The following is a 133,898-nucleotide window of genomic DNA, read 5'->3' on the forward strand; positions in this document are numbered from 1 at the left end:
ATATGTATTAAATATTTTTTTTTACGGGTATCCGCGAGTTTTAAAATACCCGCGGATATTTTTTAAACGAGTACCCAACAGGTAACAGGTACAATTTTATTCGACGGGTCGAGTTGCGAGTAGGCACTACCCGTACCCGACCCGTTGTGATCCTAAACGCGCACATATATTTCAACTTATAAAAAAATTGCTGAATTGAGTGAGAACTTCACCATTTTTTTACAATTTGAAATTTTTTACTTTAATTCTTTCATTTTATTATGATTAGTCTTAAACTTATTGCTTTAATATATAGCCCACCCTTTCAAAAACATATTTATATTTTTCATTTTAAAATTTGTTTTTTGTAAGATATAGTTACGTGACCCCGAGCAATTTTCAGTATTCTTTCTTTAATTATTAATGGATTAAATATTAATAATGAAATAATTAAAGCTAATTAGTTTTATCTTTAAACTATTTTACTAAACATTAAACAAGCAAGATTAAAACTAAAAATATTTAAATAAATATATTTTACTTTTTGATATTTTGAGGCATTACTTATAAGAAAACTTAATGAAGCCTATCTATAAAGTAAATGTCTGCTGAAATGAGTATATGAAAACATTAACAATGATATATTTTAGATGTGTAGCATGATGATGTCATTAATCCGCTTGAAATGAAGAAAGTAAAAACAAATAACGTTTAAAAGAGTTAGGAAGATAAAAAAATATAGGATAGAAGTATTATTTCATTCTTATTTTATTTCGAACAATATGTTAAATACTGTGAAATCACGAAATTGCATTTTTATATTCTTTTTAACATTTATGAAAATATACTGTACAAGGAAAACAATATATTTATTTTTTAAACCATTAAAAGGGTTAGGAAAATATAGGAATTATTTCCATAATATATTTTAAAAATAATTGTGTAATTTTATAACAAAAATATTTTGTAAATGCAATATTATTAAAATGGTTAAATAAATTTTACATTGGATTTATTTTTGCAATGCGGGCCATTTTAAGCAACCACCACCTCCTGTGCCACCTCGAGGAAGCAAGTCACGCCATCACCTCCGGGACCACCATCTCCGAGACCACCACCAACTCTCAACAATCTTTGCAGCGATAAGGAATCTTATGTTTCGAATTTTATTATCCTCAGCGGCGAACACACCCACGGCGGCGTACGCGACACAGGTTCGTCTTTTCTTTGACTTCTTTTCTAAGCTTCTTCTTCCTGTAACCCTACTTACACTGCCTCCTAATCTACCGCTCTCTGTCTCTCACGCACCAGACATCAGTTAGCACCAAAAATCACCAACCGAACACAGAAAGCAAAATCGACGAACAGGATCGGCGATCTAGAGCGACGAGGTCTTTGAGGCGGGCTATTGGCCATTGATTTAGAGGAGAAGGCGCGAACAGGAGGACGAGAATCCGGCGCGTGAGCTACACCTATGACGGTTTCGGCAACAGGGGCTAGCCGTTTTTGACACCCGTTATATTGGGTTTGGTACAACAGAAGTTATTTTTTTAATCAAAGTGCCAGCCAATTTCTTCTATATCATCTTACGAGTTACATGATTTGGAATTAACTTTCTTATTTTAAAATTTTGAATTTTACAATTTAAAGAATATAAAATTAATTTTTTAAAATTAATTAATCCAGAATTAATTTTTATCACTTGTTGAATGTGAAAGTTTATTTTCTTTGGTTAATCAGAAAGGTGAATGCGTCCTATAATTTCTTATGGCAAGAAGTTTAACAGCACAAGTGCGTCTACCACTTCATAATAAACCAAACGGGTATTTTTAAAAAATGGGGGTGTAAAAAGGAAAAAGGGAGGTCCAGGTTGCAACAGTTAGTTTGGTATTTTACTCCCAGTGAGGATGGCGGGTTTCCTCGTTTAGAAGGCGGATCATACGGGCCTATCAGTCCGCTGTGACAGATTTTTCTGAAAAATCCATTTCTCAGAAAGCGGTTTCTGTCATCTAATTCGCTTTTGCTGCTGCTTGTTGCTTCCATTGCTCACCTTTTTTCTTCTTCTTTCAAATCTTCATTTTATTATCTTATGTCCTTATTATTCTTTCTGTTCGGATTTATTTTGTTCTTGACTTCAAAAGGTTCGTGGACTTTTGCACCAACTTTTACTTATTAGGTCATTATTCTTCCAAAATTTCGCGCTTCGCGTTCACATCGGTCAGTTCCTTCTTCACATTCTACGTTTTCTGATGTTTTTTTTTTTGTGTGTGTGAATATTATGTTGCATGTGTTGTCTGTTTAGTTCATATGTGTTGGATGGTTATTTTTTTTTTGTTTCGTAAGTTCACCACTTTTCTTAGTGGATTTCGTAGAAGATGGTTGAACGTTTTATGTGCCTCTTGCGCTGTTATATTCTTTCAGTGCGGGTTTGATTTGGTTGTAGGGGACATGTTTTGGGTAATTACTTATTAATGGTTGGGTGGTTCCAAATTTTATTGCCGAGTCTTGGAGAGTATTCTTATTTTGCTGTGAAGGCTAAACATAAAGTCTTAGACTTCTTCACGCATTAGCTGCAGCAGTTGTTGCCGAAATATGGGGTTATGCTCCCTCTCCTCTCTCCAGTAATTAGTTCTTCTGAGGCAACCTAGGTCTTAGTTGCATAACTTCCTGCTCATTTTTTTTTTCTTTAACGGTATGCTATGTCCCCTTCATCTTAATCTGTTACTTTGCGCGTGGCTGGTTTCATTTATAGTTACCTTCTTTAATTATGGTCTACTACCTCTTTTGGTTTCAGATTTCGCTGCACTTCCAAAAGAGTTGGTTGTGCAGTTCTTGTTTTCAGAAACCATCTTTAAGGTTCTGTCGGCGTTTGAGTTCTGTAATGGCCAGTGATTTTTCTGTCATTTCCAATGGAGACAGCAATGGCAATGTCAATCCACAACCTAATCAAAGGACTTACCAAGTGGTAGTGGCTGCCACCCAAGATTGGGGCATTGGCAAGGATGGGAAGTTACCCTGGAGGTTGCCTACTGATCTCAAATTTTTTAAGGAGATCACTGAGAAAACATCTGATCCTGGAAAGAAGAATGCCATTGTAATGGGAAGGAAAACATGGGAGAGTATCCCTCTTCAGTACAGGCCTCTTTCTGGTCGCCTTAACGTTGTTCTTACTCGCTCAGGCAGCTTTGATATTGCAACGGCAGAGAATGTTGTTATATGTGGAAGTATTAATTCTGCACTGGAACTGTTAGCTTCTTCTCCTTACTCTCTGTCAATTGAGAAAGTATTTGTTATTGGAGGTGGTCAAATATTTAGGTACTTCTTTGTTTTAAAATGTACTTTTCTTCATATGCTCTGCTCTTTCCTTTTCATGTGAAGCTCTGTTATAGCTGATAATTACCATGTACAGAGAGGCTCTCAATGCACCTGGATGTGAAGCTATCCACTTAACAGAAATTCAGTCAAACATTGAGTGCGACACTTTTATGCCTTCAGTTGACTTCACTATATTTCGGCCATGGTACTCATCCTTTCCTAAGATGGAAAATAACATACGCCATTCTTTCATCAGTTACGTGCGTGTAAGGAGTTCTCCTGTTGTGTCCCTGAATCAGGATATTGATCCATTTATTGATAATAATTCTGATTCCATAAAATTTGAGGTCAAGGATTTTTCTTTTCTTCCTAAAATGATTTTTGAGAGACATGAGGAGAATATGTATCTTAAGCTGGTTCAAGACATAATTTCTGAAGGTACAATAAAGGGTGATAGGACAGGGACTGGTACCTTGTCAAAATTTGGTAGCCAGGTAACGTTTTTATTGGTATATTGAGGGTTGTTGTAGTTTATATGCTGACTTTGTCTTTTTCTACAGATGAGATTCAATTTGCGCAGAAGCTTTCCTCTTCTAACAACTAAGGCATGTGGTAGAGATTATGGTTTAAGGCACATTTGATTTACTGTGTAAAAGAATATGTTTTTCGTGTGAACTGTTTTCTTTTTCACTTTGGTTTGATTATTATATTGTGTATACTAATTTGGATGTTTTCTTTGGAAGGAGAATATCTAGTTATAAACTTTGATAGAAAATTTGACATGATTTCTTCAATTGATTGTAGAAAGTATTTTGGCGAGGGGTTGTTGAAGAGCTTCTTTGGTTTATCAGTGGCTCAACAAATGCCAAGGTAAGAATATCTTCTGCCACTATTGTCCATACGCACATGAATCCTCACCTATCCTTAGTTGGTCACAAATTAACTGATATTAGCCAACTATTGGGGAACATGAAGTTGGTGTATCTTATAACATTTGAGCTTGGATTTGAATAATAGATGTAATCATGTGGAAAGCTCAGGTGCTTCTTAGCTAACTCATTCCTTGTATTATTTATTTCTATAATATATTGAACTTATAAATATGATTGCATTCTTTTTTTAGTGTTGAAATTTTGAAAACAATATTCATAGATACAGAGTACATGTGAAAACATTGCAATTATAGAATAATTAGTTATGTCTACTTACCTGAATTGACATTCATCTCTATGAGCACTACCAAACCTTATTTTTCTTGAGAGTTTTCTACCCACCTTGTAGAGAATTATTTAGAGATTATGTGTGCTAATTTATTTTAATGAAATCACAAATTTATTATCCCTCAGGGTAGGTAGGGTTTGATAATAACACAATTTGCGCTTGCTAAGCATTTGCTGATTCTTTAATAGAGTCATAGGGATAAAGGGTTACGGACTAAACTTTCATTCACAGTATTTCACATGCATCAGGCGCTTTATATTTTAGTTAACTGGAAATCTTTTACTGGTATGGTAGATTTTATTATATGATCTTCGGTCTGAAAAGAAGGTATATTTGGCAGGTGCTACAGGAAAAAAACATTCATATATGGGATGGCAATGCATCCAGAGAATACCTTGATGGGCAAGCATGATTATATGTTTTACCTTTGAAGTACAAATTGTGCTTTTTTCCTTTATATTGCAGTTAGTAATTGGCTGTACATGTTTTATTATAGTGTTGGTTTGACAGAGAGGGAGGAGGGTGACTTGGGACCTGTTTATGGGTTTCAATGGAGGCACTTTGGTGCCAGGTAGGGGAATTATATATTATTTTTTCTGTAGGTATTACAATAGATTGTTTTATTTGAAATTTGCTCAAACATTTAGTTGCTGTCTGACCTTTTATAGATACACTGATATGCTGACCACTCCAGCCAAGGGTTTGATCAGATTTTACAATAGATTGTTTTATTTGTAATTTGCTGAAACATTTAGTCCCTGTCTTACCTTTTATAGATACACTGACATGCATGCTGACTACTCCGGCCAAGGGTTTGATCAGCTTTTGGATGTTATTAACAAGATAAAACATAATCCTGATGATCGGCGAATCATTCTCTCTGCATGGAATCCAGCTGATCTTAAATTAATGGCACTTCCACCTTGCCACATGTTTGCACAGGTGTGCACCTTAATTCATTAGGTTTTTCTTTGAAAACTGTCCCCTCACATATATTGATATTTGTAATTTTAACTTCTGCAGTTTTATGTAGCACATGGGGAGTTATCATGTCAAATGTATCAGCGATCTGCTGACATGGGCCTGGGCGTTCCATTTAATATTGCATCTTATGCCCTACTGACATGCATGATTGCTCATGTTTGTGGTATGTAAATTGTCAAAGCATTCGTTGTAGACCTAAATATGTAGTCAATTGATAAAATGTTTTCAGGTTTTGTGGGTGTAATTAGTGATGATGTATACCATTTTATTTGGTTGTTTGACTTTAAGCTAGGTAATAGGTTGTGTGGTTCTCAAAGATTGGATGTTATGCACTGGCTGGGAAAGCCTGTATTTTTTTTCCTGTTTGCTAGAATCGGCACTAGAAGTTTAGCAAGTTTAGCTCAGGTGGTTTGTTTAGACTTGACAAGTCTTTTATATATCAATTTTGTTGGACTTTAGTTGTGTGTGGACATTTCCATTATAGTAACTGAGAAAATTTTGCATAATAGAGGCCAAAGTTTTTGTTTTTCTTGTTGGTATTCTATCTGTATTCTAATTTTTCGGGTGTACGTAGGTTTAGGGTTTACAAGCTTATTGGTTTTGATAATATCACTAGAGAAAAAGTGCAGCTTAAAAGGTGATTATGTAAGATTACTAACCCTTTTACTGTGACTTGGTTTTTTCTCAGATCTAATTCCAGGTGAGTTTATCCATGTTATTGGGGATACACATGTTTACCGCAATCATGTGAGGCCTTTGCAGGAGCAGCTCCATAACCTTCCAAAACCCTTTCCAGTATGTCTATTGTTTAACACTTCTTTTAGTTTGTCTTTTGACTCTTTTTCCTTGTTGACTCCCTTAATGTACTTCGAAGCAGACTTTGAAGATAAATCCAAAGAAGAAAGATATAGATTCTTTTGTGGCTGCTGATTTCAAGCTCATAGGCTATGATCCTCACCAGAAGATTGATATGAAGCTGGCTGTCTAAAAGTGTGGGGTTTCTCACTTTCAGGCTGTTTCTGCTTTTTTAATTGAGGCAAGTACTTGCTTTTGGTTTAGTTTTTACACAGAACTCTACTGGTTTCTGTTACCATTATTATGTATATAAAAGGGCTTCAATAGAATGTTATTTGGTGCTTTCTTTGGCCTATGATCAGTAGTAGAACCATGGTAGCATGATGCTGAGGTGGTCTGCAAGATAGCTCTTAATTTATTGTCAACACCTTGTTGGCAAGCTAAATGACAGGTTCAGTACCGTTTAGGTTTTATAGCTAGTTTTGTAAATCTACATGATTTTGAATTTATTTAAAATCTTAATGCTATTTTGCATTACCCTTGTATAACGGAACTAAATTTCTAATAGTCGCGTGAAAAAGGATGGTTCAACTAACATGTAAGGATAGTGCAATAGTAATTCCCTTCCATGACCTGTATCAGAGTCCAGTTTCAATAATCCAGCACTGCAGAGTCTTTGAATTAAAAGGAAGTAGGAAAATAAAATAGAATTTTGGTTTAAATTATTACGCAGTAGTTTCAAAATTTTGATTTGGATTCTTTTGAACAAGTTTTAACTTAATGATATTGTTAGAGTTGGCTTTACATAACTTGAATAGTTACGAAACATAGTAATTTGACACCAATTTCAATGCACATATCTTGCTCTGTAATGTAGCTGCTTTTCAGAGAATTTTATTAACCTTTGGATGTATATATATGTACTTCATTCTTTTAATGGACATTAGTCACACTGTTTTGGCATTTTCTTATCTGGCCTTTTATTTGCTTTTCTTGGATGTGATTCCTTGTGTTCTTCTCCTGTGTTTCAGGCATAACGATAGGAAGATTATGTTAAAAATTGTGTACTACTAAAGATGATCTCGTAGACACGTACTTAGCTCATATATTTGTGGGAATCCGTTGGGTCCATGTGTTACGACTGTAAGGTGATTTAGATTAATTTCAATTTCCATCCTTTCCAATGTACACGCTCCATTATAATTTTGAGGGATCGATTACTCGATGTTTTAGATAAACATTTTTCTATGTTTTATTATTCGAACTTTTGGACAAGCAGCTTCAGTGCTATTCAACAAGTTTTTTTTTTTCGTAATAGCTTTGTCATAAATTTAACTATATACATTATGAAAATATTTTGACGACTTATTTTGAACAGGTATAGTAAAATTTATTGATATATTAAAAATGATTTATTAGAGTTATAAATTAGATTAAGATCAAACGAGCCTAGTATGAGTTTATTTTTTTCTTCAAACGTCTCGGTTATATTTTGTGGTCCTGTATGTACTTGTGACGTGACATCCTTTGATGTGCTTGTCAATTAATTGAGTGGAAGGTCCCTGAAGACAATTTATGCTGTGATGATATCTAATGTCACTTTTTATTTAAAATAGTAGTCTGGATCTTGGTCGCACATGGGTTTTGAAAAATTAATTAGTAATACACATATAATAATCAAATACCTAGTCATAATTATAATTTTTTGTGTAATTTTATAAATATTATGAACCATAACATACGAGTATTTGTAATCTATCAAAGTCACCATTGGAATATGAGGCATTCGTTTTCTTTTTGAATTGTCATTTATCTTAACATCTTTTTGAATATAAGCTTACCAAATATTCTTATTTTCCTTGCCATCTCATCTATTAAATGGATGTCATCATAAACAAACGATCAATTCGAACTGCTTTCGTTGTAAGTGAGCATACCATCAATTATCTTGGAATAAATTACGAATGTTAAAATTGAAAATAAGTAGGAACTTAGGTAGCACAACATTAACTCGAATTTAGAAATAAAAATAAATCTTTATAAATATTCTATCACTAAAAATTATATTACAATGCATATTTCACTGTTTGAGAAGGTCAATTTGTGATTCAAAGACATGTTTATGAAATTGAGAGAAATAAGCTATGGTATGCGAATGTGGATATTTTTTCTTACGTATGTGCTGACGTAAGAACTTTTGGACTGTAATGTTGCACTTAAAAGCCTCCGGTTGTTTAAAAGGCGATCCAGGAACCAAGTTCATCACTGTCGCACGAAATCATTACTCACCCACGCTTTCATCTTCTCCCTGCCACCCTGCGTAGCAATGGAAACAGTTCAGTTTATTTTCGCTAATGGTGGAGCTGGAGAAGCAAGCTATGCAAACAATTCCTCCTTTCAAGTACCCATACTATCTAACTATATATTTTGCCACACATTACTATCATCGTCGTTCCTTAAGAATTACGTTTTTTTTTTTTTTTTAATTTCATTAGTTTCGTGCAGAGTAAGATTATATCAAAAGTGAAACCCATCCTAGAAGAAAGTATGAAGTCCCTGTACTGCAACTCTGTCCCGAGCTGTTTCAGAGTGGCTGATCTGGGTTGTTCTTCGGGACCAAATGCACTTCAGGCGGCGTATGATGTTATCGATGTTGTTCATAACATAAGTCGCAGCTATAACCGTGAGCCACCCATCACATTCCAAATTTACCTGAACGATCAATTTCAAAACGATTTCAACAACATCTTTGAGGCCCTACCTTGCTTCTACGAGAGGCTACGAGAAGAAAAGGGAGAGGGATTTGGTGCATGTTTCGTCAATGCAACGCCCGGAAGCTTTTATGGGAGACTCTTCCCGACCAACTCCATGCACTTTTTTCACTCTTCCACCAGTCTCCATTGGCTCTCTCAGGTTATTTATCATCTTCAATTATTTATACGAACAAATAATTCATTCACATACACAGACTTTTAGTATTTGTTTTACAATGTTTCATTTGGCAACAGGCTCCGAAAGGATTGATTAACAAGGAAAACATTTACTTCACCAACACGAGCCCATGCACAGTGTACCAAGCTTACCTTGATCAGTTCAGTGAAGATTTCAATCTGTTTCTAAAATCACGAGCGGAGGAACTAGTGCATGGTGGTGGTATGGTTCTAACATTTGTTGGCAGAGATGAAACTTCCGACATAATCACTCCTTGGGGGTTGATTGGTTTGGTTCTCAATGACATGGTTTTGGAGGTACAACCTACAACCTGTGGTTTGATTTTTTTTTCTTATAAAATCATAAGTTTATGGACTGTTCATACTATGCAATGCAGAGTTTGATTGAAGAGGCAAAGTTGGAGTCCGTTCATATGCCAAGATATGGTCCTACTGCTGATGAAGTTAAGCAATTGATTGATGCAGAAGGGCGTTTTATTCTTGAAAAGTTGGAGACATTCAAGTCGGGATGGGATGAGGGCTTGAAAGAAAATGGTAACAGTGATATGGCTTTGGATGTAAATGTCAGAGCCAATTTCATAGCCAAATACGTGAGAGCTACTACCGAACCTTTTCTGACTTCACGGTTTGGAGAAGGTATAATCGATGAATTATTCCTTAGATTCGGAAAGAAGGTTGCCAAACTGTTGGAGGAACAAAAATTAGAGTATACTTATCTGGTCATGTTCATGACAAAAAAGTGAATGAGCAACGTAATTTAAGCTTAGAATCCAAAATTCACCTGACATGTTTACGTTCACCTTCTATCTCGTTTATCAAGTTTGTATTTAGTTTACGTTGCAGGGAGTCCACGTATAATATAATATACGGTTGACACCCCTAATCTTTACCATATTTTTACTTCGTTACGCAGATATAATAAAATGTAGTCAGTATTTCAGTGTCAACCAATCATTTTCTTGTAATATAACATACAATCTTTTGTGTTATTATTTTTGCTACAATCACGTCGTGTATTCAGTTCTTTCTATGTATATAGGCAAATCCACCATACATATATTACTAGAACGAACAGATTTTTAAAAAATTGTGAAAATCTCGTGTAGTTTTTAGATTTCATATAAAGAAGTCATGCACTTTCCAAATGACTTTTCCTCTGTCATATCTGAAAGTTGAAGTTATCATGCCCCCCACAACTTCATCGCAATGTAATTGATTACGTTATACTGAAATCATTAGGATGTACGATGACTATCAATTTGCAATGACATTAATGATCATAGTGTTTGTAATAGATTACTAAGTAGATTTTTTCGTGTTACCTATTCTATGCAATGACGATTATCGGTTTATGTATATTAGTCTAAAACATATAACATATAACCATCTCAAAATATCAATATATTATAATATTATCATAAATAAAAAGCATAATAATATATTAAAAAAGTATTAAAATATAAAATTTAATTAAAAATTTACAAAACAATTATAATATAACTATCTCTTCAGATACTTTAAAAATAGTATTCAAAATTTAAAATATTTTTTTTTAATACAATACAAAAAAGTAAATATTAATTTTTAATTTTTACCACAATTATTTAATATTATATATCATTAATTGAAATATATTATTTATAAAGTTAAAATAATGATGATACATAAAATATAAAGTATTAAATATTTTATAAATATGATAATAAAATAACTAAACTATTTTTTAAAATTTAATAGACTAATATAGAAAAACAACCGATCCTAGTTTATAGTTAAGCAGAGACATAAAGGAGGAATTAAAAGTGGGATTTTAACACGAAAAATAAAGCATAAATCAAGTGGCTCCTACTTGCTACATTTGTCATTGAATAATTAAAAGCAAAAGCAAAAGAGAAGAGAAATGAAAAATAAATCTATAGCCAGTGGCAGACAATACATGGTGGCACCTTCAGTTTCTATCATGGATTTACTTTTTCAGTTTTCTAAATTTCATATTAATGCCACCACGCTTTCACCTCCGATAATCTGTATTTCTAATTTTTTTAAATAGTTTTAATTTTTTTTTATCAGATTTCGAAATTTTTTAAAAGATTTTTCAAAAATTTATCAGATTTAAAATTTTAAGCGATTGAAGGTGCAGGATAAAAGAGTCTGACTTATAAAACCAAAGCTTTCAAATAAATAAATGAAAACATAATTGAATAAACGGTTGTAATTTATGTATCCATTTTATAAAATAATTATATCTAATATTGCTTAACTTATATAAATAATTCATCCTAAAATTTATAAATATAAATACAAAGAAGATTAATAGATAATGATATTTAATAAATATTAATTATTAGAAATGTTAAACCTTTATTAATTTTGATATGAAAATGTCTTCTATAAATAACTTTTAAAGTTTGATCGAACATACAACTAAAACAAATGGTAAGATGAAAACAAACTTTTAGACTTTCAAAATTACGGCAATCCACTAACACGGTGACCTCTATTATATGACTGAAACAAAATTGAATTAGAAATCGGAAAATTTGAAAGAAAAAGTTAAATAAATGGATTTATGGTTATCAATTTCTCGAATTAACGTATAAAATCCTGAGTTTAAAATAATTCTGCCCACTTAAAAATTATATATTTAGTGAAATGTATTAAAATTATATATTTAATGAAACGTATCAAAATTAATCACAATAATTTAAGTATTTATATTACAATATTTATTTTAATTATAAATTTTATTTATTTAAAATTATATAATTTTATAAATTACCAATTTACGAGAGTTTATTCCCTTTTGACTCATGAGGTAAATTGTCGAACTTGATTACTTGGATGAAATATATTTTAAGATGAAAACAGTAATTTACTCAGTTTCCTTTAAGGTCTACTTACATGTTACCTATACATCACATATTTAGTTTGTTTATTAATGTATAGTTTTCACTTTTCACCCAATAGTAGAACCAATATACAAACTTTTTTCTTAACCAAATTAACACTTTTATTCTTGCTTTCGTAGCCTCTGTTGCCGAGCAATGAAAGCCTCGATCTTCCGACGAAAGTCGTCGTTGCTCATCCCATCTTCTGGGTACGAATCAACGTTGCGAATCACTTTCTCAGTCTCACACCTCTGCAACACGCGCGGGGGTTTCTCATTCTCCACCACGCGCTCCACGATGTCCGATTGACATCTTCTGTAATCCTTACTCACCGTCTCCAAACTTGTCTCTGTTTTGGTGGGATCAATTTGTCGACCCTTTGTACCATCTTCCACTCTGACGCTAACCTTTGTTTTACGAGTGTTGCTGTGAACGATCAGTTTCGGTTTGACGGTGCTGTTTTGGAGAAACTCGAGATACAGATCGGGTTCTGGGGATGGTTTATCCGAAGCCTGATTTGAAAAGTGACCCGATTGGGCGAACAACGTTATGATTATGACGTTTCCGAGGAAAAACACAAAACGAGGACTACCCATGAAGTTGCGGAAATACTCGGTCGAGTTTCTGAGAGTGGATGGTAGGTTGATGGAGAGCCTCGAAACCAAGACCAGAACAACGCACATCTCGGCGTAACGCAACACGTTCCCGATCTTTCGGAGGTAACGATTATGTTTCCGAGGTTTTGCGGTTTTGTTTGTTTGGAGCTTCTGGAAATGCTTGGTGGAGGACTCCATTTGGTTGATCAAACGATTGATTCGGTCAATCAAAAGGGACCGATAATTTGTCAGGAGAATGCATCTGACGCTGGATATTGATGGATACACCAACGGTTTCTAGAATTGGATGCATGGAAACAGATTGAAAGAACTCAATTTTTTACTGAATTTGGTGTATTGCATCTGCTTGGGACTTGTGTGATAACTCAAAACTGGTTTGGCTTTTCTTTGTTTATTTTTTTAAAATGGGTGCACTCAGTCTGATTTATAGAATCCAATCTAAGTGGGTGGAAAAATAAAAGTTTTAAAAAGAAAACAAAAAAGTTGTTCAATAAAATAAAAGAAAATAGACCGAATATGTTGTTATTGCTTTCACCTTTATCTGTCATTCCATTTTCTCTTCTTCTTTTTTCTACTTTTTCTCTGTGCATTAAGCTAGATTAGTGGCATATATACTAACCACTAACCATTGATTAGTTGATGATTAGTTGAGAAAATATGAGTTGCAGTTTAGTCCTGAAAGATAATTGAAATGTATATCGAATTTGTTAATTTAGAACTGGAAAGGGATAAGATAGAATATTATTGGAAAAACATAAACGAAACATGTTGGAAGTCTCGTTAAGGCTTACGATATATGTGAATGTTTTATTGAACTATGAGAATAAATCTCACGTATAAAACCAGTCGATATAAAAACAAATATCTGACTCATCTTCAAACTCTGGTGTAAGAAATCATAAAATTATATTTTATTTAAAAAAAAATTTATACAAATTTGTGTTAGATGAAGAACACAAAATTTAATATTGTCTGATATTAAATCATAAGATTTATATTAAATGATTTTGTTAAAAGAAAACTTTGGTTAATATACTTTAAAAAAACGTTAAAAAAAAGTGATAGTAAGGTAGCAGTACCTAATAGAAGACTATGACAGTTGGACTTAACAAAGAAAACAAAAACACTAATTAAAAGTGAGGGGTTAGTGACCCATTTCTTAGTCGTTAAGAAAAAGGCCTTCACTTGCACTTTTGCTTTGCTTTGTTTCTTATTTCTCTGAAATGAAAAGGCCTTCACTTGGAGTGCCTTGGTCCCCATTAAGGGTCCCCTCAATAATGAAGGACCAAGATCAGCCTTTCGGCTTCCAATGGAACATCACTTAAATATTTTCATTTCAACTTTACTCTCATTTTAGCTTCCCCAATTTAAACGTGCTTTGTTAGGCACTAAGCACTAATAAACCATTCTTTTATTGATGTACCAAACAAGTAGGTTGAGAAAAATTGGGTTAAGATTTTACTTTATTAGTGTAAAGTCACGATCAACAACTCTTTCGATTTTATATAAAACGATGGATGAACCGATCCGTTGAACTATAAACAAAATTAACACTAAAAATAATTACATTAATCTTAAGTTGGATTTTATATCATAATTAAACTAGCATTAATCAGAAGTTGATTCCAAAATCTATAAATACATGTTTCATATTTAGGTAATTGGTTACTTTACTGCGTATTTTTACTAAAATATTCGAATAAACACTGACTTTAGCATTGAAGTACTTTATGCAGATAACATTCAACTCGATTCAACGATAAAGAAAATAGTAAAGACAAAAACTTAACCTTGAGAAACTTAGACATTATTTATAAAAGAAGACTTAACCTCCACCTTATAAACGGAAACAATTTCAATATTTTTATTAATTAATAAATATATTTTATAATTGTACTAGTTTTTAAAATATTTTAAATCATAAAATAATCCAATATTTTACATTAATTATAATTTAGTTTTTAATTTTTACTAATGGCAGAAAAAAAGATAGAGTTTGATATAACTCAACTTTAGTCTTTAATTTAGTATGACTCAGCTTCATTGCTGGCCTATGTCCACTCGGCTGGTGATTCGGTCTAGATCAAATAATGTAAATTTTCGAAAGCTGCTTGTTCAGGAACATATAATCTGAAAGTCACTGAAGATAAATGAGTTATTTTTAAATTTTGAAAAGTATGCAACACAATTATGGGGTGCAGAAAGTAAAATCATAGTAAATATTAACATATTAGGCCCATTAGTCCCATAGAAATGATAAAAATAACCTGAACACAGGCCCATTTGCAATATGTCCTGTTTTCTATGGATATAATATTGTGCATTATTTCTTTTAATGTGAAGAAAAACTTTTGTGGAAAATATCTTGAATTTAGTTGTGTCATTATATATTTTTTCTTTTTCACAAGTGTTAATGTCTGATCTAACATGCCTACATTACTTTTCTTCTTTTTTTAAAAAAATAAAAATAAAAATAACAGAATATATTTTTTAACATGGACCATTTATACTTTTTGGTTATGGTTAAATAAAGAAAAAACACATTCAAACTTAAATTTAACGAACAAAATTGTATAACTTTCTTAAGAAGTGTGAATAATAGTCAATGGCCTATATTCAAGAATGAAAGGAGTGAACTACGTATTTAGAGTAACAAAAATGTGCAATATAAATAGAACCCGAATTGAAAGAATTAATAACATTTCCAAAATAATAAAAAGATGACGAAGAAATAAATTTAAAAAAAAAAAGATGTTTATGGAAGAGGATATACAGCGTGCCATTGGGAGAGAAACGTTTGTTTACTTATTAAAAAAAAATTATTCAAAAATATATAAGAAAATAGAGGGTACTTATTAAATTGAGGAGTGTAAACAATGAATTGTTATAATACAAAACTTAGTGGGTAAGAGAGCCCATTACCAAAGTGGCCCAAGTCAAGTAAAACGACGTAGTATTCAATATTTTGCTCCTTTTATTCCTCACACCACAAATAAAAAACCCTAGTTAGGTTTGTGATTAAGATTGCCTCACTTCGCTGCCGTCTCCAATCTCAGAGCTCCTGTCGTCAGTGATCGGAATCCATGGCAAGTTTCTCTGCTAATTTCATCATTATGTTTTTATTGGTACAATCTAATGTTCGTATTTCTGATTTGATGGTACTTGCAGGCTCCAAAGAAGGACAAGGCTCCCCCACCTTCATCAAAGCCCGCCAAGTCTGGCGGTGGCAAGCAGAAGAAGAAGGTTCTTGTTTCTTGTTCAAGTTCTAATTTTGTTCCAATTCTTTTGGTTTGCCCATTGGGTAATTCTAGATTAGTGTGATGGATGGGTGCGTGATATTAATGTTAGATTTTTGTTGCAACAGAAGTGGAGCAAGGGAAAGCAAAAGGAAAAGGTGAATAACATGGTGCTGTTTGATCAGGGTACCTATGACAAGCTTCTCTCCGAGGCACCAAAATATAAGCTTATTACTCCAGCCATTCTCTCTGATCGTCTTAGGGTAATTGTTTAATTTCTATTTTATATATTTATGTTAAAGGATTACTGGTTTTGGTATTAGCATTATATTCGTAGCATTTTCACTATTTTGATGCATGTTATGTATTTGTAGTCGTTTTATTGGGAAATACTGGAGCTATTTTAATGTGAGAGTTAGATTAAGTTGCAACTGTTCCTTTTTTGGTAATCTTCTACGAGATCTGCATCCCTAGACTGATGGGCATCGTCTACAATACATGTCTAGTATTACTGTGTTTTTAATTGGGTTTTCCCACTGATTGGTGGAGATACAACTTCAATTTTTGCAAGTTTGATTCTTTGTATATTTCGTTTCAATTGAATAGAGTTTCAAGCTTTAAACCTAGAATTTGTTGTTAGTTATTTCGTGTTTATGTGTTTCTTGAGGAATAATTCTGGATAATTGTTTTATGTTAACTGTTTGACAGTCTTCCTGCAACATGGGTATGCCTACGTTTTCTTGCAGTGGTATTTTTAATATTTTTCTAGATTTGTTAACTACCATTTTGCTCTGCTATTGTTAATTTCAAACAGTAAGTTGTCTAATGTTATGTTTGAATTCAATAATCATTTAAAAACCTATGAATTGGTAAATTTTAGGTACTCGTCATTTAGTTAGGAGGTATATCTATTACAAAGATGTCTGAGGCTTTGTCTAGTAGCTGAAACTCAACTTCTCTTTTATAGTGCATCTTCACGAACATAATTGTGTAATTGGTCATACAGCTTCAAATATAGCATTTTTCGTTCTCTATGGTCTAGGATCTTTAGTTTTTCATAACAGTTGCAGTCGCAATTTCTCATTTTTATTGAAATGTGGTGCATTCTCACCGGAAGAAGTGCCCTAAGACTCAAGATATTAACCAATGACTTGTAATTATATATATATATATATATATATATATATATATATCTGTGTGTCATCAATGTATGCATGTATGTATTTCTTGGTTTTTATCGATGTATGTCATCAATTTATAGGTATTATGCGAAGAAAAGGTTCTCATAATTTTGTATGCACCTTGCAGATTAATGGATCACTTGCAAGGAAGGCTATACGGGAATTGATGGCTAGAGGTTCAATCAGGATGGTGTCTGCCCATGCAAGTCAGCAGATTTACACTAGAGCTACAAACACCTAGATGTAGTATTGATGCACCGCTTAATTGATTTTGTTTTCCAGTTTGAGACATACCCTATGCTAGATTGAATCATTTCAGACAGTTTCTTTATTCATCGTTTATTTCCTTTTACATCCTTGATAGTTATATATTTCACAACGCTTTCATGTTTTATCGTTGGGCATTGCTAGCATGTTATTCTGTGTCGTATTTTTTAGTTGATTCCTAATATTTCTACTTAAAAGGGGCCGGTTTATATTTTCAAAATCTCAAAAGAGAGTCAGAGTATAGAAATCACTTCGGATAATATCGTCATAAATTAACTTGTTTAGTAATATTGTTTTTGTATTTGCTATTGATAAAAAAGGTTGGTAATATAATAGGTGATCTTGTGGGTCTTCACGTGTCGATAAATTTGATTTTGTAAACTATATTTATTTTTCTGTATGTATGATATTAACATAGTGGGATGGTGATTTACTATAATGGATTGGAGTCACCCGGGATTATCTGTAGTGGTAAACATTCATCTCCATATCCTGCTACATGAAATATCAATCGAAATTGAGGGCAGTAACTGTGTCATCGAAGAAGAATGTGAAGAAGCTCCTTACAGAGATTTCTAACTTAAAAAAAGCTGTAAGTTGTTTCTCGGATTCAACAAGGAACAAGTTATCTCAATCAAACATTAACGCATTGGAGGCAGACAGAGTTTTTCTCTCTCCTTTGTCACAAGCCTTATGCTTTTATATCTGTTAAGAGTTTCCACGATCATATGGAAAATTTGGAGTTATGTATTGGCTAACATCATAGGCAAATTATCAGAAATATGGTTTTCCTTTGACCATCAAATTCATTTAACCCCACCTGACGATAATGCAGACACGGGTGTCGATTACTTGTGATGAATGAAACTAATAAAACCTTTTGGCACCAATACTAGTTATGTGGGAGGATGTATTGGATTTTAAAAAACTACATAAAAGTTACAACTTACGATATTTTTGGTTAAGTTTTTGTAATTTATATTTAAATAAATTTATACCTAAAAAAGTTAAAAGAATTGAAAAAACTTAACAAATTTGTAAGATTTGAAAGACCCCTAGGAAATATTCAAAATTGACGAAGTTGATAATAAATAACAATAAAACAATGATAAGGTTTAGTAAAAGAAAATTAAAATCAATGCATTGTTATTATTTTTTCTGTGCTCCTGAGTTCACATAATACGTTTGAGAAAATTGTAAACAAAGATTAGAGTATTGGTGAGGAAGGTTATTTTTTTTCTTTCCAAAGGAAAATTCATGACGAAGAGATTAAGTAAATGTAACTCGGCCTAATCCATAACCCATAAAAGACCTTCTACATTAGTACATCTTCTTTCGTAACATTTATTTATACGGTTGTTGTTGATGATATTTTTATTATAATGGTATAAGCTAGTACTTAAGATGAACCAGTCCATGATACCACCGAAGTGTTTCTATTTTTTTAGAAGAAGATTTCATTACGGAGAAATTACATAAATATGACTTAAGTTCAATTCACACAAGAAATTCACATTATTTTTAATTTAAAATTTTAAAAAGACAACGAGTTTATATACGATGTTCAATTTTATCATTTTTAACGAATTTAAAATTTAAACTCACTTGGATTACCAACATAAAAAAACAAAGTTATTTTCTGCAGAGAAGAAATTGTGTATGATGAGAGAAAACACAAAAAAGTTTTGGAAAGACCATTCGGTTTTTGGGTAAGATTATCAGGTTGGGTGTAATATTTATACCTTACACTAAAAGTCATATAAAATCCATACTCTTTAAGTTTTATCTTTTTAATAAACCAACAAGCTTTTCTTTATCACAATACTTTTCTGTAATCTTGATTGTCTTAATTAAGTATCACAAAATTTACTGATATAATTTAACAGTATCAATTGAACATAACAAGACTTTTATGTAAATCAATTCTTTGAAATACTAATTTGGCATACTCCCTTAAGTTCCTATAAATATTTCTGGGAACGAGGACTAAATGACGTGTTTGGGCCACTCGCTCGCTTCTAAACTTTTATTGTAGATCGATTGGTGTTGACACAAACCGATTGATCTCCTTCTTGACGAGGGAGGATATACCTGCAAAAGGCACTCCAACGTTCAAGTTAGGCGTGTGGTTGAAGAGTGTTTACTCTTAATGAGATAATCAGTGCCTGATTGACACCGTTTGTATATTTGGAGAGTAAAGGGGGAGTGTATCATGCTTAAGTGAAAAACGTAGGGTAAATAATGCGTCAGTGGAACCTACCTGGCTTTCGGTCCTGGCTTTGTATTTATAATTTACCTCATGGATCCTGAGCTGATATAAGCTCAATAAAATATAAACAGAATAAGATATAAACAGATTACCTGAAAATCCGGTTGGTTGTTTATAACCTGCTTTATCAATATCTTTAATTAGATATTCTTTGATTATTTTATCATCTGCTGGACTGTTGACCCAACAATAGCTTAAGCGCTGACCCAATTGTGGCCCAATCTTTGACCTGAGTGGATGGACCGATCGGTCTTAGTCACCAACCGCTCGGTTAATATTTTATACGACACAATATGCTCCCCAAGTCCGAGTTAAGTGTTCGACTTTAGCCGTGGTTAACTATAGGACTTATGAGTTTGAGGGAGGTTGTGTTTGCTGTATTGGAAAGCCTCTGCCGCTCTTATCGATGGTTGAGGAGAGCTCTTTTTAAAACTTTTTCCACGTAAACACGAACCGAGGGCGTTTTACCGTTCGGCCTTCAACATGAACCGAGAGCGTTTTATCGCTCGACCTTCGACATTAACCGAGAGGGATTTACCGCTCGTCCTTCCACATGAACCGAGAGGGTTTTACCTCTCGGCCTTTAACATGAACCGAGAGAGATTTACCGCTCGGCCTTCAACATGAACCGATAGGGACTTACTGCTCGACCTTCAACATGAACCGAGAGGGTTTTACCTCTCGGCCTTCAACATGAACTGAGAGGGATTTACCGCTCGTCCTTCAACATGAACCGAGAGGGTTTTACCTCTCGGCCTTCAACATGAACTGAGAGCGTTTTAACGCTCGACCTTCGACATTAACCGAGAGGGATTTACCGCTCGTCCTTCCACATGAACCGAGAGGGTTTTACCTCTTGGCCTTCAACATGAACCGAGAGGGATTTACTGCTCGACCTTCAACATTAACCGAGAGGGATTTACCGCTCGTCCTTCAACATGAACCGAGAAGGATTTACCTCTCGTCCTTCAACATTAACCGAGAGGAATTTACCGCTCGTCCTTTGATTTTGACCTAGAAGTTCTTCTTAGGGAACGGGCTTTACCGTTCAGCTTTGAGAGGACTTTACCTCTCTGCTTTGAGCTAGGAGTGCTTCCTAGTGAACGGGCTTTACCGTTCGGCTTTGAGAGGGCTTTACCTCTCTCCTGAGAGGGATTTACCGCTCAGTCTTGGACTTGATCGTTAACTATGAACTTTGCCGACGAAATTGGCAATCAATGTTTGCAATAGGAGACTTCCCCTTCGTTAATTGAATTCCATGATACTTTAAGCATGAAGTCCGTTTATGACAAGATCTTAGTCTGCACTTGCATAGTTGATGGTGTGGATTTTGATATATATTTCTTCAAGATGTTGTCTTGCTGAAATTCTCATGATGATGATATATATTATGGTATATAACCGTATAATAAATGATTCGATTACCATATATTATGAATTGCACCGAATAAATAACATATATAATAAAAAAGTATCAAAACCGTCTTGAGATTTTATAATATTGTTGTTGATAGTTATCTCTAACACAACAATTTCTTTGACTATTTTAATCAGTTATAATAATTAGATAACTATATTTATAGTTATATCCTATATATCATATATCATATAATATATTATGGATTATACTATATATATTTAAAATATCTATATCAAAAATAGTTGTTATAATATTCATTATCAATTAGATATTTTATGAAATATTCATATTTCAAAAAATACTTATCTTGTTGATGACGTCTTACGTAGAGATGATGATTCATGTATTGTAGTTTTCACTTTGTCAAAAGTTTCTGGTGTTGATCTAAAATAGTGATGTCGAGACCAGACGCTCCTCTTGGTTACTTGTGGTTTCTAATCATCTTTCTGGTGCTTTGTTGTTCCTCCATGCTCCTCGTGGTCACCATTTGGATTTGCCGCTCAGCCCCACGGTGGGCGTCAAATGTTTCTGTAAATATTTCTGGGACCGAGAGACTAACTGCTGACGTGTCTGGGCCGCTCACTCGCTTCCAAACTCCTGCTGTAGGTCGATCGGTGTTGGCACAAACCGATCGGTCTCCTTCTTGACGAGGGAGGATGTACCTGCAAAAGGCACTCTGACGCTCAAGTTAGGCGTGTGGTTGAAGAGTGTTTACTCTTAATGAGATAATCAGTGCCTGATTGACACCGTTTGTATATTTGGAGAGTAAAGGGGGAGTGTATCATGCTTAAGTGAAAAACGTAGGGTAAATAATGCGTCAGTGGAACCTACCTGGCTTTCGGTCCTGGTTTTGTATTTATAATTTACCTCATGGATCCTGAGTTGATATAAGCCCAATAAAATATAAACAGAATAAGATATAAACAGATTACCCGAATATCCAGTTGGTTGTTTATAACCTGCTTTATCAATATCTTTAATTAGATATTCTTTGATTATTTTATGACCCAACAATAGCTTAAGCGCTGACCCAATTGTGACCCAATCTTTGATCTGAGTGGATGGACCGATCGGTCTTAGTCACCAACCGCTCGGTTAATATTTTATACGACACAAGTTCAAATTCCAGTTATTATCCTTATTTTTCTCTTCTTTCCCTCACAAGTATTTGCAATGTATGCCAGCCTTATCTCACTTCTATCTTTGGTGTTATTTCCATGTTCAGATTCAAAATAAATTACAGAATAACAGAAGAATTTGAAGAGAAGAAGTATGAATAAATTTGACTCGTTAATGTCTTACTCTAAAAATATTCTGATACATTTTGAAAATAGGCAAAGTTAAATGTTCTTATCTGAATTTAAGAGTCATGATCTAATTCAAATCTTGGTGTTTCTAGGCTTCATGTTTTATGGACAATCATTGGAACAACATCTCGTGGCTGATATCACAATTGCCTCTGCCCTTCGGTTGGTGGCTTTGTGATTGATCAACTGCTCTCCATTATCATTCGTGGGCTCAAATATCACAACTTCAATTCAATGAACGATGTGAAGGTTTCTTCCTATTATTATGAGACAAATCAAATCAACATCCACATCCTTATCATATCTGTCTATTTTATGCTGACAGCAAAGCAAGGTCTATAATACACTAACACCGTCACAACTATCAGTTTATACTAAGATTATATTTCAGCAATAACACTATCTATATCAGGATATGGAATGGAGCCTATCTTGTTCATAAAATCCATCACTTTCATTTTCACAACCCATAATTTATGCAGATAAATTAAAAAAAAAATTGTTATTTCAGTTAAACTGACAATGCAGCTTCAATGGTCATACTCATCTCAGTAAACAGAAGACAAGGAACTTCATTTCTGTCATGTCATATCTGCTGTTATAGAGACTTCCTTTTAAATGAATGAAGCCAAAAAGCAATGAAACTTTCAAGTCAACCACCGTCACACCAGAGTACAAAGTGACAAAATTGAAGTGATGGAATGACAAATGATTGTATATTTATTAGTACTAATTCAAGCTGATTACCAAGAGGTATGGAGCTTTCCTTTTACCAGTTCAAATAGTCTACACGTGCATACCTCAACATGGATAAAATAATTCTTCACAGAAGACAAAAGTTTAATTGTATTTCCATGATAATGTCAATGTCCTCGTGCAACTTCTGATAAAGAAACAATGTACCAAAAGAAACCATGGACAAAAATCCAAGTGGGATTATAGAACTTTGAGGAAAAACTAATAAAACAAAGGGTATGAGTTGTAAAGATTAGGAAGGGGGGACATCAAATTAACATATCTCTGATAATATTTATATCAATGTAGATCTGTTAGTAATTATTTGTTTTACTTTCAGATGAGAATCCTAGTGTCTCCACAGCCATATATATTGATCAACAGGCAAGGAAAGATAGCAAGTTGGCCATTGAATTGCACATATTCAATACCGGCTCCCTCCTCTTGTCTAGTTGAAGAAAAATGGCAGCATCTTCATTGATCCACAAATTCCATAACCATGCTCGTTCTAATAGTTTACCCTCTAAACCACACCCTCTCATCCTTCAGTGCAATGAACACTTAGCAAGGTTAGGTGCCTATGAAACCATCTCTTCTTCATTGCTGGGGCAAAATCTAACTAGCCTTCTAGATTTGCATGAGTGCATTGAAAAGTTAGTTCAGTTGCCCCTAACTCAAGAAGCACTTGTCCAGGAACGGCAAGAGAAATGGGTGGATGATCTCTTGGATGGATCTCTAAGGCTCCTTGATGCATGTACAGAAACCAAAGATGCCCTTCTGCACACCAAGGAGTGCACCCGTGAGCTGCAGTCAACTATAAGAAGAAGAAGAGGAGGTGAAGTTGAACTCACAGTGGAGGTTAAGAAATTCTTGACCTCAAGGAAGGTGGTGCGAAAGGCCATATTCAAAGCCTTGGAGAATTTGAAGGGTAATGCAAATAAAAGCAACCTTACCCTCACTAACAAAGATTACCAAACCATGGCGTTGGTAACTCTGTTAAAGGACGCTGAAGTGATCACTTTTTCCATATTTGAGTCATTGCTGAATTTCTTTTCTGGATCAGCACAAGCAAAACGAAGCAGCTGGGCTTTAGTTTCAAAGCTAATGCAAAGCAAAAGGGTAGGATATGCACAAGTAGCAGATGATAATGAGTTTGCAAAAGTGGATGCTGCATTGCAGTTATTTGCATTGCACATGTCAACCAAGTCCAACGATATAATTGATCTGCAGAAGAAGCTTGAGACCTTGGGAACCTGTATACAGGATCTTGAAGAAGGACTTGAATCTCTGTTTAGGCGTTTGATTAAAATCAGAGTTGCCCTTCTCAACATTCTTAATCACTAGTTTAGGTATCTGAAGGCATCAAATTTTTGTAATGGTGTTCTGGGGACAATTGTAGATATTGCTATGTTGATGGTATGCTAAATATATCACTGAATATATTGTTTATATATCACACATATGCTTTCTTTTAGCATTCGTGACATATTTCCATGGAATAAATTTTCAGAAGATCCAATCACATTCAGTTTTTTGCTCCCATTTCCAGAACTGAATTCAACCAAATCGAATCACAAGCATATTAAGTTTATATTACTTTTCCTATTTTGCCCTAAAATACACCTTAATTTTATAGTGAATATGTAATAGTATTTTTTAAAAATCTTAAGTTTATTTTGATATGACCTGGGACTACTGCATACTCATCGCCATCCAGAGATGAACATCTTTGATGTCTGTTTAGTTCTCTCAAAATGCTAATAATGGAGGTGATCAAATCAAAGTAAATGAAAATAAATTTTACAAGTGTTTTTCTTTACTCAATAGGTAACATATGATGGTAACAGACAAGGCAAAAGACAAAGAGCTTGGACAGCAGAATATTCTCAAATTCTAACACTCCTCTTTAAGATGTTTCTTTAATATTCCAAGTCTTTATCAATGTAATTTGAACTTGCCTTTTCAGTTGCCTTCGTCACTATATCTATTAATTGATCTTCAGAACTGCAGTGCTCTAATCTGATCTTTCTGCTTCCCTGATTGCATGATAGTTAACCTTGATATGCTTTGTTCTTCCATGTTGAACAAGGTTCTTTGCAATTGCAACAACAGGACTTATCATCAACTCCTAAAATAGTTGCTTCCATTTTTGTAATACTGTTAAAGATTGTTTGCTGCAATCAAAGGATAACATGCACATTCCTGTTCCAGTTAATCACAGGAGGAGTGATGCTGAAACTAGATTCACAACTGAGGTTCAAAAAGACATGGCATGCAGGAAGAACACGAAAAAGGAAATTGGAAAGGCCTTAAAAACTTGAAGGCAATACAAAATAAGCTCAGTTTCTTCTTCAATCAAGGACAAGAAGATTTCTTCCATCTTTAGCTTCTTAGAAGAGGCAGAAGTGGTCACTGTGAACTCGTTAGAATCTGTTATGTTTCATTACTGGCCCCAAAAGTCAGCTAAAGAAGGACATCTGATTCTGAAGTGTCTGATACTAATGAATTTGCAATGTTTAATTCAGTGTTGAAGCTTCACATTTGTTCAAAGCCAAGCCTTCAGTAACTGACAATTTTCACAGACATGCGAAAAATCTAGAGTTGTGCATCGAAGATATTATAGTTGGAATTGAACGCCTCTCAGACAACTAATTATAAAGAGAGTTACATTACTCAACATTTTAAGCCACTACTCAACAAAATGTGTTTATAACCATTCTCACACTTGTACATAAAAGTGATCAAAGAAAAGTGTATATTTCTTTTCAATCATTTGTATGCTCTTCAAATTCTCGAATATCTATCTTTTTTCCCTCTATTCTGAATCTGGAAGGACCCCCTAAAAATAGTGAATAGGAAAAAAGTCCGGTAATCTCGACCCCAAAAGAACAAGAAACTAAAAACAATGGCAATAGAACCCATGCATCCATTAGGAGGATGAGAGTTAACCCTAAATCTTTAACCAATTGTATCAACTCGCATTGGAAGAAAATTCTTATGTTTGATGTAATTGATGATCAAGTTCCCAAAAAAAGATCCACTAAAGAGATAACAACAAAATTTCAGAAAGATTTTCAGTTCATTATATCAGTAGGCATATACATGATTTGAATGTACAAATGTAACTGTGTGGATGAGTACAAAAATCCAGTCCCAGGTAAGTTGGACTAGTGGTTAAGGACATTAAGAAGGAAGACTCTTATTTTGATAAGTCGCCTAAATAAAAACTCGAGTCCTTCTTCAAAGTCTTGAATGCACGACTCCATTTTCTCCAAGTGGCTTTGCAGATTGTTTGTTTCTTCAAATTTGGATGTCTTGGCAAATACGAAGGAGTGCAATGCTGCATCCACTTGGGCAAATTCATTTTCATCTGCCACTTGCGAGCAACCCACTCTCTTTGGCTGAACTAGCTTCGAAATTGAAAGCCAGCTGTTTGACTTTGCTTGTGTTGACCCTGAGATATATTGCAACAGTGTCTGAAACGTTGATAGTGTTGCCACTTCAGTGTCTTGTAATAAGGTAATCAAAGACACTGTTTGGTGGTCTTTGTCTGATGTGGATGAGATGTTGCAAGTCTTTGAAGTGCCGTTCAAATTTGCCAAGGCTTTGGAGATGGCCTTTTTCACCACCTTTCTAGATGTCAAGAATTTCTTAGCTTCTGCTGCCAACTCCGCTTCACCACCCCTCTTCCTTCTTATGATGGAATGAAGCTCACGTGTACATTCTTTTGTGTGCAGTAAAGCATCTTTGGCGGCACTACACACATCTAAGAGCCTTAAGGATCCATCCAAAACCTCATCTACCCAATTCTCTTCACGCTCGTGGAGAAGGACATCTTGCGTGAGGGGAAGATGGGTCAATTTTTCAACACACTCTATCAGATCTTGCAAGCATCTTATGTTTTGGCAAAGAAACAATGAGGAAAAGGTGGCTGATTTGGAAGCCCTTAAGCCGTCCAAGTGCTCATTGCATTCTAGAATGAGAGGGTGTGATCTAGAGGGCAAGCTACTTGAGCGGCCATGAGAATGGGATTTTGGGTTCAAGGGAGAGGACGCCATTTTTCCTCAAGGGATATGTATATATAATTGATATCAATATATACACGAATATTTGGTCCGCCCATAAACCTTGGGCTGTTTTCTGTAAATTCTATAATACCATTCATATCAACTTGCAAGATTCTTGAGGTTCAACGCATGCGTACTCCATTAAAACAAAACCATAATAAGTGAAAGTCAAACTTAAGCTTGTTCATCTACATTGTTTTCCCTCTGTTTTCCTGTTTCTAACTTACCATAGAACTTGTGGATGGAACCAGAGAGGTAATGCTGTGGTCACCCAAAATTTTCAGGTTTACGTAACATTTCTATATAAAAATATGTGGGCCCTTCAGCTTTAATTATTTCATGTATATGTTTCTTTTTCATATATTCCTTCCTTTGTATACATCATTCTACTTCCTATCACACCAGGTTTCAACATTGGATCCTGTTAAGTAAAATTAAATTTTTTTAAGCCTATGCAAGATATAAATACCAACTTTTAAATGGCATGCATGACTAATACTGTCTAACTATAAAAATATTAAACACCAATCTTTACTTGTACAGATGTTTTCATCGTTTCAGATGGCAAAACCGCCACCGCACCACAGAAAAGAAACATACAAACTTGAGCCACACAGTCCACTTCAGAATGATTGATTTTTCAATTCTTTGTTTTACTAATTTACAAGTGAAGTCGTTGAGATTTATATTTTCAGTCATACTTAGCGGTAGATGGTCATAATTCAATGAAGTGGGACTCATAACTTTGTAAGGTGAGCAATAAAATTGAATTGTATTATGTGTAATTGAGTTATATTAATGTGTTATTTGTTTCCATTCCTCTGCTGTCTTGCACAATCATCAGCATTTTTTCTCCCATTGTCCTTAAATTTTAAAAATTGAGAAAATGTGCAGTACATAGATTAAAATTTTGATTTAATCATCAATCAAATGAAATTCTTAAGCTTTAGGGCTAGGACACCTGTTCAAATTGACTTTGGATCACCAGTGGATTTCAGTTTTCTAATAGTAAGACTTATTCCTCTTACTCTTTGACCTTTCATTCCAGTTTCCTTCTTGTATAGAAGAAGAAGGCTGATAAAATTGTTAAGTTTTCAAATGAAAACTATCTGCTTAACCCTTTTCTTTCCTTTCCCTTATTTTAGAAGTAAACATTGAAAGACAATATGTGGAATGTAGTAAAAAATAGGGAAAAGAGAGAAAAGTGAAATAACTATAATTTGGTCCTTAGTTAAAACATGTTCTCTCTAACAAAAAAAACTTAATCGACATTAATGTACAGTGGGAGACAGAACTCATTGAGTTCAAAAAAATCACAGAAATACTGTGTGTAGAGGCTTGTGACTGAGGCTGTTGATTCTTTAGAGTCACAAGCCACTCTTCTAGGCTGCACCAGTTTTGAGATGGATGACCACCTGTTCTGCTTTTGTTGTTGCTTTGTGTCAAAAAGAAACAATAACAAAGATTCTAATGACCTCACTGTGAGTTCTTCTGCTTCTGTTAAGACACTGAGCATTGAGAAGGCATCTTTTTTATGGGAAAACTGATGATTCACTTTTTAGCCCTTTCAAATTTCTCAAGTTCTTTTCGATTGTCTTCTCCAACTTGTTTCTCCAACTGCTAAGTATTTTGTGAATACAGTTTCATCACCTTTCCTTCTCCTGATGACTGAGTGTAAGCTGTTGCATGTAGTGTGAACAAAACTCTTTGCATTTGTTACACTGATTTCCATTTTCTCTTTTCAGAAAACAAAAGGCCTAGGAGGAAATAGGATGTATATTTGTCTATTCTGAACTCTTGAGTCTTGAGTTTTAAGGGTTGGCATTACTGTATATATAGCAAACACATTATGGGAGTCAATGTATTTTTTTTTAATCTTTTTCCTGAAGCTTCACATCATGATCATCCGATTATATTTTATTTATTTGGATCTAAGTTTCCTCTTCTTAGGGAGATTGCTATTCTACACAAGGGAGACAAGAGGAATATCTTACCTGAGTTGTCTGAGATGCTGGCAATGCTTCCCATGCACCTAGACTTCTCATCCACCAAATTATTTCACTTTCCCAATTATATTATCGAAAAAAAGGCATCTTTGCAAAATCAAAGTATCAAATGTGGAGCATGCATCATAAAGATATTATGTGGAGGAGAGTTTATGCACTTGTCTACCTAGAACATGACAAGAAAAAGAGACAGAATCTTTATTTTCTGAAATCAATATATTAATTAAGCATTCATAAATGTATGAACTTGTGCTACTATTTTTCATTCTGTTAGTTGTTATCACTGAGTCATTAGTACTAGAAATTAATTGAACCAAATTGGTTAGGAAACATGAAGGGTGTAAGGAAGATACTTAAGCAATGCAGTACAGCGACAAGATACCAGCTATCTGGTTTTGTTCTGCCGGTAGTATGAAACTTTATCATTACATGGTGATTATGTACATTTTAGTCTTTGGTGCCTTCCCTCTATTGAGATTAGTTGGATACAAGGAAAAAAATACCATTATTCAGAAGGGATATGTAACTGAACAGATATAAACATGTTAATGAAATGTGTCTTGCACAGGAACACTCCTAAATTGGCATCTTTACAAGTTCTTAATATAATAGTTCATCAATGTCACACCGTAATTGTTTGGTCGATGCTTTTCATGAATCAAGCTTACTAAACCCCATTTCTTAATTTTTAAGTTGGGAATCACACGAATATTATATCTGCCTATAGATGAGATACCTTTGCTATGTCTCCTCCATCTTTTCAGGTATAAGATATAAAATCTCAAATTGTGAACTCCAATAGAGCAGGTGATTGCAGTGAACATCGGAAATGGATCTCGTGCCTGCTGGAGGAAAAGCAGATCCTTTTGTAAGCACAATCAAACTGAACATGTTGTTGAACTGTACAGGGCTTGATAATCGGAACCAAATCAAAGATTGTTCATATCTGGATGGCGATGACCATGCAGTGTTCCCAGGTCATTTCAAATAATTTATTGCAAATGCATGTATTATGCAGAAATATTAGCACACGTTTATACAGTAATAAATATTGAATTGATTCATTGATGTCGATCCTGTCTTGCTCTGGGTAGACAAGTTCATAAACTGAATTTTATTTATCAATTGAAGCAACTCCTTCTCTAGACAATAGCTTCTATTATGATGCATGCTCCATGGTGTCTGATATTTTATGTGATTGGCAAGGTTAGAAAATTCAAGGATGAGGAAGGGTGGATGCATTATAAACATTGCCAGTCCTAGATATTAAAGGGAATATATTCTTCTTGTCTCCCTTGTCATGTAATACGATATGATCACAAGCTCATTATGTGGCATTTAAGGGAAAAATTAAATAGCAAACTTCTCCCACAATTCCTCCATTATAAATAGAGTAGATGCTAAGTTGCCAACCCTTAAAACTCGAAGACTCGAGAGTTCAGAACACACAACACAGTCTTATCCCTAACCCTTTTGTTTTCTGAAAATAAAAGATAAATGGCAGTCACTGAAACAAACACAAAGAGCTCTCTGCACACTCGAAGCAACAGCTTTCCATCCGCACCTCACCCAGTCATATCGCAATATGAGGAGCATCTTCAAAGATTGAAGGATTGTGAAGCTTCTTCTTCAGTATCATCATCTTCACTAAGCCACAAACTTGATGGTTTGCTGGATTTGCATGACTGCACTGATAAGTTGCTTCATTTGACAACCAAACAACAAGTATTAGCACGAGAGTGCAGTGATAAATGTGTTGATGGCCTTCTGGAAGGGTCTCTGAGGCTCTTGGATATCTGCAGTACAGCTAAGGAATGCTTACTAATATCAAAGGAAAGCCTGCATGAACTTCACTCAGTCATCCGAAGAAGGAAAGGTGATGAAACCGTTTGCACAATTGAGGGTGGAAACTACTTGGCTTCAAGGAACAAATTGAAGAAGGCAATTAGAAAGGCCTTGAGAAATTTGAAAGCGATCAAGAGTGAGTCTGCAGTTTTTCCTTCAAACAAAGATCGTGGCACTTTGCCTGTGCTTAGTATCTTAACAGAAGCAGAAGAGGTCACAATGAAGTCATTAGAATCTTTGTTGGTGTTTATCTGTGACCCCAAGGGACAACCAAAACAGAGCAGATGGTCGGCAATCTCAAAGCTGATGCAGCCTAAAAGAGTTTCTTGTGACTCTCAAGAATCAAACACAAATGAATTTGAGACAGTAGATGCAACTTTGCTGTCTCTCCTCCGTCACAAGTCTTCCTCTATCGTGTATCTTCAAAGCCATCTTGAAAATTTGGAGATGTGCATTCAGGATCTAGAATTAGGAATTGAGCAGCTCTCAAGAAAACTAATTAGGAACCGAGTTTCCCTTCTCAACATCTTCAATCACTGATCATTGTACATGTCTATGATTTTTCTGAACTCAATTTTGACCCCACAAGTATTGTCTACCAATTGTACATTAATGTGAGTTAAATTATGTTCTTTCTAAAGAACATGTGTTAATTAAGGATCAAACTACAGTTATTTCATCTTCTGGCTTGTTCCCTATTCTTGAGCATTCTCAAAATCTTATCTTTCAATTTCCCTTTATTCTTTCAAATGTTCACGTCTGGAATAAGTGAAAGAAAAGTATAGATTCAACAAACGTTTTACAATTTTAAGACTTTAACACTGTGATCTGCTTTCTTGATCTATACAAGAAAGAAAATGAAAAGAACGGTGAAGGAGGTTACTAAAGTCTCATGATTAGAAAACATAAAATTATTACGAGAGGAAAGAAAAAAGAAAACTCAGCAAATAAAGTATCCAACCCACATGTGATTCAAAGTCAATTTGAACATGGATCGTAGCTGTAAAGTTTAATATTGTCATCAGGTCAACGGTTAAATCGAAATTTAGATGTCCACTTGCACATGTTGGGAAAAAAAAATACAAAAGGATGATGATTGTGCTCCTTTTATGAAGACAAGCTGATTGGTATCTTATCTTAATATGCAGTTTATTATTAATTGATGTGCAAGACAGCAGAGAGGTTAAAGTCATAGTTTTATTGCTAAACTAAACGAGGTTCTGCTGTGAAGGACCAATAAGCTTCATTAAAATAGGACCATCTACCATTAAGTATAGTTAAAATTATTTTTCTCGGAGACTTCATGGGTAAATTAGTAATAGAGATTGGATTAAGGATTTCTAACACAGGAATATTGTGGCTAAACTTTTTCTGTTTTTCCTTTTCCTGGGTAGAGTGCTAATTTTGAACTTGATGTGTAAACTATCCAAGTCCAATAATAAACCTATTACTTAATGTAAACTATGCAATTGCATTACTTAATCCTAGTGAAATTTTGTACCCTCGTATTTATTTTCAGAGAACAATTTCTTTACCCGTGTTCTTTTAAGATGAATAACCCACAGAAACTGAAACACACATAATGAGTTTGTGACAGGAAAAGAGACGGAAACATCCTACAAAACAAGCTCTGGTTTGGCTCGACTCTTAGTTATCTGTTTCAATGAGCGCACGTGTATTGCATCTTCATACTCCTGAAAAAAATTGTATAGCCTGTTATAGAAAACCGGGGCACACCAAGGATTAGCTTAATATTAATATTTAAGTTAAACGTTACGTGCGAACAAGTGATACGATGTGATTCTTGTTTCTACGAGAGAGGATTTTCAAGCATTGTTTTACCATTAATTCAGAAGTCCACGGGTGCAGATGAGTTACATTTAAGGTTGAAACACGTTTTAGGTGAGGCATTTTCATTGAATATGTCATAATCATCAATCATGCATGTTAGAGAGCAAGTTGAGACAAAATAACGAGTTGGATAGTTTCCTTGGTGGGAGACACTATTCTAACACTTCTGTAATTATGTTTAGATCCAAATCTCGATTAGTTAGCATCACTGATATTTGTTTTAGAAGAGATTCTTTATGCCTCCAACAGCCATAATATATATTCACAAGATGCCATCAGTTGATGCATAGACTCATCAACTCTACATTCAAAATCCAGTCTTTTTCTCTCTTGAGGAAAAATGGAATCCTCTCCCTTGAACCCAAAATCCCATTCTCATGGCCGCTTAAATAGCTTGCCCTCTAGAGCACACCCTCTCATTCTAGAATGCAATGAGCACTTGGACGGCTTAAGGGCTTCCAAAGCAGCCACCTTTTCCTCATTGTTTCTTTGCCAAAACATAAGATGCTTGCAAGATCTGATAGAGTGTGTTGAAAAATTGACCCATCTTCCCCTCACTCAAGATGTCCTTCTCCAGGAGCGTGAAGAGAATTGGGTAGATGAGGTTTTGGATGGATCCTTAAGGCTCTTAGATGTGTGTAGTGCCGCCAAAGATGCTTTACTGCACACAAAAGAATGCACACGTGAGCTTCATTCCATCATGAGAAGGAAGAGGGGTGGTGAAGCGGAGTTGGCAGCAGAAGCTAAGAAATTCTTGACATCTAGAAAGGTGGTGAAAAAGGCCATCTCCAAAGCCTTGGCAAATTTGAACGGCACTTCAAAGACTTGCAACATCTCATCCACATCAGACAAAGACCACCAAACAGTGTCTTTGATTACCTTATTACAAGACACTGAAGTGGCAACACTATCAACGTTTCAGACACTGTTGCAATATATCTCAGGGTCAACACAAGCAAAGTCAAACAGCTGGCTTTCAATTTCGAAGCTAATTCAGCCAAAGAGAGTGGGTTGCTCGCAAGTGGCAGATGAAAATGAATTTGCCCAAGTGGATGCAGCATTGCACTCCTTCGTATTTGCCAAGACATCCAAATTTGAAGAAACAAACAATCTGCAAAGCCACTTGGAGAAAATGGAGTCGTGCATTCAAGACTTTGAAGAAGGACTCGAGTTTTTATTTAGGCGACTTATCAAAATAAGAGTCTCTCTTCTTAATGTCCTTAACCACTAGTCCAACGTACCTCGGACTGAATTTTTGTACTCATCCACATAGTTACCTTTGTACATTCAAATCATACATGTATATGCCTACTGATATAATGAACTGAAAATCTTTCTGAAAAATTTTGTTATCTCTTTAGTGGATCTTTTTTTTGGGAACTTGAACATCAATTACATCATGACAACAGCTTTTGCACTTATCCACCATCAAATTGCACTAAATGATTCTTATTAATCTAGGCTCACCAATATCTTATACATGAAAATTTTGAATCATTAAACATGTTCAAATATTTTAAAGTTGAAGTTAAAAATCAACTTAACAAAAAGATTAAGAAGGTCAAATATGTGGTAAATGGGTAAATGAACAAATCCAAAGTCCTTTCTGCAGTACTTACAGGAAGGAACAGGAATCATTTCATATATATATATATATATATATATATATATATTAAGAAAATCTCACGATACACACTCACATATTTTTTTTAAATTGAGTCTTGTATTCATTGATAATTGAATAGATTTAAATAGTTGTAACACTTATAATATTATGAGAACAAAAATAAAATATCAACTATCTTAAAAATAAAATTTGTTTAATCTATATAAAATAATATTGTACCTAGATAAACCAAAAATCATAACTAAGTATCCTTATTTTATCTCTATCAAATCAAACTAAATATTACTAGACCCAAAAACTAATAGAATAAGATTCAAACAAAATTATTAGGAAAACCCTAAAATTTACTAAATTATATATATATATATATATATATATATATATAATAATAATAATAATAATAATTAAATGTGGTTGGGTGATTATATTATTAGTTAAAATATTAAAATGATTTAATTAATTATATTTGTGGCTAAGAATGTCATAAAATATTAACTAAATACCATATTCAATATTCTAATACGATGAGAGATCAAATTAGACAAATTGTCCTTTTTGAGAAAAAAATAAACATAAGGCATTGTGATCTCCATTTGTGTGTAGGTATACAATTTTTCTGGTTTCTTTCTCTTATCTTCGTCAGAAGAAAAAATTAAGAGGAAACGTAAACGATTTAAAGTTAAAAAAATTAAATACATGTGATCTATTTTGTTTTTGTTTAATTAATTGAAGAATTTAATTGCTTATTAATGATTAGTCTGTTTTTGAATGTATAATCTAACAAAATGTACCAAAGTTAAACATTTCATAAAAAAATATAAAAAAAAATATTATCTAAGTTATGAAAAATTATAACAATTAATCAATATCAAACTCAAACAAGAGAGTTTACTTAGAAATAAAGGAATAACAAAATAAAATAAAATAGCTTTTTCTAATTTAAATGTTAAAATATGATAATCTTTCTGAAGTTATGTGGTTTGTCCAATCTTATAAATTTTCTCTTCACTTTCTCCGCAAAAAAAACTAGTGTCAGGATTACTTTATAAATTTTTTACGTACTAATTTATGAGTTTGGGTTGATTCTGTTTAAATGGTTCAATTATTTCATTATTCTTAATTTCTTACAACAAAGCTGATTAATTGACGGAGTACTGCTAGAATAATCAAAATTATAAATTTTGAATTATCGATCTTAATTTTTTTTTTCATATTAGTACTTATTTGAATATTATTTATATATCACTGATTGAAAAATTTAAAGAACGATCAATCACCATGACAAATAATCTAATTGAATAGTTATTATTTTAGACGAAGATACAGTAATAAATTTAAATATGTTGGATTTGAAATTGCTTGAACTATGGTATAAGATTTCTTTAATTAAGCTATTTACACTCCCCACTTTACAATTTTGACAATTAAAAAAAATAATAATTTAGAATAGAAAATGTAAAATATGAATGTGTGAAAAAAAATATTACCTTACTTAAGTTTTGTTTGATAAATTAGAATATTTTCAATTAAATCTTTATTAAAAAAATATTTTATTAAGTTTTTCAAATGTTTTACTTTTGTATAATATTCTACTGTTTGATTTTTACGATAATATAATAGTTATTTTTCTTATTTATAAAGTCGTAGGCAATCGATTGCTTCCCTTACTATAATATCTTTCAACTCACTTTTTCTCTAATATAATTTAGATTGAAAAAGGGACATGAGTTGATCGGAGAGTTGAAGATAGAAAGATGAAAGTTACGACCACATTATTTAATTAGTAGCAAAATCAAGTAACAAAGTACTAATACGAAAATAAAAAACAATTTAAACATTTAATAGAATGAATTTTTTAAATAAAAATCCAATTAAAACAGTCAAATGTATAAATTATTTAAATAACAGAAATGCCTGTCTTTTAAAAATAAAAGTACAAAACTAGCTTCCTTTATTTGTTATTTGAATTACCGTTATATCATTTAAGTTTAAATTTATATTAAAATTTATTTGAATAAACTTTTGATATTGAAAATATTACATTTATAAAGACAGTTACCTATGTAAACATTTTCTTATTATTAAGTACGAGTATAATTCACATTTCATTGTCATTATCAACTATTTTTCTTTAAAAGCCAAAAAAATATGTTGAACTCCATTATAATTTTTTAACAATATTTTGTACAATCAAGATGTAGGCTATTATTTATTTTAAATAATTAGTGAGACAATCTTTGTTCTATTCACGAGAAAAAGAAACTTATATATATATATATATATATATATATATATATATATATATATATATATATATATATATATATATATATATATTCAATATATTTTTATTTAAATTAATATGAAAAATAAATGGTTTTAAAAATATGTTTTATATAAAGATAAAAATATATTTGATTATTATTTATATTATGAGATATTTTAAATATTTAATATTTAGTCGTATTTTTCTCTTTCTATATATAGAATATATGAAATAAATAAAATAAAAAGTTTATTCATATAACATATTTTTTATTTTTTTAAAATAAAAAAAATAAACAAGTATATTAAAGCTATTATTATTACGAACCTGTATAATTGAAGAAATTTTTCACTAATCATTATTCCACTCAGGTAAAAGTTATAATATATGGGTAATAATAAACCAAATCTTTTTTGTTGTAGTCTCACAAACAACTTATATCATAATCACAACCCGTCGCTTGTAAAATTTTGTAATTATTTAACAAATAGCATAAAAAAAAATCAAGACATAACTTGAGCTATAATAAGAGAATATTAAATAATTAATAAATACCGATTATGATATTACTAACAAAATAAAATGGTTGAGAGATGAGTTTTCATTAAAAACCCAAAAAGTTGCAAGATTGATCATCAAAGACATCAATATGAAATAATTTTCAAACCATAATTTCATACAATATAAAATATCTATCAAAATGATAAGCGTTTTAAAAGTATACATCATTTAAATCTTTTAGATCTCACACACCTTAAAACGTACCAGTCTCAGTCAAGGATTCTAGTGTTTTATATAAATATTAAAAAGCAATTGCAAAGATTGATCACAAAAGAATTTTTTTTTAAATGAATTTAACATAAAAGTTATTCAAATACGACACATAATAATTACATAAAGAAATACAAATTACAATAAAAAAACACCAATATGAGTTATCTCAATCACTGTTTTGTATTTGCGTTAATCAATTGCTAGCAGACATGTCACATGAATGTTATCATTTTGTAAGTTGTTTTTCATGACATGGACAACCAGACCCTTCGCCATCAGATTTTTTGTTTTATTTATATCGATCATTTAATTATAAAAATAATTAATTTAATCAGGAGCATGCACAACATTTATTATATTTAAATTCAAACTCAAAAATCCTTACTGATTTTTAAAAATTAAGTAAAAATGATAAATATGTATACACTAATAAACTTCATAATATTAAACCTCTTGGTTAAATTGTTTGTATCTAGTTGCAAATATTTGAGAAATGAAATTTAATATTATTTAATAAAAAGTATTTTTAACACAATTTTCTTTTACAACATTTTAATATAGCATGTCAATTTCTTATTAATTCATTACTGTACAAATATATTTTAAATCAATAAAAAATAACATATAACAAAATGTTTTTAAAAAAATATATATGTTACCTTATCATTTTCCTATTTAATATTTCCTTAACAAGATTCAACGTTGAAAAATGGTCGCTTTGTCAATTACAAAAGCTATATTTATCATTAGTTAAATAATTTATTATTTTAAAAATGAAAAAAAGAAGAAGTGCTTTTTAGTATAAAAATAAAATGATTGAAATACGACCAAGAGTTGAGAGTGGTTCTGTCAATAGTCATGTCTAATGTTGCTGTCGAGTTGATATTTTTACATTCAACAAAACCACTTCAACGGTGGAGATCATGAACCATGATGATTATTTTATAATATGATCATATCATCCCAAATCCACCATTCATAGACAAACGAACCAACGGTGGAGGTAATGAGAGGACATCATAATCACATGAATCATGTATGTATGTATATGAATAGCATCATGTGCTTGTTTGTTTAGTGACTAGGCTCACTCACCCATCATCACCAACTCTATTGCATCCATCCTTTTCACATGCATTGTTCTCGTAATCATCCGGTGTGGGCCTCCAATTTCTGATTAACGGGCCTCATTTTCATCTCCACATTCTTTGGTTTTTATTATGTAATGCTTTCAACAATATAGCTTGTTTTTTTAAAAAAAGACATTTATTTAAATATATTATAACTAAATATTTAACATGATTTTAACATTTAAATGTGATTAATGATTTTGTAGTGTTAGATGGTAATTAATGCTAATGAAGAACTTAAGGAAGGTGATGGAAGGTATGGTGGACCACAAGAGATAGCCCACTGACAGATGAAATGGAGCTTGGGCCCACTGGGTGTGTGTGAACCGTCCATGCAGCTGGCCTGGTTACTCTGGGCAGCCACCTGATCCAGCAGTTACATTATTTCGTAAGATGACAATTACAAGATTGAAGATACCTTTGTACTTCTCCATCTCATGTTCTTCCAAATTCAAAATATTTGTTTATATACACCATCACTTTTTTTTTTTCATCTCACGTGTATTTTTGTTCTAAAATATTTTTTTTTTCAGATTTTCTATTCAATTATGAAATGTTTTGTGGTGAATATATTATTTTTACTGTAACTATTTGAAAAGTCGAAAAAAATACATTAATGAAATCTTTATTAACTGATAATGTAAATTTTTTTTACGCCATATGCATTAAACTTGAGCTGCATTATTTATTTTTGTCTAATTAGACTGGTTAGTTAGTAATAATTTTAAGCTACATCAGTCTTTTAAAAAAAACATGAGATATTATTTATATGACAAATGAGTATATTTTAAATTAAGCTTTATGTGACTTAAATTTTAAAAATATATATTACACTTTTTTGCTTAACTGCCCTTTTTAACACATTTAAGTAACAAAAATGAGGCTTTCCTACTTAAAAGGTATTACTATGGTAAATCACATTAAATGAAAGTAGTATTATAGATATGGTGATATGGATGAAATTTAAATACAATTTTATATTCAAGGTCTATGAATAAAAAATGTTGAAATAGGATATCTGGTTATCAGACATTCTCTCCATTTTTTTAAATTTTAATTTTTTCTAAAGAAAACCATTTTTTTCATCTCTATCTCATAATTTCCTGAGATATTTTTTTCAATTAAATTCATAATTTAACTAACATAAAGATAAAAAATCAATCATAATAATAACATAAAAAAATAAATGTGCAATAACTTAAGAAAACTGAAAGAAATATATATAGCAGGTAATTCACTTAAATTATATTAGAGATAAAAAATATAAAGCAACTATGTTAAAGAAGAAAAGATGAATTTTATAAAATGACCATAAAAAAGTTAAGGTGTCCTTTCTGTTTAAGAAAAATTAATTGAGCTGCTAAACTTTTACCAGCATGATTATATCAATTAAGTTTATCTCATAATGAATTAAGCAGAAGTAGGTTTAGACTGAAAAACAATCAAACTTGTTTTGCACCATAGTTAATTCTTATTGAGTTAATTTGATTGGAGAAAAGTAAAAGTTGAAATGTTAGAAATCTCATAATTTGTATATGGACATTTTTATAGAATTGGAGTATTTGACAGGCTCTTGACAGAGGAATTTGTATACTTCGATTCGATTCTTAAATATTCAGTGAGATCTGAATTTCTCAATGTATTTATGCTATATGTTAATGGAAATCATCAGAGAAAAATGGTCCCTCTTTCAGACTCAAGAGGCATAAAATGGATTCTTCTCACCTCATTCCGTGCACAAACTCGAACGTTTTTTTTCTACTTTCACCTCAAATTAATACTGCACGCAGAGATCAATAATAGAAACGAAAATGAAGAAGAAGAAGGATCAGTCAGAAATTAGCAACATGTGAAGTGGATGCATAGCTCCAAGGGTGGTGAAGATGTGTCAGGTTAGAACAGACAGTAAGCAAGTTTGAACCGTAGAAATTCACATCGACGTTTTTGGAACGAATCTATATATCAATTATTAATTATGTTTGATTTCATTTAGGAGCAGTGGCCGTAATAGATGACGTGTATTTGTTCTTTAATGGCTATCCCACGTGGCACAGACACCTAGAAACTTGGACTGAGGGAATTGGAGAACTTGGACTACAGGGGCAAGCCAACATTATTTTATAAATATGCTACCTTTTCTATAGTTTTTGGAAACTAAGAATAGTTATCAAAACCATAAGATTTTTCTCGTGAGCCAATAAAGGCAACCTCTGGTACCTTCATCACCACTCGATCGCATTATAAGTCTAATGATTGACCTTCAATAATCTCAAAAATCAAAATCACTGTTATTGGTTCTTCTGATTTCCTCCACTTTATTGCATACTTACAAATTCATTAATTTAATCCTCTTCACCTTCCTTTCTGTCAAGGTAAGTTTTTCTTTATGTTATTTAATTTATTACAGTATCTCATGCCCTTTATGTAATGCACACTTCAGAGAGTTTGTAATTGTAACTAAACATCTCACCCATCACTTCTTGGCAGTGAGTTGAGATCACTGCAATGGCTTCTTCTTGTGTGACCTTGAAAGCCAATGCCCACTTGGCACACTCACCGAAAGACCATCTTTTTCGTCACGAAAGTAGCTTTCTTGGGGAAAGAGTGAAAGTTGGTCTGAGCAGCAGTGCCCTTGTGGCGAATCAGTTGGCCAAATGTTCAAGAAGCCAGAGGAGGGTGCCGCATGATGTTGCATCTGCTATCCTCACTTCAAACGATGCCAAAGAATCAGTGGTTAGTTGAATTTGACTCTGGGATTCACTTTCTACCTCTTGGACCTTTATCTTGGTTTGTATGGTTGCATTTTTATTTGGTGTGTTTTGAGTTTCAGTCCTTGCAAGTGCCTTCATTCCTGAGACGAAGGGCTGATCCTAAAAATGTTGTTTCCATCATACTGGGTGGAGGACCCGGGAAGCAACTCTTTCCCCTAACCCAACGCGCTGCCACACCTGCGGTAAGTGTGTCATGGTTCTGGTCTGAATCCTAAGTTGTTTTATGTTGGGGTGGTTTTGGTCTGAATATTAAGTTGTTGTTGACATGGTGTGTGGCATGCAATGCGTTTTCAGGTGCCTGTGGGGGGATGCTACAGGCTTATAGACATCCCTATGAGCAACTGCATCAACAGTGGCATCAACAAAATATTTGTGCTGACTCAGTTCAACTCTGCATCTCTCAACCGTCACATCGCCCGCACTTATTTTGGAAATGGTATCAACTTTGGGGATGGGACCGTGGAAGTAAGTGCTACACCACCACTTTTGGTTACTGAGGTTGATGGGGAAATATGAGCCACTAGAGTTTTTGGTTGACCACTTTCAGTTTTGTGGTTCTTAATTATTCATGCGGTCACTGATTAAGCCAACCTCAACTCCTAACAGGTTCTGGCGGCTACTCAAACACCGGGAGAGGCTGGAAAGAAGTGGTTCCAAGGAACTGCAGATGCTGTGAGGCAATTCACTTGGGTATTTGAGGTGGGCGTGTAAATTTTTTTTACATACTGCTTGGCCTTTTCTTCAAGTTTTCTTTCTGTTCAGTATACTTTCCACGGTTTGAGCTTCTCTACAAGTAATAGGATCTTTGTTGCAGGATGCCAAGAACACAAACGTTGAGAATGTATTGATCTTGGCTGGAGATCATCTATATCGAATGGATTACATGGAACTAATACAGGTTTGCAGTGTAATTGTTTTGTATAATGGGTACTATTTTTATTCATCAAAAGTTTTCTGATTGATTTACTTTGCTTACAAATGAACAGAGTCACATTGATAGAAATGCTGATATCACTGTTTCATGTGCTGCTGTGGGTAACAGGTGTGTTCATGCAGATATGTTTCTTTTTTGTTGCTCGATACTACCCTCTTTTATATAAAGAAGAAATCATAGTTTTTCTTATAAAAAGGACCGGAGCAAGTATTATAGTTGTTCTTTCCAGGGTGAGTAAATAGAAACGACTAATTTACTTGTAACAAAATTTACATATTTATTTATCTGCTTTACAGCCGTGCTTCAGATTATGGATTGGTTAAAGTAGATGATAGAGGCCGCATCATTCAATTTTCAGAAAAACCAAAGGGTGATGATATGACAGCAATGGTAATCCACAATCTAACCTAATGTTACATCTTCTTTCTTTCTGTTTTCATGTTATCTAGTAATTTTGTTGTGGTTTCTGACTGCTAGAAAGAAAAAGAAAAAGAAAATTACCATCTTCAATTTCAGGAGTTTTTCGTCCTTGTAGGAGTGAAAATCTTTGCATTATAGCATTTTCCCTGAACTTGCTGGACCAAAATAAGCCTTCATTCCTGATGTTTCATCCTTTTCTTTTTCTTGACATAGTTATTTGATTGTTCTACAAAACTTGTTGCCCCCATAGTAATACGTTCTTAATATATATTTGTCTGATATGTACTCATATTCCTGTCGTATTCTCACAGCAAGCGGACACCTCTCTTCTTGGGTTGTCACCCTCAGATGCACTGAAGTCACCATATATTGCGTCTATGGGGGTTTATGTATTCAAGACAGACGTTTTACTCAATCTTCTAAAATGCATGCATCCTACCTCCAATGACTTTGGATCTGAACTCATCCCTGCAGCTGTGAGGGACCACAATGTCCAAGTAAGAGAAAATTCCATTAATATATCTCCTTTCAAATGTTTTTGTACATTAGAGTTCTAATTACAGCAATGATGGAACTAAAAGAGTTATATGTTGTTTTTGCAGTCCTATTTTTTCAGAGATTATTGGGAAGACATTGGAACAATAAAATCCTTTTATGATGCTAACTTGGCTCTTACTGAAGAGGTAGGTTCAAGATGTTTACGGCTATGATTTTTCCCATTCTGTGAGTGTAGGCTGTGGGCACCATGCCATAGTTACAAGCCACAATACTAAAGATACATTCCTATCTTTGCACCCAGTGTTCTGTAACATAGGCTTTCGGCCGAGTATGAAGGCCAAAAAAATGGCAAATTGTACCATACTAAATCGGAGGAGGCATGAATCAGTTTAGTAGTTACAAATTGTTAGTATTCAGTGTCATTTCTGTGTTGATTAAAACTAATGCTCATCTGCTCTATACCATTCTCTTGCAGAGTCACGAGTTCGAATTTTATGACCCCAAGACTCCAATTTACACATCTCCAGGATTTCTACCACCAACTAAGATTGACAAATGCAGGGTACGACATTGATAAAATTCTATCTTATAATATGCAGTAACATCATGAATTTATTTGAAAAAAAGGAGTAACATCATGAAATGTTTGCTCATTCTGTTTGATGTTTTTTGGTAGATCGTGGATGCCATTATCTCCCATGGATGTTTCCTGCGAGAATGCACAGTCCAACACTCAGTTGTGGGTGAACGATCACGTTTGGATTATGGAGTTGAAATTCTGGTAAACAAACACTTCACATTATAGACTTCTTATGCAACACCACCCCACTTAAATTTAACTGAAACCTTCTTTTACAGGACACTGTAATGATGGGAGCGGACTATTACCAAACTGAATCCGAAATTGCTTCCCTCCTGGCAGAGGGGAAGGTCCCAATAGGGATTGGAAGGAATACAAAAATTAGGTAATTCTAACTCATGCATAGTTAATGGACACTAGATTGTTGAATCATTTTGTGGGCCTGAAAAGTTGAAAGTAAAAATATAGATGCATATTGAATGAATATCGTGGTAAGAAATAAGCATTTTCATAGTAACGCAGTTGTTCTTATAATTTGTTATCTTTGTTGAAGGAACTGTATCATTGACAAGAATGCAAAAATTGGGAAAGATGTCATCATCAAGAACAAAGATGTAAGCATGATTTTAACTTTGATCGTGTTTCACAGTCACATGTTTTCTGGTTTAAACAACCTATTTGTGTCTTAATTACCAACTCAAATACTTTCTCTGTAGGGCGTTCAAGAAGCAGATAGACCAGAAGACGGGTTTTACATTCGATCAGGAATCACCATCATAGCGGAGAAGGCAACAATAGAAGATGGCACTGTCATATAAAAGGATAGAGCTTATGTCTTGGGCGGTTTGCCCAAAGGCGCTCGGTGAAAGAAGCATTGTGAGGAACACACTCAAACATCTTTGCGGACAGAATGCAATGCTGTGTTAGGTGACAATGGAGAAAGCAGAACACCGATTTTCTATTTGTAAAATAGAATCACCCTTCCCCCACCAGTTCATGTAAAAATAGGATGAATAAAGCATGAAAGTCAAGTCGCATGAAAGCAAATAAATTGAAGGACAGATTCTGAGCCACGAAGTTGCTTTACCCCTTTCTAAATTATATTTTGTCATAACCATCAGTTTTTGTTTACAATCATATGTGAACTGAAACAATAACGAAATCTTAAATTTAATGATGAGAATGTCATGAAAGTAGAGGCAGTGACAATGAATACCAAACTTTCCTAGGAAAATGGCACCATCATGTTATATGATAATACCATAAAAAGAAAAGTAAGTTGTTTCAACGATACATTCATATTCATATATCACTATATACATGTTCTCTTAAATTAAGAAGTGTGGTTAAAAAATGCATCTTTTTTTGTAAATTAAACAACGAAGTCAGCTGTCAAATTTGTGAGTTTGAAGAAAGTCAAAGTCCTAAATGTGCGGTGAGAGGCACAGGTGGTGAGTGAGGAATGGGAAAAGTGAAAGAGTTAAGCTAAATTAAATGCATGAAGTTTAGCGCATGGAGAAGAAGAAACGAAGACAATGCAATCTGTGAAAATAGCGGAAGCGTTGAACGTCTCGGAAGGTGGGTTAGAAGACAAGGCAAAGAACCTCACTTCAAGCCTCGACAATGGTGATAGCCAACACGTGCAGATTGATTCTGGCACCGCCCTTCAACAATTTCTTGATCGCATACCCATCAGTTCGATACCTGGCATAAAAAACTCACCTGGTACTTTTACATTCGTTGCCTACTTATGTTTTTGTTCAAGAATCAATCCATGTCGTGAACATTACATGATTCAATGCATGTCCTGTCTCTTGTATCCTAAGTTTTGGAACTGAAAGCTGGAGACAGTATAAGGGATGCAATTCGTACGTTGTACGAAAAGGACGTCTTTTCTGCAGCAATTGTTGACATGTTGGACTCCGATGCGGATAACATAATGTTTTCAGATCAGTACATTGGTCTAGTTGATTTTACAAGCATGGTTCTTTGGTGCCTTGAGGTATTACTTGTATTTTTGGGAAACCTTCTATCTGTCATTCCCCCACCCAAATGCCACGCCATTCTAATTACACATATGGTATTTGAAAGGAATATGAAAAGACCACCGACAATCTCGAATATATCAAGCACTGTGGCTTTTTCTCCGTCCTCGACCATATTCCTCAGATTGGTCAAACCAAGGTTTCCTGCGTTTTCTTTATGCTACCTTCACATTCTGAATATATTTGAGATTAAATGAAAAAAAAATCTATAAAATTTAATAGAACAACTTCATTTTAGTTTCTACGAGATCTTAAAGGGAAAATTATTCGAAGCTTTATTCTGTCCTTGCAAAGCATGCCCAGAATTTGTGTTTGAAAAACTTTTCGCCTGATAGGAGACTGGGAATGGATCTCATTATAAGAATTCAAAAGCCGTCCACTTGAACACATTGTTAATTTTAAGTTACTACTCAAATATTACTAGATTAGCGAGTTGGCTATGTCATTCCTCTGGGAACCATTTTTCCCCGTAAACTTGGATGATACGGTGTTTCATGCACTGCTACTTCTCTCTAAGCATCGGGTGCACGTTTTGCCGGTCATACAGCAACGTGAAGATGGACTCATCGGTTTTGTTACGCAGGTATCTGCTGAGTTAAGCACAGGTTTAGAATTATATGGGCCGAAGCACAGATATCTTACTGTAATATGCTGCTGTACTTTTCTGCTAGAATGCAGTAGTCCAACACCTTCTTCAATCAAGTGAACTAGAGTGGTTTGATAGCATTGCAGACAAGAACTTGTCAGATTTGCGGTATTCAACTCACATTCCTTAATGTACATACATGATACATCTATTTACACTTGCTAAAGTGAATTGGCAATCTTGATTACCCTTTTCTTGTCCGTGCACAGATTTGAAGGCCTAGAAAATCCTAGTTGTGTATTTTCGGACCAAACTGTCGCAGATGCTTTAAAGACGTTCTGGCAAAACCAAACTAGTGCAGTAGCTGTTGTAGATCGACAAACTAAGAAGCTCCTTGGTAATGTGAGGAAAAGTGATGTTCATATTCTTGTAAGGAATAATGACATCTTTAGAAGTAGAACGTAAGTTCAAGACATGTCTTATCTCTCAATATTAATATAACCAATATGACAGAGGTGCCTGTTTATACGCAATGACAGGGTTTTAACTGTGGGGGAATTCATTCACATGGAGACTGACAAAGCAGAAACTAAGCCAAGAATTGAACGTGATCATGGAGCTTTTCTCACGGCAGGAAGTCTTCGGCTGAAAAACAGCTTCATACCCAGAATGGACTTTCCTGTTGCCTGCAAGGAAAATGCAACGCTGAAGCAAATAATGGAGCATACCACAGCGACTAACAGCAGTTTCAGCTTTCTAGTCAATGATAAGGAGCAAGTTACAGGCTTTCTCAAATTGAGGGATATAATTCTGCAGTTTGCCCCACCATGTGTTAATTCTACCATTAATGGAGGTGGTTTTTTTGAATTTGCCTTGGAGCAAAGTGGATGTGAAGTGAAAGATGGAACCATGATTCGTAATCACTGATCTGATTTCTGCATCACCTATCATTTTGTGTTCTAAATTCATGGCATATTTCATAATTTTGCCGAGTCTTAAGAGACTGTATACAGTTTTCCCGTGAGAAGAATCCGTATCTCTGATAGTCTTTTAATCCATCTTTTGCACGTTTCTTCTTACAAAGAACAGTTGCCATTGCCACTGCTATTTTATTTTTTTGCTTTGAATCATTATCTGATAATATGAGGACTTTGAAACGGCCATAGTCTATTGGGCCGCCCGGCAAAGCCCAATTCAAGGAACCTTGCAAGAAAGAGACAATATTAGAACGGAAATAAGCTTCAAGTTTTTATTTTTATTTTTTAAATTATAGCAATTTATTTAGAGGCAATGGGAAGATAAGCAGATAGCAATCTATTTTATAATTAAACTGAATTTAAATTGAAAGTGAAAATAATAAATAATTGTTTTTATTAGATGCAGTAGAGAAGGGTAAAGATGGTAAGTAAGAAAGAGTTAGCATTAGAATGAGATGAGAAATAACATACAACAGAAAACAGAACCTTAATTTCCACTTCCATCCTCTTAACATGACATGAGAGACAGAAGAGAAGTTGGTTGACGGAATCAAACATTCAAAGCCACCTTGTAGATCCGCTCAGACAGGTCAGCTTCCATTCTTCTTCATTTCTTCATTTCTCTTTCTCTTTCTTTTCTTTTCTTTTCTTTTCCACCTTCTTAGGGTTTCTTTTCCCCCTCCCAGATCTCCTTTCCCCTTATTTCCTAAACCTTGATAAATAACATTAACAGTGAAAGATTGCTTTCGTTTGTTGCGATTCTAAATTTGAAGCGTCAGAATCTGTTGGAATGGAGGGAAGTGGCAGTGGCAGTGGCGCTGCTCCGTCGTCTGCGCCGGTGAAGCAATATCTGCAGGAGTTCTCTAAGCTGTTTCAGTACTATCTGGACAAATCTACCCCCCATTCCGCCTACAGATGGATTGGGACATTGGTCATGGCATCCATCTACGTCTTGCGTATTGTTTACGTGCAGGGGTTTTACGTTGTCTCTTACGGCCTCGGAATCTACCTCCTCAATCTCTTGATTGGTTTTCTCTCACCTTTGGTTGATCCAGAGCTCGATCCCTCCAACTCCCCTTTGCTTCCCACCAAAGGATCCGATGAGTTCAAACCCTTCATTCGCCGCCTCCCTGAGTTTAAGTTCTGGTAACTTTTCAGACACACTCTTTCTAGGTTTTATTTTAAGTTATGCTAATTCAGGATTTCTTTTGTATCCCTGGAATTGAAATTGCATCTTAAACGATAGTTTATAGTCCAGTTTGTAGCTGCCTGAGTTTACCATGTTGCACTTACAAGGAGAGGAAATAGGAAGATGAAGGGAATTAAACTTAGGGTTCTATTTGAAGAGTTTCTCCAAATTTCTGAAAGAGGAATAGAAGAAAAGATAATGACATAAGTTTCTCTATAATCTAGAATTAACTTCTGTAAAAGTTAAAATTTAGGGCAAATGTATAAGAACTTTTAGGCATTAAGTTGTACATAAGTTAATTATAGCTTATGAAAGAATTAATTTAAATTTTCCTTATATTTTTCTCGTCTCGAAGCTTTTATTGAAAAAATTATCTTAGAATTAGCTTATGTAATATGTTACTGTTTGGATAAACTACTTCTCAGTAATCACTTATAGAACAAAAGTTAGCTTATTTGTATCTTAATTTGTAAAAGTTTTCTCGTATTGGTTTATCCAAAATGTAATTTCTAACCAATGCATGAACCGATTTGAGTATGTGGAAAAATTTACTTCATATTTTTTTTTATTGAAAGTGTTAATAGAGAAACATATCCACGAAATAAATCATTAGTTTCTTCTGTATATTAAAATCAGTTTTTGGAATACATTGATGCGTATAAATGAGAAAGTTCTAAAAACTATTTATTGGAGAAACTTGATTCCTTTCATTAATTTCTTTTTCTGTAAGTATTGTCTGGTTGGTTGTCTAACTGGAGTCTAAATTGGAAGTGATTTGGGTGGTGTGAGTTCATTTGTGTCTGCAAGTTCTTTATTTGTTGAAAGTGGTTGTTGTTTTTCATGCGTGTGAATTTTGTAATGGGTGTAGGTATTCTTTCACCAAGGCCCTCTGCATAGCGTTTGTGATGACCTTCTTTTCCCCGTTTGATGTTCCTGTCTTTTGGCCTATATTACTCTGTTACTGGTTTGTTCTCTTTGTCCTTACAATGAGGCGCCAAGTTGCACACATGATCAAATACAAATATATCCCATTTAACTTGGGGAAGCAGGTTGGTCTTATTCTTAGATTTCCCTTCCATAGTTTATTTGTACAATTGTTACTGTTTCTTGCGAAACTTTAGTCCAGCACAAGTAAGGTTTGCTTTTATATGTGTTCTTTCTTCCTGAAATATAACACACCGTTTCTTTTAATATTTGGCAGAAGTATACTGGTAAGAAATCTTCTGCAGGTAGCAGTGGCTCTCGAGCAGACTGAAACTTTGCTCTCACAATGAGGATCTATTATGTTAGGTTTTCTGAACAATCAGGCTAGTTAATCCCCCCACCTCCACTTTTTATTTTTTTGAAAGAATTTGTATTTAGGGTATTATGGATGCGTATGCATTATGCAGTGCAGAAAATCTTATTGCCCACTATTTATTATATTACACATGAAGACGTGCTGATTTTGGTACACTTGTATTGATTGGATTTCTTGTAAATCTCAGCCTGTATTCTTGAATTTGTGATACTGGAATTTTTCCAATCCTGGTTCTGCATCATAATAATGCAAAAGTTCATCTGTCGCTTTAGGCTTTCTGTCTGCCCCTAAAATATCGTTAAGATTAGATAGGAAGTTGATTTGAACACCATCACCGAAAGTAGAGAGATTGGTGAATAAGTTCAGATTCCACTAATGTGTCTATTAAAGTGCGTCAAAATTTGGGCCCATTGCTTAGGATGTTGTAGATAAGTTGTCTAGACACTGCATTTGATTTGTGATTATGGGACGTTTTGCATTTCCATTTCCTTTTGGATGGAAGAGAAAGACCTTGATAAAGAAAGTCATTCAGGTTTCTTTTCTGAAAATTAGTCATAAGCAGAATTTGCGGACACACTATACTAATGACATGGCCTTACCAACATACATTGGAATGATATTTTATTTATAATTAATTCATTGTTACTATCTTTTAGCCTTTGTTTCAATTAGAGTGAAAAAGAAAAGAAAAGAGAAACAATGTCAAAGTTGAATTGTTTGGATTAATAAAAACGAATAAAAAGTGAAAATAAATAAATAGAAATAAGTATACAGTTTTTTTCCCACATGGTACTGTTTTTTTTTCTTTTTTCTTTTCAACTACTTTATATCCTATCCATTTCATTTTAAAAGAGCCATTTTAAATAAGTCATCATCAACTTCCTTCAATAAAATTTTATTACTTCTCTCAAAGTATTTCATCATTTAACTTTAAGTTATTTTATTCATTGAAAATGTCTTTAGTTTTACTGTAAAAAATACAAAAACATTTTATGAATACTATATTGTTAGAATGAAAAATAATACAAGCAAATATTTAGTAAAATAAAATATAATAGAGGCACAAGAAATTTAACAAAGTTTCATACTTTTCTAAACAAGCTTTAACGTTCGTATGATACTAATTTTAATAAATGGTCAGCATTTAAGTCCTTTTTCACATGATAACGTTTTATGTATTACTCAGCTTGATCAGACACATTTTCAAAGAAGTTTACTCCACAAATTATGTATGTGATAGAATTTAATTAAAACTAAAATAACAGGCTTTGGTTATCCAAATAAAGTTCATGACATTGGTTTAAGGTGGGAGATCATAATGTTTTTTAAAGTAAAAGTAAAATTGTATTCATAAAAGTTTGTTGGAATATTAATTGGTAATTTTTAATTAACAAATTATTTATGTTATCTTTACATAAGGGATAACATTTACTTATTACCGTTTATTTTTCAAAATTTAGAATCAATTGGACTCAAACTTTTACTATCTAATAAAGCATTTGACTCTTCTGAAATGAGCAAATTATTTTAAGAAGTAAATAAAAAATTATAAATAATGGAAAAAACAATTCATTAATATTATACACATAGTTCTATATCTTATTATTGATGATTATCTTTTATCTCTTAATCAAGCAATTTGTTTAGTGACATTATTTTGAGTCCGAAATAAATATATAGGAAAATGAATACTTAACTTGTATGTGTCGTAAAGTCTCAATATTAAGTCTCATTTTGTATCTAAAGTTTCCCGTTGTAGTTGGTTTTCTATTTTAACTCTTACGATCGTTGTATAGGTGTTTTTCTCTCTTAATATTTCTGAGTGAGTCTTTGTCAACTTACTTTTGATTCAATAATAATAAACCTTTGTCTCATAGTATCGTCTAATGCACATTGTCTGAGGCATATTAAGACTATCATCTGTTGCATATTAGTTTAGGTCTTATGCATATATCTCTCTGTCATGTGAGAGGCATATGCTGAAAGAATATTTGAGATTTTTTTCATATAGATTTTTTTCATATACGTTGAAAAGTGTATTTTGATTAAAAGATAACAAACCCTTGTTTAAGCATACTTTTGTACCAAATTTAGAAAAACTATTCATAAAAGTTACAACTCTAAATGCCTGCTAACTAATTTTATAGGTTTCCAAAATAAACAATGCTTATAACTTAGTTTATGGTTGTTTTAGTGATCAAATGTCAAACTATCAAGATTGGAGAAAAAAAATTTCATTCTTCCTAAGTTTAGGCATATTAAACTATTAAAACGGATCTTGATGTAAACATAAAAGTGGTAAATAATTGTATTAATATTAAAAAAAAAAAACGAACTTGATATGGTTAATATAATTCTAAATATCATTCTTATAACTCAAAAATAATAATAATAAATAATATAAAATATATATATATATATATATATAATACTCAAACTTAAAGAGACGTATATATTCATTACTATTAAGTTCTATCACATAAATGATTAGTTTAATAGATTATATTACGTGTGATTAAGTTTAATAGTACATAAAAATATAGTGAAATGAATAAATTGATGATGTACTTACTCAATCAGAAATTATTATTATTATTACATTTAAAATGATAAAATAAATATAAGATTCAAATGCAGATAAGTTTGAAATATTAATACTTTTAAAATAAAATAAAAAGATAATATTTATGATAATATAAACAGAAGTATATAATAAACTGAATTTAGTTATTATATCTATTAATTATTGTTATATCTTAAACTTATCTTATTTTTTATTAATTTTCACATACTAAAATACTCACAAAATCTTATAATTACATACTATTAGAGGGATACACCTTTTCTTGTAATCGTTTTTACTCATGTAAATTTTTCAGTGACTCGAGTGTCCGTGGAAGTCCTTACAGATGGACTTCTCTCCATTTTTGACAATCAAGAGTTCGCATATACGTTGACAAGAGGTTCCTTCCATCTCCGATCAACCCCACAAATTCCGATAAAAACATATGTATAATAAAATTGCAACAGTACAACACAACACATGATTCTTGGTACATCATTCTTTTTCGATGACATAGATAGCAACAAATTGATATTATATCATTATATTTGAATAGGGTACCAAGTTTCACCAAGAATATAATATCAACTAAGCTTGCTTGCATATCTCACACAAGGTTATTAAGATACTCATCCACTGTGGTGTATTTCACATCAGGATATAAAGCTGAAGCTTCCACTCCAAAAGAAGACTCAATTTCAAAGTTAGCATGGTCACCTTTTACGTAAGCAGCGTGGTTAAATGCCAAGAAAATATTCAAGGGTGGTGAAGACTCTGAAAATTAAAATAATAAAAAAGTTAAGAGTATTAAATCAACCACGTAGCTAGCATGAACGACGGTTTCTCACTAACCTTGGATCTGCTTTAGTACTTGTTCTTCTGGAACATAGATTCTTTCAAGAGTTTTACCAATCTTCTTCTCCCAAAGTGTGACAAGTTCATTAAACGACAACGTGTTATTCGGAGGTCTAATGTAGAGAATTTTGTTCAAAGTTCTTGGATCATCAACTGAATTGATTGTGTAAGTAGCAACATCCTCTTCCTTATTGAAAACAGCTGTTACAGAAGTAAAAGTTTAAAACAAGGTTTATAAGTAAAATTCTAAGTATAAATGTTGATAAAGTTTACGTTGTTAGTTTGAAACCTTTGGGATTTCCATTTCCTAGGATGATAATTTTGTCTCTAGGAGGAGTTGTAGCTCCAGGTTGCGACAAGGTTGGTAGGAAGTGACCATCAAAGAAGTTACATGACACATAAGTGTAAGGAATTCCTTCAGCCTCAATAGTTCGACGAATTTTGGCCTTCTTTGCATATGCAATCGTCGCCGGTTCGACTGCATGATTTCGATCCACATCATTTCCAAACTCAGATGGATAGAATTTCTATACAACATCATATTGCTAAATGTTAGAGAAAAATCCATAAAAAAATCCAAAAAATTAAAACTATATATACACCAAAAGAGAAAAAAAAGAAAGAAAGAAGCACACCTTAACATTTCCTGCTTCTTTTATTGCAGAAATGATGTTATCTTGATCAGCTAGATGCGAGCGTGCTACGGTAGAAAATACCACATCTACCTGCTTTATTGCATTCAACAAACTTTGGTAATCGTATAAATCTCCCTGCAAGTAATTATAAGATAAAGCAGTATCTTTTATATTAGTCAACTAATAGAAAAGAAAGCATAGCAGACAATGTTTAGTTAACGTACGAAAACAATGTTGACACCAAGGCTTTGGAAGTTGTGAATGAGGGATGATTTTGCAGGGTTGGAGAAAGTCGACTCCCTCACCAAAAGGAAGGTTGGGTGGCCAGCTTTGGAACTGGCCTCCACCAGGAATTTTCCGGTGTAACCAGTGCCTCCGATGAACAGAATCTTGCTCTTGCTGCTATTCCTTGCCATTGCTCAACTTTCTTTTTGCTTACAATACAAATATAAAGTATTAAGTATTTAGTCCCACATCGATTACTTGTGTCTTTTTCTTTTTTTTTGTTTTCTCTATTGGCTATCACAAATGTAGATAAATTATTGTCTTTATTAAACATACTTTTATTATTGTTTTTCTTTTGTTTTGGATAGAATTATATTTTAAGATATTTATTTTTTATTTGACGGCTAAAATAAATATCTTAAATTTTTATGTTACATGGTCTTAATATTAAAACAAATCTAACAATAGGAAAATGACAGACAGTGATGTATGGTGAAAGTTTGTATTTTTCACAATATCTCAGGCTGATATTTACATGCTAAGAATATCTGAGTAAGAGGTCAATTTTTTTTTGTTAATATTAAAATTATTATATATTTATTGAAAAATCTGAAGTTAAATATCTTAGGTAGGAGAGATAAAATGTGGTGTTAATTAATGGGAAATATAGTGGCACTCTTAAAGAATGTTCATTTAATAATTTTAAATAATAACAATTTAATTATATTTTTATATTTATTTTATATATTATTATAATATCAAAATGAACTGTGTAAGTCGTTATTGTCAAGTCAAGACATTAAACTATCAGTTTTGAGAAATATGATGACAAATGACAAGTTATGCAATCGTGGAATCTTATAACAATTCAATGCACATAATCCAAGATAAAGCCATTCCATCTTAGGATGAAAAAATAACTTCCATGTTTTTACAAAAACAAAAATTCATATGGATTGATTGAATATATAAGGAGTAACATCCGATTATTTAAATTGAATATAAAAATAGTAAGAAGCATTATATATATAAATATATATATAGATAGATTTTTTCTATATCAGATTTCCAGAGTTCACTGTAGTACCATTCAATATAAGCTCAACAAGTTGTATACCCTTTAAAAAACAGTTCATTCAAAGGAAGATAAAAGTCTTTTTATTTTTAGTAATAAAATTCTTTTTTCTAAACCTATATTATTTATTTTTATTTTAAAAATAATAAAAAATAAAGTGAATATAATAATCATAAAGTTGAAGAATTTTTCTCTACAATACAGCGAGGAAAAAGAAGAAGAAAGAAGTATACCTTAACATTTTCAGCTTCTTTTATTGCAGAAATGATGTTATCTTGGCCGCTAGCTGGAATTGGCCTACGGTAGAGATCACCACCTCCACTTGCTTTATGGCATTCACCAAACTTTGGTGATCTGAACATAATAAATATAACGTCAAACTCTTGATAATTAATCGTCTAGTAGGAAAACAAAAACCATGGAAAAATGATTAAGGATTTATGCAATTAACTTACCTTAACAACATTGACACCGAGGCCTTTGAATTTGTCAATAAGATAGGATTTTGCAGGGTTTGAAAGTCTGGATTCCCTCGCCAAAAGAAAAGGTTGGGTGTCCAGCTTTGACACTTCCACGATGAACTTTCCTATGTAACCAGTGCTTCCGATCAATAGAATTCTGCTTCCCTGCTATTGCTCAGATTCACGTGGACACATGCATTTCCAGACATAACAAGGTAGTTGGAAGGGAAGAGGCTTGACTGTAATTTTTCCTTTCCGATCCTAAAATATTGTTAAATGTTTGTTTTATGAGAATGATATTTCGATGAACTGTGTTTGATTCGTCAAAGGCGTCTATTAAGCGTCTATTAAGCATTTACACGACTCTTTTCCAAGTGCTGCTTGGAAAAGTAAATGTAATGTGTGGGCCACATCACATCACTCATTGTTTCAAAAGTAAGATTCATTCTAATCATAAATACATGATAATAATTTATAGTAATGTTAAATTTAGCTATAATTATTTTTTAAAATCATGAATACATGTGATGTTTAACAAAAGAAAGAGAGAAGAAAATGTTTTAAAAAAATTAATTAATTAGCATCTAAAATAGGCCGAGAAAATTAGGGGAAGTGGTTTGAGAGAATGGAGACAGTAATGGAAGATGAAGAATACAACTACAGAGAAGTGAAACTTCCGTCTTTGATTCCGGTGGCGCCGGAGCCGGAGTTGGAGAGGGAAACAGGGGAAAGGAGAAGAGGAAGGGACGTAATCATAGCCATAGATCACGGCCCCAACAGCAAACACGCTTTCGATTGGACTCTCGTTCACTTTTGTAGGCTGGCTGATACTATCCATCTCGTTCACGCCGTTCCCGGTTTCTTCCTTTGCTTTTTTCATTTGTTTTTCCGTTTTCATCTGGAAACGAATTATCATTGTTTTTTTTTTTTTTTTTTTTTCAGATTTGAAGAACCAAATTCTCTATGACACAAGCCAGGGGCTGATGGAGAAATTGGCTGTTGAGGCTTTTCAAGTAGCAATGGTTTGCATCTCTTCTTCTTTCATCAAGACTGTGATTTGAACCATGCGTTAGTTATACAAAATAATTGTTGATGTTGTTAATTGCAAAACAAATTGGAGGTTGGCCAAAGTGTTGCTAAGAATCATCTTGAGTCATATTCGAGGTTTTAAAATTTTTTGGTGATGTCTTCCTGCAATTTCATGCAATCTCAAGGTTTGGAACGATACCGGAATTCAACCACAGTTTAAAATCTTAGTCTGAATTTGGGTTATAACTTTGTACCAATTAGATCCCAAACTTGGAAGTAATGTTTTTCCAAAGGATGATTTTCATTCCAAGGTATGGCTGTTGAACCGCGGCCATTGACATCCATTTTCTAAGAAATTGAACATGGTTCAAATTTGATCTTTTCGGCCGGTGAGATGTTTCTCCTGGTATGTAGTATTAATTATTTCCAGCATTTTTTAGCTGAAAACAACGAAATCCATTTTTGTGAATGCAATTTTTTGATTGATCTCAATAGATGATAAAGTTTTATCAAAGTAAAAACCGTCTTCCTGTGCTTATTCCTAATTGATATGATATAAAATTCAGGTGAAAACAGTAGCTAGGGTTGTGGAAGGGGATCCAGGAAAAGTAATTTGCCAGGAAGCAGAGAGGATCAAACCTGCAGCTGTAGTTTTGGGAAGCAGAGGCAGAGGCTTCATTCAAAGGTTTGATTTCATTCAAACCTGCAGCATATATCATGCATTGATCATTGAACTGAAGCATCTCGTGATTTTCTTCAGTGTGCTACAAGGAAGTGTTGGAGTGTACTGCTTGCACCACTGTAAAGCAGCACCTGTTGTGATTGTTCCTGGAAAAGGTGTGCCTTCGTTACCTTACTCATTCTTTTCAACATTTTCTTACAGCTGATTTTTTAAGCACTTTCGTTTTTTGATCCACAGATGCTGGAGACGAGTCAATAGTCTAGTTAGTTACTGCTGGAATTTTGGTGTAAAATACTGTGTTATGTATATCGCCTTTCGTTTTACCATGTATCTAACATCAGTGTGGAGATCAAGAAAAGAAAAAAAAAAGAATCACATGCTGTGGTTTGTTACATCTTTTCTGGAAAGTTGCCATTAATTAGTTGCTTATGTTTTCATATTTGAAAATCTTTACCTGTAACTTAATGTAACAAATAAAGAATTTATTGTTAGCTGTTTATTGGTTTTTAAATTGAACAGCCATTCTCGGTAATTAAGCTCTTTAAAATCGTGAATAATTGGTACAAAAAGACTCATGCGATCTTGATTACAACCTTTTGTGTTTTAAGTGTGTAGTGTAACGAATATATATTGGGTTAAAATGTAGCCAAAGTTCCTTCTTAAAATTTCCTTTTCAGAAATTGTAATTTATGCAGAAGTTTTCATTTAGATGGTACGGAGAAAAACATTTACCAGCAGTCCTAAATTACTAGGTTAGGTGAATATATTGTTGGTGATCTTTAAATTCAAAAAGTACTAATCTAAGGTTACCCTATATGTTCAAGGTTCTTAGTTATAATTGTGCTGCTCTTTTCTGCAGTGGTTGAATGAGACCGAGAAGGAGAAACAACGGCCGCTGAAGCGATGGTTTTGATGTTGGAGGTGTATTTAACAATTTCTTATTCTTATCAGTTGAAAGCCCAAACAAATTGGGCTCACAATACCATATAATGAAAGCCTGTTTTCGTAAAGTCTATTTAAGGAGCATTGTATTTGTAGTTGACTTTTGTCTTATGAATTTCACAAAAGAAATTCTATCATATAGGACGAATGATTCATATATAGGAAAATTTTGATAATAAATTCATAAAATATTTAATTACAGTGGAGACATGTAAATTTATTTTAAAAAACTTACAAAATAAAAAAGTTAATGGGAAAATTCCCAGCAAAAGAACATGTGATTTGAAACAAATAAATTGGAAGTTTGGTGTAGAAAGGTTTGTAAAGAGATAAAATGAATGCTCTGATTTATTAATTTAGACGAGAATTATTGTCTCGTTTTTAGTTTTTTATTTTACCTATTTTGGTATCTATATTATACGTTAAGGAAAAGGTTAAATTATTTTTTTCTTTTAATTTTTGTCAATCCGATTTATTAAGTAAAACGAATAAATTAAAAATATTATATATATAATTTTGTTACGAATTCAATCATATTATATCGTTTAAATAAATTAAAAATGAGTGCTAGTTTAAAATAATTTAAGAAAACAAGTCAATATATATGCAAATAATGTTCAAATAAAATTAAGCATGGTTTCATTCAACGAAGGCTACCTCACGTGACATGCTCAGTAGCAGCCGTACCTACATTAAATAATTAATGCTTGCACCTGCTCACCTCACTCACAATCATATTTAAAGTAAAAAATAAAAACAAAAACTATTTCCTTTATAGTAAGAATTTTTCTAAAAGTTTATAATATCTCACTGTACGCTTAACAAACTGAATCCTGACAAAATAAAACTAGCGGAGGGTAAAGAATTTTTGAAATAAACAACTTAAGTAATTTTTAATAGAAAACTTTAAAATTTAATATTTATGAATTTTTCTGTGTGATTTTTAGTTTGCATTTGAAATTTTAATATTCTTCGTTTTACTTAGCTTTTATTAAAAATTTGTGGCATCACAACATAACTTGAAAAGGTATTTTGGAGAGGGAATCTTTGTGGGTTTTGCTTAGTCTAAATAAGAATAAAAGTGGAGAAGGAGCCCCCATGTGAGTGAAAGGGCAGAGAGTGAGACATAAGAAGAGAAACAGTGAAGAGGGGCCACTGAAAGCAAATTCCTATATCATCTCTCCCTATCCGCAGGAACAAAGAATCAACAATATCTTTGCTATGAATGAGACAGCTCCACCATTGTCACCTCCCTCCAAGATAAATAACAAACCACTCCCCAATGCAACCAAACATTCAAAACTTCCTTTCATGCAAATTAACATAACACATTATTTATGTCTCTTCATTATTTCCACACCTACATCAACAAACTTACTAATGGCATTTTCATTTCTCATTATATTATATGACTACGCACCGAGCGGTTGACATTCATCAACGAAACAATCAATAAACTGTTTGATTGAATCATAAAAAAGATTAATCCTAAGACAGAGGTCATTGGTGCATAGATTCTAATTTAGTTCGTCTTAATTAGAAACCTATTACGAAAGTTTATAAATATAGATTTGATATTAAGATACTTAGTTATTTTTAAATACATTTATTATTAAATTGTTTAAACAAACATAGATTTTCAGAGCATTAAAGATCAAACTGTGACCTAAAAAACACAGAAAAATGATAAATTTGATTGAGATTTGGGTTTTGGTTTCCATGAGAAAGAAACTGAAATGAAGAAATGGTAACATATCTTATCCTTTTTCGCGGGAGTGTCCTTTGTCAATACTGTTCTAAACATGAGAAAACTGGGGTGACCATGCATCCTTTCAACCATGGACACGTGATTAGAAAACGGGCTTTTTGGTTGAAATGAATGACAATTGTTTGGAGTAGTTGAGAGACAAAAGACCACTGCAATAAATTTAAGAGATGCAAATGTCTGCTCATAACCCTCTTCTCCACCCCATATTTAGACCTTTGTATTCATCATTCTGTGGCCTTCCTATCACTGTCCCAATCAAGAGGCCCTTATTCTGTCCCCAAAGGCCAAACCCTTCTTTCTTCTCTGTTTTCATTCTCTTTCACCTAACCAAAGTAACTCTTAATGCAGTCATACAGAGAAAGCTATGTTCAGTTAATTAATATAACTCGATTAAACAAATTTTTTAACTAGCACTGATTTTCGCTTTACCAAAACTTCTGAATGGAGGGTGACCAATGAGAAATGCATATTAAAATCCTTATGCAAACTGATTAGATTTTTGGTCCCGGATTAGCCTGCGGCTGATCGTTATAGACCTTTACTTTTTTTCTTTTGTTTGTTTTGTTCACTGGTCTATATCGTGATTTGAACGTGCAGACGGTGACTGAAGTTAACAGGTACTAATAAATTTTATTTATATTATGGAGCAGTTACAAACAATTGATATATGCTATGTACTTGAAAAGAAAACAAAAAGAATCTTGATAAGTTGCAGAAGAAATAGAAGCTCTAGTCTACATCTCCATCTTTAGATGATTGCCAGCTTCAACCAGTCCTGCAGAGATGTCAAACAAGCAACTTTTTCAGAATTTATATTGAATGCTCTGGTATAACTACTTCCAAAGAGTGTAAATATTTCAAGTGGTCTAAAAAAGAAAGATTGTGAAATGACAAGGAGAGACAGGTCCAATTTGCAATCCCCTAGGCTAAGATGTCATCAAGAAAACGATTGATCCTGGTCCTGCCCTATTCATCCAACTTGCCCAATAACAACTTCATTGCCAAAAGGGAACCTTGCTTCATCTTCTATATTATGCATTTTATTTCACTAATTATGACTAAGTCTCTAAACAACCTAGTCTCTTTTCCTTTTGTCATGTGATTAATGTCTTATCCTTCTCAGCGAGTTAAAAATAGACTAAGAAAAGAAGAAGAAAACTGCATGATTAAACAGATCAGTTTTAAGAAAACATATCTTTATTTTGATTAATCAAAAAGGTCTAATCGTTTATGTGCTGTTATCAACATCAGTGGGGCTTAACGTCTCTATCACGTATTAAAATCCACTCTGTTTACCTTTCTACTTTCTGCTTTTAAGATAGAAGGCTAAGGAAAAATTGATCCCACACGGCACAAAATTTTAGTTACCTGAAGACAAATGTGAAGGGAAAGATGTGGCTCGCACTTGATCAAAATCCAAATTGAAAACGTTTTGGAAATCACCTTCCCATGCTGAGGAGGGAAGCAATTGCTGCAGGATAAGAAAAATGAGATCAGATTGAGCAATATAACAAGAAGGAATAGGAAAAGAGAGGTGAAACCTACTGTGAAAGAGGATGAGTGAAGATATGTTTCAGGCACTGATGATAAATGGGCACTTATAGTTCTTTTTAGGCCCATGTAGGGAGGGTTAATCACCGTGTCTAATCCTCCATACGAAACCATTTCTTGTGGTGAATTGAATTGAACATAGCCTGAGTTCGTCAAATCCGATGACATTCCAATGTTTGGAAAATTCGCAGCACAAGGAAACACCTATAGGATCAGATCAAATATTTCAGAATCAGAAAATACAACTAAGACATAAGAAAAACTGTGACCGCATAATATTCCTTACCTCTTTTTCAAACAGATCATCAATACTGAGGTCAAGCCTTGGGTTCACAGCAGCTAATTTCATTGACAGAAACTGCATACGATGATCACATAATATACACAGTAAGTTTTTACTATCCACGCAAAATGAAGTGGGGTCCACATGAATTTCGGATAGATCAGTGTGAAAGGTAAAGAGGAAATGCACCCCTAATTCTTACCTCAACCTGTCGTTGAAGAGATTGAACATAGTTGATGATTTCATCAAGCATTCCAGCTTTTCCCGTGATTTTGTTGCAACCAGGTACTAAATCTTGCAAGTACTTCATTCTCTCGCTAATCTTTTCCCTTCTAACCTGAGTAAAAAGTTGAGACAGAAAGCCTACTTTAAAATCCAAGAACCAAAATCCAGACAGAGAAACAAACCGAACATTAACGTAGAAAATATAATGTTAATGAGTGCTCACTCTTTCAGCCAAGCTATGGCTATCGGTGGCTTGGCCGCGACGTGCGCGGACGTGAATGTAATCGGGCTTTTGGTTTTGAATCTCGGAGGCTTTGGAATTCTGCTTCGAATTTGAAGTATCTGCGCAAGTTTCTCTTTTGTTGCTATCAGTGTTCGCGTTACTGTTGGGGCTCCCTGTGATTTTGGATTGTTCATCGTCGGCACCCAGTTTGATCCTCTTGTCTTTCGTATCATTTTCTGTAACAAACTAAACAAAAACTCCAACCGTCAGTTTAACACAACGACACTCACAGAATGCACAACACGTTCTCTTCTCTCTTCTCTGTTCACACACCTTAGCATTGTGAAGCTTCTCGGGTTTCCTTTTCTTGGAACTCTCTTTCTCAATCGAGGAGCCAGTGGGCCTGGGCTCCACCAAAGCAGGTGGACAACTAAAAGTCCTTGAAATCGAAGAACTTTCATCAAACCCATGAACAGATGGCTTATTCATGGAGCCAGGCCGGGCCCGAGCCTGAGCCACCACTTCACCAAGCGCACAACCGGAATCAGCAGGCAGCACGAAGGAATCTTGAGAAGAAGAAGAGAAAACAGCGTCGAACGCAGAAAAGTACCCATGCTCTTCTTGCCACTTCATCCTCGCCCTCTGTCTTTCCCACACTGTCATGTCCCCAGCCAGATTCCCCGACGTGTTCTCACAGTGCAACATTTTCGCTTTTTTTTACGTTAATTAAGATTACAAAATAAGTAACAGTTATAGGTTGTTGTTGTTGTCGTCGTCGAATCGAAACAGAGGATTTTGCAGAGAGCGCGTGGAGAAACGGCAACACTTTATAGCAAAGCAAAGTAGGGTCCCACAGGAAGTTCTTGCGAAGTGAAGGAGAAATAGGAGAAGTGAAATGTTGTTATGTTAGGGTTGGAGTGGAAAAGGAATGGGATATATATAAAGTGGTGGAATAATATATAAAAAAAAAAAAAAAAAAAAAAGGTGAGTGTGAATTAATTGAAGAGAGACGAGGAGAGGATTAGATTAGATGTTGAGAAAGAGAAAGAGAGAGAGAGAAAGCTGTGGGCATTGGACCCTATTGACATGACTGCCACGTGGGCATGTCTCATCCCTTCCACTCCCTCATACCCTACTGCTTAACACTAATCAACTATGCTTAACGCTAATCACCTACGCTTACTTCATCCATACCAAAAAAAAACATAATTACATCTCTCTTTCATTCCCATCTTTCTTAATTCATCACAAAACTTGCAAGCTCCCTGTTCGAAAGTACAAAATGCAGACACTCCTGTTAGTCCGTTCCAAAAATAGAAAACCCCGTTGAAATCAAAGTTCATCTGAATTGAAGCTTGTTATCTATCTAAGCCCCCTAGAGCTGCCCCAGCTACGGGACCACTTCAAAATCCGTTTTGCTGTGGATGCAGTTGTTGCATGGTAAGTGAGTGAGATAGTATGATTATGGTTTTGGAAAACAAAGAGTGTGAGACATCTGGTTGCCACAACACAAGGCCCACATCTAAACTACTTGAAATCAAAGACTCACTGGTCTAGATCATGCTTTGCTTGCACATTTCCACCTTCATTTTTGCTTAATGCCCCTTGCATTTTCTTCATTTTCAACTTAATCCTCTATTTTAACAGACGCACTGAGCAATCATTATGTATATCAAAGTAATAACTTGTAAATTTCATCCACATTTGTGGTTTGCCTGTACCCAAAAAAGGCATGCGTGATTTCAGCAAACAACACCTTTGAGTTGGATCGCGCTTATTTTAGATTTTGTAAATCACTTTTATGATTTTTTTTTTTATTTGGGGGAAATTTTAAAATATTGTCCATTACAAAACGTGACACGATTTTCAATAAGACAGACATTTACTTCAATATTTTTCCGATAAATACTCAAAAATGACCAAAATAAAAATATATAGAATCAGTTTATTATTCGTAATGGTCTGCTGAAAAAAAAATTAACTATAAATTTAAATTTTACATATCAGATTTTATCTTATTGCCACTTCCATATCCTTCACACAATACATCTCAAAGAATGAGTAATGCCTTATAATTTAATCTTACCATAATTTTCTTTTAGAATATTAATCTTCGGTTAGTATTAGAAATTGAATTTGGATCAAAGGAAATGGTATTTTCCTTTATATATTTTAATCTTATCAAATTATTAGTCAATGTAAAACTTTCGTTGCACTTTAAATATTTCATTTAGATAAATTCAATAGATTTTATTAATAGTTATACAGAAAAAAAATTATAAATATTTAAACTTTTCACTGGTGAAGTTTATTATTTTTTACATGTTTAATTATGGTATTGTAGTTTCTCCTTTTCTTCTTTTGATACACATAAACTTTTTATATTTTTTTTTGAAAAAATACAAAAAAATATTATTTTTATAATTAGATTTAAATCCTTTAGTTGTCCTTGTTTATGTGGGGTTTTCCCATTTTGATCCCTTCTTATGAGAATCCTCAATTGAGTCTCTGCCGTTAAATTTAGTTAACGGAGTTAAGTTTTTACACCGTTAGGAGGATGACGTGTTAATTTCTTTAAACGTGACATGTTTAGAGTTGAAACGTGGCATTTGGCCATCTCCTTATCCTTTTTACATCTGCTCATCATTCCCAATTCCAATCTTCTTCTCCATTCTCAGCACTCTTAGTAAATAGGTACGCTCCCCTTCTAAAGCTACCAATCTAATAATCCTCCTTTCTTTAACTTCAGTTACGCTCTTTATTTTTCGCACAGGCGTTAGGTTTTCATTTCCTATGTTCTGTTTCATTTTTCTTCTTGGTCATTGTCGAGGACAACAATAACGGGAGCGGTTTGTTAGGCTGGCATGGTGGAGAGAAATGCTGAACTTGGAGGGAAGAGTTTCGGCTTTTCTAGGATGCTTATAAAGGAAAATAGCTTTGTGAATCGTGGAGATGCTATTTCAGATTCCAGGTCTGATAGTGGTCAAGGTAGAAAGCAAAAGAGGCACTGACTCTGGGTTTTACAAAGAGGAGTTGTTTCGTGATTTCACGATTTGGGCGAAGGGAAAAGTTTCATGATTTGCATCCCATGTGATTGCGGTAAAGAAAAAACCTTGGTGGCTATGTGTTGCTCTGGTAGTGTGAGAAGCTCGAGGTGGCTGCTCACGATTTGCAGGTCAGCAAAGATGATGACTCGCGATAAAGGAATAGTTGCTCTGTCACGGTGGTTGGAAGATGAACGAAGTCGCAATTTAGGGTTTCTAGTGCGAAGAGATTTGGGGCTTTCCGTGTTTCAGGTTTTGCAGGTTGCGAGGAAGTGTTTCGCGATAAAGGAGATGAAGCGATGAGCTTCATCTTCCGATGGCTTCTTCTTGCGGTGGCGTGAGGGTTTGCATTGGTGGTGGAGGGGACAATAAACTCCACTAACTATATGAAAAATTAGAAAAAACAATCAGAGAGGTTCACAAGCACATTATTCTCACATTAGCTTGCCACATTTCAAAAAATTGACACATCAACCTCTTACCTTTACAAAAACTTAATCTTATTAACTAAATTTAATAGTAGAGGTTCAATTGATTCAAAGACTCAATTAAAAATTCTAATTCTAATAAGAAGATAATCAAAATGAGAAAACCACACAATAACAACTAGGGATTTAAACCTTATAATTATTTTATTTTTTAACATGTGAAAAATGAATATAAGTGTGTTTCACTCTTTCATTACTCGGTTTATTTTGTATTGTCGGTTGAGAATCTGATGTTTTATCTGGCTCGGACCAATCACGCAAATTAAATCCCCATGTTTAATAATTGGTTTGAGAAGAAGTTCTTCTTATCCAAAAATAAATAAATAAACAATTAAATATAAACCAAATTAATAATTGCGAAGAAAGATGTGGCATGTGGCAACGCAGAAGCGCACCAGATCCAATGTATTGGAAACTATTCCTTTACTTAATATTAATGATAATAATAATAATATAACTAACAAATGTTATATTTAGTGAGAGAAAGGAGGAATAAGTTGATACTGGATTTTCTTATGTATCAATTCTTATGGTTTATCTCCTTTTTAGTAAACAATGAATAAGTATAACATTGTCTACAGATTGTAATAAACATAGGATTATTGATTTTTACAGAAATTATTTTAAATCATACTTTGGATTATTCTTAATTAATTACTGTATGTCTAGAAATGGAAATTTAATCTTTACACCATTCCATTCTTCAATTAATAAATATTTCTAAAATATATCTCTACTTCTGAAATGTCTAACATAAATAAAAATTTACATAATTTTATTATTTCTAATAATATTTCTTGGCGATAACCTCTTTTTGACTTACAACATAACCTGACAAATAAATTGTATTTGAACACATTTTTAATAATTCTCAATTATTATTTACTTCACTGAACAGAACTAGTTCTAAAACTGTTTAAAAATTTAATAAATTTCAATCAATAATAAAATATACTCAAAATCGTGTTAGAAAATTAGTTGCTGGATATTCTCAATCGCAACACAAAACTGAGTTCAAGCGTTCCAACATGACATTTGAATGTATTTATCTTTTCACGTCAGATATGAAGGAAAACGTAAAAACCTTTTTTTTCGTTTAAAACATACTTAAACGCCAAATCAATTAAAGAAAACGTGTTTCCTAGCACGAGTGAAACGTTGTACGATCGAGACTATGATGGGATTACAATACACTCTCACTAACCAATTTTACAAATAAGTGAAAGAAATAATTTTTTTGCTTGTTTCTAAATAACTTTTAAATATATATATATATATATATATATATCTTTGGTTAATCGTGCTTAAAATTATTCAGAAAAGATGCATTTTCTCCAAAAAAAAATCTTTTAAAAAAGGTTGCTCTATCATAATATTATATATATAAAGAAAAAAGTACTCAAAGACTATCACTAATCCAAAAATTAGACATTTTGTCTCTAAAGAAAAAGGAAAAAAAAGGCTTTAGTCTCTTTTCCAGTTCCAATTCACGTTGGAACCCACACCTCCAAAATTTGCAGTGAAAGTTTCTACGTCTTGTCATACTAGCACTGGCACATGCATTGCATATTGCAGATACATAACGATACGACGTCTATAAAAGAAATTATGAAACACTCAAATTCATGGCGGCAGAAAGTGCTTTTGCTAATCTGGTAACGTATGTAATAGATATATTTTATACATTTTCCTTTAAGATTAACAATTCCATGTAAAATATTATAAACTTTTTCTTATACTTTTATTTCTAAAATACTTTTAATAAGTCACATTTTGATCACATTAATCAAATTTCTTTTTTTTTGTTTAATTTGAAAACGTGACTCTAAAACAGTAGCAGTTGATAAATTAATTCGTAATCATAATTGAGGGTATGAGTACTCCATCCAATATGAAACTCGTGGTTACAGAGAAGCAACAAGCTAGCTGCCATGCACTATTAATTTCTCTCGTACTCTCCAAATTTCATCTAAATATATTCCTTTTGTTTTCAGTTTCTTCCCTTTCAAACATATTCTACATGTGCTGGATCTGTCTGTCACATAAGTGGATCGTTTACATGAAAATCATTTTTAAAACAGACATTTTTCTAAGAAAAGGAAAAATCAAATGCATGGTATTTGTTCTCTTTTGGTCAAATCCCAGAAGAATTCCCACATGGCTTCATAAAGTCATTTCGTGGTTATATTCTCTACTTCTTCTGTTCATTTCACCATTCTGCGTTGGCAATTTTGTTTCAGTCTGAAAATAGACACTGTTTTCTAATTTGGAGCAGAGACTGATATACTGTCATGTACCTAGCTAGCTATCTATCTGCTACATTCATGAACTTTTACCCTTAAAGGTTTTTTCGCTTAGTATAAGGATAGGATCCATCCCTATATATGGTTATGTACACTCTCACTATAAGGGTTTAGATATGGAGTCTGAAATACGCTCAAACTATATTTTCTTGTCAATGCCCACCCTAGCTAGCCATCAACCCTACTTCTGACAACATAATTCTTACTTTTGTTGTCTGTTTTTTACCATAATCCAAAATATATGAACAACTGATTGTAATGATCGTAGAGAGAGACAATTCACACCTCAGAAGTGGAAACATATACTAAACTTGCAATTACTAGCAGTCCTACTGCAGCTGCAACTGTTCCTTTATCAGCCTGGGAGAAGGTGAAGTTCAACAAAACTTCTCTCTTCTAAAAAAGGATAAGGAAATTAACCTTCTCCGATGAAAGTTAAAACAAAATTTGAAAGTCGTTTTGGCCTAAAGACCACTTCTTAATATGGTATCAGAATTATGATTGAAGCTTATCTCAGTGAAATCTATGTGAGTATTCAGTTTCACCCATTGTCTCTTAGGTATCATAGTAATAAGCACAAGCACACACAACATTTTCGGGTCATTATTCGATCATCCATTAATTCTACTCTCACGTTCGAGATGTCTATATCTCGACTTGAAGGGGGTGTGTTGAAAATTCTTACTAGAGATAAGATTAAATTATAATATAGAAATGGTATGCGAACCTCGTTTTACAAACCAGTTTTTGTAAGATTGAATTAGACTCAAAAACCGCTTTCTAATAAACAATCTAGTTTTTTAAGAAGTTAATCTTAACTTGCGTATTTTTAGATGATACGAAAAGTTTGTTTTATTCTTGTTTTTTCTCATAAATATTTATAGAGGCCTTTATCTAAACTTAAAAGATAAAAGCAGACGCCATTGTTCACAAAACATGCTATGCACAAACATGTATCAGAACATACTACGTACATATGCAGTAATAATACGACGATGGTGACAAGATGCCACGAGTCTCACAAGAGTTTATACTTTTCAGAACATTTCCTCGATCGACCCAAGTTCAGTGCACAGGAAAATTTCTTAACTGAAGTAGCGTTTTGGACAAACACATTCAAAAAGCAATTAATTCCTTAACCGATGCTTATAACTCTTTTTCTTTAGGGATAGGATTCAAAAGTAGTCACCAAGAGAGAATATAGCACATTTTAGATTCAAATTATTATTCCAAATCCAAAAGTTGGTGATTTTCCCAGTGAATCAATATCATTTTAAAGCAGCTTTAAATTTAAAGGTGGAGCCATGCTGTTCCAAATAATTCCAGCTACTAATACCTTAATTAAAAGGGCAGTTCTCATCTAAATTCAGGCAAGTTTTTCTGCATAATGTTCAACAACTCTCATATTTCGATTTTAGAGTGTTCCTATGATCGTCCCACGACTTTAATGATGCTCCCGAACATAAATACAGTGAAGAAGGAAGCCCATGTAGGTTGAAAACTTAACGGGAGAAAAAAAAACGTGAATGGATAAAGAGAGGCAATATCACATGAAGGTTTTTGGAGCAATCACTAAGAACAAAGACACAAAAGATTGAGACAATATTACAATATTGAATTTTGGAGTGAGGAAGTGAGGGAGTATTGATAAGATTATGGAGTACAGACAAATGTGAGGGTGAAGAGAGAGACCGTGAGATCTCAAGCAGTGTCTATATTATCTATATATGATGCATTTTATTCACAAACCATATGGGTTTGTTCCTGTTTCTTGCAGGCACTAAACTAACTCATGTCATTTTATTCTGATATATTTTGTGTGCAACAATGTAGTATATGTATCTGTGTTCCCTTCCTAATAAAGATTTATACCACACTCTCTTTCTCTCTCTTTAATACACACATTTCAACAACAAATTTATTTGATGGTTATCTTGTATCTTCTTTATTAGCAAGTGGCAATACAACATGTCCTAAATGGATTAAATAAACCAGCAAGTAGCAGACACCTACTTCTTTTTCCCATATTCTAATGTTCCAAATGGGAAAAAGGAGATGGAACGCCATCAACATTCATATATTCAACTTCCATAATCAAACACAAGTGTTACTCTCTTAAAATCATTCTTAACTCAATTCCCTCTTGCTTCTAATTTCCTTTTTCCGCCATTTTTTAATGAGACTTTTATTGTTATTGTCTAGGGTGTGGGTCAAAATCACACAGTGAAAACATTTATTCACACTTTTCTTTTAATTTTTTAACTTTCTCTTAGATTTTCGAATTATTATTCGTCTTCAAACTCTCAGTAAAACGGATGGGTATAAAGAGCACTCTGACTCTCATGTAAGTTATATATTTGATCAGTTATCACAAAATTTTAAATTTACAACAAATGCAATCATCTATCTCTTTACTTTATTTATGTATTTATAGGTTTTGAAGTGAATTTTTAATTAGAGTTTGTCTAATCACAATCTAAAAAAATTTCAAAAATTGATAAATATATTTTATCGCAGTATTTTAGAATTGAAAATGACCTTTTAATATTCTTCGAAAAACTTTGACTGTTCGATCAATGATAGATCGGTCGGTTTTACGATATAATTATAATACTAAAATTATTCAAGTAATTAAAAACAGTTTAAATTACTTTAATAATCTGGTTAAGTGAACTGGAATTATGATACAGTTTCGTTTATCTAAATAAATATTTAATTTGATTATTTCCAACTTTTTGCATAGCCAACTTTCATGACTATAATAATTTAAATTCATACATTTGTGGATGGTTAGTGGAATTATAAAAGGAAGAAAAGGTATATATATAAAGTGGAATTGTAAATAAGTGTAGATTTGAGTTGAGAATAAAGGGTGATTGGGAAGAATGGGAATGAACAAGTCGTTGGTTTGAATGAGTATATATATGCTATGCTCAACTGGAATAAACAAAGTCAACATGCATAAAATTATTCATCTGTATGCCACTCCCGTAGGTGGGAATACATCGGATATTGTCGTCAATGTCCATTTTCAATATATCTATGCACATTTATCCTTTCTGAGTATTCTGTTCAATCATCAAACCCTAACCTAATCACATTTCTCTTAATTATTACACCAAAGATATAACCAGATCTCTACCTACTACGACATTTTTATATTAGATTAAATTCAACAGCTTTAACCACTACAAAAATTTACAATTTTAGTAGGGCTTATTTTTAGTGTTACCGGGGGTTTTAACCTCTGGAAAATGCAATTCCCGCGGTTGTAAAGACCCTGAGAAAAGCTGCGTCGGTAAAGAATTACCAGCGGTTTTTCCAAAACCGTCGGAATTTGCAGGGGCTTTGCAAAAACTGCCGGGAAAGGTAGGGGTTCTTTGAAAACCGCCGGGAATGACAGGGGTTTTGCAAAACCGCCGGAAATGTATCTATATATTAATTTCTTTTAGTATTTTGATAAAATCTTCTTGGAGCCTGATTAACATCTTCTGTGATACTTTTATTGGGATTAGGTGTCGTAAGAATGAAACAATAGTGTCAGGATTGGTGCAACTGACCCAAATCGAATCTTTGATATCAATTACCATTAAATTGGATTAGATTTGTCTACATTTGTCCTTATCAAACAATAACACTTACTCATTTTTAATTCATTCATTAATGCATGATAATCAGAGGCAAATGTAATCAACCACTTTAACCACTTTTGTTTAGTTGATAAAAAAATATATGAAATAAAAAGAATTAGCTGACTTTTCAAAATTACTAATATATGAAAAAAATAATAAACCACTTTAGTTGTCATGAAAAAAAAAATGAACCCATGAATATCAATAATAAAATCAAAAAAATGAAGACCCAAAACCATTTTTCTATCAGGGACAAACCAGCCTATAAAACAATCACCAAAATTGAGAAAATAATGTTAGTTACATTGTGATTCAACGTCCAAAAAGTTTATCAGAATAAAGATAACTAAAATTCTGATAAATAAAAATCAACTCATAACACTAGAACTGATTGACCAAGCTAAACATCAAAATCAACCAGCCAAGTAAGCAACTTTGAGATGAATTCTCTCTTTTTTCAATAGTAATTTCTACTTTTTTCTCACCTAAGTTCCTTAATTTCATTTCCATCATGTGTCTTTAAATGGTTAAATGGTACTCTAAACACCTGGTTCGTTAGGATCAGCAGGCTGCAATTCTTTAGTGGCATCATCATCTTCCTCATTCATCCTGCTATTGGACAAAGACTGACCTTCTTCATTGGACTCAGAATCACCATTAAAACACTCGAGAGATGACGAATTGGATGCATTCTCAAGCCAAACAGTTCCTTCTCAAGCAACCATAAACCATGTATAAGACAATATTCCCAATAATCTCTATTAAAACTTTAAAAAGATAAGTTGATATAAAGTCATTAACTAAATAAGAAAGCAGATGACCAATAAGAAAATTATTGATAAAAAATATGCAAAAGAATGCCTTAATGAAATATGCAAAAGAATGCCTTAATGAAATATGCAAAAGAATGCCTTAATGAAATTATTGATCTAAATTGTTAACCTACATTGTACAATTTTCCTTAATGAAATATGCGAACATCTAAAATCAGAGGTTGAGATTCCCTTTGAAGCAATCAAGAAAATATATCACTACTCAATAACTAGATATTAAAGTAAATATATTTTAAAAAATAGCAATTGATATAACCCAAATCCTGCACTAAATATATATATACATACATGGTTTGGTTCTTCACGTGCTCATCTAAAATTTAGAGGGATAGGAATCTTATATGCCATAAGATATGAAACATGTCAGACCAATTAAAAGCATGGAAGGTGTGGCCAATTGACACAGGTGCACGACTTAGGTGAAAAACATGCTAGACCAATTAAAATCAATAACTTTAATTGGATTAAAATAAATGAACAAAAGAATGCCTAAAGTATGGCAACATACAAAAGTAAACAAGGTCCAAGAAGGAATAACATTCTGCACTCTAAAGCTATTTCATATCAGACACATGAATTAAAATAAATTTAAAGAATTATTTGTTAGAAATCACTCACCTGTTTTGAAAATGCACTCAAACCAAAATCTGAAATTTTAATATTTCCTTGTGAATCAAGTAAAAGATTTTCAGGCTGCAGCCAAAAAATAATACTAATTAGCATAAATCATGATAAATATGAAGACAGAATTCTAGAACCCATTCAACACAAACGTTTAAATCTCTATGATAAACACCTTTACTATGGTAATAATTTACACATCAATAAGTTGTTGGAAGTATCTTCTACAGTCAGCTTCGTTGAGACATGAAGAAAGCTTACCTACAACATTACTTTATTTATTAGCAACATCAATACTAAGAAAATTATTGATAAAAGTCACACTAAAAGCTTATAGCATAAATCCACCTTGAGCTACTCACAATTTTATCAAACAATTCACCGCCTGTAATAAACTCCAATATGATATACATCTTAGTACGAATAGCTAGAACCTGAAAAAAAAGTCATATATCAAAGAATAATGAGTTGTGAGTATTGAGTGACGATAGCCAACAAGAGAGAAATATTAAAACACTTATCATAGAAAAAAATGTACACATTATGCACCTTCTTCTGTAACATTCCAGGGGCAAAAGTGTACCAAAAAACCAAGACAGATTCTGAAATGATTTTCCAATATTATTCCTCTCTCGATCTATTAATGAACGAAGATTTCTATAATTAAAGATTATGTGTAAAAAATCACCTACATTGAACATAATTAGCAATTGATAACAGTTTTGACTTACCACTTCCTGCTATGTCACTGTTGTTCCTTGTGGTCTTTATTTTCCTATAAAAATCACAGATAACCACTCAAATCTTTGGTTACTTCTATTCAATTAGAATAGCCACAACAACACTCATTCATTTTAATAAATCCAAATATGTGAAATTACATGAAAAGGGAAAGGAAGGAACAATGTCTGCATTGCACGTATCATTGGAAGTTTGATTAAAAATAAGAGCACAAGATTAGCATTATTGTACAAATAGCATATACAGGGGAGTTTGTGATGTGTTATTGAACGTGATAATATATGTATCACTGTGCTAGTTTTGTGTTTGTATTATAAATTTAACGTGATTTTCTACTTTTGTTATTAAAAATCGTGCTAGATTTCCATATATATATGTATGGCATTTGGGAACTTGTTTAGGTTCTTCCTCTAAGAACAAAAAATGCTAAAGGTGGAGCCAAATGAGTTGTGATGAACTAGTAATCCACAAACATATATATGAAAAAACCAGAAACCTACTACTAAGCAACTGTCACTCACTCATGATACTGATTGGTAATAAAAGTCTACCCTAGTATCAGGTTTTAGGTTGAGTGGCCCTTTTATTTAAAGTATCTAATCTCTTATACACAGTGCAGTTTACGAGAGTTTTCATAAGAGGGAATAATAGCTTATTTTCACTGCAAAAAATAGGTTAAACATTTGAATAAAATAATAAGATGAACCAAACAAATAGTTTCTTTTGGCTTGAATAATCATGAAAATTAATTCAAGATACCAAAGAGCTCTTAAGGTGAAATTTAAACCCAAAGATATATGGTATGGATCTTTATTAGAATCAAGTTGTTAGAAAAAGGAAAAAAGCTTTGCCTTCACTTCAGAGAAAGATACACAAACCTTCTGTCAATTTGAGAATGTCACGCAAACCAGGAGAGAGTGAATCAGGCAAAGCTTCCAATAATGGTGCTAAAAGTTGCAAGTCTGACCTGCTGAACGAAGTAGCTGCCAAATTTCAGGGTTAAATACATTTCCTTTACCAAATATTTTCTTGCAGTAATCTATATCATGGAAATCTTAGCTAGCTTCGCCTAGAACCTATTGTTTACCTGAGAAAGTAGTGGATCATGAATATATCGTTTCAACTTCATCGTATATTGGTATCTGTTGATGAACCTTGCTAGAATGCTCTGATAGAAACATTTTTTTCCGAAATCACCACCAATCAGACCCATTTGATTCATCAACCACATCTTCCTCCCACTCACAGGCACCGATCCCCAACCAATCAGCTTCCCAACACCCTTGGAACTCAAAACCCCTTTCGCAACCTTAATCCTCGCATCCCTAAAGGGAACCAATTCTCCCTGGAGAAGCCAACACATTTCTCCTTAGCCACGACGAAACAATCCGCCATCTTCCACACTGCGTACTCCTCCTGTTCCTTTAGATTGTGAATGTGAGGCCCACTAGTTTGACCTAGTGGTTGGATTGAAGTATTTTACACAAACTTACAGGTTCAAACCTTATACTGCATACCAAAAGAACATATTGAAGAGATAACATGAACATACCAGGGAGTATTTGAATTTGAGGGGTTGGAGACGGAAGTGATAAAAATCGCCTTCAGCAGAGTCCTCGACGCCTCGTCGCCTCAACCTTGCCGTCTCGACCTTGTCGTCTCGACCTTGTCATCTCGACCTCGCCGCCTCGACCTTGACGCTTAGCCCAAGCAGGGGAAGACACTCCACGAACACGAAGCAGGGGAGGATTGTGGTGTGGGGAAAGGGTTTGGGGGAAAATTTGATGAATGTAGTGGGAAGAGATGCTCCACGAACACAAAGTAGGGAGGATTGTGGTGCGGGGATGGGGTTTGGGGAAAATTTTAATGAAGGCAGCGAGGAGGAAGGGAGAGAATTAGGGAACATTTAGGGAATTAGAAAGAAATAAAGTACAGAAGGGGAGGGAACAATAATATTTAGGGATTACCGACGGTTTCACTAAATAACCGCCTGAAATATTCGGGGTTTTTAAAACCCCCATAAAATAACCTCTCCTAAAATTAAATATTTTTGTAGTGAACTTACCATCAATCTTTATATTATAGAAAACGAAAACGAAGCTTAATTATGTCAAAAAAATCTAAAAACAAAGCACCCATATGGATTTGAAAGAATTGTATACAAGCTTTTTTTTGAATTCACTTTTAATAAGTAAAATTAACTTTTATATATATATATATATGAGTGAGTTGATTTATAGAAGACATTTCATTTAGCTTCTTTACATAATTAATTCTAACTTATCCATAAATTAATTTAATTTATGTTTTTCTTTTTTAAATTTGTAACTAATATTTTTAAAAAAAATCTTCTGCAAGAAGAAATTTAGACTCAATCTTTTATTTCAATGGATCTGATCTGACTAATTGTAAGAATTATATAAAAACAAACACATTAATTGCGGCTGTTTTATTTTAACAACTATCTGCAGGAAATTGAAGTAATGACATAAGAAGTAACTAACCTTTATATTTCATCTTAAGAAAAGTAAAGTGAAGTCACAGTGAATGCTTGCTAAAAGAAGAAATGCGACAGCTAGTTATTAAATCTTAAATCTTTCTCTACAATTAATAATTAAGGTTTTAATTTTCTCTCTAATTATTTTAGCGATTGATTCTTTGTACTCAGAGATCATTAACTCAATTTCTAGAAGAGGATTTTTTTAGTAATTTGACAACAAAAAAATCGCAGTTGTCGTGATGGTTTAAATTTACACGCTTTAAATTTAAAAGACCAAGATTACAAAATTATAATATCCGACACTCCAATATTTAAAGTTGGGCCAAAATCTTAAATTGTAAAAGGTGTTTATTTAATAAATTTTGATATAAAATATAAGGGTTTCTTCCTGCACCCCGATGTTTTCTTTCTGTACCCCAACTTTTGCTATAGTTCCCATTTTATCTCTATAAAATATATATTAAATAAGTTAAGGACTCCATTAGATTATAAAATTCGGTTAATGAAAATTTATATAATTAGATTTTAAAATTTGATAAAATAAAATCACATTTAATTAGATTTCGGAATCTAGTTAAAAAACAATGAAACTTAACCAGATTTTAAAATTAAATAAACAACAAAAATCATAAGTAACTAAATTTTAAAATTTGATGAAAAAAAATTGACGCTTAACTGAATTTCAAAAAGCAATAAATAAAAAAATTCACACATAACTTAATTCTGAAATCCAATAAAAAAAATCCACACATAATAAAATAAAATTCACGTAAGCAAGTTTCGAAATCCATATAAGTTTCTTGGGTTTGGATTTGTAAAACCGGATTTTGTAAACCAGATTCTTCTTCATTTTTTTCTTTCATGTGGCATGTTTCCTTTATTTCCTTCACCACACACATCCACCCTTACATTCGTGTTGGTCATTATTTAACCTTCACTCATCACAACACGACAATTGTTTATTATTGTTGTAAATTTTATATCGAACAAAGATAAGACAAATTCTATAATTTATAACTAAATGTAAATTTTTTCTTATAAATTAATTTTGTGGAAATTGAATTAAACTTAAAGTTTACTTCTAATAATCATTCCGCGTTGATTTCTTAGTTTAATTGGCGTTATGAAATGAAAAAGTGTGTGGGGGTGAATGTATGAATGACAATATCATATTATTATGTGTAATGTTTTAAACAAAAAGGAGAGACTATGAACATGGGAAAAAGAGAAGGCTGATGGTAGTCCATGTTCATAAAAAAACAAAACTGTAAATAAACATTTGGAACAATGTCTCAAAATATCTCATTCTTAAGACCTTGGTGAAGTGGGTTACAGAATGAGTACTTGGTAAGAAAAATAAGTTTTTATCCGTTTATAGAAGATAACGATGAAGAAGAGGAAGTTTATTATGAGAAAGATAAAAAAGATGAAGATGACAAAAGATATGAAATCCAGAACCAGATTCATTAGAAACCGATTCCCATGATTTGGTCGTACCATGTTGTTCTTCATTCAGTGGTTCTAAAGCAGAAACTTTTGGCAACTGAGATTCGGCTGTGAGTGACCTACAACAACCCACTAATCTTCAACCTCAAGCCATTTTATTTATACGCAGGACCACACCACTTTTATGCTCAACCTTCTTTCTTCCTTCTCCATTTCTTATGGCCTCAACCACTTTCTCCAAACAAAAGCCTCCTGATTCCTTTTGGACCCCAAAACAGAACAAGGTCTTCGAAAAGGCACTTGCAGAGTATGACAAGGATACCCCTGAGCGCTGGCACAATGTAGCCAAAGCAGTCGGTGGTAAAACCGTTGAAGATGTTAAGAGACACTATCAGATACTCTTGGACGATCTCAGGCACATAGAGTCTGGCCATGTTCCACTTCCCAATTACAAATCCACACCATTTTCCTCTTTCACTAACTCACGTATAACATTTTCTTTTCATCTTTCATTTTCGCTTTTTTTATCCAAGTATACAAAAAAATCATTCCGTATGTAAAAAAATTCGTCTAAATGATAAATATGGAATCATTTCTGCCTACTTCTATAAAAAAAAACCTCCATTTTCTTATGTAATTACTTGTTCTTCATTTTGTTTCATTTGCTTGCTCCAGGCTTTTGAACCACTCTCTTCAAGCTCAAACTGATTTCAAGCAATGGCTATGTGTACTACGAAACGAACCTGTATATCTTTCTACTTCTTTCCCTGCAGTTGTAATTTACGCCATTTTAGAAACAGTGTCAGCTCCTTCACCGAGCTCCATCTCTAACCACTTCCTTCACCAAAACTCATGCATGTATCTTTCTTAAATATGAAATTAGGTTATGTTATTACATTATCAATTATAGTCCTCTTCTTCTTTCTATAAATATTTTTTTTATTAAATTATACAAAACTTAAAATAATGTTTAAAATATTTAAATATTTTCTTTCTAATTAACTTGTATATAAAGCAATTTTAACTTCTTACTTTTATTCCTGTAAATATTTATTAAAAAGTTTATATATGTGGGTTATCACTGAGATTATACCGTTATTTACTAATCATATTTATATGGTATTAATTTATCTATAAAATGTCAAACCTAAATTATAGATGTCATATAAAAAAGTTTAACTAATAAATTGAAAACTTAATTAAATTTTAAATTCCTAATAAATTTGATTATTTTCAATTAAATTGCTATTAATTCTTTTTTTATCTTTCGGATACTCCAACTTTTTATATTATTGGATTGAGTCCTTATAGTTATTATCTTTACTTTTATTTTCATTTCTTGCCTAAGGAAGGAAAATATGCGACAATATAATACTTATGTCACGTAGTTAAAAGTAAAAATTAAATGACATATACTTTAAAGAAAAATGTAACAATTTTGTACTATAGCCTAAAAGTATTTAAATTTTCAAAGACTTGAAAGTAATTAAGCTTAAATTAAAATATAAATAATTTATACATAATGTTCAAAATTAATTAACATTTATTAATTAAATGAGTTAAACATTAAAAGAAAATCTATATTTAATCAAATTTAACTTTTCTAGATAGAAACCGTAGAGAAATTTTTGTTTTTGTTAGTTGTAAAATATTAACTAATTGGCTTTTAACCAGAGTTGCAGTTTAGAGGGAAAATTAAAGTATTTGTTTTTTTGAGAGAAAATTATAGAGTGGAAAATGATTGCGAAATAAATTACTAGAAATAAAATATTTGTGTATTTCATAATAAAAGGAAAATAAAGAATATGCCAATTTTTTGGTTTTATATGATTTCTTTTTCATTTGATATGAATGAAAAAGAAATACAGAAACCTAATACTTCCTAACACTATTCTTCTTCCATTTATTTAAAATATATACAGGAATAGCGTTCAAATTGATATATGTTTTGACCGGATTCGGAGAAACCCTGTTAAAACACTTAAGACTTTGTCGAAGACCGAACGGACGTTGCTTAGCATCAGAAGACGGGTGGGTGTTTACCGGCGGTTTAGGGCTGGATATGTTGGGAAAGGCCGAACGAGCTCTCTCACCAGATGAAGCAGATCGAACGGCTCAGGCGCTTGGGACACTAGGAGCTGACGAGAACCGGACGGACGTTGCCGAATCCCACGAACTGAAGAACGAACGGACGATTACCTCTTGGCCGAGGGTTAAACGCGCTGGAAAGGGTTGAACGGGCTCTCTCGTTTTCAAGACGCTTGGTGACGGACGGACGGTGCTCCACGCTCTAGGTTGAAGGCCGGGCGGGATTCTCCCTATGCACTCCAGGTGGTCGTCCTCCTACTCCATGCCGGGCGGTCGGGTACCTGCCAAAGGCACTCTGACGCTCAAGTCAGTAATATGACAGAGCGATCTGTGATGCATGAATATATTGCATCGTAAGGAATCTGTCCTGAAATCATACATGGGACCTTTATTCATACTGATTGTAATGGGCTTTTACCTTTCGTGGGCCTGAAAACGGTCCAATCATACCTTAATCTTCATTAAGGGCTTTAATGATTCATTAGTATTTAACCGTGACCTAGTGAGGGTCAGTCGGGACGGGCGGTCAGAAGAGTGGTCGGCCAGGGACGTCAACCTGGATGGGCGGCCACTCGGTTCTACTGATTGATCACACTAGACGCTCGGTCTGGATGGCCGACCTGAGTAGACGTTCGGTCTTGATGGTCGAATTGGGTGGACGTTCGGTCCATGTGTGTGGCGGACAGCGTCAGCTTTGGACGCTCGGTCTGGATGACCGACCTGGGGCACGCTTATGAATCGAGAAGACCGGACGGTACAATATATATTATTTTATTAAAGTAACTTAATATTTTTTTAAAATTTATTACATAATATATTTTATTCCTTCAATTGAGAGTTAGACAGTCCATTCTTTAACCAACAAAACAGGTGAAATTTTTTATACATAACAAAACAGGTGAATTTTTTTATAAATTGGTGCCATAACAACAAAGTAAAATGAATTAATTTAAAAAAATTATTATAATTAAAGGCTTAATCAAGATTAGTTATATTTGCCATAATAGGCCAACAATAATAAAAAAAACCGTTACAAAAATTACAAGTAGAGAAATGATAATAAATTATTCATTAATCACACATTTATTATCTTTTTTCTTGAAGATGAATTAACTTTAGTCTGGAAAGATCTTTAAAAACTACTCTTCAATTAGTATTGACAAATGAGAATTGAACTTTAAGATAGAAAGTAAACAAAAACTCATTGAAAATAAGAAAATCGACTCCCATACTAAAAGAGTTATAATTTTACAATAGTAAATATTTATAATTATTTATCAAAATGTAAATCTATTAGAAAAAATATATCTTAATTTAAAAAGTTGTTTCCATCATAAAAAATTAATTAGTAAATTAATGTGCAAATAATTTGAGATTAGACATTTATTTAATATATTTACTACTTTTTAAAAAAATATTTTTTTTCTTGATTTCCATGCCATAATTTCTTTTATTTATTTTTCTTTGTAATCGAACACGATTCATTTTCATGACTTTATGCTTGACCTTTTGTGATATCATTATCATTATAATACTTTAAATAACAGATGCTACTTTCGAATATAGAATATGCTTAAGTTAAACGCCAAGATAATAAATGCTAAATGTTGTGTCCTTTTCATGAACCATCTTTTCTTTTTCTTTTCTATGGATTACTTTCATTTAACTGATGATAACATTCATGTAATTGTGTGATTACATTTATGTTGAGTTATTTGGTGAGACAGCTTATAAATTACTCACTTTCTAACCCCCTTTTCTCTTGTTTTAATAAAGCTTATTCGGTCAGACTGAGCTAATTCATTTCAGTTAAATGGACACTTTAATAAAAAAATTCAAACCGGTTCAATTCCCTTTTTTGTGGGTCAAAATAAATTTAGTTGAATTAGTTAAACCGTTTCCCATGTTTATGCAAAACAAAGTTCATCTTTTAATCTCCTACCACCCTGTTGGGAACAAAACTAAAAAAATACTATAATCTTGTTGGTAGGTATTTACAAAGAACCACGATTCATGAGTATTGTTGGTGTTCTTGTAGACTTAAAATTTGTGGATTTGGTATTTTGATTGAATGTTGTTGGTTGGAAAATCTAAGAAAGAAAGAAATTTTATTGATGGTGTTGTTTCATCTATTTCATTTTGCACTCTAAATTTTTTTAAAATTCAATTCAAAAAAACTCTAAATTAAATTTTTTTATATTTCATCAAATTTTAAAGAATTTTTTCTTCAAATTTTAAAATCTTATATGTTTCTACTGAAATGGAACGAGGATAACCATTTGTCTGAAAGTTCAGTATGTCGAACGTCCTCCTTGTTTCTCGCTCCAGATAATCGATCAGTGTAGGGGTGACTTGCAAAACACACTCTGATGATCAAGTCAGAATTTTTCTCTGTAAGCCTTTAGTAACTTAATAGTGGGTAAAATGTGAGTTTACCTCGAAATTAAACCTTTATTTATAGAGTTCATAAAAATCTGATCAATTAATTTATCTCTTAATGATCATTTAATATCTGTCTTAACCAACCATCAATAATCGTTACCGTATTAATTGCACTTTAACTGCGCATAATTGTTGTTTGGACCAAACGGTTGAGAGACTTCTTCTTACATGTTGATCGCTCGGTTCTTTCAAGTCAGTAGATAATCATACCTGATCAATTAAGTCAAATATAAGCTCATAGTAACATTATGAAAAAATTTGTCTTTTCGAAATCTGACTGAGAGATTTTTTATTTCCTTATTCGATAAAGACAAAAATCTTTATATAGGGTTTTGAAATATGACGAAGAAAATGTAACTTCAAAAACTATTTTCAAAATTTGAAAGTGAATTAGAGATGCAAAGTGAAACAATATTTATTAATAGTATATAGAAGCACTAATAATGAGGCAATATAATATTGACACCCTAGATGGTGGTTGAATGACCAATATGCATTGTAAAAGTTATTGCTTACACCGATAGCCACGACCATGTCTTTTAAAACTAAGTATACTCCTACCACGGAATTAGATGCTAATCAATATATCTTCCCTCACCAAACTATCCATTACTTCCATGGTTAAGATTAAAAGTTGATTAATTCTCTATGTACCCAAAAGGAACAAACATTATTAATATCTCAGAAACGTGAAGATAACTATTCTAGAGCCTTCTCTTTTCGTCACTTTACTGCTAACCAAAATAACCTACATCATCCAAAATCCAAAATATTAAACAAAATTTAGTCTTTTCACTTTTAAATCTAACTTTTTCGCATTTTCTACTTTTGAGTAACTTTTCACTTTTACAGAAGAAGATGTAAGTGGAGAGAAGTTGATATTCAAGAGAAAGGAAAGGTGACTTCTTCTCCCTAACAAGTTGAAATTAAACAATTGTGAGTGAGATGGGCAAAGAAGAATATTATATTTTTTAAGGGAAAAATAATAATATTTTATTCAAGGGAAACATGCATTTCCAAAACGAGCAGAAATAATACCTAACCCAATCTTTTATTTGCCCCCACTCATTTTCAATATTTTAAATTTACGATTTAATCTTTGATTAAAAGAAGAAAGAGTTGTGGGAAGTAGTAAAATAAAGTGTTAAAAAATCAGGTTTCACAATCATAAAATTTAAATGGAGATTATTAAAAAAAATCTATTTGCTGACTAAATTTCATTTATTTTTTGTCTAAGACCGTAAAATTCTCAGAAAATTAGTAATCTATATATAGCAACTAACCAAGAGTAATGTTTGATATACGCGGAATCATATTTATACCTAAAATGAAATAAAAGACGCAGCTTGCAATCGGCATGGCCATGTGCCATTTTTTTGTTTTAGAAAGCGAGCCTTTTGAAGCTGTTAGGTTACGATATTTCGGCCATCCTCGCTTTTCATATGCTTAATTGGTAGGTACAGTGCACTCATTTTGAAGACTCGTTGTTCTTCGCAATTCCACAATTTAATGCACAACAAGAACCTAATCTCTAGGGGCAGCAAAGTTCCAACAGATTTCTGACTAAATCCAAACTCTTGCACCAGTTAACACTGATCTGAAGATTTAAAAAAATCATGTAATGATCATCATAATACAGTAATGTCGAAAGCTCAACTCAAGGAACAATGAAAACAGAACAATCGATGACTACAATGGAGTTTGAAAAGATGTAGTAGAAGATGAGACATATATATCCCTGACGCAAGAAATCTGAAATCAAAACCCAGAATTTTTCAGATGAAATTATGCAATCTCAACTGGGTACTTATGAATGCAATCTTCCCAGGGATTCTTGGGTGAGGGATTTACGTGTCTGAGAGCTTCCCACACCGCACTGTTACACTTGAATCCACTCCCAAACGCAATCTGCCACACTCTGTTCCCCTTTCTCATCCGCCCCTTCGCCTCCGTGTAAGCCAGCTCGTACCAAATCGAACTCGACGAGGTGTTCCCGAATCTGTGCAGCGTCATCCTCGAAGCCTCCACGTGCAGAGGCAGAAGCTGCAGATTCTTCTCCAACTCATCGATAACGGCCCTCCCACCAGCGTGAATGCAGAAATGGTCAAACGCGAGCTTGAAATCAGGGATGTAAGGTTTCATCTTCGCATTGAAAAGCTTTTTCACAACGAGTGTGAGAAAGAAAAGAAGTTGCTCACTTATAGGCAACACGAGGGGACCCAAAGTGGTTATGTTAGTCTTAAGAGCCCCACCGGCAATTGCCATGAGATCCTTCGACAAAGACACGCCGGTTTTTCCGGCATCGTCTTGCTCCTGGTACACGCACCGAAAGGCCTTGTCATCCGCCCCTTTGTGAGTCCTCACCACGTGCAAAAGCTTGTATTTGGCTCGCCTTTTATCGGAGCTTTTGTTGGAGAGGAGAATGGCGGCCCCACCAACGCGGAAGAGGCAATTGGGTATCAACATGGCCTTGTTGTTCCCGAAATACCAATTCTGAGTGATGTTCTCGGTGCTGACGACGACGGCATAAGTATTGCGGTGAACCTGAAGCATGTCTTTGGCAAGATCGATGGCGATGACGCCGGCGCTGCAGCCCATGCCGCCAAGGTTGAAGCTTTTGACATTGCCACGGAGCTTGTACTTGTTGACGATCATGGCGGAAAGGGAGGGCGTGGGGTTGAAGAGGCTGCAATTGACGACGAGGATTCCGATGTCCTTGGGCTTGACGCGGGTGTTGGCGAAGAGGTTGTCGAGGGCGCCGAACATAACCTGCTCGGCCTCTTCCCTGGCGGCGGCCATGGAGGGGCGGGGGGGGATGGAGTGCATGGCCTCGGGGAGGTAGGTTTCCTCACCGAGGCCAGAGCGGAGGAGAATCTTGCGCTGGAAATCGAGGGAGGAGGGGAGGAAGTCGCCGGTGAGGGTGGAGTGGTGGATGAACTTTTGGAAGTGGACGGTGAGGTGATTTGGGGGACGATAGCAGGAGAAGTCGAGGAGGTAGATGGAGGTGGGGCGGGTCATGATGTAGAGGGTGGATCCCAAGGCGAGGATGGCGGAAATAGCGATGACGCTGAGGAGGTTGTACTGGAGGTGGGCCCAGAGTTCCTGAATGTCCTGCGCCTTCATCTGAGAGGCTTGTATGAGGATTACGGACATCAGAGGGAGCAGGCACAGGGTCACCAGGTGTGACATCAGGTAGTGGTACCCCAGTTTCACATACTTCAGCTTCACGCTCTGCGAAAAATCCGGTAACCTCTTTTTCGACTCCTTCGAGGTTGAGCTCGAGGTTGTCTCCTTCGTGTCCGTCTTCGTGTTGGAACTCATAATGGATCTGACCTGATCTGAAATCTGGTTCCTATGAGAGAGAGACAGAGAGAGAGAGATTGAATGGGTGAATGAAGTAAAAGGAGAATGATATATATGTAGTGAGTACGAAAGAGATTGGTGCGGTGAGGGTCAAAGGGAGAGAAGCGCCGAGCGCTGGCTTCAATCTCACTCCTTTCGCCCTCCCTCTCTTCACTCTCTCTCTCTCTCTTCTTGACTTTCTGTCTGCAACTCTGTTTTCGGATTAATTAGGTGTTTCTGTTTCTGTCTTTTTCATCCCTTTCTCCCTCAACATTTCTTCCTCCACAACCACATCATCTGTCCAGATTTTTTTAATTACGTTAATAAATTAAACTGCTTTTTATTTACAAAAATAATACTCCTTTACAAATAACCCAAATTACATACTTTACAGACAAACTTGTGTGTCAGAATATTCACAACCACAAAAACATTTTTTTTATAAATTGAAATTCAATTTTACGTGGCCACAAATTTATCTATAAAATATTTCTTATAAATTAAAACTAACTAACTCGTAGAAAGTTGATTTTAATTTACGACTTGTGCTATAAGTTCCTTTGGCATAGCTTATGTTTATAGTATTTCTCGTTGAAATTCATAACCACGATGAGTTTGCTAAAATGTTTATATTATTGTCTATTTACCATGTCTGTTTATCTTCTTAATTTTTTTCTTTTTTAAACAATGTTTTGTAACATGGTCCAACATTCAGTTAAAATTAATTAAATTTTAAAAGTTGTTTCCACGATTAAATATGGAATATTTAAAAGATATTATATTTTTTACTTGTTTTAGTTATAATGTTTTGCTAGAAAGTGAAAAAGAAGGAAATGGAGGTTTTTGTAAAATGATATTTATAACACCCACATAGGAGATTTGATAAAACATAGAACTGAATGATGTTAAATTTAGGAAGAGAATGCTATTAAATACATGAAGAATTATTAATTTGGTACTTTTAAGGTCCTTAGCCTCCCTTTCTTTCTTTGGTTCCTTCAATTTTATTCTTTTTCTCTTCCTCTCTCAATAATTCCCTTTCTTTTATCTTTCTAACTTTTTTCTTATTTTATAATCCGATAGCACTTTGCAATACTTAAACAATTAAAAACTATTTTGATTAGATTAGAAGAAATAGAATAAATTTGTATTTACTCTAAAAAACTTTTATGATTTTATCATTAAATTTGATAGGATCAATTTATTTATATGAAAATAATATATTTTATTCAACATAATGTTTATGTCAAAAAATAATGAATAAGAAAACCTACAATATATAATTATATAATGTGTTTCAGTTTATTTCATTTTTACATTAAGTGTATAAACAAAAAGAAATGTAATATTCCATTAGAATACACAAATGAAAACGTTCAAACTAATAGTAATAGTGTTGTATATAAAGATTAAAAAAATCATAATCACTCAATCAAGATAAAAATTATTTTATCACTATAATAAAATTATGTATTATTGATGAACATAATATTTTGTGACTGAGAGGGTAATTTGATTCCTTTTAATAAATTACCAACAATAAAATATATGTAGGTGGTAGAGTGATCACAAACAGTAAAATTTGTCAGTAATCATTAATAATTACAAATATGTTAATAAATATTTGATTCATCGATCTCTCATTAATATACAAAAGTTTTATTAAACTTGACAAAAAATTTGTCACTTAATCTGTGGAAGACCTACCAACAAAAGGCTTATAAAAAGTCATAATTATAATTTCCCAACAATCATTTGCGTCATTAATATAAATTTTAATTTATTAATAAATTATTCACATGAATTTATCGACAAAAATATTTATCAATAAAAAAGTTAAAGGCTATAGATAAAAAAATGATAAACTTATATCCTTACAATTTTAGGTTTAATGTGGTCAATTGTAAATTAAAGTTATATTTCACTGGTGGTGTATTTTTCCACTTAATTTCATTTTTAAAGATCCATTAATTATAATATCGAAAAATATATAAGAGAGTGAAAAAAATAACTTTCATTTTTAACTCAACCTTGATATAACTCAAAATTTAATATAAAAGAATCATATATTATATAAATAATATTCTACACTAGCTTATACATCAGGAACAAACCTTTTAATGTAAAAAATTAAAAAATATAAAATAAATTAAATTATATCGGGACAAAAGATGTGTAACTTTGACATAAATAGCTGAAGATGCAAATGCTAAAAATACAAAATCGCAAATAACAACCTATAACTGCAAAAGAAATGTAATGAATTAAATGTTAGAAGCATAAAGACAAATAAATAATGCTAAGAATGTAATTTTTGTTATATTTATTACGTAATTCGCTATTTGAATAAGTGAGAAAGAAAATGAGAAAAAAATATTCTTATGAGAGCTCTGAACATCATAACTCCAGTTTCTAGACATTTCATTTTATCATTTGAGAAATGTTTTACATGGATGTATCCATGGTTAAGATAATTTTGTGTGAAAAAGTAGTAATCAAGTTCAAGTATATTTTGTATTGATGGTATAATAAAAAAAAAATCAACGATATATTATGTAAATTTAGAAATTTGAATAATTACCCATTTTTAACATTTCTATAATTCCTTTCATATACCATAATTTTAAACTTATATTGATTTTTTTTTAAAATTCTTATATTTCAAGTTGTATAAATTTGGATGAGGCAAATTAATAGAGTATTTCATTTATTTAGTGAGTTTGAAGTTCTTTAAGATAAAATGAGTTATTAGAATAAAATATTAAGAATTTTAAAAACATATTTCAAATAATTATAATAATAGAATTTAAAATTCATTGAAAAAAATTAAAATTTCACAACTTGTCCATCCTTCTTTATACACATTACATAAACGTAGATATTAAAAGAAACTAAATTATTAAATATTATTTAAGCATTTAAATTTTGACTAATAATTTTTAAAAAAATAAACTTTAAACTCATATTTTTAAATAAAAATTTATTTAAAAAAGATAAATTCTTTATTTAAATAAAAAATTAAAACACAATATATTTTAATTACTTTATCCATGTAAAAAAAAGAAGTCATAATGTGATTCCTTAATCCATTCATCTTCCACCTATATATTATGTACAAAAAATAATATCCAACAAAAACAAAAAGTAATTTAATAAATAATAATTATAATTAGGGATAACAAAAAAATTTGCAGGTATATGTATTTACGAGTAAAATTCGCGACAAGTAGTTATTACTCGCAGATAACAAATAGCGAATATTTTAATACCCGCTTCTAAACGGGTCGGGTGCGGGTATTAAATTATCTGTCTCACGGGTACCCACTATCCGTGAAAAAATAATAAAAAAATATTAAATTTTATTTTTAAATTAATTTTAAGTAAAAATAAAATCAATGTATATTTTATTAGTTACATTTAATTAAAATTAAATTTTAATTTATATTTAATTTTCTTTATATTATAAATATTTTGTAATTTTATTAAAAAATGTATAAAATATATTTTTAAAATTTTTTTCGAATATCCGCGAATACCTGCGTGTTTTAAAATACCTACAGATATTTTCTAAGCGAGTACTCATGTGGGTAGTGTAAGACCCATGAAAAATATTTACCTTAATAGTAACAATTTTATTACTAGTAGTAATAAATTTCTGTGAATGAAAAATATAATTAATAAGCTTATATAAATAAAACGTGATAAGTTAAACAAAAATTTACAATAGCTTAGATGGTAAACATCTTGCAACACTTGGGACATGGGATGAAACCTAGTAAAATACATTTCTCCAAATGGGAAATAAGAAGTGGACAAGGGACTTTCGAAAAAAAAAAATCCAAATAGCACCAGAATTTTGGCCTATAAATACCAAGCAAAGGGGAGAGGAATTTTGCACCAAGAAGTAGAGAGAAAACATAAGAAAGAAGGATTATGAAGAATCTAGAGTAGGAAGGATTTTAGTGCGGAGATTCTGGAAGTTTTCCGGGAACAACTTCTGATCAAGAAATTAAGTCTAGAATAGAGGTAGGGGAGCTAACCTTTCTAAGTTTTTATATTATGATTTAGTATTTGCTTTATTACTATTCATGTCTTGAAATTCTATGTGAATGTTGTTAATGAAAAACATAGGTGTTTGTTGTATTGAATTTCTGTGTTAATATTATATGTTATTGTTTTGAATCTGTAAATAAGAAATTTGTTAAAAACTAGTTGAGGAACACTTTGGCTAAGGAAAGACTTGGTACTTAAGTTGTCCATTATGACACACCTCTCTTTCCTGGAAGTCTACTCGATAGGTTTTTAACTTAAATCCTATTGAACAGATTAAGTACTGTTAAACTATTATGCAATATACTCAATTGATATAAAATATGTGATTGATAAATCTTTCTGGAAGGATAAGAAGATGTCTAACCTATTAGAATAAGGGCAGAAACGTAAAAAACCCACACCAGATAACACTCTTCACATTAAAACGTAATACGCACGTTTTAGTAAGAGAAAGTAAAATGAGAGGTGAGGATCAGAGAGAGAAAGAGTCACACGACTCTCTGCTAGGGTTCTACCCTCTTCCACAATCACCTCCACACACGGCAGAGCACCATCACACACACACCATTCTCAGACAGAGCAGCAGAATGCAAGCAACTCACAGGTAAACTGAATAACCTCAAAAATTTTATTATTCGCTGTATGAAACTGATTTACAGAGTTTATATACATGAGAATAATCTGTTTTTTCTGTTTTGATTTACACTTCAACACTCCTCCTAAGAAAAACTTTGAAAAAACAACGATTTAACGACGAAAAACCCCTTTTTCACCGATTGAATCGGTGAAAATCTTCTCCTCCTTGATTTCCAGCAACTTCTACCGAATAAAATCGGTAAAACCCCTTTCTTCAAGCACGCACATGTTTTTCACCGATTAAAACCGGGGAAAAGCACCTCCTCAACTGATCTTCTTCTTCATGAAGAAAACCCTAATTCTTCAAAGTATCAGCTTGCACCATCCCGATTTGCTTTCTGAGTTTCAGAAAGTGTTTGCCTTTGAGGGCTTTAGTCAGTATATCTGCAAGTTGATCTTCGGATCTGCAGTGTACAACTTCAAGTTTCCCATTGCTGACCTGTTCCCTGATATAGTGGAATCTGGTCTCAATGTGTTTACTCCTACCGTGAGACGTAGGATGTTTAGCAAGATTTATGGTTGATTTGTTGTCAACCATTAGTCTCACCCCCTTCTCAGACAGCTCAATTTTCAATCCTTCTACCAAAGATCTCAGCCAGGTTGCTTGACACGTAGCTTCACAGGCAGCTATGTACTCTGCCTCACATGATGACAAAGCAACTACTGGTTCCTTTCTAGAGCTCCAGGAAATAGGAGACCCTTCCATGAAGAAAATGTACCATGCAGTGTTTTTTCTGTCAGTCTTGTCTCCACACCAGTCTGCATCTGAGTAAGAAGTAATTTATACTTCTTCTCCAGTCTCTCCTTTTTTAAGTAGAATCTCATACTAGTGTGTTCCCTTCAAGTATTTAAGTATCCGTTTGACAGCAATCAAATGTGATACTCTAGGACACTCCGTTTAATATTCATGAATTATAATAATCTTAAACTAAATTAAGATAGAAATTGGTTTTATGATTTATTTCATAATTTAAAGGAAAGAAAACCGATATAGCATTCTATTATAAAACAATCTTATACAAAAGGACAATTTTTTGAAGAAAAAAATCTTACTAATAAGATAATATCTTGGAAAATAATTAATTTTAAAATATTAATTCTTAATAAATAGTTTTTTATTTCTGAATTTTCTTCTTCTCTGTTAATCAGAGCAATAAACATAAATGATTGGATGATTGATATTGATTCGAGAATGGGTTATTATTAGCATAGCAGTAACAATGATGATTTTCGAGTCAAACCTTTCCAATCTTTTGACCAAAAGCTTTTATATTATGACATTCACACGTGAAAATGGCAGAGACTGTGACTGCCATGGTTAGCCCCACCACTATTCTTTAATATCTTATTCTTTATTATTTGTCCCAAAATTTAATTACATTTTTTATCATTTAACTTAAGTTTTATTTATTTTTATTTGTTTACAACGCTTTTCTCATTCTACCACGTAAACTTAAAAAGTTACCTATATTTTAGCAATTTGTTAAATGAGAAGAAAAATAAATAGCATGATAAACAAAATATGGACTAATTTTTTATTAATTAGCTATTGACTGTATGTTGATGTAATAAAATATTATGCAATCTGCACAGAGTTAACTATCTTCTTCTTTTTCTATTACCTAAATAAATAAATAAATTATTATTATTATTTAAATGAAAATATCTAACTTTTATATTTATTTTTAATATCACAGATAACCATGTCTATTCAAAACTTTGAAGTAGATTATTATATAATGTGGTTTAATAGAGATAAAATATCTATGAATAATCTTAGAATGATAATTATCAAAATCACAAAATGTTGAATAGAAATTCTCTCAACATGTTGAAGTAGACTATTTGATAATGTGGTTTAATAGAAATATAACATTTAAAGTCACTCTTAGAATGACAATTATGAAAATCATGATGTTAGTAAAAAAATATTAGAAAATGAATTTATACATAACTTAATCTTTGGAATATAATTTCACCACATTTATATATTATAATATATTTAATATGGTATCTCTAATATATTTTCTCACGTAAAAGAAAAAATAAACTCAATATAATATTATAGATTTATGAAATATTATATATTTATGATTATTTAACACAATAATTCAAAAGAGCTTGAATTACTCTAATACTATTTTAATAAGTGAATGTATATTTAATTTAATTTTACAAAATTAATCTATAAAATAAAGATTGATCCTTATTTCTAATATTTGTAAAATTAATATAATTCCATTTGACATCATCGAGAGAGTTGTATGATGATGTTGATGTGAGTTATTGATATTGTGATTGTTTCTAATTTCTCAAAATTGATTAAGATTTAGATTAGAGGTTTTATTAAGGTTGACGCGGTTTCAAAAGAATTTATTTCTATTGTGTTTAAAGAACACAAATGCGAAATATGTATATTAGATTGCTTTTAGAACGCATATTACATTAGTTTCGTAACTTATCCAATATATGCTGATGTATATCGAAGACATGTTAAATCAGTTTTGGAAAAGCTGATCTAATACTTTCAACTGACAAAAAAAACCATTTTCAAAAGTGATTTCTACCTACTCGCTACATAGTTGAGAAAATATTGCAATTATTTGTAATAACTAATAACACGTCGGGTCAGATATAATGCTTACTTGTAATCCAATCTGAAAAAAAAAATATTTGATCCGCAACCTTTCTGCTATCCGTACGAGTACATGTATAAAAAATACATGCAAGTATTTTAAAACTGTAGATATCTGAAAAAAATTAAAAAAATATATTTTATATATTTTTTAAATAAAATTACAATATATATATATATAATATAAAGTAAATTAAATATAAATTAAAATTTAATTTTTATTAAATTTAATCTAATAAAATAAAAATTAATTAAATTTTTAATTAAATTTAATTTAAAAAATAAAATTTAATATTTTTTATTATTTTTTGCGGGTAGCGGGTACCTGCGGGACGGATAGTTTAATACCCACACCCGACCTGTTTAGAAGCGGATATTAAAATACCTGCCCCCGTTATCCACGGGTAATAAATATCCGCAGGTAGTGACTACCCCCGCGGATTTTTTTGTCATCCCTAACAAAGACAGACAATGTCGTCGATTTGTTGCATTCTGGATCCAGGTTTGTCGTTGACAAGGTGATGTTTGAATGGTGTTATAATGGCTCGTTGCATATTTGGTTCGTAAGCTACAATTTCTAATGTTGTTGATGATGATGCGTGGGGCTTTAGTGACTTCGCAATGATGAGGCGCATTGGGTGACAATGACAACAATATTGAAGACTAAACTTGATAGTGTCCTCCTCGAGCTAGGTTGAGCCAAAGCATGGAGATAAAGTTCTGAAGGTGGAATTGGTGTGAAAGCTATGGATATGGTGATGGTACTCACAGTTTTGGGGGTAGTGATCACAATTTTGACGAATATTTGTGGTGGGATGAAGGTGTTTGATGGATCTCGAGAGAGGTTGGGCCAACTTTGGAGAAGGATGACTAGAGGGACCTCGTGGAATGCTATAGCCTTAACTTGAGGCAAGATATGTTTGCACGCATTTTAACATAATAACATTCCAATTCATTAAGTGATTTTACAAGGGGAGAAGACTCCTCTATTTATAAAGAAAGATGTCTCCAAAGTAGACAAAAAATCCTAAAAATTGTCCACTCTTAAAGTGACATGTGACAATCCACTTTAACAAGTATTTTTCTGCTTTGACACGTGATCATTTCCTTCTTAAGAAAACTCTTTAGTAAGAGCTTACCATGTGGTCATCGTGCCATACCATGGGACACCCTTTGTCAAGCTAATATTACAAACCATACAAGACCCTAAATACAAGACTTGAAATGAAATCATATATTATTTGATTCTTAATACAAATCTAAAATATATATAATTTACTAGAAACATGTTGATGAGCCATAATGACAAGAGTTCAGACCCACCAAAGATAAATCAAAATCTTTTTAAATGTGTTTAGCCATGACTGGGTGTACGCCATCAAAATATTGCTATCGTGATGGTGGTTGAGATCTCATGAACTAACATTAGTAAGAAATATAAAGAGGCAGGAAAAAAAAAGGTTTTGAAACTTAAAAGATGTAGCTTATAAAATGAGAGAAAAAATAGTTAAGAAAAAACAAAAGTAGCATTACGGATGGTTAGAAAAGAATGAACTTGGTAAAAGTAGAGAAGATTTGTGTAATCTATTTGAAATGTTGTTATTTTAACTAATATTATATACATATATTAAATCAAATTTTTTTAACCGATTTAACACACACACACACACACATATATATATATATATATATATATATATTATAGATACCTTTTTTACAATCAATCTAATATATTTTTTAGCAATTACTTAATTATATCCGTGTTTTTATGTAGTTGCCATACCATCAATTTAATAGCCTGATATAGTATATTAATTTTGCACTAATGGAACGTAATATTTTTGTTCTGTTCATCCAAGTTGAGGGAGATGAATTAGGAAAGAAGCTTCCCGTTACAAAAAAATAGTTTCAGCACACACTCGCAAAATACAAGAAAATAATATGGACAGGGGTGTTGAATTGTTTGATAAATAAAAGATTAATTATATGAGAATTGTCTACATATTTCTCTTTTCTATCATATCATCTTAGTAGTCAGTGTAAAATTTAACCTATATTTTAATTTGTCACATCGCCTAACTTAATAAAAGAATTGTCAAAACTAAGATGTAAAAAAGTATAAGTCATATTTTTTTATTTATCTTTTATCAATTTTATCTTAGTAATATTTCATAGTTGTGTGCTATTATTCATATTATTTTCAAATAATTATTACTTATCACTTAAATATAGTTATTTAAAAAAATATATTTATACTAAATTACACATCAAAACACTGTTGTCTTTTTATTATTATTATTAAAATTAGTTTATACTTTATTTTTAAACTGTTAAATTTATTTTTATTTTATAGAATTGGACCAGTTGAATTTTCATGACCAATTTAGTATTAACGAGATTAATAATTTTAAGAACAATCAAAATCCATCTAAGACACGTCTCTTCCCCCAACATGTTGAAATCATAGCTGTTTTGATATTAGTCGAGAAACGTTGAGAAAAATCCCAAACAAGAATAAAAATTGTTAGAAAAAACTATGAAATATTATTTTAATGCGTAGTAATTAAAATTAACTTTACAATTTTAAACTTTTTTATTTCTTTATTTAACTATTTTAGATTAATTTTTATTATGTGTAATTTCTACATAAAATAATAAAACATTATTACTTTAATTTCTAATGTAATGATGGTTTTTTTAATTTGAATTACGTAAAAATTAAAAAGCAATCTAACAAATTTTATATAGAATGTTATAATTAATTATGCGTATAAAATTGAAACAACTAATCACAACTAAAATAAAATTAAACATATTAGAAATGAATGCATTAAAATATAGAAGATAATGGTAACATTTTTACATTAAAATAGTAACACTTAATATATATATATATATATATATATATATATATATATATATATATATATATATATATATATATATATATGAAAATAATAATATTACGTATAAACAGCTCTTATGTTTGAGTTTTACTTTAGATATTATTAAGAAGAAAAATGAGTTTTTTAATAATCATTAATTAAGCATATGTATAATAATTTAATTTTAATAATAAAACATGAAATTGCAAGTCATATAATAATTATAATAAAAATACTTAATACAGCAATATAATACCTCAAAAAATAATTTTGTACGTGGTAATAAGATATAAAGAAAAGAATCATGAAATTCCGTACTTCTCCGTCGGAGTCACGTAATGGCTCATATTCTACCTCAACTAATAATAGAAAAATGTTTTTTTATAATATTTTTTACAACCTTTTTACAATGATAAGGGACCATAAAATAGTGACATAAGTTGTTAATAAAATAGTGACGTAGGTTGTTAAAAAAATTGTTAACGTGTCATCATCCTTAAGAATATGAATTCAATGAAAAAAAATATTATGAATTATTTACTTGATTTTATTTATGGACTATTTCAATCATTTCAAGAATATACATATATTCATTATTATCTCCTAAATTAGTATGAACAGTTTACATAATAAAATTAAAATTGTAAAATAATTAAATTCAAAGGTTATTTTTTTTAATTTTCTTCAGAATTGAGAAATGGAGTAAAACATAAACCTAGACATAATAATGACTATTCATTTTTTTTGGATATTAATTTAGAGGTCAAAAACGATAACCACTGGACAGTAACACTGAAACAATAACAGGTGCTCAAACCACAAAGATATTCCAAACCTAAAATTACCACAATATATCAAGGGGAGGAAGACACAACACCCTCCCCTGTTTTCAACCACTAAACCCTAAATCAAAATAACCCTAATTCCTCCAGCTTCCACCATCGGAAGCACCACCTCCTCTCGAGTAGCGGGACCCACCATCACCATATCCACGGTCCCTGCTACCTCCATAACCACCACCTCCGTATCCACCGCCGCCCCCGCCATAACCACCACCACCACCATTACGGTTATAACCACCTTCACGGCGGCCGCCTCCACCGTAACCACCTCCACCACCACCACCTCGTCCATATCCTCCTCCACCGCCACCCCCACCGTAACCTCCACCACCGCCGCTTCCATAACCAGCGCCGCCTCCACCACCTCTTCCACGGGACTGAGCCGCGTTGACGGTGATGTTACGGCCGTCAAGGTTCTGGCCGTTCATACCATCGATAGCGTCTCTCATCGCCTGCTCCGTGGCGAAGGTCACAAATCCAAACCCTCTTGATCTTCCAGTTTCACGGTCGTTGATGACCTGAACACAAACAAAAGCAAAAGCGCGTGAGATCGGATTCAGAACCATGAAATTCAGGGAAAATGAAGAAAAAAGAAACAGATTAAAACCGATCGATCTTCGCCTTTGAATCAAAGATGAAGATGAACGTACCGATTGGTGTGAGTAATAAAAGAATCATTATAGTAACACAAGTATCATAGATCAAGTAACGCAAAACAGATGAGAGAGCACAGATCAAGAAGGATGAAGAGAATCCAAATCCGAATGGTGTCAGATCCGATCCCTGCGACTAACGGACCTTCGATTCGAGGATCTGGCCATACGGTGAGAAGGCTTTCTCGAGAGCATCGTTGTCAGTGGCCCAAGCAAGCCCACCGACAAAGCATCGGAACTCAACTTCTGCAGAAGCCATTGACAACACTCACAAACCCTAAATGACAGAAACAGAAAGAGCCAAGGAGATTAGCACGAAGAACAATGTTATGCCCTCCTGTCTTGTTATATAGCATCCAATCTCTTAACTAGGGTTAACCTCCACCACGCATCGCTCAACCAGGGTTAATTAATTTAGGAATACTCTCAACTCTCTACTCCAGTACTCTGGTCAATGCTGGTTCATTTTATTATTTATTTTTTAAGAAAATCAATCTCCACTTGATTCTTTATTAATTTTCCTTCACCAATACCATCTAAATAAGATATACTTGTTAAAAAAAATATATTAAATCAGATCACACAAGTTGATTGGATTTTATTTTGGGAAGGTCTAGCTAGCTACGATCTAAATAATTAATTAATTTTAAATAAAACAAAACAAATGAATTATTATAAAATAGGGAAAGGATCATGATGAAGAGTTAGAGATTAGTCCTCTCAAAATATGGAAAATTTGTTGGCTGACTTCATCTCTCTCCATAAATTTTTTTACAAACCCCTAACCAGATATTTAAGATAATTAATTATATAGTACTAATAGCTAGTGATACTAATTAATGAATTAATAAAAGAGTATAATTATTTTAGAATAATGGGTTGTAGTATGATTGAAGTTGAAAGTGGACAGAAAGGGAGGGCAGATATTCGGACCGGTTCGTAAATATCTGAGTGTAGCTCAGAGAAAATATCTGATATACATAATTACAGTAGTGCCCCTGCCTGCCTAAGAAATACACTTATTTCTATTGGTGGTTCCTATACACGTCAACGGTGTCTTGTTTTACTTTACTTGGTCTCCTAATGACACTATATCTAACAAATCTTTATAATATTCTTTTTTAAAAAAAATTAATAAATTTTCACTTTAATTGACATAAGATTAAACTATTAGCTCAATTATTTTATTTTATTTATTTTATTAAATAAATAAATTAGAAAAATTTTAATATAATAATAAGACAAAAATATAAAAAAATCATAATATTACATAGTTATATATGATATATGATTAAAACAATATGGTATAAACAAACCTGTTTAACATAATGTCTAAAATGAAAATAATGTTTAATTGTCTAAGACATAGTATTAGAAGCACTAAACGTTATTTTTTAAGTGTTGTGTAATAATTAAGAGCATTGAATGTATGTTAATAAGAGTTCATAAGAAAACGTCTAGTTACCAAAACATCCAATAAAAGAGCTATACCGTCTAAGATACATATAATTTCGCTAAACGCTATATTCTAAACCTTTTAAAAGTTAATAAAAACAGACAAGGGTTAAATGTTGAAACACGTATCATGTCTAAACGCATAAGTTGTTTAAAGCGTTAATGCATATGTTGCGTTGTGCTCTCTTTTCTATACAAATTATCATTTTTATCGAAAAGTCAACTCAAAATCAGAAGGACATTAAGTCCATGTTCACTTGAATGGATTTGAGGAAGAGTGATCAAATGGATTTGAGAGGATTTGAAGATAAATTTTTTTTTGTTTATTTAAGTGGATTTTGGAGATAAGTGAGAATGGATTTGGAAGTAAAGTCTCTAAGAATTAGTGTAGAATTTGATTGATGTGACAGATTAAAAAAATTTACTTCAAAATCCACTCTCACTTACCTCCAAAACCCACTCAAATAAACAACAAAATATTTACATTCAAATCCTCCCAAATCCATTCAATCACTCTCCTTGAAATTCATTCAAGTGAACAATCTTTTTGTACGTTTAGCACAATTGTTTTGTCAAAAAGTAATATAGCTTCTCACTATATTTTAAAGGCTCCCTAGAAGAAAGTCAAAATTTTTAAGTAATAGATATTTTCCAAATAAGTCTATATCAAGGAGTTTGTATGAAGAGAAAAGAATAACTTTCGCTATCAAGAATATTTATTGTTACGCTTTCTCGTCTCTTTCTTTGAATTCTTAAGACTTATCTTGAAATGATATTTTTACAAGTTTTCAAAAGTTTATTGTATTGATTTCATATCCTCTCTAAAAGAGTTATCTTTTATTTTGTAAGATTTCAAAAACACCTTTATTGTTTTAGATTCAAAAGTGAATTCAAACACTTAAAAATGTTTAACTCAATGAAGTTAAAAGTTGGTCTAGTATTGACACCAAAAGTGGGGAAACTCGTCTAACCAGTTTGGTTATTTTGTTACCCGAAGTGATTAAACTCAGTTTTTTAGTGGAACCTCTTAAAAAGTTTTAAAAAAAATTTGAACGTTATTAAGTATGAATGAACCAATATAAAATCAAATAATATTTTTCCTTTATTTTAAAACAAGATTTTTATTCAACATTTTCTTTAAACATGAATTTTTAACTAACCTTTTAACCCGTAAAGTAATATTAAACATTATTGAAAAATAAATAAAACATTGTTCAAACCCTTTATCATGTTTTTCTGTGTTTCATATATAAAACCGATAAACACTATTATAAAATGAAAAATGCAACGAATTTTTATTAGTTTTGTGAACATAACGTCTTCAAATATATATTCCATTAAATATATAGTAAGTTAGTAATTAATTAATTTATTATAAAAATACATTCTCCTTCTATGAGGATATCTAAATAAAATTTGGATGAAGATCACTAGGTACTTCAAACATTCAATTATTATTACCTATATTATAAAATTCATAATTACAATTACAAGAGCTTCCTTTAATTACATTATAAAATTCATAAAAAATTGATTTCAACGACGCATCGAAATAACATGTAAATAAACATTGTAGGTCTATGTTGTGATTTAAGGACACGACTAACATATGTTATATTTTTGCTGAGGTTGAAAGAAATCTTAATTCTCAACATATTAGTTTGTCAGGTGTTAGAGATGAGAAGAGTAAATATCTCTTTCATGAGCAAACTAATACAAAATCTCATTCAATATATCCAAAAGTGACGTGTTCAAGCCTTGATGCACAAACTTTATGGTAAAAATTTAAATTCAAAAGTAAATACCTTCTATTTTACCATTGAATTAGAACAAATAAGAATTAGAATAATTAAGAATTAGTTTATACATGGTAGACGTTTAAAAATAAATTTGGTCATTTTTTATATTATGTATTATTTTTTGGAGAATAATGCTCTTTATGATAGGCTCATACTTTAATTATAATTCTCTTTATTCAACTTTGTACATTATTATGTGTTAGGGACATTTTTATTGCAAAAGTATTATAACTTTGAGACATAAGTTTTTTAGTACTTTTCAATTGAAGTATGTTGACACTTAATAAAATTAAAAAATTCTCAGCCTTAAATAAGACACTGTGTCATAATGATTAAAAAATAAATATTTTTCTTAAAAACATTAAAATTTATGCTAACAACTAAATAGAATACTATTAAGAATGTGAGTTCTATAAAACTCCTTTAATAGAGTAGGAGTTAATAGAAAACATTAAATATACAGTACCACAATTAGAAACACAACGAATAAATTAAGATTTTATATAATGAATAGCATAACTGATCCTTTTTACAAGTTCTAATCCCTCTTTATTTTATTGTATTATTTGACATACATTATTATCTATCTATCTATCTATCTATCTATCTATATATATATAAACCTAATTTGGATAATATTTGATACCATGAAAATAATTAAATTGAAAATTTGTATATTTTTTATGATTTATTAGAATTATACTGTTTGTTTAACATGATAACGTATGACTTAAATTATTTAACAACTTTCTAGGCCGGGTAGTAGGAGTTGGATATATAAGCCCAAGCCCACAGACCAAACAGGGTATTGGGCTAACATTTGTAAATGTTGGGTCCAAGTCCCAAGATTAGCGGGTTTCTAAGTCAACTCATTTTAAATATTTCATTCCATATTATGTGTGCATTTATAATTTATACCAATCAATGTTTTTAAGTTTATTCTATGTACTTTAAAAGAACATATTTATATAAAAAAAATTTCAAAAGAAAAATATTTAAATTTTGGTTTGTGAACCAACACGTTGTTGGTTAGTGACATTCTGTTAACAAAATTGCATCATCAACCTCTAAACTTTACTTTTAGAATTATATATTATTATATACAATAGTTTTCAGAAAGGGGCATTATTGTAAGAAGAAGGTACTTTTAATCGTGAAGAGAGGTGCATTTAAGAATTGTCACTTTGAAGTAGTACATTTGGGCCCAGCAAATGATAACTCATGATGACTCACGGATACATATGGGCCGCGTGTGTCTAGGTAAACCATGTGACCTAATATGTATACTCTTTTTTTCTTACATGAACAGGTATTTGGATTTTGTACTGACTGATTCAAATTTCTTTTCTCTCTATGTTATGCACAAAAGGTCCAAGTATAGTAATGATACCATAATACACTTTTACATTCATTTGATACATACTACAAATATAAAATAGTTAAAAAATATAACTTTTTATATTGTTTCAAGAAAAAAGAAAATAAAAAGTAAATAAGAATAGTATCAAATTAATGTAAGATATTTAGGTGTATAAATAATTTTTATTTTAAATTAAAATATTGTGTTTCTACTCGATCTAGTAAACATAATAAAAATACAATTCAATAAAATTTTCTATTATGAAACAGTTTAAACTTAGAGTTATATTTATATATTATAATTAAATTTCGTTGATTATTATTTATTATTTTTTTATTATTTATTTTCATGTAAGTACTATTTTAACACAAACATAAATTTATAACTTATATTAATCCTGTAAATATAAATAATATTTTTTTTAGGAAATATTCATTTCATAACCATCTGATTTTATTTTAGACTATTTTTATTCTAAGTATAATTTATGTTCATCTTATAAATATAATATTTATTTTAAAATATTTTAATTTTTAATGTTAAAAAATCTTCTTTCTTTCTAAATAGGAAATAAACCCTTCTAAGATAAAAGAATATTAGGATAAGAACTAATTGTAAATATAAAATTGAACTGCATATTTTAGTATAAATTTTATTTTTATTTTTTATACAGGCATGTGTTATAATAATTGGCATAAGACCAGAGATGATTAAAATAAAAAAGAAATAAAAGTAATGGAGGGATAATATTAAGAAATAATTTAATATCTAGTTGAAAACATCAAAGTAAAAAGGGATCTTAGTTGAATATTTAAAGATTATTAAATTCATACCTGCATAACTGAACATGTGTGTGTATATATAAAGTCAAAGTTATTGGGTTTGGAACTGAGTTGTTTCAACAAGCAACTTATTTGACTACAAATTCATTCATAATTAGCTAGCTGGCCACATTGGTAACCTATTATCAGATATGAAATTCAAAAATAAAAAACCTTTCAACGTTCAATTAATGGCGGCATGTCACTGTTAAATGTTACAACTTCCATCACTCTCAACAAAATCTTCCCTTTTACATTGCACTACTTTTTTTTTTCTTCATTTTTTTAACAACTTTTCTTGTACAAACGTATTAAAATATTACTTTGAATTGTAAACGTTCAGTGTGATGATTGATTTGCAATGGTTTTAAATCATAGAAAAATAGAAGTTGATCCGTAAAACGTGACAAAATCAGTGCTTGCATCTGCATATGACGGAATAAATCTATTTTATTTTATTTTTTCTGGTCCAATTTAAATATTTAATTTATCACAGTCTGATTTTCAAGAAACAACGTTAAACCTTTGAACTGTTCTTGGTCCTGTTTTGTTTTTTCAAAATCACAGTGACGATTTGATGACAGCAGTTGGATTAAACATTTTAAGAATTTCACATCTTTTGAATGTACCTTTTTTTTTTAGTAATGAGATGTATAATAAAATGACAAATATGCTGTTAGATTCAATGAATTTTACTTACATTGCCAAAAAAAATCAAATGAGTATATTATTAAGATCCAAAAATAAGAGATAAAAATTATTTTATATACAGATAAAATATTTCATTTGGTAAGAGTTTTTTTTAATGTTTTTGTCGGAATAGATGTCTTTTGAATACTTTTGATGATTAATGTGGAAAGGACTCGTCAAATTTTATAAAGATAAAAAAATAGAATATTATATAAAATTGTGAAGTGTTGGCACGTGACTGAACCCCGGATGAGTCATAAGAGATAGAAAACAAAATATGTTTAGTGTTGTGATCATGGATTGTGAAAAAAAAAATATTGGATACAAATAAAGTATCACATCGAATAAAATAATAGATGAACATAAATTTATATACACATAAAATATCTCTATTAATAAAAGATTTTTTTACGGTGGTATCAAATGCAAAATCTAATATATTAGATTCACTGATAGATATAAAACAGTGATCAATGAAGTGTTTTTTTACTGTATAGAAATTTTGTTCTTCCACGTATAATTCTAATTATTTCCTTTTATATTTAAATATCATACGTTTTTTCATGGTAAAGCAATATAAAATAAATAAATAAATGTAGTGTACTTGTTAACTGTGAAAAGTATAACCATGATTAACATTAAATTCGAGAGGAGTGATATAATTAGTTTCATAAGAAAACAGTGACACGTATATTATTTAGTGAGATTTACATTAAATTTGAGAGGAATGATATAATTAGTTTCATAAGAAAACAGTGAAACGTATATTATTTAGTAAGATCTTCCAAAGTTTCGCATAATGATAGAATGTTCCTAATGCATACGTTAAGAAATGAAAATAAAATACTTCAAAAATCGTATTGTATCAAAATCATGAAAACATTTTTAAATTGTTAAAATACAAATGTGGTAAATATATATATATATATATATATATATATATATATATATATATATATATATGCATTAAAAACAAATACATTGTCGACGTTATATTTTAACATATTACAACTAATTTTAATATGCTCAGTAATGTATTCTATTTTTAACATAACCATTTTATTAGTCGATATTAAAATAATTAGATAATATTTTATATTTAAAATTCAATAGTTCCTAATATACATATACTAATTATTTCATGTATTAAATATAAATAATTTATAATGTGTAACATAACTTTATTTAAAATATAAATGATTTAAAAAATTATAATAAAATAAATATCAGAAATTTATTTTAAATAAATGTCTTTTATTTCTAACATGCTTCGATAACTATTAATATGATTTTTTTGTTTGATTGAAAAATAAAACAGTAGAATATCATAAAATTATTTAATTTTGTAAATCTAAAATATGATTTAAGTCTAAAAATAATTATTTATTACAAATTTTAATAGACAACCATCTATTATAATATAATATAAGAAAAAAAATACCAAAAAATTTACTTTAACATCCATCTTATTTTATTGACAAATGTGTAAAAAAATAGTATTTTAGTCATTTAACATTTTAAATGTTTTATTTATATTTATTTTGTTGTATACGTGTCAACACTCAATTTCGTCCGGATTGACTAAATAATTTGTTTTATTGTTTTATCCTCATAAAAGGAAAAATTAAAAAATGTGTGTGTATATAAAAAGAAAAAAAATAATAATAAATAATAAAAAATAAGAAAAAAAAAAAGATCAGACGTTCGTCCAAACAGTGAGCGTTCGTCCTTGCCCACTGTTGAACCGTTCGTCCTTCCAAATTGTTCAACCGTTCGTCCTTCCCCACTGTTGTGACGTTCGTCCTTTGCACTGATTCGACCGTTCGTCCTTTGCACTGTTTGACCGTTCGGCATTTCGTTTCTTTTAGGACGTTCGTCCTCATCTTCAACCGTTCGGTCATCAAACGTTCACTATTCGACCGTTCGGCCATTTTATCATTTTGGACGTTCGTCCTCCTCATCAAGCATTCGGTCATATTTGTTACCGTTCGGTTTTGTGTTAGTGAACGTTCGGTTTTGAAGTTATTTACACTCATTTGAACGTTCGTTTTTTGGTGTGTGATTGATTATTAGCGTTCGGTTTTGGGGGCTCGTTATTGGTGTACGTTTGATTTTGAGCGTTCGGTTTATATTGTTTAATGAGCGTTCGGTCTTCACTTGAACGCTCGGTCTCATTTGAACGTTCGGTCTCCATGTGTTTGTCTTCAGCGTTCGTTCGTCTAGCGTTCGGCCCAGCAGCAAAAGAAAGTGGTAAGGCGTTCGCCCTAATCACTCCCATCCTCTGCCGCTCGTCCACCTCAACCCTCTGAGTGCTCGTCCTGATTTCTTTGAGCGTTCGTTCTCTTGTTGCGAGAACGTTCGTCCTATTTCTCTTCTACCTTTCGTCCTGAGCGCTCGTCCCCGATTTTCGAGCGCTCGTCCTGAGCGCTTGTCCACCTCAACCCTCTGAGTGCTCGTCCTGAGTTCTTTGAGCGTTCGTTCTCTTGTTGCGAGAACGTTCGTCCTATTTCTCTTCTACCATTCGTCCAGAGCGCTCATTCTGAGCGCTCGTCCACCTCACCCCTCAGACAACGCTCGTCCTGAGCGCTCGTCCACCTCACCCCTTAAATACCGCTCAACCCCAATGCAAAAGGAAATCATCATCCTCATTTTCCAACCTCGGGATATTCATCTCGAACACCACCTCCAACATCTATCTCTTCCCGAGAGCTCATCGTTATCCTCAGCCTGGTACCACCTCCAGGATTCATCTTCAACCTATCCTCACGGCCTTCATCTCCAACACCTCTTTATCCTCTCAATGAGCAATTCGTGCTATCCTCCGTTGCTTCATCACCTTTCCATCCTTTTGTTCCATCCATCAAGTACCCATTCGAAACCAATAAACCAATGTTTTTTTGAACCCATCACCGAGAACATCACCATCCAGCATACCACACGCACAGAAGGATGCCCACAGTATGAAGATGAAGACAAGATGGAGGGGCCCTTACCCTATTTCCTCACGCCCAAGGACTGTTGCTCAGCATGCAATGGAATGTGTACTCACGGATTATTTCTGAATAGGAGGAGAGGCTCACGGGTTTTGAAGTTTTTTTTAATAAAATTTTGTTTCTTCTTCACTCATCAGGGGAACTCACTCATCAACCACACCCCCCAACACCCGTGATCATCTCCAACATTGAAGGCCACGACTTAACTTCAAACTCTATCACCCACTGCCGTAGCCATCTCCAACACATTATTTCCACTCCAGCCATCACTCTGCTCCTGAAACCCATCCCATAGAACCCATCGCCATCGTCCTTTTCCTCATCATTCCGCATCAACATCCTCATCTCGGGACCAACTTCATTCCAGCTCCCAGCCCGTAACCAATCAACCTCACCTCACGGCCAACGCTTGTTACAACCATACCTCCCTACCATCACTGCACAGGCGTTTTTGTTTATCCCCTCAAACCTGCATGAAATAGGATCCAACAATCTTATCAAAAAAAGGGAACAAGAGACATCTCTCCGACAAGAGAGGAGAAGGAGAATCCAAGAGGAGAAACGTTTTAAAGCTGCGCAGGTATGTTTTTTATCTAAACTCTCAGCCTTTTCTGTGTGAACGCATGCCCTCTGTTTAGATATGAATGAATGAGGTTGAGTACGAATGGATGATGTCGTATGTATGAAATATGTTTGATCAGTACGTACTAGTTTGCTTCACCTGTGACTTCACGGTTTGATCAAGAGCACACACCAATATGTATTTTCAATATCCAGATTCACTAAGTGTAAGTAATAATAGTTGAAGCATGCGTGAACTGAAGGACATCCATACACTCACTGAACAGAGATCTCTGGGAAAACCGATTCCTCCATCAAGCACACCACGGGAATCTACTATTCCCCAACCATCATCTTCATTCACTCATTTTTTTCTAGCATCTGTCCACTGTAACCATAGAAACCTCAACCTTTGAATCCTCTCACCCGTAACCGCCTCAACTCAATCTTCATCCATCACTTTCATCCCCAACGCCACCTCCATCATCTTCAACCTATACCTCACGGCCATCACCCCTCACCTCCAACGTCCATCATCCTCATTCCTCTCCATTCTCTGTCAATACCGAAAGAACCCCAAGAAACAACTCACGGCCTAACCTCCGAACGGCCAACATCACCACCAACCACCGTAAGTATCACCAACATCCCTATAGCACCTCCACTGTCAAACAGCCTCCATCCCAGACACCATCAACTTCTTCTCTCGTCACCACGAAACCCCATTCACCTTCATCATCAATCAACTCAACACCACCGTGAAAACCCAACCTTCACGCTTCCACTTCAAACTTCCACCATCTTCATATTCATCTTCACCATCTTCAACTCCGCCATCCACTATACCTCCGGCGTCTGCCCATCGCCCCGTGAACCCGTCATCCTCCTCCACGCCATCATCGCCGTTCCCCACCTCATCATCTTCATCTCCAAATCAGTCCAAATCAGCCTTCACCTTCGTCATCACCGAACAACATCCACACACCTAGCCCATTGTACAGTCAAGAAAACAACAAGATGAAAGAGAGGAAGATTTGGAACGAGTGCTGGTGACGTTAGGGTCAGCCGGATGGCGTGGTGCCTGTCGGGGAGCAGCGGCCGTTTGGAGAAGAGGAGGCCGGCGTGTGGTCGCGCTTGAGGGGGGAGAGACCCTAAGTCTTTTTTTCTTTTTTTCGAATGAGTGAGAATGGGAGGAAAGGGGCAGAACCCCTAGTGTTTCAGCTGAAAGGAAGGTCTTGGGCCTGGGTCCAGACCGTTTCTCCTCTGCCACCCCCATTTCTTCTAAGTCGAGCCTTTTTTTTCACTTGGGTTTTGGCCCAATCTGTTATCAGAATTTAATCCGGTTGGCACCCCTTTGTTTCGTTTTCACACCCCTTCTTCCACTTGGGTTTAGGCCCAATTCGTGTATAAAGGGAAAAATAGCTTAGGCACCCCTTTCTCTTATTTATGCACCTCCGCACTTTTTGCTATTTACTTATCATTTTTTTATTTGTCTTTTATTTTTATTTTTTCCTTTGGTTTCCATTTTAAATATTTATCTACCCTTTTTAAGTATATTTTTATAAACAATGAAAATATTAATAATGAATTTGACAAAATCCCAAAAATATGTTTTAAAGGTTTAGGCACATGTGTGATCGCACGCATCGTCCTTGTGCCAAAAACCTTTTCTCTTTCTTCAAAATACCAAAAATACGTTTTAAAGGTTTAGGCACATGTGTGATCGCACGCATCGTCCTTGTGCCAAAAACCTTTTCCCTTTTCTTCAAAAAAATACCAAAAAAATATAAAAATCCTCAAAAACCAAAAACATTCACTTTTTCAAAACTACAAACAATATCGCCTTGCAGAACTACGTGATCCTTGATTCTCCATCAAAAGTGGAGATACGTAGGAGCAAGGCCAGTCCTTGTCAGGCTCATTCTCCCAAAAATCCAAATTATCCATAACAAGTTCTCAAACAAATTTCCAAACAAACATCTCAAACAGTTTCTAAATGAACTACGGAACCCTGATTTCTCATGCTGAATGAGAATACGTAGGAGCAAGGTCAATCCTTGTCGGGCCCAAAAAACTAAAAATATTGTTTGTTTCTTTAGAATTTTATTTCAAGGGAATGTTAAACACTTTGAAAACCACATCCACATTCGCGCATTTAGTTAAAGGTACTGCCTTAGGGCAGGCGTTGTAGGGTGCTAATACCTTCCCTACACGTAACCGACTCCCGAACCAAGAATCTGGTTCAATTTGACCATGCCTTATCATTTTATGGTTTTTCCGTAGTTTTCCAGAATAAACTATGGTGGCGACTCCAAAATCTCTTTTCAATACTTATTCTTTTTTTTATTGGATCGTCGTCCCGTCGCGATTCCGGTTGCGACAGATGGCGACTCCACTGGGGATCACCAGAGAGTCAGGCCATTTAATTAGATGTGCGAATTCAATGTGGTTTTTCTTTGTGTTCTTCTTCCCTTTTTTCTTTATCCTTATTTGATATTTGTCATAATTGTATGTGTGTTTGTTTTGATTATATTGAACCCTAGGGTAGAAAAACATGTTATATCTGCCTGGGAATTTTCTGGTTGTTTTGCAGGTGAGGGTTTGGGGTGTACAATTGCATTCTCCCTTCACACACACACAATATGCATATCATGAGTGGGGCCCTATACCCGGGTCTGAGCGCAACTTAGAAATAGAGGGGTTGTGTAGCGGTGTCATTTGGGACATACTTCCTGTTTGGCTATCGTGAGAACCCCAGCCAGAGTCTGTTCTCTTCATTTGTGTCTCCACATCTAGTTGATTACTCTGACTGTTGTGGAGAAACAGTGAAAAGAGCCATAGCTCTGGTGGCCTGATTTAAGCATTAGGGAGCTATCCTTGTGAGTGCATATATTTGGCCTTAGAACTTCAGTCATCCAACCTTTGATAAGGCACAAAAGGGAGAAATGTGTATTCTTATAACCCTCATGTTCGCTTAATAAAAATCACGCACCTTGTACATACCTCTTTATCCGTTTTTTTTTTCTTTTTACTTTTTCCTTCTTTCTTAGCTCATGTTTTTTTTTATAGTCTTGTCACGTTTTGTGGATTCTAGTCAAAAATTATAAAGTTGTGATTAAGGCCTTAAGCTAAAAAAGGGGAATTAACATGGAATTTTGAGTCAAGAGGTATTCGAGTTCATACATTTTGACGAAAAGATGCACGTCGAGTAAAGGAGGATAATATTGGTGTATAAGATTTTGTTGAGTCTGTTAGAGGTGGAGGTCCAAACATCAGAAATTACTACTTTAGCCCAGTACTATGATCCACCACTAAGGTGCTTCACTTTCCAAGATTTCCAACTAGTGCCACCAGTGGAAGAATTCGAGCAAGTCTTAAATATGGAAAAGACTCCATACAGCTACCTTGAGCAGTATATACTTATCTTGCAGTTAGCGAGGATAAGGAAAGTACACCCAATGAAGTTGGAAAGCGAGTTCACAATCAAGGGCAAAGTGAGGGGCCTTCCTCAAAGATACTTATAGGAATACCTACATCGTTTGGCTTAAGAGGAAAATTGGGAAATGTTTACAGATGTATTAGCCCTTCTCCTCTATGGTGTCATGCTTTCTCCTAAAATGTTAAGAACCTCGTCGATTATGCTGCTATGAATGCATTTGTGGGAGACAAAGAGCGCTGTGAGAATCTAGTCAGTGCCATCCTGGCTGAAGTTTATGGGACCCTTAATCGTTGTTACGAACTTAAAGGGGGAAAGATGTTATGTTGTCTACCAGTGTTTTATTTGTGGTTCATTTCCCGTGAGACTGGAGACGCCTAAAATTCCCTATACCCCATGGACGAGTTATTGCAGTATATAATCGATTACAAGGACACTGTAAACGATTACCCGAGATAAAATTGGATTTTGTACAGAAAGTCCATCACAGGTACTCAGTCAGGTGAACAGGGGTCACCATTGGAAAAAGAAGTGATTTTTAGGAACTTTTGCACTTGTCTTAGGCTGTTCCTTGTGAACCACATGTGAAAAGAGCAAATGAATGGGCGCAACTTTGTGCAAGTTTAAACGAAGAACAAGATAAATGGTGTGTCCCTTGGCAGCATAGATCATATTACATATCATTGCAGGAGGTATCCTAATGTACCCCTCATGGGTATTAGGTGGTGTATTAATTGCAATCCTATGTTAGCGCAAAAAATAATTTGAATATCCTGAGAGGATCGCTAACACCTGCATCTCTCGCCACATTGCAGATCATATGAGGCATGAATCTTTTGCTGAAATGTTTCATCAAGTTAAAGACACTCGGGGAAATGTTGTTCGCTTCAAAGAAAGGTCCAAGATCATGGACTGTTGGTGGAAGTTTCCCTTAGCCAATGAATCACAGAAAGGGTTAAGACAATCAAGTTGTAATTAATTTCCCTTACCCAAATTGCGAAAAGAAATTTCAAAATAATGAGCAGTGGATAGAAGCAGCAGTGACAAAACTAGAAGGAATGTTGCCATTCAGCTAAAAGGGGACGTAAAGATTGATGAGTCAGATGAAAGAATATGTCGTTGAAGAAGGACAAGTCACTCACAATTAGCTTTCTTCATCAATGAAGTCATTGAAAATGTTCCTAAGCTATTAGCTGATGCTGGGTCTGTAATGTCAATCATCAACCCGCCTAAGGGGATTGAAACATTCCTCAATTGCTGCGAGAAACTGATCAGACAAATGAAGAATGTGATGACTAAAGCCTGCGATGGTTGACCAAGAATTCTTATGTCTAGCATTTTGGGGATTTCAGAATGATGAACCACCTTATTGACTCTGTTTCGTGTTAATTTCCAAAATTATACCGGGGCAAATATTTTCACACCTTTATAGTTTCTGACTAGAGAATTTGAACTATGTTTTCTTTTCTTTTCTTTTCCTTTTTATTTTTATTTTTCTTTTTTCTTAATTTGTTTCACAAAAAAAAATAATGCAGTTAAACATCTAAGACACCCTAAAGGACACGAACCAGTGACAAAATCATGGAGAACCAAGTAGAAGTTCAAAAGGGAATGAGAGCCGATATCCGACAGCTGAAGGAACAAATGAGACAGGTCCTAAAGACCCTGGATGCCTTACAAAGTCCTGGATGTTTATGCACACAACGATCACAACAAGGAGTTCCAGAAGCACGAACTTTCCCTTCCTATGGTCTTCCCCCCGAATTATACTCCACCCTCAGGAGTGGACTCGAGACATCTTGACACTCAAAAGGCCGAAGGTAATGCAGTTGAAGTAGGAGACGAGCCTAGGGCATGATGATGAAAAAACAACCTGAGACGAAGTCTCCATCTTGTGTCATTACACCAGTAAATTTTAAGGATGATAAGAGCAGATTAGAAGTCCTTGAGAAGAGGTTGAGAGCCATAGAGGGTGAAGGAAGTTTTGAATTTGGAGACGCTAAAAAACTACGTTTAGTTCCTGATGTGGTGATACCTCCAAAGTTCAGGCTGCCAGAGTTCGAGAAGTATCGGGGAAATACTTGCCCGAGGGGCCCTATAAGCATGTACTGCATGAAAATGGCAGCTTATGCCCGCAATGAAAAAACTTTTGATTCACTTCTTCCAAGAAAGTTTAACTGACGAGGCTCTAACTTGGCACATGCGCTTAGATACTACTCACATCTACTCATGGAAGCATCTGGTTGAGACATTCCTAAGGCAATATGGATATGATAAAGATTTGACACCTGACAGAGCACAATTGCAGAACATGGTGAAGAAAGAATCTGAATCATTCAGAGAATATGCCCAAAGGTGGAGAGAGATAGCTGCTCAAGTAGAACCGCGTCTGAACGACAAGGAGATGACTACCACATTTTCGAGTACTCTGCAACCACCATTTTATGAGCACATGTTAAGCATCTCAGTCTCCTCAAGTTTTACTGACATAGTAGTAATTGGAGAGAGGGTTGAGAGTGGCATAAGAAATGGAAAATTTGCACTAGGCCCAGAGCTAGTAGCAAGTTTAAATGAGTATGATCCTAGACGTGAGAAAGGCAAAGAACGAAGAGCTAATTCACATTTTATTGCCTGTCCTCAAATGTCGCATTCCTATGGGTCTAGTCGAGCAACTGAACGAAGAAATTACAATCGTGATGAGAAGGTCGTCAACTTCACTCCTATCCCCATGACCTATACAGAGCTACTACCAGATCTTCTCCGCAGAAACCTCATAAAGATTTGTCCAACTAGGCCTATACGACCTCCGTATCCAAGGAGCTATGACATAAAAGCCAGGTGTGATTATCATGGAGGGGCGTGTGGACATTCAACTGAAGCATGCAAGGCTCTAAAACGTAAAGTGCAATCTTTGATTGATTCAGGATGTTTAAAGTTTGAAGAAAGTTAATCCAGCACTGTGGCAAGACGTAAGTTCACCTCTACAAATGCCATGGACGAGTGAAGATGACTCTCGGATTATTTGGGAAAGCATAAGTTATTGTAAAAGTCGGAACTGATGTTGTTTTGCTCGAGCTTTAATGAGGTTTATGCTCATTGATGTCACGCTTTCATCCATGAACTGTTAATGTAAACTTTCATTACTTGGTATCTCCAAGGTTTACTGGAAATCGTATCCTAATAGGGTGTCAAAAAAAAAAAAATTAATAACAAAAAAAAATTGAAGAAATCCTGAGTCATTTGTCTTCTTGCAGATTGTCAAACTCTTGTTTTTCGAAAATAGAAAAAAATAATCAAAGGCAAAGTTACAGTGTCATACTCTTCCGAGGTCAAATGTCTAATAAACAATAACAATTTGATGCTTTCTCTCGAGACGTTTGTGCGCATGGTGCTTGAAAAATATCACCCTTCAAAAATAGAAGATTCCTCCCAACAATATTGCCAATGCCCTAGGTAACAAAGTAAACCTTCACCCCGGGGCAAATTGGTTTGGCCAGAAGTTTTCTCGCTTGCGCTAGTAGGTTGATCCTTAAACCCATTGAAAAAAAAAGGGGAGAATAGGTCACTTAGATTCAGAAACCCGAAAGGGTGATATAAAAAAAAAAGGGGGGGAGGGGGAAGTGAGAGATGAAAATGAATAATGTCTCAGGAAGAGAGGATTTCCTTGCCAACTAGCCCGAAGCATACAAAAAAAAATCGAACCCATTTGGGGCCATCCTTTTAGCCAACCCTTTCATCCCATACCCAAAAAAAAATGGATCGGCTGGGTGGATCTCACCCCACGTTTTTCATTGAAAATCATCAATCCATAATCCCAAAACTGGAGCAGCTTTGCGGATCTTATTTGAATCCGAATTGTCATGGATTCATCATCATACTCAATCGGGGAAACGTTTTAGGTACCTCGTGTTTGGCTTCGACACTCATCTACTCTATCGAGCATATGAGGTGGCATTAGCGTAACTATCCCATTATCTCCATAACCGTTCTAAACAATTCCCATTTTTCACTTGCGAGTGTGTTCAAGCATACATATGTTGATGTCTCGAGAGAAAAAGTCAAAATGTAATCCCAAAGTTGGACCTCGGATATGTGACATTCCTCACTTTTCTAAGCTTTGGAAATAATTACTAATTTGATGACTGCAAGTAAGACAATTAACTCGAAAAAAAAGAGGAAGTCGTTTTTGAAAGCTTTTGCTTGAGTCCGATTTCATTGCACAAAAAAAATTTTCAAAAAAAAAAGGGGAGTCATCAAAATTTCAAATTGTTCAAATTTGTTTACAAGTTCATTGTTCCTCTCTTCCCATTACTGCATTGTCTCATATGCATAATGATTTCAAAATTTTGTTTTTCATGCTCATGGTGTTCGCTTTGGATCTCATTTCATTCGAAGTCATTTTTCCGTATTTTCTTTGTAAATAATTTATTTTCTGTTGAACCCGGTTTTCCATTATTTCGTTTAAATTAGAAATTTTTGTTTAGACTAAAGAAAAAAAAACCATAAAAATCTAATTTCATTTCATCATCGGAGCAGGAAATTACAGTAAAGGTCGGATACACTCATGCGATCTTGGCATCATGATAAATAAAATAAAAATGCATAAAAAAGAAAAAAAAGCAGATATAACAAAGAAGTGCAAAGTCACAAATTCAAATAAAAAACAAAAAAAGAGCAGAAAATAAACAAAAGCAAATAAACAATGTTCGGGGTTCGATCACTGGTGATCGTTAAGTTACAGACCAAAAAAAAAATAAAAAAAATAAATTCAGCGAAAATATTCCCGGGCTGGTTGCGGTGGTCTAAGGGAGAGCTCCGTCGAGGGAGCTCTGGTGCGGAATGTGAGAAGCATGGGTGGAGGGATTTGTCGTTCGTCCCTATCGTCGTCAATGATGATCGGAACGGGGAACAAGTCCAACAGCCTCGGCGCCCTCATGATCACCCAGTCGTATTCTTTCCAAAAAACAAAAAAAAAAGAACAAAAACAAAATGTGTGTCAGTGTTTAGGAAAGAGAGAAAATTTCAAAAAATTAAAAAATAAAAATGGACATGATCAGGAATCTTACCATACATGTATAGCGGCAGTTGTGAGAAGAGAGTGCCAGTGGGATCCATCTCCGCTTGCCAGCGCCTGATCCGATTGCCGTGGTTGTTGAACCAGCAGTGTACGTTGTATTCAGTGGCTTCTCCGAAAACCCTTAGTCGAGACGCAATCTCGACGACTTGGGCTCTGCTGGGATGTGTGACCCCGTGGTTGTAGATATTGGTCATCATTTTGACCTGATCGTCGGTAGGTCGCCACCGCTGACTGGTGTACCTATCCATCTCCATCTCGTTCATCCTTCTTCTCTAAGTTTTCTGAAAAAAAAAATATAAAAATAAAAAGAACAAAAACATAACGAAAGCATAAAACAAAAAAAAAAGAAGTATTTTCAGTGTTTTCTTTATTCGTTTTTGTTTCCTTTTAGTTTATTTTGTCCGGTCAGTCTTTGTTATTTCAGTGTCTGGTCTCGGATCTGTTTCACGGTCCTTGCAAAAGGGTCCTAAACGGATCTATGTCCTTTTATCTTTGTCCATATTGTCCATGTCCGGTCCATACAAATTAAAATTCTCTTTTTAAGTTTTCTGTTTTTATAGGGTACGTGGCGTTGTTCTACCCGATTGTCTCTGCCATACCTTCAATCAAAGGGAGATAAACGTCTGGTTTCCAGCCTATATACCCCTTAAGTTTAAGACAATTGTGTTTTTAAGTGTTTTAAGTTTTTAAATTTAAAAAAAAAAGAGGAAGAAAGAAGACTCAGAAAGAAAAGCAAAAAAGAGCAAGACAGAAATAAAAGCAGACAAAGCGGAAAGCAGAAGAAAATAAAGAGCTTGCAGGAAAGGAAAGCAGAAAAGAAAAAACAAAAAAGGGAACAAGAAAGGAAGGCAGATGCAGAAAGCTAGAGAGTAAATAATAAACCAGAAATCGTAAAGGAAAAGAAAAACGAAAAAAACAGAGAAGGAAAGATCGAAAAAACAGAAAAGCAGAAAAGGAAGGATGGAAGGAAGAAAAACAAAAACTTAAAGGAAAGAAAGAAGATTAAGAGTTTAGAGGACTTATCTGGAAGTGTTGGCACACAGAAGCTCCTCGGAGGACTCAGACGCCTTCGACGGCACACGGGGCAGAGGCTCCTCTCAGAAATCCAGACACTCAAGGAAGATAGAGAAGAGAGAGAAGAGGGAGAAAGAGAAGGATAGAGAGAGAGCGAAATCAGAAAATGTCGCTCGACCCCGAAGGGATACTCGTTTTATAGCTGAGCAAATCCACTGTGGCTACAGTTCCGGTCGCTGCAACCGTCTGGTGTCGGTCTGATCTTTCTGAATTCAAAAAAAAAAAAATTTAAAAACATTTTGAAAATCTGAAAATGGGTAGGGTTTTGTTGGGTCGATCCGGCCCAATTCAATACTTCTTGGATGATCCAATTTCACAAAAAAAATATTAAAACAAAAAAAAAATCAAAAACATGATAAATGGAAATTTTTCCAAAAAAAAAAATATATAATTGGAGTGATGTAAAATTTGATGTGTTCAAAATTGTTTTTCATTGGCTTGATAAAGAACATTTCTCAGGTTCATTGGGCCTCATTGTCATGTTAACCTTCTTTGAACCCAATTCTTCTGAAATATAAATTTGAGTGAAGAATTATTTTTTGCATGTGTGTAATTTCACATCACACCATTTTGTTTGATTTTTATTCCTCCTTCTTCTACATTTAAAAAAAAAAAAAACAGTGCTCGAGCCCATTAGGCCCAATGGCCTTTGTGGTTTTTTTCTCGAGTCTACTTCTTTTGAAAAATGTCAAAATATGTTGTTTTCATATTTTTGCGTTTGTAATGTGTCATTCTAAGATTTTTCAAAAAAAAAATAAAATAAAAAAAGAGAATTCAAATTCCTTTTCATAAAGTTTCATGGTGAAAGGAAGAATAGTATTTGTTGAGTCCATCTGGGCCCATTTTCAATGTAAAATTTATCTCAGTTTTGTTTTCTTAGAATTGAAAATAAAAATATTTTCCTCATCATGTTGTATAATTTTCATAATGTCATATTTTATTCTCAAATAAAAATTTGTAAGAAATTTGATCAATTTCTTGAGTCGCATTAGCAGTTGGGTCCGTCCGGCCCATTAAGCTCACACTGCTTTGCATTCATTTCAATTTGTTTCAGGTCCAAGTTTGACCCAAGTTTCTCTGTAGTCTTGTAAAATAAAGGTTGAATAAAACATTGAAAAATCAAAATCAAATCTCAAAATACAAATTTTCAACAGTATCTTTCCAATACAATTATCCAAATTGTCCTGTGTGATTTTCTTTGAATTTGTAGTTAAAAGAAAAAAAATCTGAAAAAAAATATAGTAGTCCTCGAGCCCATTAGGCCCAATGACCTTTGTGGTTGTCTCTCGAGTCTACTTCTTTCGAAAATGTGTCAAAAATACTTTGTTTTCACATTTTTGTTGTTGAATGATGTTTTGTACATTTGTTCAAATTGTCTTGTGTGATTTTCGTTGAATTTGTTGTTAAAGAAGAAAAATCTGAGAATGAAAGATGAACAGTTTTTGAGCCCATTAGGCCCTTTTGGCATATGTGGTTTCTCTTGAACCAGTCCATCTGAATTTCTGAAAAATAAAAAATACATGTTTGTGTGGATTTTGTGTTTTCGATTCATAATTTCCCTTTTCATTTGTGTGAATAAATATTTGTGCAAAAAAAAAAAAAAAGGGAATTCAGACTCTTGTCTCAAGTTTTTTTCATTATTGTAAAAGGAATAGTGTTGGGCCCATTGAGTCTTGTCGTGGTTGTAACAAGAATAATGTTTGGCCCATTGAGTCTGGTGGTGTTGCAAAATTTTCTTTAGTTCAATCTTGTGAAATCCTCTTATAACAAAAAATTTAAAAAAAAAATGAATTTCTTTTAGCTTGTTTCATAAACTTTGAAAAAATGCAAAAAAATTGTGTTCTTCGTCATCTTCTTGTGACAAGTTCACACGGCTCAGGTCATCTGATCCATTGGATCAATGTGCCTGGTAAGTCCAACTTCCTTCTATGATACTTCTCCTCGGGTCCGATCCGACCTGGATTTTCCCGTGTCAAAGAAAAACATTTTCCAAATCATTTTCCAAACAAATTTCCAAACAAACATCTCAAACAGTTTCTAAATGAACTACGGAACCCTGATTTCTCATGCTGAATGAGAATACGTAGGAGCAAGGTCAATCCTTGTCGGGCCCAAAAAACTAAAAATATTGTTTGTTTCTTTAGAATTTTATTTCAAGGGAATGTTAAACACTTTGAAAACCACATCCACATTCGCGCATTTAGTTAAAGGTACTGCCTTAGGGCAGGCGTTGTAGGGTGCTAATACCTTCCCTACACGTAACCGACTCCCGAACCAAGAATCTGGTTCAATTTGACCATGCCTTATCATTTTATGGTTTTTCCGTAGTTTTCCAGAATAAACTATGGTGGCGACTCCAAAATCTCTTTTCAATACTTATTCTTTTTTTTATTGGATCGTCGTCCCGTCGCGATTCCGGTTGCGACAGATGGCGAAGCTATTTTATTATTTATTTATTTATTTATTTTATTTTTTATTATAATATTAAAAAAATGCTAAGGAATTTACTTTAATACCTATTTTATTTTGTCGACAAATGTCTTAAAAATAATAATTTTAGTCATTTCTCATTTCTCATTTTTAATTTTTTTATTTATATTTATTTTACTGTCACATGTACTTATTTTACTTTTCTTCTCCCTTTATTTTATTTTTTAACTTTATTTATTCATATTATTTGGTTGCCACGTTATTTTTCTTTTTTTATCCATTTATTTGTTTTTTAATTTTTATATTTATTTTGTTATCAATGTGCATAAATTTTATTTTATTTATTTTATTTTTAAATTTTAATTTTTAATATTTATTTTGTTGTCACATGTGAATATAATTTATTTTACCTTTTTATATATTTTGATACAATGATATATAGTTTTAGATATTAGACAAATTTGTTGATGTATTAATTATACGAATTTATCATTATATATTAAATTAATATGTTATTTTTTTATAATTTGCTCTACATATTTTTGCAAGTCTATTTTGTATTTTGAAGAGTTTACTTTGTATTTTCTTCATATCCTATATCTGTTATATTTTTACAAATTTTACTCTTTACATTTTTACACACATATTAACTTTCTAAAGCTATAAATATTTTTTTACATTGATTTTATTCAAAATTTAATTATAAACTTAAATATATTATTATTTTTTCCTCAATCTCTTAATATATTTTAATATATATATATATATATATTTTAATATAATATATATTTACTAACATAAAAAAACACAAACAAATAATAACACGTGTGCCTAGTTATTTATTTAATCAGACAATTCTTACAATATACTTTAGACAAATTTCAACAAACCCTCATTAACAATTTTGTTCATGCCCTAATTAAACAAGTTTAGCAAAAATCATTAGATAAGCCCGTTTATACATTAATTATGAGTCTAAAAATACATAAACAAGTTTGTTCCTACATTGATTAGACAAGTCTATCAACAAACATCAATTTTTCATCCATATATTGATAAGACGAGTTTAGCAAAATAAATTACATGTTTTTTCATACACAGATTAGACAAATATATTAATACACATTTGATGAATTTGTCCACTTAGTGATTAGATGATTCTTACAATACACATTAGACGTATTTGAACATGCATTGGTTTGACGAGTCTAGTAGTACACATTATATGGGTGTGTCCATGTACTTATGAGATAAATATGTCAATACGTATTAAAAGAGTTTGTCAATGAATTTATTAGATGAATATAAAATACACATTAGACGAGTATATTCATTAATTAATTATGAGTATTGCAATATACATTAAACAAGTGCATTCATACACTGATTGTACGAGTTTAACATTGCACATTAAAATAGTCTATCCATGCATTATCGGACAAGTATTTTATGCATAAAACATAAAACAAGTAATTCAATGCATTAATTATATGATTTTAAAATATGCACTAGGTGAGTCAAATTATTCATTGATTAAAACGAGTTTAGAAATATACATTAGATAAGTTTGTTTATACACATAGTATACGAGTTTATTAATATACATTAGGCAACTATATTAATTCTTTGACTAAATATGTCTTGTAATACACATTAGATAGTATTTTCTTACACATCATATAAGTATAACAATATACATTAAATGTATGTATTCAGACAGTAACTATACGAATATAGTATTAGATATTAGACGAATTTGTCGATTCATTAATTATACAGATCTAACAATACATATTAAATCAATATGTCCATATACTATTTTATATTTATAAAGAATAAACTCAACATGTATTTTGCATATTTTATTCCTTGTATTTTTAAAAGGTTTACCCTTTATATATATATATATATATATATATATATATATATATATATATATATATATATATATATATATATATATATATATATATATATATATATATATATATATATATATATATATTAGTCTTCTAAAGTTTAGAAATAATTTTTCATGTTAATTATATTCAAAATTTAATTATGAATTTAAAAATATTATTATTTTTTCTTCAACATCTAAATATCTTTTAATAAACATATTTAAATAAACATCAACCAATATGTAAACATAGATTTTGAAAGGAGTTTATATTAAAAAATATTTTCAAAAATTAAAAATTATAAAATAATTTTTTATTTTTATTTTTATTTTTATTTTCCCTCTCTGTGTGACGAGTGCTATCTACTCACACGTTTAATAATAAATTTAAAAGACGGTTTTAATGGCCCCATAGATGCCCAAAAGTAATTTTAATCCGCAACGCATACTCTGTTTAGGAATTTTTGTCGGTTCTCCTGCTCCGTCTCCCCACGCTACATCCTATCATTTCAGAATTTATTTTCTGAAACACATAAAAATGTTAGTCCAAGGAATTTACAAGCTATATTAATTAGTCAAGAAATTGCTTAAAACAAATAACTTCAATCAACCATATTAAAAAATAGCTTTACTTAACATCATTTGAAATAATTGTGGTTAGTATCATATAAAAATTATTTACTTATCTAAATAATGTAATGTAAATTAAACAATTTAATAATGTATTTTAATTTCCCTAAATTATGACTTATTTATCCAAACATAGCATTAATATTTTTGGAAAGGAATTATGGAACACTCACCATGGCACGTGTGATTGTTTTAGACCTAAGATTTCCTTGATTGGTGTGAGGCAGGAGAAAAGGGATCACCTACTTGCAATGTGCCCTATTAATTGTGAGGCTTTTAAAGCACTTTTGCTTCCATTTTCATGTCTCTTTTATGACTATAATTATACATTTATATAATCATGCGGATTTTAGTGAAACCAAACGCTGGTCCACATTAATGTCATAATTAACATATTAAGTGAAATGATAAGCACATAACACAGCATTATTATAATATTGTTACACTGAGTTTAGTATCTATTAATTAATTTTTAATTGGTCTGTCGTGGATAGAAACATCATTGTTTGTGTTTTATATATCTCAAACTGCTGTTAATAATATAGGCATCTCATCTAACATGGTGCCAACTAGCTGGACCCACAACGATACCCTCTATGTTCTACAATCTTAATTATCACTCCGTACTTTACACGAATACGCTTTTTAAATTCTCATGGTAGGGATATAACAGCAAAAAAGTTAAACTATGCCTACACGAGATAGAATATCATTCATTCACCTAACTTAAATTTATTCAATTTAATTTTATATCTTTAGTAAATTTCTTTTACTGTCAACCAAGATGTATGTTTCCCTCTCGTGTACCCTTTCGTTGACAATTATGATTACAATACACCATATATTTTTAAGAGATTTTAGTGTTAAGAAGTTTCACGTCCACTAGAAATAAGATTAAATTATAATATACAAGTGGAGTGCAAACTTCACCTTATAAATCGGTTTTGTGTAATTGAATTAAGTTTAAAACTCACTTTGTGATATGGTATCAGAACTATGGTTATAACCTATCATAGCGAGTTCTAAGTGGACATTTTTGTTTTCACCCGTTGTCGGACTACTATCGGACCATCCATTAATTTCTACTATCACGCAAAAAGATATCTATACATCGACGTGAAGGGAGTGTGTTGTAAGTTCTAATTTAATATCTAATGTAAATGTGCATCATTAATTCACCAATTTAATATTTTCATAGTAGAATTTAAATATTTATATAGGAGTTTAAGCATGTGTATTTTAATATTTCTTTTAGCATAGGTTATTAATAATACTTATTGTTTTATTACTTTATTACAATGTATATTCTTTGCAATCTTCCGTTTCTATTTTCTTCTCTATTTTTATATATTTTATCTTCATCCACCGTTCTATTTTTAAATATTCAAAATTATAAATGTAAGAAAGAGTTTAGCTATTTGAAGATATCTGTATTCTTAATTCATAAGGTAAATAGATTATTCATCATATTTGTGTTAACAGTGTTGTATATGATATCAATTGTCCCAGAGATAAAGTGAGTTGAGTCATAGTTAAACCATGATGTTTGAATTTTTACACTCTTAAATATAAAGAATTGTATCCTAACTAATAATTAGAGTTACGAGTTAGTTTTGTTTGTTTGTCTGTCTGAATTTGCTAGCAATTAATGGATAATGTGAATTAACTCAATATTATCATGATCCAACCTTCCATAACATGAAGAGATTTGAAAATTAATGATGCACATTTACATTGATATTCCAACATGATTTTAAGGGAGAAGAGATATCTGTCAGGAAGCTTTGGTGAACAAGCTTTTTACGTTGGAGTTTCAACAAAATAATAAAAACAATAATATTTAATTTCTAAATATTTAACATTTATTTATTTTTTAAAATACATTGTACTCTTTATTTATTTCAATATTTTTTTTTCAAAACTCGTATAACCATCTTTTCCAAAAACTAATTTTAAATTAATTTTAATAATAATGGCAATTTAATAATATTTTTCTTTTATCTATTATAATATTTTTTTAATCTGTCACATTACTTAAATCAATAACAAATTTTATGTTCAAATTCATCCACATTTACCTTTAAATATTAAAAAAAATAATACAAATTTTATTTTTAAATTCACTCAAATTTATCCACTCAATTTTTCTCAAATCCATTTCATTTTACCTATTTACTACAGTAGATGATAAAAATACAGGTGAGTGTTGGATTTGTATCAGCTTATTTGAAAAGATTTGCTGGGATGAATTTGGAGGAGTGAGGAGATTTGAGTGAAAAGTCAGCTCACTTCCACACAAATACCACATTTTATCTTTGTATTTTTTTTTTTCACTTTTACACTGTGTTGGCTAGTCTTTAAAAAAAATACGTATGCTTTTTTCTCTATTCTTTAGTAAATATGATGATATTTTGTATAAGTTTAATTGTATATCAGATTTATAATTCATTTAGGATTAGATTTGTGAATTAGAAAATGAATTATCAATATGTTTTATATCGGTAAAATAATATTTAAAATTATTTCAGCTTAATAATCACGCGCATTTTATTATAATATAATTTATACATTTACAATTTAAGTTAAATTACTTTTATATACATGGATATAATAATTATCTTTTTTTTTTTATCAATTAAATCCTTATTTTTAATCTATTACATTTATTACATCACTCATTAATTTTCATAAATTCTTTTCTTATTCTCCTTCAAATCTCACTGTCTCTTTCTTTATTCAAACAATCTACCTTTCATCTCTTTTTTTCCTTTAATTTCACAATAGAAAACAGACACAATTTAAAAGTGAGATTTCTATTAGGACAATTGTTAAAGAAAATATTGTTATAAGTGACATCAAATCTCCTATGATAAAGACTAATTAAGTTCACTCATAATAAAATTACAACGCTTAAATTATAATGCTTACATCATGTTTAGGTAAATGAATCATATCAAACCCAAACTCTCAAAAATCAAAAGTAAATTTTGATTAGAAAACACTAATTTTAGTGCTGTCAAAATATTGTAATTCGTGAGTCAACTGACTCACCACGAGTTTAAACTGGGTTGGGTTTGAAAAACATGTAATCTTCATACTAGTTTTCAATCTGGCTCACTTAGAACCCGGTTCACCGAGTTGAATCTGTGGTGAGTCGGGTTGGCTCACCAACCCATCTAATTTAATTTAATTATTTTTTATTTTTTATTTTTTATTTCAATATTATTAGTTAGCATTTTTTTTATTATATTACAGATGGTGATAAAGAAGAAGATGTTTTAAGAGAGAAAAATATTGTAGATTTATTTATTCAAGACTCTAATATTATAAATGAACCAAGTGATACAAAACTTATCAATATTAAAAACTTATTTGTTCGGTTTAAATGTTTTTGGATTACCCTTGCATGATATGATACTTTTTATTTATTTATTTTGAATTGTCTTTGGAGTTTAACATCATTTTAGTATGACGTTTATTTAGATTTGAATTAAAAAATTATAATTTTTTTATTTTTAAAAAAACTTATAATTAAATGAGCGAGTGAGTCAAACCGTTTAACTCACTAACCCGTGGTGGGTTGAATCAGGTTCGAATTTTTTCAGTTTGTTAATAAATAAGTTGGATTGAATTGATTCACTAAGTAACCAACACGAGGTGAATCGAGTCGGATTGAACCGGATTACCGTTTTGACATCTCTACATAAAATTAATAAATAAAGTGTAAATGTTTTTTCATAATAATAGACATATATAATATCGCATGAGTTGCGTATGTAAAAGACTTACTCTATTACAATCAAAACAGAAACCTGATATAATAATTTTCTATAGATACATTCAATTAATAAAAAATATATTGTATTGATAAAACTAGAATAGAATAAAAGAACTATTTCACAAATAAACATATAAAAGAAACTGTTTGTGTGCAACACAATATTTTTCTACATTATTTATTAAAAATGTATACAAATCAAATAACCAACAAAGAGAAATGCATATATGTTATTAGTATAAATTTGTCTTTTTCAGGCAAGATGTATCTAAATACATAAAATATATAATAACTTTCATAATGGGGGTAATTTATTGTTAATTTTAACTTATATGGAAATTATTAAACTGCAATAACTTACATGTGAAAGAATGATTGTAGATATAACTTTTAAATTAATTGTTATGACAAAATAATAAATAACAGTGTTATTTTATAGATAAACTTTGTACTAAAAAATATATAAATATCTGGAAAAAGACTCTATAAGAAGGAGTCAAAAGAGACTGGTAGTGGTACACCTCAGCATTACTTTGATAGGATGTGAGCACTTACTAGCCAAATCATGATTACAGGTATTCATTATAGCTTTAACAGTATATCATAATAATACTCTGTGGTGATTTAATAATAAATTGGTAGACATAGAAAAACCTAATTTTAAAAAATTCATTAAACAAAAAATTAAATAAAATTTAATTGAAGCGTAATTCAGTAAAAGTTATTCTTATTTTATGAAAGAATTTAGAGAAATAAATTAGTTTGGTGGTTGAATTAATAGAATACTAGAAGCTTGGTCAGAATATGTCGTATTATCGGTAAGGAATTTATTGTTGTTGTTCAGGTCGAATAAATAAGTCTTTTAAGAGTGCAAATTTCCTACACAAAATTGAAGCAATATTTAAAAAAAATTGAAGTATATATATATATATATATATATATATATATATATATATATATATTATGAATTGATAAATTTAATATGCTTAGCTCATTTACAGAGAAACAAATGTTAAGCAATAATGGAGATTCTATAAATTTGTGACTCTCTTTATAATTAGGGATGGGAAAAAAAATTATATATTCATGGATAAAATTTATAAAGGTATTTAATTATTTGTTTATTATTAATGAGATGAGTATGAACATTATGTGTTTGATCTATAGACAGAGTGACTTTCACTTTGTTAATACTTCTTAATAAATTTCGTCTGAGATTTTATTTTTTTTAATAATTATGTGCCAAAATAAATTATTAAAGAAAAAATATTAACAGTAAAATAATTCTTAAAATTTAATTTTATATGTTTTTATTTTTTTATATAACATATGAAATTGAAATTATTTTTAAAAAAAATTATTTTTAATTCTAATATAACTTATTTATATATATATATATATATATATATATTTTAAAAAGATTAAATTTGTTTATAGTAGTATTTTGATGTGTATCTTTATTTAAATTGTATTTTTAAATTATTATTTTTATTTAAATGTATAATTTAAAAAAAAATTAAATAATTTTATTTAAAATTAAAAGTTCTATATGGTATGGAAAATAGACCATTAAACAAAATTTTGAATGATACATAAAAAAAAGAAACTTGCAAATGTAATACAATTTTAATTTTATATAACTTAGGTTGTAAGTCTATATAAAGCAAAAAATATGTGAATACTTGTAGTTGTAAAAATGCTGTATTTTGATGTAAAGTGTGCAGGTTCTGTAGGGAGTTGCATGTATAATCTTTGTAATTATAATATTTAGACCCCTCTTAAAATAATATTTTCATCTTATAAACCATTTTAATAATATAATAATATATCTCAAAATTTTAATTTAAGGAATAAAATAAATATAATTTAAATATTACTTATATGATTTATCGTGATATAATTATTTCATTTAAGAGTACCCAAATATCGTTGGCTGACACTTTATGAAAAAAAAGCTATCACCTTTTAAAATATCGTGACATTTTGTTTTTTTCCATCTGTTTTTTTTTCTCAAATATATTAATTTTTACTTTTTAAAATTTATCTTCCATTCCAAACACTCATTATTGAGAGTAGAAAATCACGCGACTACGAAAACCTTCTCAACAAAATATCTCTCTACCATTTTTGACCTCTAAGCAACTGTGTCGAAATTCAGTTTCAGCCATGGAAGATACGAATCATACTATCAGAAATCAGCCACAAAAACGGGATTGACTTTTTATTCCACGTTGACTTTCTATCAACTGTCACAACTCCATCATTATAATAATCATTATCTCATTTCCTTTTTGTTGACCTGTATATCTATTTTTATATTTCTTTTGGACATTTATTTTTTATTTTTGTGGTCATGTATTATTATGCTGTCAATAATGCTTTCTTGTTTAGAAAGCCACCAATTGTTTGACCAAAATTTAATGTGTAGCTAACTATTTGCACCAGAAAATAAATTAAATAAACAATCAATCTGATAGCATTCCATAAAGGTCACATGATTTTAATTAAATAAATTATTTTAAAATTTGACTTCATTTATTTTATACACAAGTTTAAAATGAACTAAATCAAATTTAGACTGTTCCATAAAGAATATATTGTTTCAACTTCTTAAAAAATAAATAAATGATTTTTCACCACTTTTTCTCATCTCCTTTAGACAAGTAATTATAAATTAAAGTTTTTTCTTTTTTAAATAAGTAAATATGTCATTAAAAAATAGTATAATTGTGTACCTACATAAGCTATTGTCATTAAAACAGCAGTTAAATTAGGAACCATGGAAACACTTCTAATGCAAGAATTCAACTACTCAATCATTAATTTATACGCGTTTCTACATTATCAGGTTCATCCACACGTTGTCCTTTTAACCAATCTTATTTCCGTTTACTCACCCAAACGTTAAAAATCATTACTTTCTGTCATTTAATTTCCTTGTATTTTTCCTTCTGGGTGATGGTGAGAAAAGAGTAGGGTAATTAAGTTTTTAGAAAAGGATTACTCAACTAATCACTGCTTAGGATAAGGTAATTATTTTTTAACCCTAATTGGAGTCAAAGGTGGGATTAAGACGAAAACTGGAAGATCTGATTAATTATTTGTTAATAGTAGTGTTACAAGGATAGCATCAATCCCTATGCATGATACTGTATACTACTATTATAAACAACTGGATTGTATTTATTAATGCTTACTAGTGTGCTATTAAAAAAAATTAAAATCTTTTTGACATATTTAGTTCTAATAATTTTATATAATTAAAATAACCAAAGGGAATAAATTAAATCTCAATGTTTAGAATGTCTCCAAAGTTATTTCTAACTAAAACACGTATGTTGAAAAAGGAATAAGAATGGTGAAAAAGTAAACAATATAATGTTCTTTAATTATTATCCAGCGTTTTTTTTTATAAAAAGCATAATATTTATTGTTTTTTTTTTCAACTTTGACATTGTGAAGCTGTATTTAGAAACTCGGTTGAATGGAATTAATTATATATTATGTTTTTAATGTTTTTTTTCTAAAAATTAATCTTTCATAATAATTATTCTGTGCATAAAAACAGGTATTATGACACTTTTAGAACATTCTATATAAATCTGGTTCGTTGGTAGAGAGGTTAAAGTTAGCTAATATAAAACGAAAAACAGGTTTACAAAAACAAAGATATTCTCAAACAAATTAAAAAAATAATGTAATAAAATATATTGTGAATTTAACACGGATAACACTTCAATTATGTATTAAATATTAATCAAAGTAAAACAAGGATTCCATCAAATAAAAAAACCAAAAAAAAAACTTTATTGTATAAAATTTAACAATCAAGTAAATATTACATAATTAAGCATGTTTGATTAAATTTTACAAGTGCAATCTCATAGGTAAGGTGAATTATTGTATAAAATTGTTCACTATAATTTTATTGTAGTGTGAAAAAACTTATTGTTGGCTTCATTAAAAAAATTAATACATATGATTTAGACCATCATTCACACATAGTGATATTTCCTTTAATAATAGTTTATGTGTTTAATGTTTCGAATAATCATTTATATTGTCGTATCATTCTAAATATGTGATTTTAAATTATTTATGTCAACATATATAATTTATCACCTTTAAGCATAATTATTATATAAACTGTTAATATTCAAAATTAATATTATATATATATATATATATATATATATATATATATATATATATATATATATATATATATATATATTATGATTTGTAATAAACAGGTACGTGTGTATATCTTTTAATGTACTAGTAGGGTGGTTTTTTCTTACTACTTCAGCGACTTTTGTTTGTCTTTCCCTGTTGAATCTTAAGTTTAACTTAAAAAACTTTTAAGTTTGAGTGTTTCATTGGCTTTTCTACTAAATAATTCTCACCAACTTTTGGTTTTTAAGATTATAATTATTTCTTAATTGACTTTTGCATCTTTTAAATGCATATAAGTCACTTCATGAAATACATAATTTTACAAAATTTGTAAATGATGTAGTAAAATAGAAAATTGAAACTTTGAAAAACTTTGATGTTTAAGTGGTATTATATGGTAAATTTTGTTTGAAACTCTCGTCACTCCAGTATATAAAATGTTATATATATATATATATATATATATATATATATATATATATATATATATATATATATATATATATATAAAGATGAAACTTTATCAATTTAATAAAAAGTTAAATAAATTTTTAGTTCATAAATTTTAACACAAATTTGAAATTAATTTTTATTTAAAATTTTACTATTGATCCTCAAATTTTAAAAATAAATATATATAATCATTTTAATTAAAATATGTCAATTTTTTGTGTTTGATACCTCAAAAAGAATATTAACATAAACTTGTGAAACATTTCACATACTAAAAACATATCTAACGTTTTAATAAATATAAAGTTTCAAAATATTATATAAATATACTAATAAGTTTTTTCTTTTTGTTATAGATTTTGTATAAAAATAAAAAATATTTTAACATATTTTGAATATTTATGATAACATTTAATATTTTTTCAACCTTAAATTTGTAATTATGTTTTTTATTTCTTTTTCTTTTTACAACAATGCTTTTATTAAATTATTTTTTAATTATTTATGGAATTGTTTTAATACATATTAAAATTATTGGCTTCTATTTGAATAAATAATTTTCTTCTCTTATGAAAGTATTAATGAACAATAATACGATTTTTAATTAATTTTAATTATGTAGTTAATAATTAAGTTTACTTAATTAATATGGTATATAATCAAATATTTGTAAATTACCACTGCCGTTATTTTAAAGACTAATGATTTAGTTTCAAAATTGTAACTGGTTTAAATTACATAAAATACGTTAACTTTTTACGTATAACTTAATTAATGAAATATTTATTTTTTTATTTAACTTGTTTATATTTTTATACGAAATTACTCTATTTTTATAATTATTGAGTTATTACTTAAAATATATTTTTATTCTAAAATTTATAATTTTAAATCAATATAATTTATTATTTTTTTTATTTTTCTTTTAAACATTTTGTAACATCTCATTTTAATATATAATATATTTATTAAAATAAAACATCATATAGATCTAATAATTTTTACACAGATAGACCATGCATTGGAGAAATTCTATTATAATCATTCAAAAATACAAATCATAATAGGAACACATGTATCATAAATTCGTAGGATCTATATAGATCAATTAATATTTTTTTAAAAAAATTAGGTATAAAACAAAAGATGATAAACTAACATATACATAACTCTTTCATCATCTTCCTCTTGTCTAATTATGTATCTTTGTGCTCACTTTGGCAAGTATACTAAATCGTATCAAGTAATAAAATCGATAAGACCGGATATCGTTTTCCAAGAGACTCGTGTCACCAAACAATCGTATAATTTCCAACTAACTTAGACTAAAGAATGCTTCGTAATTTGGGTTTTAGTGCAACTAAAGTACACATGCAACGTAAATGATAAAAGTGATATTTGATATTCAAACACTTGGAAATGGGAAGATTTAAAATGAAATGGAATGATATTATTGGGGGTATGATTTCACCTACTTCACTCTTATGTAAAGAAAATCACTTCCTCTTCATTAATATGCCATTGTCAGTATACTAAATTACTCAAACCCAATCCCTTGGTAGAGAGAGCCTAGACTTCTTTATTAGGCTATAATCCCTTGGAAGACTTAACAATTATTTATGCATTAAGAATTGAGATTTAAGACAACCAAATGTCCTAGTTTTATCCCTAGATACTATTTTCTTTAGGTGTTTAATCCAAGTTCAGATTTACCCAACATTTCCCAATATCAAGCAAACCCTAAAATCGTGTCATGAGTAGCTACTTCACAACAAGCATTAAGAAAAGGAATTAAACACTCACAATCAATGAAAGAGGCATATATTCATTCAAAACAAAGTAGTTTACATAAGATTTCAGTGGTTACATCAATCCCCCAACAATAATGAAACTAGCTCTCATTGGATGGAGAGCTTGAGCTTACAACAATGGTGGAAATGGAAGAAGGAAGAAGACCCAAGGGTGAAGAAGGACTGTTCCCACAACTCCTAGCTCGCCTCCAAGAGCTCCAAATGAGAGAAATCGTGTTTGGGCAGCAAAAGAAGTAGATCCCCTTGCGTTTAAGCCCTAAATAGACCAAATTTACCACATCAACGTCGCCACCACTCAGCTGCACGCCAGCTACACCCCAGCGACAACATTCCAGAGAGCTGGCGCTCAGTTGCACCCCAACGGTAGCATTCCAGAGAGTTAGGCTCAACTGCACGCCAACTGCACCTCAGCTACAGTAAGTCTGGACAAATGGGGCTCAGCTGCACGCCAGCCGCACCCCAGCTTCAGCATTTATCTTTGCTCTCAAAACTTCTTCTTTTACCTTCATTCTTGCTTATATGGTTCTTCAGTTCTTCAGTTTGACATACAAGCTTGGATGTAAATGACCAAAACATACTAAACAATGTGAATTAGTGGTGAAATTGAATCATTAAAGTTTAAGATGCAATCACTTAAGAAACTAAAAGAAAACTAGGATTTACAAGACAAAAAAAGAGTTGATATTTTTTCTCAATTCGACACTGAAATCATGGTAAAATATATCATTATCACTCACTCAAAGAAATGATAACCATTACAAAAGAAGAACACACAAACACCATTGATCACAAATACAGTAAAAGAAAAACTAATTTACAATAATATATATATATATATATATATATATATATATATATATATATATATATATATATATATATATATATCTTAAAAGTTATAAAATAAATTTGTCTTTTATTTTTAGAACTCACGATTCAAACTTTTATTTAAAAGTGAATTTTAAGTAAAAGAAATAATTAAGCCAAACAATATTTAAGTCTAAAATAAAAATATTTAAATTTTTTTTAGACAGGTTTATTTATCTTTCTTAAACATTTTTTTAATGACATTTTCTTTCAGCCATCTATGAATGAATGGCATGGGTAATAAAAAAGTACATTAATCGGCAATTTTAATTTTAAGATCAATGTAGTTTTAAGGGATAAAAATGTGCATAAGTAAGTTGGAGAGAACAAATGAACGACAAAACTCTGTTTTCAGGTAAAAATAACACCCAATTCTGAATTTGAAATAACTGTTATTGTGGAACAATTCTTTGTTCAGTTTTAATCGTTGATTTAGTATTAGTTAATTTATTATTATTATTTTTTTCAGCATACATACGCTTATATATAAGTTGGATTCAACGACAATTAGTAGCACAACTAAGTAGGATTCTTTTGACGCAAAAAGATAACCCCGTTGACCCCATAACTTTTGAAAAAAGAACATGAAATGCATGCTTAAGTTTGAACCCTGGTTAAAGTACAAATAAAACCTACTTTTCTTAATTACTTTAATCCCTTTCTTTCTACAATGATTAAATGGCATGAAATCCTTGTTTAAGATGGCCAATAGTCAAATTTAGGAGAGACATACATAAGAACAACAAAGCTAACCTTAAGTTACATTGAGTTGAAGAAATTCTTAGAGAGTTTACCTAATTTTGACAAAAGTAAATTAATTACACAAATTTGCATATCAAATTATTGATGGCGTTT

General features: G+C 32.1%; 17 protein-coding genes and 1 long non-coding RNA gene across 37 annotated transcripts; 11 read left to right on the plus strand and 7 right to left on the minus strand.

Moving 5' to 3' along the window:
* Positions 1–924: 924 nt before the first annotated feature.
* On the plus strand, positions 925–7,571 carry LOC108331800 (bifunctional dihydrofolate reductase-thymidylate synthase). Of its 10 annotated transcripts, XM_052877137.1 has the most exons (15): positions 926–1,193; positions 1,291–1,509; positions 2,121–2,196; positions 2,774–3,294; positions 3,389–3,788; positions 3,855–3,903; positions 4,103–4,164; positions 4,856–4,917; positions 5,012–5,086; positions 5,292–5,457; positions 5,539–5,662; positions 6,188–6,294; positions 6,377–6,535; positions 6,657–6,745; positions 7,326–7,571. In XM_052877137.1, the coding sequence occupies exons 4-13, from the start codon at positions 2,861–2,863 to the stop codon at positions 6,485–6,487; spliced, it is 1,590 nt and encodes a 529-aa protein (XP_052733097.1). In that variant the 5' UTR covers positions 926–1,193; positions 1,291–1,509; positions 2,121–2,196; positions 2,774–2,860; the 3' UTR covers positions 6,488–6,535; positions 6,657–6,745; positions 7,326–7,571. The 10 variants fall into 10 exon arrangements, with proteins under 10 accessions (XP_052733099.1, XP_052733097.1, XP_052733098.1 ...); XM_052877139.1 differs by lacking the exon at positions 2,121–2,196 and having other exon boundaries at positions 925–1,193; XM_052877138.1 differs by having other exon boundaries at positions 926–1,509.
* Positions 7,572–7,781: 210 nt separating this feature from the next.
* LOC108330908 (probable jasmonic acid carboxyl methyltransferase 2) lies at positions 7,782–10,237 on the plus strand. Of its 2 annotated transcripts, none has more exons than XM_017565504.2 (4): positions 7,782–8,695; positions 8,790–9,207; positions 9,303–9,542; positions 9,623–10,237. In XM_017565504.2, the coding sequence occupies exons 1-4, from the start codon at positions 8,649–8,651 to the stop codon at positions 9,986–9,988; spliced, it is 1,071 nt and encodes a 356-aa protein (XP_017420993.1). In that variant the 5' UTR covers positions 7,782–8,648; the 3' UTR covers positions 9,989–10,237. The 2 variants fall into 2 exon arrangements, with proteins under 2 accessions (XP_017420993.1, XP_017420992.1); XM_017565503.2 differs by having other exon boundaries at positions 7,790–8,695; positions 8,800–9,207.
* Positions 10,238–12,096: 1,859 nt separating this feature from the next.
* Positions 12,097–13,147, minus strand: LOC108330966 (uncharacterized). The gene has a single exon (XM_017565568.2). It carries the CDS (start codon positions 12,925–12,927, stop codon positions 12,256–12,258), a length of 672 nt encoding a protein of 223 aa, XP_017421057.1. The 5' UTR covers positions 12,928–13,147; the 3' UTR covers positions 12,097–12,255.
* A 2,541-nt stretch (positions 13,148–15,688) lies between these two features.
* Positions 15,689–17,559, plus strand: LOC108330751 (40S ribosomal protein S25). Its single transcript, XM_017565280.2, has 4 exons — positions 15,689–15,836; positions 15,919–15,993; positions 16,115–16,249; positions 17,295–17,559. Exons 1-4 carry the CDS (start codon positions 15,834–15,836, stop codon positions 17,406–17,408), a joined length of 327 nt encoding a protein of 108 aa, XP_017420769.1. The 5' UTR covers positions 15,689–15,833; the 3' UTR covers positions 17,409–17,559.
* A 5,965-nt stretch (positions 17,560–23,524) lies between these two features.
* On the plus strand, positions 23,525–24,659 carry LOC108331335 (uncharacterized). The gene has a single exon (XM_017565989.2). It carries the CDS (start codon positions 23,628–23,630, stop codon positions 24,507–24,509), a length of 882 nt encoding a protein of 293 aa, XP_017421478.1. The 5' UTR covers positions 23,525–23,627; the 3' UTR covers positions 24,510–24,659.
* Positions 24,660–26,230: 1,571 nt separating this feature from the next.
* On the minus strand, positions 26,231–27,334 carry LOC108331017 (uncharacterized). Its single transcript, XM_017565628.2, has one exon. It carries the CDS (start codon positions 27,221–27,223, stop codon positions 26,333–26,335), a length of 891 nt encoding a protein of 296 aa, XP_017421117.2. The 5' UTR covers positions 27,224–27,334; the 3' UTR covers positions 26,231–26,332.
* A 3,334-nt stretch (positions 27,335–30,668) lies between these two features.
* Positions 30,669–31,723, plus strand: LOC108331018 (uncharacterized). Its single transcript, XM_017565629.2, has one exon. It carries the CDS (start codon positions 30,736–30,738, stop codon positions 31,621–31,623), a length of 888 nt encoding a protein of 295 aa, XP_017421118.1. The 5' UTR covers positions 30,669–30,735; the 3' UTR covers positions 31,624–31,723.
* Positions 31,724–33,179: 1,456 nt separating this feature from the next.
* Positions 33,180–34,253, plus strand: LOC108331338 (uncharacterized). The gene has a single exon (XM_017565992.2). It carries the CDS (start codon positions 33,275–33,277, stop codon positions 34,163–34,165), a length of 891 nt encoding a protein of 296 aa, XP_017421481.1. The 5' UTR covers positions 33,180–33,274; the 3' UTR covers positions 34,166–34,253.
* Positions 34,254–40,878: 6,625 nt separating this feature from the next.
* Positions 40,879–45,007, plus strand: LOC108331813 (glucose-1-phosphate adenylyltransferase large subunit 1). 2 transcript variants are annotated; one of them, XM_052876158.1, is made up of 15 exons: positions 40,879–41,103; positions 41,219–41,464; positions 41,562–41,684; positions 41,797–41,967; positions 42,109–42,201; positions 42,317–42,400; positions 42,489–42,544; positions 42,733–42,826; positions 43,168–43,353; positions 43,459–43,539; positions 43,830–43,916; positions 44,031–44,135; positions 44,213–44,319; positions 44,488–44,548; positions 44,651–45,007. In XM_052876158.1, exons 2-15 carry the CDS (start codon positions 41,237–41,239, stop codon positions 44,750–44,752), a joined length of 1,578 nt encoding a protein of 525 aa, XP_052732118.1. In that variant the 5' UTR covers positions 40,879–41,103; positions 41,219–41,236; the 3' UTR covers positions 44,753–45,007. The 2 variants fall into 2 exon arrangements, with proteins under 2 accessions (XP_052732118.1, XP_017422252.2); XM_017566763.2 differs by lacking the exon at positions 40,879–41,103 and having other exon boundaries at positions 41,171–41,464.
* A 137-nt stretch (positions 45,008–45,144) lies between these two features.
* Positions 45,145–47,864, plus strand: LOC108331814 (SNF1-related protein kinase regulatory subunit gamma-1-like). The gene is made up of 7 exons (XM_017566764.2): positions 45,145–45,659; positions 45,761–45,936; positions 46,026–46,118; positions 46,404–46,562; positions 46,651–46,733; positions 46,835–47,026; positions 47,105–47,864. Exons 1-7 carry the CDS (start codon positions 45,470–45,472, stop codon positions 47,490–47,492), a joined length of 1,281 nt encoding a protein of 426 aa, XP_017422253.1. The 5' UTR covers positions 45,145–45,469; the 3' UTR covers positions 47,493–47,864.
* Positions 47,865–47,985: 121 nt separating this feature from the next.
* Positions 47,986–50,232, plus strand: LOC108330596 (protein RER1B). 3 transcript variants are annotated; one of them, XM_017565088.2, is made up of 4 exons: positions 47,986–48,131; positions 48,276–48,688; positions 49,600–49,780; positions 49,933–50,232. In XM_017565088.2, the coding sequence occupies exons 2-4, from the start codon at positions 48,333–48,335 to the stop codon at positions 49,984–49,986; spliced, it is 591 nt and encodes a 196-aa protein (XP_017420577.1). In that variant the 5' UTR covers positions 47,986–48,131; positions 48,276–48,332; the 3' UTR covers positions 49,987–50,232. The 3 variants fall into 3 exon arrangements, with proteins under 3 accessions (XP_017420577.1, XP_017420576.1, XP_017420578.1); XM_017565087.2 differs by having other exon boundaries at positions 47,991–48,131; positions 48,316–48,688; XM_017565089.2 differs by having other exon boundaries at positions 48,000–48,131; positions 48,322–48,688.
* A 2,689-nt stretch (positions 50,233–52,921) lies between these two features.
* On the minus strand, positions 52,922–56,289 carry LOC108330045 (phenylcoumaran benzylic ether reductase Pyrc5-like). 2 transcript variants are annotated; one of them, XM_052876389.1, is made up of 7 exons: positions 55,840–56,289; positions 55,618–55,738; positions 54,309–54,511; positions 54,085–54,219; positions 53,739–53,976; positions 53,447–53,650; positions 52,922–53,368 (listed from the first exon to the last, which is right to left on the minus strand). In XM_052876389.1, exons 3-7 carry the CDS (start codon positions 54,498–54,500, stop codon positions 53,202–53,204), a joined length of 936 nt encoding a protein of 311 aa, XP_052732349.1. In that variant the 5' UTR covers positions 54,501–54,511; positions 55,618–55,738; positions 55,840–56,289; the 3' UTR covers positions 52,922–53,201. The 2 variants fall into 2 exon arrangements, with proteins under 2 accessions (XP_052732349.1, XP_017419982.1); XM_017564493.2 differs by having other exon boundaries at positions 54,309–54,518.
* A 64-nt stretch (positions 56,290–56,353) lies between these two features.
* LOC108330046 (universal stress protein A-like protein) lies at positions 56,354–58,634 on the plus strand. Of its 2 annotated transcripts, none has more exons than XM_017564495.2 (5): positions 56,354–56,702; positions 56,788–56,867; positions 57,441–57,559; positions 57,635–57,711; positions 58,416–58,634. In XM_017564495.2, the coding sequence occupies exons 1-5, from the start codon at positions 56,471–56,473 to the stop codon at positions 58,424–58,426; spliced, it is 519 nt and encodes a 172-aa protein (XP_017419984.1). In that variant the 5' UTR covers positions 56,354–56,470; the 3' UTR covers positions 58,427–58,634. The 2 variants fall into 2 exon arrangements, with proteins under 2 accessions (XP_017419984.1, XP_017419983.1); XM_017564494.2 differs by lacking the exon at positions 58,416–58,634 and adding an exon at positions 57,794–57,995 and having other exon boundaries at positions 56,355–56,702.
* A 2,237-nt stretch (positions 58,635–60,871) lies between these two features.
* Positions 60,872–63,469, minus strand: LOC108330955 (transcription factor bHLH63). The gene is made up of 7 exons (XM_017565554.2): positions 62,882–63,469; positions 62,549–62,794; positions 62,303–62,437; positions 62,104–62,175; positions 61,812–62,021; positions 61,635–61,737; positions 60,872–61,041 (listed from the first exon to the last, which is right to left on the minus strand). The coding sequence occupies exons 1-7, from the start codon at positions 63,251–63,253 to the stop codon at positions 61,001–61,003; spliced, it is 1,179 nt and encodes a 392-aa protein (XP_017421043.1). The 5' UTR covers positions 63,254–63,469; the 3' UTR covers positions 60,872–61,000.
* Positions 63,470–72,270: 8,801 nt separating this feature from the next.
* Positions 72,271–76,092, minus strand: LOC128196303 (uncharacterized). Of its 5 annotated transcripts, none has more exons than XR_008248444.1 (9): positions 75,763–76,092; positions 75,298–75,626; positions 75,089–75,193; positions 74,201–74,244; positions 74,019–74,071; positions 73,832–73,903; positions 73,645–73,730; positions 73,467–73,541; positions 72,271–72,724 (listed from the first exon to the last, which is right to left on the minus strand). It is a non-coding gene; the product is annotated as an uncharacterized LOC128196303 (long non-coding RNA). The 5 variants fall into 5 exon arrangements; XR_008248441.1 differs by having other exon boundaries at positions 75,298–75,632; XR_008248442.1 differs by having other exon boundaries at positions 74,019–74,106; positions 75,298–75,632.
* Positions 76,093–78,366: 2,274 nt separating this feature from the next.
* On the plus strand, positions 78,367–79,054 carry LOC108330543 (protein RADIALIS-like 6). The gene is made up of 2 exons (XM_017565024.2): positions 78,367–78,642; positions 78,832–79,054. Exons 1-2 carry the CDS (start codon positions 78,375–78,377, stop codon positions 78,837–78,839), a joined length of 276 nt encoding a protein of 91 aa, XP_017420513.1. The 5' UTR covers positions 78,367–78,374; the 3' UTR covers positions 78,840–79,054.
* Positions 79,055–84,284: 5,230 nt separating this feature from the next.
* On the minus strand, positions 84,285–86,325 carry LOC108332053 (3-ketoacyl-CoA synthase 4). The gene has a single exon (XM_017567158.2). It carries the CDS (start codon positions 86,005–86,007, stop codon positions 84,472–84,474), a length of 1,536 nt encoding a protein of 511 aa, XP_017422647.1. The 5' UTR covers positions 86,008–86,325; the 3' UTR covers positions 84,285–84,471.
* Positions 86,326–96,953: 10,628 nt separating this feature from the next.
* LOC108330749 (glycine-rich RNA-binding protein) lies at positions 96,954–98,066 on the minus strand. Its single transcript, XM_017565279.2, has 2 exons — positions 97,878–98,066; positions 96,954–97,597 (listed from the first exon to the last, which is right to left on the minus strand). Exons 1-2 carry the CDS (start codon positions 97,989–97,991, stop codon positions 97,157–97,159), a joined length of 555 nt encoding a protein of 184 aa, XP_017420768.1. The 5' UTR covers positions 97,992–98,066; the 3' UTR covers positions 96,954–97,156.
* Between the last annotated feature and the right edge of the window lie 35,832 nt (positions 98,067–133,898).

Source organism: Vigna angularis, chromosome 4, assembly GCF_016808095.1.
Source record: "Vigna angularis cultivar LongXiaoDou No.4 chromosome 4, ASM1680809v1, whole genome shotgun sequence".
Classification (NCBI taxonomy): domain Eukaryota; kingdom Viridiplantae; phylum Streptophyta; class Magnoliopsida; order Fabales; family Fabaceae; genus Vigna; species Vigna angularis.

What these genes read in the sequence shown, in the direction of transcription:
- LOC108331800 (XM_052877130.1), top strand. Translation starts at nt 2,747, where the DNA reads ATGGTCTACTACCTCTTTTGGTTTCAGATTTCGCTGCACTTCCAAAAG. An exon ending in TGTCAAAATTTGGTAGCCAG is followed by an intron (nt 3,789 to 3,854) that starts GTAACGTTTTTA and finishes CTTTTTCTACAG; the next exon opens with ATGAGATTCAATTTGCGCAG. An exon ending in TGGAGGCACTTTGGTGCCAG is followed by an intron (nt 5,087 to 5,291) that starts GTAGGGGAATTA and finishes TACCTTTTATAG; the next exon opens with ATACACTGACATGCATGCTG.
- LOC108330908 (XM_017565503.2), top strand. Translation starts at nt 8,621, where the DNA reads ATGGAAACAGTTCAGTTTATTTTCGCTAATGGTGGAGCTGGAGAAGCA. An exon ending in CAAACAATTCCTCCTTTCAA is followed by an intron (nt 8,696 to 8,799) that starts GTACCCATACTA and finishes AGTTTCGTGCAG; the next exon opens with AGTAAGATTATATCAAAAGT. An exon ending in TCAATGACATGGTTTTGGAG is followed by an intron (nt 9,543 to 9,622) that starts GTACAACCTACA and finishes TATGCAATGCAG; the next exon opens with AGTTTGATTGAAGAGGCAAA.
- LOC108330966 (XM_017565568.2), bottom strand. Translation starts at nt 12,927, where the DNA reads ATGGAGTCCTCCACCAAGCATTTCCAGAAGCTCCAAACAAACAAAACC.
- LOC108330751 (XM_017565280.2), top strand. An exon ending in GTGGCAAGCAGAAGAAGAAG is followed by an intron (nt 15,994 to 16,114) that starts GTTCTTGTTTCT and finishes TTGTTGCAACAG; the next exon opens with AAGTGGAGCAAGGGAAAGCA. An exon ending in TTCTCTCTGATCGTCTTAGG is followed by an intron (nt 16,250 to 17,294) that starts GTAATTGTTTAA and finishes TGCACCTTGCAG; the next exon opens with ATTAATGGATCACTTGCAAG.
- LOC108331335 (XM_017565989.2), top strand. Translation starts at nt 23,628, where the DNA reads ATGGCAGCATCTTCATTGATCCACAAATTCCATAACCATGCTCGTTCT.
- LOC108331017 (XM_017565628.2), bottom strand. Translation starts at nt 27,223, where the DNA reads ATGGCGTCCTCTCCCTTGAACCCAAAATCCCATTCTCATGGCCGCTCA.
- LOC108331018 (XM_017565629.2), top strand. Translation starts at nt 30,736, where the DNA reads ATGGCAGTCACTGAAACAAACACAAAGAGCTCTCTGCACACTCGAAGC.
- LOC108331338 (XM_017565992.2), top strand. Translation starts at nt 33,275, where the DNA reads ATGGAATCCTCTCCCTTGAACCCAAAATCCCATTCTCATGGCCGCTTA.
- LOC108331813 (XM_052876158.1), top strand. Translation starts at nt 41,237, where the DNA reads ATGGCTTCTTCTTGTGTGACCTTGAAAGCCAATGCCCACTTGGCACAC. An exon ending in AACGCGCTGCCACACCTGCG is followed by an intron (nt 41,685 to 41,796) that starts GTAAGTGTGTCA and finishes ATGCGTTTTCAG; the next exon opens with GTGCCTGTGGGGGGATGCTA. An exon ending in ATTATGGAGTTGAAATTCTG is followed by an intron (nt 44,136 to 44,212) that starts GTAAACAAACAC and finishes CTTCTTTTACAG; the next exon opens with GACACTGTAATGATGGGAGC.
- LOC108331814 (XM_017566764.2), top strand. Translation starts at nt 45,470, where the DNA reads ATGCAATCTGTGAAAATAGCGGAAGCGTTGAACGTCTCGGAAGGTGGG. An exon ending in TGGTTCTTTGGTGCCTTGAG is followed by an intron (nt 45,937 to 46,025) that starts GTATTACTTGTA and finishes GGTATTTGAAAG; the next exon opens with GAATATGAAAAGACCACCGA. An exon ending in CTCAGATTGGTCAAACCAAG is followed by an intron (nt 46,119 to 46,403) that starts GTTTCCTGCGTT and finishes AAATATTACTAG; the next exon opens with ATTAGCGAGTTGGCTATGTC.
- LOC108330596 (XM_017565088.2), top strand. Translation starts at nt 48,333, where the DNA reads ATGGAGGGAAGTGGCAGTGGCAGTGGCGCTGCTCCGTCGTCTGCGCCG. An exon ending in CTCCCTGAGTTTAAGTTCTG is followed by an intron (nt 48,689 to 49,599) that starts GTAACTTTTCAG and finishes TAATGGGTGTAG; the next exon opens with GTATTCTTTCACCAAGGCCC. An exon ending in CATTTAACTTGGGGAAGCAG is followed by an intron (nt 49,781 to 49,932) that starts GTTGGTCTTATT and finishes AATATTTGGCAG; the next exon opens with AAGTATACTGGTAAGAAATC.
- LOC108330045 (XM_052876389.1), bottom strand. Translation starts at nt 54,500, where the DNA reads ATGGCAAGGAATAGCAGCAAGAGCAAGATTCTGTTCATCGGAGGCACT. An exon ending in AAGAAGCAGGAAATGTTAAG is followed by an intron (nt 53,977 to 54,084) that starts GTGTGCTTCTTT and finishes GATGTTGTATAG; the next exon opens with AAATTCTATCCATCTGAGTT. An exon ending in AGGAAATGGAAATCCCAAAG is followed by an intron (nt 53,651 to 53,738) that starts GTTTCAAACTAA and finishes CTTCTGTAACAG; the next exon opens with CTGTTTTCAATAAGGAAGAG.
- LOC108330046 (XM_017564494.2), top strand. Translation starts at nt 56,471, where the DNA reads ATGGAGACAGTAATGGAAGATGAAGAATACAACTACAGAGAAGTGAAA. An exon ending in AGGCTTTTCAAGTAGCAATG is followed by an intron (nt 56,868 to 57,440) that starts GTTTGCATCTCT and finishes TATAAAATTCAG; the next exon opens with GTGAAAACAGTAGCTAGGGT. An exon ending in TGTGATTGTTCCTGGAAAAG is followed by an intron (nt 57,712 to 57,793) that starts GTGTGCCTTCGT and finishes TTTGATCCACAG; the next exon opens with ATGCTGGAGACGAGTCAATA.
- LOC108330955 (XM_017565554.2), bottom strand. Translation starts at nt 63,253, where the DNA reads ATGTTGCACTGTGAGAACACGTCGGGGAATCTGGCTGGGGACATGACA. An exon ending in TTCACTCATCCTCTTTCACA is followed by an intron (nt 61,738 to 61,811) that starts GTAGGTTTCACC and finishes CTTATCCTGCAG; the next exon opens with CAATTGCTTCCCTCCTCAGC. An exon ending in CCCTTCACATTTGTCTTCAG is followed by an intron (nt 61,042 to 61,634) that starts GTAACTAAAATT and finishes ACATCTCTGCAG; the next exon opens with GACTGGTTGAAGCTGGCAAT.
- LOC108330543 (XM_017565024.2), top strand. Translation starts at nt 78,375, where the DNA reads ATGGCCTCAACCACTTTCTCCAAACAAAAGCCTCCTGATTCCTTTTGG.
- LOC108332053 (XM_017567158.2), bottom strand. Translation starts at nt 86,007, where the DNA reads ATGAGTTCCAACACGAAGACGGACACGAAGGAGACAACCTCGAGCTCA.
- LOC108330749 (XM_017565279.2), bottom strand. Translation starts at nt 97,991, where the DNA reads ATGGCTTCTGCAGAAGTTGAGTTCCGATGCTTTGTCGGTGGGCTTGCT. An exon ending in GCCAGATCCTCGAATCGAAG is followed by an intron (nt 97,598 to 97,877) that starts GTCCGTTAGTCG and finishes GTTTGTGTTCAG; the next exon opens with GTCATCAACGACCGTGAAAC.